Source organism: Anastrepha ludens, chromosome 3 (assembly GCF_028408465.1).
Source record: "Anastrepha ludens isolate Willacy chromosome 3, idAnaLude1.1, whole genome shotgun sequence".
NCBI classification, from domain to species: Eukaryota; Metazoa; Arthropoda; class Insecta; order Diptera; family Tephritidae; genus Anastrepha; species Anastrepha ludens.
In genome coordinates, this window is record NC_071499.1 from 86309459 (window position 1) to 86453637 (window position 144179).

The 144179-nt window shown below is 35.5% G+C and overlaps 2 protein-coding genes across 4 annotated transcripts; both read left to right on the forward strand.

The window, feature by feature from the left end:
• The first annotated feature begins 2478 nt into the window (after nt 1–2478).
• On the forward strand, nt 2479–74382 carry LOC128858371 (uncharacterized). Its single transcript, XM_054094577.1, has 3 exons — nt 2479–2570; nt 37714–37946; nt 73073–74382. Exon 2 carries the CDS (start codon nt 37716–37718, stop codon nt 37836–37838), a length of 123 nt encoding a protein of 40 aa, XP_053950552.1. The 5' UTR covers nt 2479–2570; nt 37714–37715; the 3' UTR covers nt 37839–37946; nt 73073–74382.
• A 107-nt stretch (nt 74383–74489) lies between these two features.
• Nucleotides 74490–111915, forward strand: LOC128858370 (protein-tyrosine sulfotransferase). Of its 3 annotated transcripts, none has more exons than XM_054094574.1 (7): nt 74490–74908; nt 78167–78297; nt 102204–102444; nt 102590–102769; nt 103336–103472; nt 105359–105557; nt 110521–111915. In XM_054094574.1, exons 1-7 carry the CDS (start codon nt 74750–74752, stop codon nt 110920–110922), a joined length of 1449 nt encoding a protein of 482 aa, XP_053950549.1. In that variant the 5' UTR covers nt 74490–74749; the 3' UTR covers nt 110923–111915. The 3 variants fall into 3 exon arrangements, with proteins under 3 accessions (XP_053950549.1, XP_053950551.1, XP_053950550.1); XM_054094576.1 differs by having other exon boundaries at nt 105359–105519; nt 110521–110641; XM_054094575.1 differs by lacking the exon at nt 110521–111915 and adding an exon at nt 105953–106049.
• Nucleotides 111916–144179: the final 32264 nt, after the last annotated feature.

A 144179-nucleotide genomic window follows, 5' to 3' on the forward strand; every position in this document is an offset into this window, starting at 1 on the left:
AAAAATGGTGTACGTGCCAATTATATATATAGTATATATATATGTATATGTATATACACGAGTATACAGGATATAGTAAAAATATATACTTATGCATGTGTGAAGACGTGTAAGTATCATACGGAGCTTTTCACGTATTGGATTAGTCGAAATCGCTTGCAGAAATAATTGAAAATAATAATATTTGTTTGCTAATTTACCGAGCACTTACCTCAGACTATTAGCATCGGAAGCTTATTTGTGGACTTTTACTCAGTTAATTTTAATAGATCTTTAAAACTAACTGATCTTCTTGTACGATTCTCGAAAGCGTCGAAACTTGTTTCATGGTTTTTAGATAGTAAGAATTATTTGATTATTTGTTGTAGCAGCATAAATTTTCCCACATATATACATACATACATACATATATACCGGGAATGCTACTGGAATGACAGTCCTTGGCCGGATATAAATCCGGGTTGTTCTGGTAACGTTGTTGTTGGTGCAGCAGTTTACTAACGGTAACTTAGAACCGACTGTCAAGGGAATTTGATTTGGTCTTCTCTTAAGGTTATAATAAGTCCAAGTGGACGGGTCCACATTTGGAGGGGTCTTATATTAGCTATATGGGCAAAAATATTATTTCTAAGATGTGCAGGTAAGTGTGATGTGGATATCATTGTAATTGAGTTCTGGCATTGGCACCGTGTTGCTTTAGTATAATTTTTTGTAGAAAGTGAGAATATGTAATCTCAAATATGATAAATAATATTCAAAAAACGGATTAATTCGAAAAACAATTCAACTATTCTTGTCAATTTTGTCAGATGTCAGATGTCAGATATATTGCTCCTGAATGAAGCAGAAATATTCTTTCATACAGTATACAATTTTTTTTTGTTGATTTGCTTGCTTAACATTCACTTATGAGCACTAAATATTTTCATAATTTAACAAGAAAAGTTGTGATGCTATGTTTTTTCTTTTTTATTCAAAAATTTTTTTCTTATTCGAAAAATGTCATGGAGAGATGATTTCGAAGAGGTATGAAAACCAAATAATATGTTTTTTCGTTTGCGTTAATTATAATTCTTTGCATTTTGCTTATAATACGTTCACATATAAGTAGATGATCTACTTTTTCGCGCTTTACTCAAAATCCGTGATTAAAAAGCGCGATTTCCCGTACAAAATTTCTCTCCCAAAATCTTAGATTATAAAATAATCCCAGATAATAACGATACTTATTGACATACAACCCTGTGTTTTCTGTGTTATCGATAATTATTATTACGAATGTAAGGAGAAATATCAAAATAAAAACTAAATGAAATGCCAGCTAAATGGATGCCAGCAAAGAAAACAGGTCTTTAAATATAATTCTAATAAAATGTTTGTTAAATATTATTAATTATGGATACATTTTAATCATTAATAATAATTAAAGACACCAAAAACACCGAAGTTTTCCACCAAAATAATTTCTATGAAGAAAAACCTCTCAAAGCAGTATTGACAGCTGATTGTAGATTTTGCAGGTAATCTGCCATATGTGAACGGGTAGATTAATTTGGTGGATTTATAGGTGATTAATGCATATGTGAACGTATTATTACCACAATTTTGCTTGTTTGACCGTTGGTATACATGAAATCCACCTAGCGGGCTGAAAATAAATGAAGTCACTCTGTACTTCAGCCATAAAACAAAAAAAAATTTTAGCACCCTGTGACAATCAAATAATTCAAAAAGTTCTACGGAGAATTTCGTTAATAAAATGTAAAACTTCTAGATCTTATAAAGCGTAACTTTAATTTAGTTAAAAAATGTTTGACTTATATCCAATACGGTTTCCATGCAATTGATTTGAAACATTAGCAAATGCTTAATTTCCTAATGAGTATGTTAACATTTTTACACTGGCAACGCCATTAGTTTTCTGATAGGAATTTGCGAAATCTACCAATTGGAATTGGAAAAACAAATGTTTGAAATGTTCCGCAATGGACAGTCTTCTGTCAAATGTGTGGTTCATTGGTTGCTAATTTTTCGGTCGCTGAATCCCGTTGTACAGTCGTAAATAGAATTTCTACCAAATCGCAGCGTGTGGCAAAAATCGTAGCACTTCGTTGAAGAAGAAAATCGCGGATAGAAATTTAATTAACATGAAAAGCACGTAAGAGAAGTGCAATAGGCATTGCATGAGGCGATGTAAAAGGAAATGAACGACGTGTTTTGTGCAACGAATCTTAAGTGCATAGAAAATATTTAGCAAACAAAAAAATTTAAGTGCTAATTTGTGTTTTTTATTGTCAAGTGCACATTTGTGAGTGTAGTGTTTGTGGTATCGTGCTGAATTGTTGTGTCGGCCAATTGGAAATTGAAACCAAAACAATCCCCTCTGCAGGTGGAAGAGGGTAACCGCATATGATAGGTAATTTTAGCAGGAGTAGGCGTACAGAAGGTTGCGTGTTTTGGGCACCGGCGCAACAGTAGCGACTGCATCGAATGCCAAATGTTTTTGGAGGCGTAGTAGCTGACAGCTGGAAAAATTTCGATTGAAGTATGCGATATGCAAATTGTATAAGGTAAGCTGAAATAATTGAAATACGCAGAACTATTGAAATTAAAGCGCTCGAAATGCATTTCGATATTTTGAAAAACAATTATTGTGAAGAAAGAAGAGCAAACGAAAGAGCGGCTCATGGGTTTCATAAAAAGAAGACACCAAGATAGTCATACACAGTGAATAAACAGATGCACACAAGCATGTGGCAATGCACGGTGGCGTCCAAAAGCAGGGAAAGCAACCTCAATTGTGATTCGTGCCCGAAACAACGGAAATGAAACATGCGGAAGCATTTGTCAGCTGTGGCAACCAGTGCAGCTCCAAGCAGAGGTGCATCACCAAGCAGAGGTACAGTGCAACAGTAAGCGCTGGCAGATGCAATCCGCTTACAAGTATGTTAACCTTTGTTGTGGCCTCCGATTTCCAAAATGCAAAGTAGAGCAGAAAGAATGTGAAAATTTGGGGAGCGCCAAGTAAGTTTACGTTGTTAGGCAACCCTTTCTGTTGTGGTCGGCGCTTTGTAAGGCTATTGTGGCGGATTTAATTTAGTGGTTTTTAGCCACATTCAGCGCAATATACTATTCTGCATTTTAGCCATGGACTACATATTTCAAAACAAAAACAAAATGTGTACGGGCCTGGTGTACTGCTGGTGGGCACTCCTTTATGCGTCGCGACGTTCAAATGTGCTGCTGTATCTGCTATTGCTGTTGCTCTTCATTCCCTACAAACCAAATGTGACACGTCAGTTGCCTCTTTACCTGTTTTGTTTCTTATTTTTACCAGTGAATATGCATATGTATGTACGAGTATGTGATTCCATACTTCTCACTCCATTCTATATACATAAGCTATGTCAGTTACCCCGTTGTGTTGATTGGGTCGTCGTCATCGTCTTCTTCCTCCATTATTTGATTCATTAGCATATTCGCCGATGCTGCAGAAGAAAGGCAAGAAAGTATTGAATTTATAATAAAAAAATATGTGGTTGGCAAACTTAGCGCGCGGTTGTGATTCTATTAAAGTTCACTGCCCCAATCGCGTGTCCCCTCATTCCCAGTCGCAGGCTTCAAAATAAATGTTCTTTTTTACCTATTCGCAACCGCAGGCGCTGAAGTCATGATTGAGCGCATTGTTTACTGTTCTTTTTTTAAGTATTTTGCACGCTAATGATTGCAAACTATGCGCTTGGGACTCCACAAACAAACAAAGAGTTGATATGCCCTAAGGGCCTATGTCGGCGCTGCGATTTTGTTGACTGCCGATTCTGACGTTGTCTCTGAACAACCAAAGTTCAAAAATCGATGAATTGTGACCTGTTAACGATGGCTTCTGTAAGCAAGCATTAGTTTTCATTTGTATGTGTGTATGGACATACATATGTACATATGTATATGCAAATAGGGATTAATGCATTAATATTAGTAATTTTAGCCAATAATAAAATTTATTCTCTTTTCTAATTTTTCCTTGTTGATGTTTTAGTTTTATTTTCAGTTTATGTAAATATAGTTTTGTTCCATGATTCAATTATATTATATAAGGTTAGGCTAGTAGTGGCAAGGGCAGCCGAAAACCGGCTCCAAATGAGCGACTATCACCTATATACTGGACTCGGCACTCGAAGTGTAACCAATTAAAAATGCCATAAATTTAGTTTGGAAAATGACTTTTTTTCTATCAAAGTAAAAAATGGGTGAAAATAATACAAAATTAAGAATCATTTTACTGCCCGAATGTGACTTGCAGGTATTTTGGCCCACTTGCGGACAATGACTTTTTTCAGCGCCTCGAGACTGGTGTCTTTTAGTTCGGACCTTTCTGTCCAAAATGGCCCATAGAAAATAATTCATCGGATTCGGGTCTGGTGAGTTTGAGAACCATTGTGTGGATGTTATGAAGTTCGGAGTGTTGGGTTTTAGAGTGTCCATCTGCGGTTACAGTGGCCCAAACCATCACATGTGGTGGGTGCTGCCTCCTGGTGGCCAATCGATGATTCAAATTCTGGTACGAATGGTCAGTCAAATAAACCCTATCGTTTTGGTAGTTTACGAATTGCTCATTTTGAAAAATTTGCTCGTCAGATGTTCGGATATTAACCGCTTTCGGCCAAGCGAAGCAACTCCTTCGCCAGACTTGAGAGACTTGTTGCTGCTTTGCTGTGAGATCACGCGCCTTTTGGATCTTGCAAGGCTTGGCTTTGAGATCATTATAGATATTTTCAGTTCTTCCGTCATTTGATTGGCACTTCGTCGGGCATCGGGGATTTCGCTCAAGTCGCTTCTTCACTTTTTCAACCATTTCACGTGACGTTGCAGTCTTTTGGTGACCACCTCTATGACGTTTCGCGATGCTACCAGTATCATTGTTACGAGTAATGGTGCGATAAACAAAAACCTTATTTACTTGAAGGTGCTCGAGCTCACGAACAATCGCTGGATGTGATTTTCCTGCCAAATATAATTCAATCACACTATTACGTTTGAAATCCATTACTGATTTTCTTTTTTCGCGTTTACTCTCGGAACAATGCTTCCGCGCGCTTGTAAACAATACTCTGGACTGTCATTTAGTCAACTAACTAGTCAACCGCATCAACTGCACGAGCGGTCTGAAGTTGGTTACACTTTGAGTGCCGGACCCTGTAAGACATGAACGATGTAAATAGTGTAAAAAAACCCTTAATTTACAAAATAATTAGTTTTTATTACAATACTTACTCGAATGTTTACAAGCAGAAAATTGATTTTGAACGAATAATTACAAGGCATTAAGTCAAATTGGAAACAGTGTTGCCGACCATGTAATTTGCACCAAAAGTTTAATTTTTACTACTACAGTTTTTTATAAAACATGTACGTATGCGTATTTGTAAAGAAGAAACATGCTTTCAAATAAGGGAGCCGATTTGGCAAGAGGGAGCGAGAAAGCTGCTTACTTACCTAACCTCCTAAATATAATTGAATCATTGTTTTGTTATAAGCCAAAAAAAAAATGTATCTCCTCGTTCGCCGACATAAAAAATTGTATTTTAATAGCATGCAATATTCCCCACAATTTTCGTTGTTGTAACAGTAAAAGCATTCCCCATACTTTTTCGGAAAATGGCGCTGAAGTAAAAATGAAGTAATGATTCTTGGCGGAATATAGGTAAATCTGGGTAACGTGGAACCTACTGTTGGGTGGAACGTCTAATAAATTTTAGCGAATGCTGCTGAAGTGTAGGGATAGAAATGCGGGTCGTTCCGTTAATGTAGATGCTACTGTTGTGGGAAGCGTGGAGATCTTTTGGAGGCAAAGCCAGTTCCAAAGTAGAAGTTTAGAAGTAATTTTAAACACTTCTTTCACTGCATCGATGGTTTCCCAGTCCGTTTGTCAGTTATACTATTACACTGCTGAAACCAAAAGTATGCCAGACCATATTTAAAGGCTTTTGGACCATTTAACAAAGCACAATTTGGGAGTAAAACTGGGGGTCGTTTTCCCATGATGGAGAGAATACAACTATCATCCTTGTCGATTTCCAAATGCTGTTATTCTGGCATCATAAACATTCTCCATAAAAGGTTGAAGAATGCCGCTGAAGTTGCAGTCCTTGGCCGGTTATATAAATCCGCTTCGTTTCGAAAAATATGAAGCATTTTGCTCACTTCTTCATTACAGATTTAGAAAAATGTATGGGGAATACTACTGCAGTGACATCCCTTGGTCGGATATAAATCCGGTAGTTCCGGTAACGAAGAACCGACAGTCGCGGTGCGAAAAAAAAACTGTATCTATCATTTTATCGCCAAGAGACTACCGAACAATAGTCACGCACCAGCCCATTCGGCTACGGCGGCCGCTTTAATTTTTACCAATTTTTTCTCGTTGAATTTTGCATATAAAAAAATTCGGCAAAGCGTGACATCGCGCGTGTTGATGTTTATACAATTCGTTGGGCTATAAAATTACGTATCGATGCACATAAAATTAAAAAAAAATTTTGTTTTGATGAAATAAAAAAAAAAATTTCAATTTTGTACGTTTAATTTTGCTACGTGGTGTATGCTCGTATGTAAATAAATTTTAAGAATACGCATTAACAGTAGTTAGGCAAGTATACACCTCTACAATCACCAAATTTTATCGTCAACGAGCCCGTGTGTAATTTATTGAAGTGTTGATTAGACAGCATAGCATAACCTCAAAAACAATGCTGGGTAAAATCTATGCCATAGCAGAGCGATGCGCAATAGATATCCTTACAAGCCATTAAATAAGTTTTATTGTCTTCAAATGAATTAGTTTGGATACGTATTTTGCTATTGTTATTGTATTTGTTATTATTTCCTAGCACTAAAAGGCGGCATTCTTACCTGTAAATAAAATAATTTTGCTTTTATGAAACACAAATTTACCTCCTCTCCACACACATGTAATTCCTCTCATTTGCCTCTAAGTCATTGGTGCCTATTAAGTATTTAAGTACCTATCGCAAATTAAGTACGGTAAACGCTGAAATTTCGTAAGGCAATTTCTAATACATATACATTTGTAGATGCTGCTCTATAAATTTTCACAAAAATCGTATAGCGATTCTATGGGCAGGCAAGAATGGTTAAAAGCAATGCTGTGTACTTTAACTTTGTTTAGCTTATGTCAGTATGTGCAGTAATTCAAAGCCATGGTGTATGTAGATAGTAAATTCGTGCAACAAAAATTAACAAGTTTAGTTGACACAGCTTCTGGCGGATTTTAGCATTGCCCATCAGTTTGCATAATACATTTCTTTTAAACATTATTTCTTTATTGATTGCATACGTACATACAGGGTCCGGCACTCGAAGTGTAACCAATTAAAAAGGCCATACATTTAGTTTGGAAAATTACTTTTAATCAATTCAAAGTAAAAACTATGTGAAAATAATACAAAATTATGAATCAATTTACTTTTACTCGATATGACCACCTTTTACCTTGACTATGGCCTTGAGACGGTCCAAAAACGAATCGGAAACTGCCCGAATGTGACTTGCAGGTATTTTGGCCCATTCACGTGCAGTGGCTTTTTTCAGCGCCTCGAGACTGGTGTCTTTTAGTTCGGACCTTTCTCTCCAAAATAGCCCATAGAAAATAATCCATCGGATTCGCGTCTGGTGAGTTTGAGAGCCATTGTGTGGACGTTATGAAGTTCGATACGTTGTTTTTTAACCATTCTTGGTTCACTCGAGCTTTGTGAGATGGTGTCTAGTCCTGTTGAAGCTTGCATGGTCTGCCACCGAAATGTTTGTCTGCCCACGGCTTCTAAGCAACCTCCAGAAAACTTTCCCGATAATATTTCGGATTTACCTTGACACCAGGCTCGATGAAAACGATTGGAGAGTGTCCATCTGCGGTTACAGTGGCCCAAACCATTACCTGTGGCGGGTGCTGCCTCCTGGTGGCCAATCGATGATTAAATTCTCGTACGAACAGTCAATCAAATAAACCTTATCGTTTTGGTAGTTTATGAATTGTTCAATTTGGAAAAGTTGCTCGTCAGAAAACACAATGTTTGGAAATTGACCGCTTTCGGCCAAGCGAAGCAACTCCTCCGCTCTCTCAAATCTGAATCGTTGCTGCTTCGGTGTGAGATCGTGCGCCTTTTGGATCTTGTAAGGCGTGACTTTGAGATCATTATTCAGTATGCGGCGGATGCTACGGTTAGATATTTTCAGTTCTTTCGCCATTTGATTGGCACTTCGTCGGGTGTCGGGGATTTCGCTCAAGTCGCTTCTTCACTTTTTCAACCATTTCACGTAACGCTGCATTCTTTTGATGACCACCTGTATGACGTTTCGCGATTCTACCGGCATCATTGCAACGAGTAATGGTGCGATAAACAAAAACCTTATTTACTTGAAGGTGCTCGAGCTCACTAACTATCGCTGGTTGTGATTTTCCAGCCAAATATAATTCAATCACACTATTACGTTTGAAATCCATTACTGAATTTCTTTTTTCGCGTTTACTCTTGGCGAAATTCTTCCGCGCGCTTGTAAACAATACTCTGGAATGTCATTTAGTCAACTAACAGACAGCTGATGCAAGGGTATCAGCTACGCGAACGATCTAAAGTTGGTTACACTTCGAGTGCCGGACCTTGTACATAGATTAGGGTGCTCCTTATTTAATGATTTTTTTTGCAAGGGAAGCCAAGGGATGATCTGATGATCTTGCATTTCGCCCCAAAATATTCATTATTTATTCCCATGCATTATCTATGGTTGAAGAAATGGAGTCTGCTGCACCATCCAGAAATTTTTTTTTCGCTGAGGTGCTGCGCATGTTTTTCCATGTAAAAACATGTCTTCCGTTCATTATATAGAGGAAATGTCTAATACCACCTTGAAAAAATGATGAAAAATCATGTTTTGAGTGTTGAGCCACTCAAAACTTCCACTTTATTATACTAGAATTTAAGGGGCTACAGAATTGCGTACCCATTGTGGGTTTTTAATTTTGATTGAAAAGTTCTAAATTCTGATGTTCATTTGTCGGTTTTTTGTAAATCTTGTACAGAGTTTGAAACTTTTATTTAGATTATATTTGTTGTTGAATCAACTATATTTTTATAAAGAACGAAAAATTATGGGAAAAAATAAATAAAAGAAAATTAGTTAAAAATTGTCAAAATATCGCATATCTACATATTATTTGGACCATTTATTACATAGTGCATACCTTTGTAAAATCCACATTTTTTTCTTTATGCGGCCCCTTAATTTATTCTACGAGTATGGTCAAGGATGCTTAAGTGTGATAGGTCACCAAGTTTGGCCAATCCGCTACGGTGACAAACAAAATTGTGCGAGCAACTTCGGCGGCCAAGTCATCGGGGACTCGGCAGCAGAATTTTGCCCGTTAATTTCACACGTATTCACACACTCGGTCAATCAGTCGTTGTTCGGACGGCAGTGAAGCACCATGAGTGAAGGTTGTGCCGATTTTTGTCGTATATCTATAGCACAGCCTCAGTTTTGTCGTAAATAAACTGTCATCACGACCCCCATGACGTAAACAAATTAGCTAATTCCTTCAAATGTGCTGAGAGCCGGTTAACGGTCTGATCTTGCCCACACCATCTGAAATCTTTTCACCTTGTTTGGAGTGACATCATTTTGAATCGCATTCATCTTTCTAAATTTATATTTATTAATCTCAAGGATTTGCAAAAGTTATAAATCTTCCTACAGGGCGATTCATTTTGTGTCACCATGTATGTGGTGGAATTCTAACTCTAAATTATACCATACATGGATAAAACCAGCTTGTACCTTCACAGGCCTTTAATCTTCCCTTTTGATGTCCAAAAAAAATATACCCTATTGCTTTATTAAGAAATAATTTCAACTACTTTTATATTTTTTAATTTTTATGCAAATTTCGTTTTACATTTTTTCAATTACATGCCTTTTGCAGTAGAATGAATTATATTACAATATATAAAATATATATATTATAAAAAAATTATTAAAATTAATTAATATACAAATAAATATTCAAAACTTGTTAATAAGTCCCTATGCTTTAGTTATGAAACTCACTTCATTCCAGAAGACTACTAAACGATTATTCGTTTTATCAAAAACTTTAATTACACTTATCAGTTTGTGTTTAACGTACGTTTATTGACTCTTCATATATATACATACATACTTTCTATGATATTCATAATGATAAAGTAAATATGTGTGTAAGGAATTCTTATTAAAATTACATTGCCTGTGCATTGTTTATATAGCATTTGTTCTACTCAATTAGTAAGTATGCCAGTAATCGTTATCGCTTGATAAAGATATTATAATAACATATTTATCAAATCAATCACTCCGCTGGACACCGAGAAAAAGCTGTGGTTGGCAAGTATAGAATACACGTGAAGCCTCTTTCAATCGGCTTACTTTAGCCGTTAACAATTAAAAATCGCATTGGCGTTCCTAAAGCTGGGCACAGACGGAAAACAAATCCAAACAATCGGTTGAAGTTTCAATAGATTGATGCGTGTGGGGCGCAGTCGGCAAACCGATCGAAAATTGACAACATTTTTTGTCAACTTTCTGATTTCTTTTGAAATTTTGAAGTTTGAAGTAAATGGCAACATTAAGCAGTGCTGCACCCAAATTGGTGGCCTTTTTTTACTCTTCTTTTCCCCCCTTCTTTTCATGCACAAATAAATACCATGCATTATAAAAATTTTTTTGCGCGTGGCATGCTTACTCACAGACTATAAGCGTGAAACTAAAATTGCCAACAAATCCACACGTGTGTGGCAAAATGAGTTTCAACCGATTGTTTGGATTTGTTTTCCGTTTGTGGCCCGTATAAGGCAATTAGGTATATGTTATCAAGAAGACTCGGTTTTACTGGCATTCATACAGTATTCCGCAAAGACTAACAACGACAACATATCACTTTCTCGTCATCCCAATGCCTTCATCCGTCAATACTGCAATGGCAATAGTACTGAACAAGTCACCTAATTGGTAATATCCTCGGCGCCTCATGTTCTCGAACGAGGGCTAACTACAGGAGCCTGAAAATCTAGCTAACCTATGTGCTCTACCTTCCCAAATCTCAAAGATATTAGAGTCGATGGTTTTCAGGGATGCTTAGTGAACCCATGTTTCAGATTTAAGAAAGAGGGTAGATGGCGCTTTCTATAGGCATATGCTGCCAGTTAATATGAGTCTTGGGATGTGCTCGTTTATTGATTTATTTATTTAAACTCATTGGCTCTGTGGCGTGATATATGTATATACGAAATTTCATAAATCTGTAGGGAATTGCAAACGTGTGTGTTAAGCGATTGAAATAGTAAAATAAACACCGTACATAGTCGTTTAAACAAATTAATATAATGTGGAAGGAAATGTAATAAATGTGAGTTTCTCACTTTCAGTTTGTAACTTTCACATGCCAGAAATTTTGAAAAAGTTGAGAAATGTTATATTATACTCCTGAAAATTTAATTTATTCTTTCATATGGTATGACAAATTTCAATGAAGAAAAAATATTGGTTCGTGGAAAAAGAAATCCATTATTTTCTCGGTAGATGGCTGTAGTGGTCGATATCTCGTAAAGTATTGATCAAACAGTTTGAAGTTTATGCTCGTGGTCAAGGTGACATTTCACACTAAACATATTGCTATTTTTTGTTTGTTCCATTCAGTTGTGAGTTACAGGGTGTTAACAATGGAAGTTCAACAAAGAAAAAATTCGGTACATCTTACAGCTAAAATTGTGATGGTGTTTATGGTGCCGTAACAGCTAATTACTTGCAAGAGGAAATATTTGAAGCGCCAATTACCAGAACGTTCAATAATGTGTGTGACTGACACATAGATGGCGGCACTAGTACTAAATCAATATTTTTTTCGAAAGTTGGCAACCTTTTTAGGCTTACTGTCAAAATCATATGTTAATCCGACCATTTGTTTACAAGTTACAGTGCTTTAAGTGACGCTACTTTTGAGTTAAAAAAAAAAATTAATTCAAAGCAATTCCGTGTGCTGATTTATCATTGTTTTTTAATGAAAAAAAAATACTTTTCAATGCCATGAATGGCTTGAAAAATATTATTCGGACTCTGCTCCATCAAAGAGAAGCATTTGTTATTGGTATGCCGAATTCAAACGTGGTCGTACAGACACCGATGACATTCCATCTACTGGAAGGCCAAATGACGCTGTTATTCCGGAAAACGTTGAAAAAACACTGAAAATCATTATGTCCGACCGTAAAGTGAAAGTGAGGGAGATTGCTGACCTTCTAAAGATATCAGCAGGCAGTGTACACACCATAATACACGAACATTTGGGTATGAAAAAGGTGTTTTCCAAATGGGTGCCGCGTTTGCTCACACCGGAGCAAAAACAACAACGAATCGATGATTCAAAGAGCTGTTTGGACATGTTTACGCGCAATAAGTCGGAGTTTTTGCGTCGGTACATCACAATGGATGAAACATGGATCCACCATTTCACTCCAGAGTCAAATCGTCAGTCTGCTGAGTGGCATGCAGCCGTTGAAAGCCGCCCAAAGCGACCAAAGACGCAGCAGTCGGCTGGCAAGATTATGGCGTCTGTATTTTGGGATGCGCATGGAATAATATTCATCGACTATCTCCCGAAGGGGGGGGGGGACCATCAACAGCGACTATTATATAGCGTTATTGGAGCGTTTGAAAGACGAAATCGCAAAGAAACGGCCTCATATGGCGAAGAAAAAGTGTTGTTCCACCAAGACAATGTACCGTGTCACAAATCAATGAAATCGATGGCAAAATTGAACGAATTGGGCTTCGAATTGCTTCCCCATCCCCCGTATTCTCCAGATTTGGCCCCCAGCGACTACTGGTTCTTCGCAGACCTCAAAAAGATGCTCCGTGGTAAGAGATTTGGCTCAAATGGTGAAGTAATGCCGAAACTGAGGCCTATTTTGAAGGCAAAGAAAAATCGTTTTACAAAGGCGGTATCGAAAGATTGGAAAAGGGTTGGAATGATTGTATCTCCCTAAAGGGGGACTATGTTGATGAATAAAAACGAATTTTGGCAAAAAAATGTGTTTTAATTAATTAGTCACACACATTATTGAACGAAGGTTTATATATAAGTATAAATGTTTGAAGAAAATGTGAGAGAAGTTCAAAAAGTTAGGGAAATAAAGAAATAAATTAAATATCAAATTCTTTTTAAGCCGAATACTCTTCGCACACTTTTCATATAAAATTGGTGATATAAAATTAAGGAAAGAAAAATTATTATTTTTTTAGTGCTATATTTTCATTTTTGTTTATGCTATATTTTCATTTTTGGAAATAAATAATAATTCGAAGAGTCTAAATCTACACTAGATCCGAAAATGCATACAATTATGTATAGTAGTCATCGCAACATAAGTCGTTTGAATGGTCGCTATTTCGTGTAAAAGAAGAACACATCAAACCTATTTTCTGCTAATTTGTTCCTTAATAGAATCTTAAGTGTGTATTGTTAATGCTCCGTAGTATCCCGTCGTAATATTGGCACTGTTTTCTTTATAACCAGCCAATAAGGTGCCTTCTGAATCTCTTCAGCCGATCACGATGTCTTGACCTTCTCGGGCGTTGCTAGATATTTTACAGGACTGCATCCATTACTGCTTTTGCTTAGATTCATAGCAGTCAACCTAAGATTCGACTCCATTAAAAATTCAGTTCATAAACTATTAGTCTGCTTTCGCTTCACAAATTCATGAAAGCTTCATGCGCTATTGCTTCTAAAATAGAGTTATAATGCTGGGCGCTGACATTAAGCATACCACAATGATCATGGAGGATGTTTGAAGTGACTTCACGCATATATTTCAGAATGAGATTTTCGACTTTTTCTGCCATGCCTGATAATGTCCAATCAGCTTCCCCGTACATGTATAGGGAATGTTGCTCTAAAGGCAATCCCGGTCGGGATTGTAAATACGTGTCGTTCCGTTAATGTAGAAACAACTGTCGTGGGAACGTGAAATCAGCTGGTTGTTATTGTTGTATCAGCATAAGCATTCAACTACATGCGTGAGTTAGCTGACATCGTAAAGACGTCAAAAGAAGGTGTAGGATTATATAACATTAGCATTTCACTATGAGAAAGCTCTGTTCAAAGGGGGTGTCGCGTTTGCTCACTGTTGGCCAAAACCAAGAACGTGTTGATGATTCTTGATGTGGGCAAAACTACATGAATTGAACTTCGAATTGCTCCCACATCCACCGTATTCGCCATTTGGCTCTTAGGGATTACTGGCTGTTGATACCAAAAAACAAAGCTCGTCGGTAAGAAATTTTGCTCAAATGAATCATTGGTTACATGGTTATCACTGAGACTGAGGACAATTTTGAAGCAAAAGATAAATTGTTGTACAAAAAAACGTGTCTTCTTTGTTAGGCCCGGGACTTTTCGGCACATGTGTTATGTTACTGGAAAGACAGTCCTGGCTGGATGTCAATCCAGTTCGTTCAGTAACATAGGAGCGACTGTCGTCGAATCAGCTAGTCGTTCTTAGCGCTGATAATTTTCAATGGTTTCTCTAACTTGCGCTTGACAAATCGTTGGTTTTCCTGGATAAGAGTCCTAGCAAATAACTGGCATCTCTTTTAAAATGATATGCTTAGACCTTGAGAACTTTTTTTGTTTAGTGAAAACATTCATCAAGACGTGGGAGTAAATTTTTGCCATATTGAAGCTTCTTCCCCGATTTATTTGTTGCTGTGATCATATCTCAAAAGTGTATGTATCTGTATGCCTGAAATTTATACGTGTCCACACCCTTCTCCAACCTCCTCATTCCGCGAGTTTTTATTACCTCGTAGTGATAAGAAAAATTGCAATCGTGATTTTTTAGCCCCTAGGTAAATCACGATTCCTATTTTAATTAAAACCGATGATATTTGAAAACTTTCGTAAATATTTAAATGTGTTTGCCAACAAGAAAAAAAATTCTATACCCGCGCACACTCGTACACAAGTTCACATAATTATTTTCATGTAACGGTTATACGTATGTAATACTATGGAAGAATCGAGATAGGTATAGATAGACATGTGTATGCAGGCCGAATGATGGTAGGAGTCGATTTAGGCATGTCTGTCCGACCGTGCGTACTACAACACGTGCAAATGCGTATACATATAACGGTAACAACTTAATAAAACTTGCACATCCTTGGTAAATGCATTGCTCCCCACCTCCTTTAGATCCGACATTTTATATGCTACGACTAAATATCCGTCCGTTCGGCTGACGCTACGTGCTTTAAGAGCCAGTTCAAATTAAATTTTTCTAAAATTGACCTTGTTTTTATTAAATAATATAAAAAACTTAACATTTTGAACAAAAAATATTTTTCCCATTAAATGACCTAAATATAGTATAAGTTGAGAAATCGTTTCCATTTAAGTGATAATATAATATTATATTATATATGTAAATTGGTAACATGGAGTACCGTAACTATTGTTTCAATAAAGAACTTATTTATTTACGTATTTTGTTTTAAATTTTAATTTTTTATACAATATATTTTAATTATTGCTTCTATTTTATTTTTACTTACTCTTATAATTTTTCTAACTTATTGAAACACATCAATACATATATTCCTTTAGTCTAATCTCATTAAAACTATTATTAGTCATAGCTTATCATCGGCCAGCACGTTTGTATACAGTGGTGGGCATAAAAATGTTAGCACCATATACCACTTTGAACCAAAATTTCCCGGAATATATTCAGAAAATTCAAAATACAAGTTGATTTTTCAAAAGTTATATTATTTATCACCTCAAAGTACTCGCCATCAACTGCAACTAATTTTTTGGCAGGTCCTCGCTCAAATAGATCCTCGCCGAAGCCTAGGTGTGCTTAATTCTGCTTCATCTTCATTTACAAGCATTTCTTTTACGAGCTTCACAAGCAGGGGTTTTTCGCACCCTTCCAAATGTTGTGCCCTACGGTTTCAGTAGCTTCATAAGCATTTAAAAGTTTACTTCTTGTAGGTCTACAAATTCGATTCTGCTGCTAAGTTTGCCGATCGTGCAATCTAAAAGCAATTGATTTTATTCGAGCCGCAATACCTCTATTAGGTAGCATAAAGCCAGTCTAATATTTGTTTGTGACACTTCACTTGCGGTTAGACTGCTTGTTAATATTTGTATATCCGTCACTGTATTTTTGAGAGTGTCTTTCATCCATAACAAATATGCTTACTTTTTAGAAGTAAATCACGACTTTTTTCTAAGAGAACATAAAAAGTAAATATTATTGTATGCCATTTCATATTTATAAATCATTTCCGGTATGTGTATGCTTACCTCGAATTCGACTTATAAAGATTATCTGATTGGCAAAATTGTTTACTGTTTTTCTCCACCTTACCACCCTCATGACTTCATCTTGCTAGTAATGCCTCTAATGTTGTCCTCAAAGCTGCAAATCTGAGCTGGTTTAGCATTACCAGTAAATTTACGTACATCCGGAAAAAGTGGTGCCCAAGATTAAAAAGGTCTAGGCGGCCGATTGACGTATCCATTTCTTGAGGTGATTGGACCACCAAAAGTTCGCACCACTAATCGATGGTCGCAACTGTTGTATAATGTTTTACAAAACTGGTTTAACACTTAAATCATTAGCATTGAAATGGAAAACCAAAAAGTCGGGAGTCATTTGCTTGGAATCCTTACCATTGACGTTAGAGGTGACTAAATCCTTCGTTTAAAAAAAAAATAGGCAAACGACTACAAATAGTGACTTTTCGTCCTGTGGAAACCGTTCTCCGTTTCTTTCTTTTCCATAATCTCCCGTCTATTCCTAATAGAAAGTGTTCAGTTATTATTTCAACCACTGACCATTGGAAGACATGACTGATTAAGATTACGACTTCGAATCGTTATCAGAGGCTTTTAGCTTAAGCTCTCTGTTTACCTTTCAAATGGGCTCTGCTATTGACAGCCTAAGATGGTACTTGGGAAATGAATATGTAATGTCCACATTTTGGGCAAAATTCCTCAAAAGCAGCTACTTCCTTTTTCTTGCTAGATCGGCATATATCATCGCGAGTTCCCTCAGGCCTTCCTACATTCAATTGTTACATTTAAGCAACTAGTATTAGCTTGTAGAGATCTAACATCAACTTGATTCTTTGAGCTATAGAGTGGCCTCCCTTTTCGTGCCAATTCAGCCTGATAGACGCTGCGGGGGTTAGGCAGACGTAGGCTCAAGCTCAGTGAGTTTCCTTTAAGTAAATTCATAAACCACCCAATCGTCATCAGTAAAAATGACAGTGGGCCTTTGGTTCAACTTAGAGCCATTTTCCTTTCGTTTTGAAAACTTGTCAGAATTATTCTTAAATTCTTAAGGGGGGGGGTAGGGTCACAAAATCGAAATTTTTTTTCTTCACTCATCTTATAGTAAATCATTTCAAGAATGTTGTGTCAAAATTTTAAGTGGATCGGAGCAGAACTCTCAAAGTTATAGCCTTTGTAGGCACTCTACCTCGAATGCGGAGCATCGATAATTTCTCAGAGTCATTTTTTCAAACGCGTTTTTCCCGAAACGACTTCTTAAAAGTCGGTGCCAATCACAACTCCGAAACTATTCAACCGATTCTTTTCAAATTTGGCACACGTTTTCTAAATCAAAAATACCTCCCCCCTACACTGTTTTTTTTTTATTTTTATTTTTTTAAGGTTGTTTTTCACTTACAAATATGGCGAAATTTTTCACCAAAAATGCTCGTTTTACGTTTTTTTGCCACCAAAACTACAAAAATGAAAAAAAAAATTTTTATTAATGTAGCATTACGTCATACTTTAACTGAAAAATTCGACTTTTTTAGTTTCAGATGCTTCTACGACGAATGCCGATTGGCACCGCAGAGCGCCTCTCGAAAAACATATCTCCAAAAAAACTCTGTCATGGGCTTATTTGTCAATATTTTATTATTAATATTTTTTAAAAACTTATTGAAAAGATGTACAATAACATGCAACTGATTTTATTAAAGTATCTTAAGCCATATTTCTGTAAAAAATTCAAAAGTTAAGTTTCCTGGAATAATGTGCAGAATTTTGAGTGCCTAAATCTGAGCTACCTGCAGGTATATCCGAAAGAGCAAACATTCCTATTAATAATCGAATATCGATGTGATTCCTGTGACACTCTCTGAGGATTTTTTGGTTTCGCGACGAGAACGACCGGGATTTCCGATGCCCAGAAGCGACAGCTTTTCTTATTAACCGATTTTGACTTATTTTCAATAAATGCAATCTTTGGGGTATATAATATTCATTTTGACACAGATAGAGACAACAGAGATATGACACTGACTTTCTGACAAGATCAGTTCAGAATTTAATTAGACGATAAAATAAACTAGAGTACACCTGTAGTGAACAATGCAGGCCGGGTACAATCAAAAGAGGTTTAGGGTAAACCCTCCTTAAGGATAAACTGGCCATTGCAGATTGCGCAGTCATCTGCACAGGATTGTGATATGGTTCGCTGAGTCTTGTCATTTCTGCGACGAATCCTCGGAGCCTCCAATACACCTTCTACTTGAATGTGGCGCCATAGCGCGGAGAAGGTTGAGGCATCTCAGCTAATTGAAGCCAGAAAAAAGGGATATACACCTCAACCCAGCTCTATCTACAGTTTAATATGGGAACTGTGTGACCAGTGGTCGAAGTGCAAATCTCAAATCTATCTATCCTGTATTCGGACAAGATTTTCAGTGGGAGCTATCACTGTGTAAATAACATATGGTTAAAAACACAAAATATGGCCCACCCTTTACATAGAAACACACGTTAAGCTTTTACCTATATACTACAATATATATATTAATATACCCTGTATTTGAATTTTGATCAACTTGCTTGCTCGCTCGCAAACTTTTTTCCCCCCAGCTATTTTTGTTGTTCTGCTGAGCAAATTTTAACAGTTATGAACTTCTAGTTTCTTTTCACCTATAAGTCGAATAATAATTAGAAAATGGTACTCTAAAAAAATTATCCACTATCGCCGATGATAAACAAACACATAATTAGTTTTGACCGCCCATTAATTAAATTTTTCGAGTTCAAAGTACCCAATATGTAAATCATACGAATACCGTTTAGGTAAAAATATATTCGCAATTTTTTACAAGTCTTGATTTTTTTTATGATGTTGTGGGTCTTTTTCAAATTTTATTTTGTGACCCTTACTATGCCAGCAACACAATTTAAAATTCATACAAGAAAAATGTGGTACCTCAACCAGCAACAATGACCGCTATCATCTTTTGAAATTGTGCAAGAACTTGTTTAAGGCTTAGCCAAGCGTATCTTTTACCATTTAGCCTTGGTATTGTAGCTTGTTTGTTACAATTTAATGGTGAAATGAATTGAAAGAAGCAGAATAAATGCGAGAATTAGTCGCAGGGGTTTACTCTTTTGTTTTGGTTTTTGTTTTATCTATACATTATGCGAGAGATGAAAAGATAAAGAATTTGTTTTTTTTAATAATCATAACAAATTTTTGGATTCGTTATGCCGTTAGAATTGTGGTAATTAAAAAGAATCGCTTATTTTCATGTTATATTTATTAATGGCACATATCTGCATAAACAGGGTCTTTCAAGTTCGAGTTCGTTTTCAGCAGTATTTTGTTTTGACAGCTTTCACTTCAATGGCAGATATTAAGTAAAATGGCATTCTAACATTTACTAAAATTAGTTCAATTGCGCTTCAGAGCCGCATACATAGAAATAAATTAAATCTAGTACGAAAATGCAAATGAAAATGAGCTTTAACGAAACCAGAAATTCGGATAAGCTCGAAATTCCCTGCTTGGAGGAGGTTGGATTCTATCTTCTAAGATAAAAAGTTTGTGAAAGGTTTTTAGCTTTGGTTGGATTCTAGGTTGGATTCTATCTTCTAAGATAAAAAGTTTGTGAAAGGTTTTTAGCTTTGGTATTAAATTTGGAATTTGATGTCATGAATTGAAAAAAAAAACGAAATAAAAAGGTTGGCTTCTATAAAACTGCTTACTCAAAATTTTCTAGAAATTCTATTGAAAAATAACGTGGAACTAAGACAAAAAGTTTGTGAAATTTTTCAATCATTAGTATTAAGGTTGGAATTTGAAGTATACGGATTTCGTTAGAGAATGAGCTGTACCTTTAAAAACAAAAACTACTGAACCTTCAAAAAAACGGAAAAAGTACGTACACATCCATCCACATGTATCCATTAAAATAAGTACCCCCACGTTCGTACGGAAAATGCAAGTATTTTAAATTAATAATAAAAAATATTCAATGGTATGTGGTTTTGATTACACAGAATAATATGGCAAATTTAAGTAATAATTCAAGGATCTTTTAAAACTAAAACTAAGAAGAAGAGCAAAAAAAAGAAATATTCATGTGGTCATTAAAATAGGTACGCAATAGAAATATAATATATACCACACAAAAATAACTTAGTATTTTTATTAAAAATGCTGTTTAAATTATCGAAGTTGGATTAATAACCACTGTGTCCATCCTGATTGTCAATGACTTTTCGTATTCGATTTGGCATAGAATTGATAATCCTACGACAGGTTTCTATGAGAGTGGAATAACACAGTTCTTTGATTTTTTGCCATAAATCCTTACTATTTTTGAATGTTTTCTGCCCGATTCGCTCTTCGCTTTAAATCTGCCCAAAGTCTTGCAATGGAGTTTAGTTTGGGTGACTGGCTTAGCCAATCCATCACTTTAGCATTATTTTGTAAAAACCATTCACGTACTAACATTGAGGAGTGTTTTGGGTCATTATCTTGTCATAAAAAGCCACCGAAGTTGTATATTACCCTCAGCACTTCTGCACTTCTTGAAGTATGTGCTTGTAAATAAATTTTTCCATTTTATTGGTTATGATGTGAATAGGTCATAACCCATATCAAGAGAAACATCCAAATCATTATGTTGCCGCCACCGAGCTTGATTGTTTTTATTGTCCGCGTTGAGAAGACAAGCTTTAAGACATCTGAAATTTCGCTCAGCATCATTTCCAAATAAATTTATTTTTGTTTAATCGCTCCAAAGTATGTTATACTTTTTTTTCACACCCTCTGGTTCACACCACGATTTGTGCTCTTGAGCAAAACTCCTTAAATTTGCTTATATCAATAGAAGATCTTTTTGAGCTATTTTGCCGTAGGTTCATGTTGCAAAAAAAATTAAATAAATTAAAATATTAAAAAGTAAAAAAATTAAAATAAATTACTTAAAATAAATTACTATGGAGGTCATGTAAGCTACAAATCTGCAGGCCGCTAATGAGGCCAGTAGGAAAATATGGCTGCTAAGCATGGGTACTGACATCTAACATAAATAACTATATTACCTTCTCCGCTTTGAGCGTAAAATTCGAAGATTGAAAAGGATTGAAGATAGAAATTAATTATCATATTAATTATTAAATGAACTATTTATCAATATAACGGGTATTTTACATTTACAACAAACCTCTGAAGCCATTTGTAAAAAAGCGAAATTTCAATAACAACGTTAAATTATTTCGAGTAGCACAAGAAAATCGATAGACAAAGGTAGTGTACCTATTTTAATGGCCATATTTGTATATATGTATATAAGAAAAAAGTTAAAAGTAAAATTATTCGATAATAAACTTACACATTAATTGTATCCACAGTTAAATTTTTCAAGCGTTTATATATTTTTTTTAAATTTAGCTTATCTTAAAATTATCCTCCGCCAACAATCTTGCTTGATCTACGTCGTCCTTAAATTTTATGTGTTTCTTTTGTTTTCTCCGTCAACCATTTAATGCTTTTTAGTCACAATTACGTTGACTTTGACTTCTCTTTATCTTTTCAGATATTTTCTTATATTCTTTGTCCATTTTTCAATTTGATGTTGCTCAAATATTTAATCTTAGCTTTGCCATGAAATCTTAATGAGTCGCCATTTTTATTAATTGGTTTTTTGCCTGCCTCCTCTCCTCTTTCCAAGTTACACATTTTCTTTCTTTCTCCATCAATCTTTTCTTGAGTTTTTTTGCTTTTACTTGGCGGCGGAAAGTTTGTCAAGTCAAATAATTTTCGTCAACGCTTTTATAGCCTGTTTGCATATGCTTCAAAATTCATCATCATGCTTTCCCGTTTTATGCTCCTCGTACTTTTTCAGTAGGATGTAAAGTTGATAATTAACGAGTTAAAAAGTACCGTGCTTTATATACCATACCTGCGCACATTTTAATAAAATTTAATTTGGACCCAAACAAACCCGTAGACAATAAGAGTTATAGTTTGTAACAACGTAGGGACGGAAGGAAATTTAATTTTACTATATAAAAAGTGGATGTGGTTTTTGTCGAATCTCAAGAATATTTACGTCGGTCTAAATGCGGTTGAAAGCATTATCAAGTTGGTTCAAAAGCAAATATTTGTCAGGTCCAAAGTGGACGCATTTACCCGAAAGTGGACGTGTCATCGTCAATTTAAAAAAATTTTGATTTGCATTGTATTCATTTTTCTGGGCTCACCATTTGAGCCAAATTCGAGTAATTTTGTGTCATTTGTAACAAAGATTTCACGTTTTTTACTTTTGGAAAATTACATTTATATGGGAGGTGGGCATGATTATTAACCGATTTCGTCCATTTTGAATGGTGTACCGTGGATATATTAATTTTTGCTCGAAGTATCGTGCGGATGTAGGGGCGGACGTACAGGCATGTCTAAATCGACTGCTCGTTTTATTTTGAACATTTTGGTATGCATACATCTCGGCATATCTAACTCGATTCCTTTTGGCCTGTTGTATACAACCGTTGGGTGAACAAAAGTTCTATACCCTTGTGCACAAGTATGCGCGGGTATAAAAAAGTAATAAACGCTCGGTAAAGTTGCAAGATACTAAAATGCAACATTTTTCTCAGCCTCCTATAAAAAATTGCTTAGTGAATTTTTTACTGTCGTTCGAAATTTGTTTGTTCATCTGACAACGAGGAGTGAATTACTCTTCTCTCTTCCTTTCTTATTTATTTTGTTGGTAATTCAATGAGGGTTGAGGATGAGGTACGACTTTATTTGATCTTCTCTTCATATAATACCATTCTGAAATACAGGGTGGCTGATGAATTTTGCTACATTAAGAAACTCAAATAACTTTTTTTTTAGTGTATGGAATTCATTTATTTTTTTTTCAAGTTGAAGGTCATTAAATTTTATTAAATGTAGCTTAACTAGTTTTAAAAATAATTGAATTTGAATGCCCCCCATGCTCGTTGACACAAGTGCGACATCTTAGTAAAAAGTTGTTCATTGCTGCTTTGAGAGTTGCGACAGGAATAGCCGCAATTGTTGCCCGAATGGATTGTTTTAGTTCATCCAAATTTGTTGGCTTTGTTTTATAAACTTCTTGTTTACATAAACCCCACAAGAAAAAGTCAGGTGCAGTAAGGTCAGGCGACCTGGGGGGCCAACGAAATTCGGAGTTTCTTGAAATCAGTTTATTGGGAAATTTTCGTCGCAACTCTGTCATAACTGTCTGGGCTATGTGAGACGTTGCCCCATCTTGTTGAAACCACACAGAGTTGAAAGGAATTCTCTTTCGGCGTAGTTCTGGATAGAAAAATTCTTTCAGCATTTTCAAATAACGGTCTCCAGTAACCGTAACGGTGTGACCATTTTCTTCAAAAAAATAAGGCCCGACAATACAGCGTGAAGAAACCGCACACCACACTGTCACGCGAAGAGGATGCAATTCCGTCTCGTGGAGTATCTGTGGGTTAGAAGTACTCCACATTCGACAATTTTGTTTGTTCACATTGCCGTTTAAATCGAAATGGGCCTCATCAGACATGAAAAGGCAATTTAACATATTTTGGTCTTCTTCCACCATTTGCAGGATCTTCTGGCAAAATTCCAAGCGAATTGGCAAGTCTGCTGCATTCAGTTTGTTAACCATTTGGATTTTGTAGGGAAATAAGTCTAAATCTTTGTGCATTATTGTTTGCAAAGACTGTCGGCTGACACCAAGTTGAGCAGATAAGCTTCTTGTTGAAACCCTTGGATTGCTTTGTATAGCTGCAGCTACAGCAGCGATCGTTTCCTCCGTCCGAACTGGTGGGTTTCGATGATTAGGCCTTCTTGCGACTGTTCCTTGCTCAGCAAAATTATTCACCAGTCTCATTATGGTCCATCTGCTCGGGGGATCGCCGCCAAACATCCGCCTGTACTCTCTCTGTACCAAAACTACGGACTCCAGTGCGTGATAGCGGCGGACTATCCAAATTCTTGTTTGCGTGTCCCAGTTATCCATTTTAATAAATTTTAAAGATCAATCTGCAAATTAAAACAAAAATGGAACAGATAACTTAAAAAGAAAAAAAGTTATTCAATGTTTTTTTGGTAGCGGCTTTCATCAGCCACCCTGTATTTCATTTATGTGATTGCTAATCAATTTGTTGCAACTTAGTTTACGTTTGTGCTTGGCTTAGTCTCTGATTGTATAGATACCGTTGGGATTCGGAAGAGCGGTTTAGGGTCGTGATTCTCTGGGACATTTTTTTAATTTCAAGTGAAGAGTTTTAACGGGCTCTCATCTCACACGAGCCACCTCGTTCGGGTAGGTAGGTAGATTAACTTTCACGATCACTTCAATTAATGTTTTCAACAGGCGTATGGCGATTTCTCTAGTTTTTATATTTCAATTGAATCGCGAGTTTAATTGCTAGGAGCGCTCCATACTAATCTCTATGGTGATGGGGAAACCAAATAATGTTTTTTCCGGTATAGCATTACTAGCGAGTGCTATTAAAAATACACATTTTGAAAAACAGAGTTTCGCATCTAGTCATCTATGGTCTGAACAACGATTGATTGCAAAATTGTATTCTGATTCAACTAATTTCGCTTTACGCATTTTGTTTTCATTTCTTTCACCTCCCTCTCACTGACAAATCCTCTATCACGTGACCGCCAAATTTACACTTACAATTTTGTTTCGAATGACCAAACCTTGCACGAGGGTTGCTTTTTAAATTTTGCGCGCAACTATGAAAACATAGTAAAATAATAATAAAAATGACGTTAATGTTTTTCTAAATATATTCTCGTTGGGAGGTAATATATTTCTGCATTCGCTTGAACGAATTTTCAAAGCACTTTTGCCACTTTTGCCAGTGGATACCTCCAAAACCAGCTGCTTAATTGCTTCAACAGCTTCATTAGGCGTTGAAAAACGTTAACCTCGTATTCCGTTTTTGATGTTCGGGAACAAAAAGAAATTATTAGGTGCCAAATCAGAATTGTAAAGGGGATGGATGACCCATTAATTTCTTCTATTGAGATATTAAAAACTCTTACGCGTGAGCCGATATGCATGTGAGAGCTCGCATCGTCTTGGTGAAGAATGATTCGTCTTCGGCGGTAAGTTTGCCTTAAATGTTTGTGTACCACTCAGAATTGACTGTTTTAAGTTTCTCTAGTGGTACAGTTGCGACATAATCTGCTTTTTCGAACACTTTCGAAGCTGGCGATCATTTGCTTTGTAATGCTTCTTCCGCGAACAATTTTTTTTGGCTTAAGCTGATGCTGGAACACCTATGCCAAATTATGCGGCATCCAACGAGGACAAATCTGTGTGCAATTATTGCTTTCTAAATAATTTACAGAAAAATAAAATTTTAGCAAAGGTTCCTCATGGTAAGAGCATCATATCATAGGATTTTTCAATAAGGGCGGGTAGATGTTGAAATGGAACAAAATGGCGTTTGCTGTGTGGCACGTAGCGCCGTCCTGCTGGAACCACATGTCGTCTAGGTCCATATGGTTCAATATGGGCCATAAGAAATTGGAAGGGCCACCACGTCTACCGAAAAATGGGCGCAATGCGCGCAACGTTTGCGTTAATGAACACTCATTTTGATAATAAAGTTTTATCATTTGAACGTGCTGTTCAATCGTGTAACTTGCCATGATGATTTGGCATAATCATCTGAATAATAAACAAAAGATTTGACAGATGTCACCAAAACAAAATGGCTGCCACAGGGCGCCAAAATCGACCCGCGCCAATTGAAAAACCCTTTATTATAATCAGCTATTGGAAATATAAATATTAAAAAGTTAGTTAGGAAATACGACTATGTATGACTGTGACCGCCACTGTCACTGTAATTGTGAAAAGTGACTTTTTGAAAGTTGTCACTGTAGTTACTCATTCTCAACAGTGCACTTACAGCATTCCAGTAATGAAGTCTCGCAAGAAACTAGTTAATTCAGTAATAAACACTATACAGGGTGGGCCATATAGCGTTTGCTTTTTGAACCACCTATTTTTTTGAGAATGGTAACACAAATGACATGTCAAATGTGTTCATAATTTACTTAAAGGCTTGAAATTTACGAAATGAGACGCTATACGCTTGATCAAAATTGGGAATTATTGAAAACCTATTTCCAAAGTGGTGAGTCTTCTTCTTCCGCGGTTACAGTAAATGGCGAGCGTTACCGTGACATGCTCAACGAGTTTTTGTTCCCAAAAATTGAAGAGGATGACATGGACGACATTTGGTTTCAACAGGACGGTGCAACTTGTCACACTGCCAAAGTTACACTCGAACTTTTGGCTACCGTTTTGGAAAACCGAATAATCAGCCGAAATTCTGATATCAATTGGCCGCCTCGGAGTTGTGATTTAAGCCCGTTGGACTATTTTTTGTGGGGAGCCGTTACGGACAAATGCTATGCGAACCATCCAGAGACGATTGATGCTTTAAAACACGAAATCGAAGTTGCCATTCATGAAATTGGAGCCCAAAAAAATGGAAATGTGCTTAAAAATTGGGTTGATCGAATGGCCTACTGTAAAGCCAGTCGTGGCAGTCATTTTGAACGATATTATTTTTCATTCATAAATAACAATGTTCAATCTTCAAAATAAAAAAAAAAAGTTTGAAAAAATATTGATTATTTTTTTTATAGCCGATTCAAAAAGCAAATTTTACATGGCCGACCCTATAGTTTATTTCAAAAAATTAAATTTTGTTAAGAACTTTTACATTTTGTCTATCAGCAATAAAAATAGTGCGAGAAATTGCATAAAAAAAGGAAAATAAAAACCGGAAACAAAAGCCACAAGCCAGAGAAAACGGAAATGCAGTTGCAGGAATAGAATAACATTCGCTATGAAAATGATAAGAAAACAAACAAAAAGATAATAAAAATAAAAAACGTAAACAAAAACAAAAACATGTAAGAGATGAGCCCATTCATGTGTATATGCATACGTATTTAAATCCTTTAAAGCAATCAGCTAACCAACGAACCAACAAACCGACAAACCAACCGGACAGACAGCCAGCCGAGCCGAACGAAGCCAAGCCAACACAGTAAACACTTTTGTGCAATTAACTCATTTCGCTTTTAAGTTGCAATTTAACGTGAAATAATTGAATTTTCCTTTTTGGTTTCCTGCAGTGAACCTTAAAATCTGTCAGCCATTATTCGTTTTCAATGTTGATGCATGTGTATGTGTGTGGCTTTGTGAGTGGGCGTGAAAGTGAAATGTGCATGTGCATTCGCTAGGGTTCTGTATATAAGAGTGGTTGAGCGAACTCATTTATGTGTGTGTGTGTGTTAGTGAAGGACATGTTGCTATGCGAGAATATATGTGGGTTAGCTGTATGTGATGGCAAGTGGATTTTGTAAGTGCAGCTGTGTTCGTTTGTCCATGCCTTTGTAGAATTCTGAGTATGAACGCTTGTATGGGTGTGTGTGTGTGTGTGTATTACATTTGTAACATATGGACGTAAAACTAAAGCGCTGCTAACGCTGATTGCTTCAATGCGTCTCTGCTCCTCGGTCAGCAGCGTTTGTGCGCTGACCAAACTAGCTTTAATGGTCTTAAAAATGTCAGCATGAAAACGATGAAGCAATGAGCTTTAGTTGTTTCTGTAGCTACCGGAAACCGCTCAAACTGTCGTTACTGGCACTGGGGTTGGCGCTCATGCCGGCCAGTCAGTATTGGCTGTTAGATTTACTATCACAGTTACAAATGCGTTTTTTAAATCAACTATCCAGCTGAGAGTGCAGATTGTTTTAATGCTGATGTCAATGAAGCAATAAAATAATTATCTTTGTAACAATGATGATGATGTTGCGAACGAACGGAAAGAGGATATACCATAAATTGAGATTTCAAGTCGAATAAAATATGTGAAAATTATCTCATGTTTGTTTAAGTGCTGCATAAGATAGCGAGTATGGCAAATATATTGTCGAGATTTCGATGGTCTAAAAAATCGATTTCAGTCATTTTTATTGCATAAATGGTTATTCGAAAGTATGTTAAAAGTTGTATTTGCTTTTAGGCTTTGAAAAGAGCATTCTTCAGTTTAATGTGAGTTCACGTAGTAGATTCAAACTTTTTTTTTCAAAATACGTTGTTATGGTTTAAAAAAAAAATTGTATCGTTATCAAATTGGTTATTAAGTGAATTTAAGTTTAGAAAAACCTTACCATTTCAAATAATTTTTTTTTCGTCCAAAACAAGTGGAAAACTAGAAGAAATATCCGATTTTTGTTCTCACACTACAGTAATTTTCAATATTTTTTGGGATCAAAGTTGGTGCAATTATTAAAAAATTTATGAATAAAACAAATTATTCTAACGGATTCGAATGCTTTTTCTTAAACGCCTTTTTTCCATTGCCGTATAATGTAGCTTGAAAACGTAGTCACGGATTCAAAAGAAAACTTTGTTTAATTACTTACTAATTTTTAGGGAATTAAAGTGATTGCGGCCACCGTAGCCGAATTGGTTGGCGCGTGACTACCATTCGGAATTCACAGAGAGAACGTAAGTTCGAATCTCGGTAAAACACCAAAATTAAGAAAAACATTTTTCTAATAGCGGTCGCCCCTCGGCAGGCAATGCAAACCTCCGAGTCTATTTCTGCCATGAAAAAGCTCCTCCTAAAAATATCTACCGTTTGGAGTCGGCTTAAAACTGTAGGTCCCTCCATTTGTGGAACAACATCAAGACGCACACCACAAATAAGAGGAGAAGCTCGGCCAAACACCCAAAAAGGGTGTTCGCGCCAATTATATATGTATACATATATACAATATATAAAGTGTTTTTAAGTAAGTTGTTTCCAAAACAACCCGAGAAACGTGAGTAAAAATTTCGATTTTTTCTTTTTAAATTTTTTGAGTTCAATTAATAAAAAAATATCTGACTAAAAAAATGCATATTGAATGCTTTGGACTCAAATGCGTTTTCTCAAAAGGTATGTTTATCGATTATATATATGTATATATATAATTGGCGCGTGCACCCATGTTGGGTGTTTGGCCGAGCTCCTCCTCCAGATATTTTTTACGAGGAACTTTTTCATGGCAGAAATACACTCGAAGATTTGCCATTCCCTGCCGAGGGGCGATCGCTATTAGAGAAATATTTTTCCTAATTTTGGTGTTTCACTGAGATTCGAACCTACGTTCTGTTTGAATTCCGAATGGTAGTCACACACCAACCCATTCGACAGCCGCCGTCGATTGCCGTACAATAAACCTAAAAAACCTATTCAAGGATTAAAAAAAAATGTGGTCATAAGTTTTTGGACTGAAACTTGGCTCAACTAATAAAAAACATATGAATAAGAAAAAATGTATTGTAGCCTATTCGATTCTTTTTTTCAAAATGCCTTTAAACTAATTTTAAGTTATTTTTTCGAATTAGGCGAGGAAATAAATTAAATAATTTTTTTTTTTCAAATTTCCATAAATGTTTAATTTTCTCAAAATATAGAAAAAAAGAAATACTTCATGTAAAAAAGAAATATTTCTTTATTAGTTTGTACCGCTACGTTTTCTTCCTATGTACACCCCGTTGCAAAAACAAAATCGTCAAATAATTCAAACTTGTACTTTTTATGGTAAAAAAGCCTATCGCCGACAACACAACCAAAAAGAAAAAATCATACATAATATAGGTATATGAATTAAATTAAAAACCACATCTAGGTATACCCAGTAAATTCTAAAAATTCTGTGTAAAAAGTTGAAAATTTTGATGAAAAATTGTGTGCCAAGTTTGAAAAATTGAAGTACTCAAAAAGGAAAGTGCTTTTGCTGAAATATTGGTCTCAATGTTCAATAAAAGTTCAAAATCAGTCCTCTAATGGCATTGGCACCTTATAAAATATTTTTTTATTAGAAATTCAATTTGTTCAACATCAGTCAACTAATTAGTAACGCTGCGGGTCATGAATTTGTTTTAGCTTTAGCTCTAAATTTTCGCTGCCAAGTTAACTTTTTCTTTTAATAAACTGTGCGTTGGTATTTGTTATTGTTATTAAATTCAACTTCAACGTTTATCAGCGTCTCTTCATTTTGTACTATTTTTTCTGGTTATTAAATTAGGGCTACTTCAGGTTCAAGGTCATACAGATAATATATATTAATTAATTCGCAACGCTCACTATTAAAAAAAAAAGCGTTGGTTCCCACTGCTTTGTGTACTGCTCTGAATTATGCTTTATTAAGAAATTTACTTGGCTTGGCTGGAAATGCATGTAAGTTTCCTACATAATTTAAAATAAAATACAGTTTTATGTACCGCTTCACTTATTTATCTAGTCGTTTATTTAAAATTATTAAAATGTGATGTGATGGTTTCTTTTTATAAACTTCCGATTTCCAATGCCACAAAATTAGCTGTAGTCAGGTATAGAGAGCGAGGGACCAACGCGACGTGGAGTTTCTTAAAATAATTTTGTTGTGATACATCCGAAAATTTTGTTTATCCGTTAATAACGGAGCGATTCCTTGTGTTATCCAAATATTTTGTATAGTGAAATTTTTTCTGAAAATTTGTTTATTGGTTGGCATATAAGCTCAAATATTTTGCGCAAAAAGAACAACAAAATTTCTAATTTTTATACTTTTCTAAAGTGAAATATCTTTGGTTTTTATAACATATACATTTTTTCCATTTTTTAAGAAATAAATATACTTTTTATAAATGTTTTTCCCCCAAACCAGAAAAATGCAGTACGTTCACGTATATCATAATACGAAATATGAATTCTTCATTGACGAGTTATCCGTTCTTGCATGCGATGACTCGTTTTTGTACTGATTTTCGCTCTACGTTTTTGGGTATAATTCGTAAAGTTATGAGAATCTGTCTATGAAACTTGCAGGGATTACTAAGCCTGCTCTCATATATTAATGAATAATTAAAAAAAAAATCTGAGGAAGGATGTTTTTCAAAAATTACAGAAAAATTTGTTCCTCAAAAATATAATAAATAAGAAAATAATAATAATAATAGTAAAAGAAATACAAAAATTAAAAAAAAATGTTTAAATATTATTTTTGTCCCAAAAATTGAAAAAAAATATCAAAAATTAATTATATTTCAGAATGAATAAATCTTCAACACTGAATAAAATACCTCAAAATTCTCTTTTTCTAATTTTTCCAGTTTACGTTTTACCATACGCAAGCCCAAAAATACTCCAATTTTCAGACGAATTTACGACATTGTCTCAAAAACGTGGATCACTTGCCGTCGAAACGTTTGAGTCTGTAGGAGTGCCTAAACAGTTAATTGATCTCACTTTGCAACGCCTAAAAGTATACCAACTTATTTTGACGAAACTAGTTTTTGTGCATTCAATACATACACAATTTCATACCATGTGTTGATTGAATGACAATCGACCGTTAGAAATTGTTACTCACATATCAGAAACTATATTAATACGTATTTAGTAAAGTAAATTTGTATAATACACGTACGAGGATAAGTACACCACTGAGTGGAAAAATAAAATGTTCTTTATGATGAAATTGCTGCTGCTGCAGTTTAATACTCTACAGCAGTAATGTTGCACGTTTACTCTGTATTTATTATATGTCGATTAAAACCAACTATACAAACGAACTATGTACACAAGTGTGTACTTAATGTCTGTCTGTATCCACATTGCATACTCGCTCGTTCGCTTTAACATATTTTGTAAAAAGGGCTCTAACTTGCAGATACATACTAGCACAAAGCGCTATTTACATAAAAGCCAACGCATCTAACAACAGCTGCACATTGTTAGCTGCATGCAACATCTGTTTAACGCGCCCGCGCGCACACAATTGGGTTGGGAGTCATTAACTGCCTTCTTTCTACCTTTACAAAATACGCGCTCACATTTGGTTACGAGTTTGTATGTACAGTTGCTAACAAGAAAATAGCAGTAGCCTTATAGTTTCTTTAAAACACACTTACTTTTTAAAATACGCAAGACTTCAAAAGTTTAGATTTTCATTTAAGGGGTTAGGGGTAGTCAGAATTTTCAAAAAATCGATTTTTTTTTTTTTGCATTTTCTTAAAGTATAATGTTTTAAAAATATTGTGTAAAAATTTGAAGTGAATCCGACAAATACTTTTCAAGTTATTCAACAATTAACAAAGGGCGCTCGGCCGCTCCGGAGCCGATAGCAAAACTTTAAATGCGTTTTTCTCAAAACTATGTTTTTCAAACTGGTGAACACTGTAACTTAAAACCCGCAACGTAGATTTCAATAAAATTTATACAGCTTTTGAAAAACATAAAAAACTTGTGCCTGATCGAAGGATTTTTTTTTTTTCAAAAATTTCGATTTTTTTTTAACAATTAACTGTTGGTTTTTTTTTCTTTCATTTTGTTCATTTTGAAAAAACAAAAAAAAGCTTCGATCCGGCTCGAGATTATCTATCAATGAAAATAATTTTTCTCATCCGATTGGTTTTAGATGAATCTGCAAGGACTTGTGATGTTCACCGCAAGGGACTTCTGGAGAAACGGGCTTCACACAAACAGCGATAACTTTTGCAATTTTTAATTTTTTTTTTTGAAATTTTGGTGAAGTCAAGTTAAAACATGATGTTTTTATGCTATGTTTTTATTTTTGTTAAATAAATTAATTAAGTAGCAAAAAAAAATTAGTGAAAATCATCATTTTTCGGGCCTCTGACTACCCCTAACCCCTTAAGATAAACTCCACAAAAAACAAAAAATAAAAAAAAAATGTTATTAAAATCAAACAATATTTACCAATAGTTAACTCTTCTATTATTAAAATAACAGTGAAGTAGTAGTAGAAACATTATATATTTCTTTTAGTTTAAATTGAGTAAAATATTTTTAAAATTAATAATAATAAAAAGCGACGTTTTTTCGCTTTAATTAATGTATTAATTCTTAATTCGTTTTTAGCATTTAAATATTATCTTAAGATTTTTTTTACCGCTATTTTAATATTTTTTAATATTATTTATAAAATAATTTTTTTTAATATAAGTTTTTTTTAACACAATTTTATCTTTATTTACATACAGTCAGCGTCAAAGGAAAGTGTACACCACATATTGACAAGTTTTAACTATTTATTTTTCAATTTCCATTATTTGTTTTTAATATAGTTCTGCTACGACAAAAGCACATAAGGCAAAGTTTCCAGCTTTGTGCAAAATTTATAAAAATTCGGCAATATCAAGCTTTTGAATCAGAATTTCTGGAAAAATTTTAAGCATGTGCAATGAAGTGGTTTAAAAATCGCATTGACTTTTGACTTTCTGACTATTTTTCCTGCTGACGGTGTTGGGTGTTTTCCTCCATATAACGAATACTCGATATTTTTCCAGTTTCATTATCCACGATGTACTGAATGAAAAGGTATGACCAATATCAAAGCGTCTCTCAGCGAATTGGAGGAATCAGCTGATTTGCTAACGTAACAGAGGTTTGGTTACGGCAGAGGGCGGCAAAAACTGAGAGTGTGTTGGTGATGTATGAAAACATCAACGCAGTAATCTTTCATGCTACTTTGCTGCCGTCTCAACAATGACTGATTGGTGACATAACAACTGAAGGTACTCACAATTTTACTTCAGAAGGCCGAATCTTGTGTTTTATAATCCTTGAGTAGGGAATTTCATTCTTCTTGGATCATTTTCCCAAGCTGTTCATTATCCGACAGTTGCGCACCTTGTCATTGACTTGTTCAAAATGTCATTTATTTTATGTGTTGCGAATCAAAATTTCTGAACCCTTGGCAAGACTACCAACCTTGGCTTTTTTCGGCTTCTTTTCACAGCAAAATGTCGATTGTTTCGACTTTTCTATTCCTTGGTCTTTGGTGTGTTGTGATGTGAAACGGCATCATCTTCTGACCGTCCAATATCAGACCGCTGATTTTATCGATAATTTTTGGTTTCCTCAAATGGGCTACTATATCGCTCAGTCTCATTTTTATTGGTACGACCTCAGAGAAATTGAGCAAAACTGTGAGGTGAATAGTTCCATTCAATGGTTAAGAATCCTTGTAATAGTTTTCAAGCTTTTTTTAGTTTGTATTATAATGTGAAATGAACACACGAAGTTCACTTTTTTCAAAGAACGAAAATATCTGTTAAAAAATTGTAAACTAGAAAATCATTATGAGAAAGCTGTAGCACCTACTGTCAGCGCGAAACGAAAGTGTAACACCACATATTGATCAGCTTTGACTATTTTTTGTTTTTTGTAGTTACAATAATTTTTTATAAAAGTATAGTTCGAACTACAACAAGAACTACATATATTAAAGCAAAGTTTTGAACTTTGTATAAAATTTCTAAAAATTCCGTAAATTTTCATAAGAATTTTAAACTCTTTACTTAGAATTTTAAGACACTTTTTGAGTATGTAGTTTTATAGGTAGATCATTGAATTATGTGAAATTTTCAATTAGTTCAAAAATCGCTTTGATTTTTGACAAGTTTTTTGCTGTCGGTGTAATTGTTGGCCTACTTGAAACTTGAATTTCACTATATTAAAATTTAATGAGTTATAAAATTGCATACCTGAAATTGATCAGAAATTCTGAAGAATTGAATTAAAAAAAAAAAATAAATAAATATATTTTCCAAACAGAAGTGTTATTTTGATATTCAAAGAAAAATTCTATTTTTTAATATAAATGATCGGATGTTTATTTTATTATAAAGCGGAAGGTATGTCGTTAATAGTGGAAAATAACATCAGACAAATGACCACCACGACCACGCTTACAGGACAATATCCTTTTCATGAAATTTTCTATAACCGAATTGCAAAGTGGCTGCCCAATGTCCTCGATAGCCCCACGACTTTCATCTTTTAGGTCTTGAATCGACTCTGGGCTGTTGGCGTAGACCTTCTCTTTCACGTGGCCCCAAAGAAAAAAGTCATAAGGTGTTAAATCACAAGATTTCGGGGGCCAATTGTGATCATCTCTTCGAGATATAACACGGTCCGGAAACTTTTCCCGTAAAAGATCAATGGTTTCGTTGCTTGTGTGGCACGTAGCGCCGTCTTGTTGAAAAAAACCTTGCCCAGATCAATACCATCCAATTCCGGCCATAAAAAGCGTTAATCATCTCTCGATAGCGCAATCTATTCACCAATAACGTCTGTTATTGGAAAACCCTTTATTCGAAACTTGTCAATATATGGTATACACTTTTTTTTGACGTTTACTGTATATACGTACTTGAAAAATATTGATAAATTACTAAAATTTAGTTAAATTTTCATTATTTTTTAATTTTTTAATAATTTAGTGAAATAGAATACCTAATTTAATAATATTTTGCACTTTATTCAAATTCGCTTTAATTTTAAATTTTGACATATTTTGGACTTAAACATTAAATGTATTTTTAATGAAATTAAATGAATTTAATTAAATTGAACTTCGTTTTTGCGACAAATCCCAGGAGACTCCAATGCACCTTCTCCTGGAATGCAGCGCCATAGCGCGGAGAAGGTTGAGACATCTTGGCCAACTGCAGTCAGAGTAAAGACACATACGCTCGATCCAACCCAGCTTCATCCTGAGTTTAATAAGGGAACTGGGTCTGGATGAGGTACTGTGCTGAGCGGAGGGTATAAAGGGCCATGAGGTCGAAGTGCGAACTTCATAAGGAATCTAATAACTTGCTTGCCATTTATTTACTTTTATTTTAGGACTGAACAAATATCTGTCTGAAAAAACTTTTACGTCTAGTTCTAAAAATAAAACTCATGACATAATACATTGGGTCGCATTCAATTGTATGTGTTAAAAAATAATTAATTTTTTTTTTTAATGTTTTGGTAAAAAGTTAGAAAATAACAATTTGAAGATTATTTTAATGAAAAGCCTTATAACAGTTATTGGGGTTTTTTTTTCATTTCTAAGACAATACTCGTCAACGTCTAGCTGGTACAGCAAAACTATTAAACTATAAGTAAGAAGGCGTTTTTTAGAGTCGATGCCCTCCGCTGCTTTTACTCTATTATAAACATTAAGTGTTGTATTTTATACTTTGTTTAATAAAAAATAATAATACATATGAGGCGTTCTTTTAAACAATACTTAGACTAGCAAGTATTACCATTTGTTTAAAATTTTAGGGCCATTTCATAGTCCCAACCGTTTACTATTCAGCTTAGTTTTTCAGAGATACATATCGCAGCAAGTGAACAAGAGTGTCATAATCAAACAAAAAATTGATACTGCTATTTTCATATCCACAGCTGTATGTTCAAGTGTGTGTGAGTGCACCGCATACGACTTTCACGCTTAGTGTTCCCCGGTGATCTGCTCGCTTTGGTGGGCGTTTGCAGGCTGACCATTCTCTGTCGAGTTGGTCGGATGTAAAAATAGCAAACACAAAAAAAAAGATATCTCAGCAGCATTTGTTTGTTAAGTAAATACATAAAAACACCACTTTTTGCACCGTTTATTGCACACTTTATGTCTGTTGATACTCCTATTATAATTTGCTGCCGTTAATATACACCGTTAAATACACACATACTCGTTTTAAAGCGGTTACACCCACTATACTAGCAATGTCGTGGAAAATTGCCGTGAATAAAATATAAAAAAATTCGTCGTTAGGCGTTGCACCTGTCGCATTCCCTTTTTATGTTTTGCACGCGCATCATTAAATGAATTTGTATATACCGCCCAATCGTGCACACACACACACAGGCATACTCACATCCCCTCACAAATCCACCGCTGTTGTGTGGCGCGCTTTGTAAGAGTATTTATGCATGTATGCACGTATATATGTGTGTAGCATATTCGTTGTTTCCCTTTTTATCCTTTTTATTTATGTTTTAATCTTATCTCTTCGTGCTGTGCGCGAAACGCTTTCATTACGCCGTTATGTTTCTTCTTCTTGTTTTCCTGCTTCCGGCTCGTCATGCATTTTAGCCTTTGAGCTTTTCAGGCGCCAATTCCCCCTGCAAACATTCGTTGGTACAGATACACACAAACATAAACACAAACACAAACTCACACATTTACATTTAATTAAAAGTACTTTAGCACAATTTTTATCCTTTTCGCCAACTGTTTTTCTTATTTTTCAGTCAGCAACAAATTACATAATATTTCATACGAACTCACACTCCATTGTATTCATGCACACATACATACATATATTTTTAAATACGTAGCTCCAAAATAAATAGTAACTTCAAATATGTACACCTCCATACATATGCACCTACAGTTTTATACTTAATTTTTCTCTGCTTCCTTACAGAGATGATGGAAAATATTACCGAAAGTTGGACCTATTACGTGTACGTGCTGCTGACACTGGTTCCAGTCTATTTGGCATTTCAATTAATTAAGTTTTTGGGCTGGGAATTGTTTGTCAACAACTGACACAAACTACATATGCAACAATAACAACAAGAAGCGCAAACGTGATTTTAGTCACATGCGTTGCGTTGAAGCTGATAAAATATAAATGAGTTGCAGACAAAATAAAAAGTGAGTAGTTGAGAATTTTCTTTAGAAACTTGTCGCATTTACAGTGGGCGGTAAATTTCTTGTTAGTTTATTCTGTTTATTTAAACTTATTTGGTAGCAATAAATTTCTTTAACATTTCGTAAATTGACCCAGGTCAGGCGTTCTAAACGTTTGGCTTTTATGAAAATGTGTAAACATTTAAGTGTATTCGAGTGGGTTATTATATAAAGTAATCGGGATAGATATACTTATGTATGCATATGTATATACATTGGCTCCATATTAGTCATGTCTGCACGATCGCCGACTTATGTTTCGGATCGTTGCTCTGGTAATAAAGGAAATCTTGACATATTTCAAAGGAAGTTTCGCTGTTGAAAGAGCGGAACATACTCTCATCATTTTTATTTGATACACACTTAGTCATTGAGAGTGGACGTGCCTGACTTGTGCTCTAGATAAAATAAATATTTAAAACAATATTAAAGTGTTAAATTAAACCATAAGTTACCGTGACTAGGTGCCAGCGATTGGAGAGTCGTCCTGGAGATCATATTGGGAGCGGTGATCAGCAAAGAACCAAATAGATAGGTAAAATACCAAAACCAAAACAAATACAAAAACAAACAAACAAACATAAACATTTTCGGCATAAAAAGGAGAGCGGCCACCAGCTGTTCAAAATCAAAATAAATTACTGGTGTGGTGCGCCATCTATGCGCTATCAAATCTGTAAATATTATCAAACTACATTATCGACGCCAATTGGAATAGGGCTGCCATTTAGATAAAAATGAGTTTACAAAGAACGCCTCCACCAGGCGGTGGAAATACGTCACAAAATCGAGCCACTATTAATGAACTCACCAAAAAATTAGAAAAAATGGAAGAAATGTGTAAAAACCTTTCAAAAGAAATAATCGAGCTAAAAGCTGACAATTCGAAACTTAAATCCGTCCAATCAAAGGATTTCCAAACGAGTGATATAGCACACTTCTCAACTGATGAGCAAGAACTTACTCGCGAAACCGACTGGATTTTGAAGAAGAGACCAGCAAAGAAGAGAAAGGCAGAGTCATCTCCGGAACTTTCTAAAGCAAATGATGAAGACCTCTTGCCGTCTAAACCAACTAAAGGAAACACTCGCCCACCACCTATTATGGTATCTGGAGATTGTAATTACCAACAGTTATATACATTAACAAAAACTGAGTCGAAAGAAAATTTTACGATAAAACTCTTGAATAATGGAGTATATAAAGTCAACACCTTTTCAATTGAAGACTATAGAAAATTTTCAAAAACTTATTCCACTAAAAATATTTCCTGGTACAGTTTTGAGAACAAACAAACGCGGCCAATTAAAGTCGTAGTTAAAAAACTACACCATTCCTGTGAAGCCAAAGCAATCATAGAAGATTTAAGAAAACAAGGTCTTAATGCAATAAGTGCTCACAATAAACTAAAATGGAAAACCAAGGAGCCTATAGATATGTTTCTGTTAACATTCGACTCCATGGAAAATGTAAAAAAGATATATGAAATTAAAACTATTTTAAACTCAGTTGTCTCGATCGAACCTGTAAAATCATCAAATTTGATACCACAATGCAAACTATGTCAATCCTACGGTCATACACAAAACTATTGTGGTAAACAGCCAAGATGTGTGATGCAGGAAAACATAAAAGCATTGACTGCAATTAACCCGAAAAAGAAAAACCAAAATGCTGTAATTGCGGAGAAGCCCATCCAGCGTTATAGAGGGTGTGTAGTACCAAAAGAACTACAAAAAATGCGCAGTCAAAAAGTTGGACAGGAAAAAAAAGAACTTTCAGCTCCCTATACAACGAAGTCCAACCAAATTAATAAAGAAAATTCTGAGAAATCAATGGCTTGCAATTATACATTAAAAAAACAGACCCCACAAGCACTTACTTACGCACATGTTCTAAAACAAAACACTACTAATACTGCTTGCTCTGGAGATGCACTAGTACAGATACTACAGAAACTAAATGAGCAAATGGATTTCAATAAAGCACTGGAAATACGCTTATCTAAACTTGAGATATTCTTATCCGAATCTAACCCTGTCTAAAACCCTAAAAATACTTTTATGGAACTCGAATGGACTACTAAAGCACAAAAATGAGTTGGAGATTGTACTCAATTCGGAAAATGTTGATGTCTGTATGATATCTGAAACGCATTTCACAACGCAATCATACATAAAAATTAAAAACTATGAAATCTATCATGTGATTCATCCAAGCAATTGTGCCCGAGGTGGTAGTGCAATAATAATAAAAAGCTGCATCAAGCACTTCGAAGAAGAAAAAGTTTCTGATGATGACTTCCAAGTTACAGCAGTAACCATTAATGAAGATCAAAACCCCCTTTCGCTTATCGCACTATACAGCCCCCCAAGATACCAGATCAAATGTGAACAATATTATAAACTATTAAAAAGATATAAAAATAGATTCATCATGGGTGGAGACTTTAACGCTCAAAACGTATACTGGGGTTCAAGACTAACTACAACGAAAGGAAGAGAATTACATAAGGCAATGCAACTTGCTGGATGTGATGCGGTCACAACATGCAAACCAACGTATTGGCCAACTGATTCCAAAAAGTTGCCTGACCTAATCGATTTCTTCATAGTTAACAAAATATCTCGAAACTTTCTAGAAATTGAAGATAGTGATTATCTAAACTCGGATCACTCACCAATATTTTTGTCTCTCAGCGAGCATATCTTTTTTAAAGAACATATGGACAAATTGAGTAACCGATTCACAGATTGGCATTACTTCAAGAAAATTCTACAAAATTGCAAAAATAATGCAGCACAAATAGTTAATGAGGAACAATCAGATAGTGAAGTTCAAAATTTTACGTCCAACGTGCAACTTGCCGCATGGAAAAGTACTCCAACTATTAAAAAAACCGCAGTCATTACTCAATACCCAAAGGACATCAGAGATCTTATTTCACTAAAGAGAAAACTTCGCAGTAAGTGGCATCAAACACGAGCACCAATAGATAAAACTAGGCTAAACAAAATTACCAAAGACCTCAGTCGGAAAATAAAGAAGTTTAAAAATGATGGGTTTTCTCGTTACTTGCATTCATTGTCCAACGATCGTCGTGTGGATTACTCTTTATGGAAATGCACAAAGTACTTAAAAAGGCCACAAATGCACTGTCCACCACTCAAGATAAAAGAAGGAAAATGGGCTAATAACAATTCCCAGAAAGCAGAACTATACGCAGATTATCTAGCTGATATTTGTACACCTTATGAGGCAACATCCGAAAGCCTGTCTACATCCCTGCTCCAAGAGTTTGAAGAAATTCCACGAGTCACGAGCGCCGAACTAAAAAGAGAAATTAAAATGCCAAAAAATAAAAAATCCCCTGGTTTCGATATAATCACTGCAGAAATACTCAAGCAGCTTCCCCCTAAAAGCATCCAAATTCTCACTAGCATAATGAATGCATCTTTTGAGTTTCATTACGTTCTTATTCTTTGGAAAACTGCGGAGGTTAGTATGCTCCAAAAACCAGGCAAACCTGCACACGAAGTTTCATCGTATATACCTATATCACTCCTACCAGTGATTTCAAAGCTGTTTGAAAAGCTGTTGATTAAAAGACTCAATGAAATAATAGAACGAAAAAAAATAATTCCAACACATCAGTTTGGTTTTCGAAGTAAACATTCTATAATCGACCAGGTACACAGGATCACGCACGAAATAGAAAAAGCACTCGAAAATAAAAAAGTATGTTCTGGCGTATTCCTCGATGTGGCAAAGGCATTCGATAAAGTTTGTCACACAGGTTTACTTTTTAAACTAAAATTAATACTTCCTAAGCAATACTACGAAATCTTGGAGTCGTACTTATCAGATCGCTATTTTCGAGTCAAGCAAGATGATGCTTATTCAAGTCTTCGAAAAATAAATGCAGGAGTACCTCAAGGCAGCGTTCTTGGGCCTCTGCTGTACCTTATCTTTACACATGACCTACCGTCTGATCCTAATTACGTCACAGCAACGTTTGCAGATGACACCGCCTTGATTGCAGTTGGTAAAACTGAAAACGAATCGACAGCCACATTACAAACCGCCTTAAATAAGATCTGCCAGTGGACTAATACATGGAAAATTAAACTTAACCAAACAAAATCTGTACACGTAGTTTTCTCAAACACAAAAATACAACATATACCACTATACATAGATGATCAACAAGTCCCATACTCAAACTATGCGAAGTACCTAGGTATGACACTTGACTGCAAACTTCGATGGAAAGAGCATGCCAAGAAAAAGAGGCAAGAATTGGTCATCAAACTCAAAAACATGCAATGGCTCATGGGTAGCAGATCAGCTCTCACGATAGAAAACAAGCTGTTAATTTACAAGCAGATACTAAGGCCAGTATGGAGTTATGGTGCGCAGCTATGGGGGTGCGCCAGTCAAAGTACGAACAACGAAATCCAACACTTCCAAAATAAGGTCCTTAGGTGCATTGTCAAAGCACCATGGTACTGCAGAAGTTCCGACATTGAGCGCGTCCTTAAAATAAACTCCGTTAACACTGAAATCGCAAAGATTGCAGTTGCCCACAAAGAAAGACTATTAAACCACATCAATGAAGAAGCACTTAATTTAATTGAAACCAACGGATTAATACGAAGGCTCAGACGCACTAAACCTAGCGATCTCATACCTCCATAGAAATGCTTTATGTCATGTAGAGTGAAAATTGTGTAATGTTATCATAATTAAGTTGCTTGTTAGTCACTTGTAAATATTTATGAACTAGTTGCAATAAAAAAAAAAAAAAAATTATTTTGCGCGAAGAGAGTCGGTTGACTTCATTTCAAAAGCACTATGCGTAAAGATTAATACTTACCGAGTTTTCAATATCCGACTGTTACAGCAAATGACAGAATGATACGAAGGTTGCCTTTAACATTGTGCGTCCTGTAATGAAAACGCAGTGAAGTAATAATGAAAATGGCTTTGTTTTTCAAAATATTCTCCTTTGAACTGTATACACTTCGGCATTCGCTTGAACCAATTGCACTTTTGGCACTCAAAAGTGGATACCTCCAAAACGAGGTGTTTAAAGACTTTCAACAGCTTCTTCTGAAAAACGTTGGCTTTGCATTTAATTTTTGATGTTCGCTTTGATGTTCGGGAAAAAAAGGAATTATTAAATGCAAAATCAGAGCTACCAGGCGGATGACTCATTATTCGATCTTTTGTGTGCTCAAAAATTTTGTTGTGTGAACCGATACGTGACATCATTGTGTGGGTGAAGGATGATTAATCTTCGGTGATTGGTTTTCCTTAAATGATTGTGTACCTCGCAGAATTGACAGACGTTTCTCTAATGGTGCAGTTGCGACTTGACCAGATTTCCCGAATAAATAGGCGACCATTTGGTTTGAGGTACTTCTTCCGCAAACAACTTTTGTTGGATTCAGCTCTTGGTGGAGCACCCTCACGGTCGATTGCTGTTTTGTATACGGCTCATATGCACAGAACCCACAATCTTCCCCTGTTACGATGTCACAGACTGCTTGAACCATGAATTAATTTGAGATACAGTTTTTAACTCATTGAAAAAGAACAAACAAATTTCGTAAATGAAAGCGTTCTACTTGTAACGGGTGAGCCATATAGCGTTTGCCTTTTGAACCACCTATTTTTTTGAGAATGGTAACTCAAATGACAAGTCGAATGTGTTCATAATTTACTTAAAGGTTTGACATTTACGAAATAGGACGCTATACGCTTGAACAAAATTGGGAAATATTGAAAACCTATTTCCAAAGTGGTGAGTCTTCTTCTTCTTCCGCAGTTACAGTAAATGGCGAGCGTTACCGTGACATGCTCAACAAGTTTTTGTTTCCAAAAATTGAAGAGGATGACAGGACGGTGCAACTAGTCACACTGCCAAAGTTACACTCGAACTTTTGGCTTCTGTTTTTGAAAACCGAATAATCAGCCGGAATTCCGATATGAATTCGCCGCCTCGGAGCTGTGATTTAAGCCCGTTGGATTATTTTTTGTGGGGAGCCGTTAAGGACAAATGCTATGCGAACCATCCAGAGACGATTGATGCTTTAAAACACGAAATCGAAGTTGCCATTCATGAAATTGGAGTGTGTGGGCTTAAAAATTGGGTTGATCGAATGGCCTACCGTTAAGCCAGTCGTGGCAGTCATTTGAACGATATTATTTTTCATTCATAAATGACAATGTTCAATTTTCAAAAAAAAAAAAAAAAAAATACCAGTCTAACGGTTAGACGCGATAGAAGTGAAACCTTCCGTAAAATAAACTGGGAGAGAATGAGACGAAAGCAGCATTAGGAGCGGGATAATTATAGGTTCATTATAATATTGCTATTGTATAAAGTTCATATTTTATTTTCTTCATTTTATTATTATTCATCCTCAATGTTTTCAATTTCAACAAATGATACGAGTGGCTTATGATAGCTAAAATATGATACAAATACTTTGGTTTCGATGTTGTCAACATATCTTTGAAATACCGCGTCAATTGTTGTTTTTGATCGTGTTGTCGATTCAGAGCGATTGTTAAACATTTTTAAATTTAATGTTGTATTGAGAAAGTCAGTTAAAGGAACCGCTGTGTCCAATGCAAAATTTACGTTAAAATCGCCACATTGGAACTTTATCGTAATTTTTTCTAAGTATCCGCGATACTTCTGGTGTATACTTTATTAAATTTTCGTGAATGAATTTCGTGATGCTATTTATTGATTGATTCGGTGAAATATAAATTGCCACAATTAAAACTGTTTTTCCATTGCTCAATCTGGTTTCGCATGCACATATTTCACCCACTTTAGAGAGCTTTTTTCTGTCGGTATTCACGACACTTTTCTGCATTATTTTTCGGCATAATTGCGGTAAATATTTAAAAATGAAAATATTTACGAGCTAGCAAACCCGGCCCCCTTCGCTGGGCACACTAAAATAGAATAGATATGGTTTAGAACAGAAAATATATGATTTTCATATTATTTATTTCTTTATTCTTTATTCAAGCGCTTTGGCATAAACAATATTTTTTGTTTTTCTATTTGTTTTTGAGTAAATATAAAATATAAATTGAAAATCAGGAAAAAAGAAGATTGTTTTTAAATTTCAAATCAACGCATATGAATAAACAATCGTCTTTTTTCCTAATCATCCATGAATTTTTCGTTTCAATTTATATGTTTTATTAAGCATTGGAGCTTTTTTAACCATTTTCCATTTATATTTTTCAAAAAAAAAAAAAACGAAAAAAAATTTTTTTCCCACGAACACATAATTTCATTCGGATTTCACATTAAATTCTCAAATTTCGTAAGAAATTATTCACTGTTCCAAAATCCACTCCAAAAAAATTCACAAACAATTTTTACATGTTGCACTTACGTTTTTTCCTTATGGCATCCAAATCAGAAAGAAATATTGACACATTGTAACTCACACTGTCAATTTGACCGTTCAGTTCCGCCCCAAGCGTTAAAAAAGTAAGCGACATTATGGCTGGTTCAAAAGAACGCTGTACCCGTTGCCAGTGCTCCGAATTACAACCAAACTTTACGAAACCCATTTTCAATACTTACTTAACAATGTGCGTAAGTTTGGTTTAATTCGGTGCAAAGACACGGCGGGTCCACGTTTTGGCATATATTTCGAGACCCTAGTCATCAATAGGCATGAAAATTACCCCGTATTAAAGCACTTATCAACAGCTTTCATTTGATATCCATATTGTACAAACACATTCTAGGGTCCACGTTTTGGTCATGTACATACAATTGTACATACAAAACCAAAGGTTACCCGGGTCCACGTTTTGACCTATATCTCGAGACCCCAGTCACGGAGCGGCATGAAAAATACTCTGTACTAAAGCATTCACCAACAGCTTTCATTTGATACCCATATTGTACATACACGTCCGAAGGTTACCCGGGTCCACGTTTTGACCTATATCTCGAGACCCTATCTACCAATAGGTATTCAGACTATACGGAAATCATCTTCAATACCTACTTAACAATGTGTGTAAGTTTGGTTTAATTCGGTTCAAAGACACGGCGGGTCCACGTTTTGGCATATATTTCGAGACCCTAGTCATCAATAGGTATGAAAATTACCCCGTATTAAAGCACTTATCAACAGCTTTCATTTGATATCCATATTGTACAAACACATTCTAGGGTCCACGTTTTGGTCTCTATCTCGAGACTCTAGTCACGGAGCGGATGGAAATACTCTGAACTAAAGCATTCACCAACAGCTTCCATTTGATACCCATATTTTACATACACATCCGAAGGTTACCCGGGTCCACGTTTTGACCTATATCTCGAGACCCTATCTACCAATAGGTATCCAAACTATACGGAAACCATCTTCAATACCTCCTTAACAATGTGTGTAAGTTTGGTTTAATTCGGTGCAAAGACACGGCGGGTCCACGTTTTGGCATATATTTCCAGACCCTAGTCATCAATAGGTATGCAAATTACCCCGTATTAAAGCACTTATCAACAGCTTTCATTTGATACCTATATTGTACATACACAACCAAAGGTTACCCGGGTCCACGTTTTGACCTATATCTCGAGACCCCAGTCACGGAGCGGCATGAAAAATACTCTGTACTAAAGCATTCACCAACAGCTTCAATTTGATATCCATATTGTACAAACACATTCTAGGGTCCACGTTTTGGTCTCTATCTCGAGACCCTAGTCACGGAGCGGCATGAAAAATACTCTGGACTAAAGCATTCACCAACAGCTTCCATTTGATACCCATATTGTACATACACATCCGAAGGTTACCCGGGTCTACGTTTTGACCTATATCTCGAGCCCTATTTCCAAAATAAAATATAATCCATGTTACTCGTGGATGATGTAGCTTTCGAATGGTGAAAGAATTTTTAAAATCGGTCCAGTAGTTTTTGAGCCTATTCATTACAAACAAACAAAGTTTTCCTCTTTATAATATTAGTATAGATATAAAAATACGGACGCAATACAGCACACGCGGTTGCTATTATGAGCGTCGTAACGCGTATATTACACAGACGTACTAACATACACACAAACATTCGTAGGACGCTTGGTCTAAGCAAGTATTAGGTAGTGTAGTATAGGTATACATAATGCCTTCTCGCTCACCGTGGCTCCGTAATACGCAGGCGCGCACACATACGTACTAGCATACATACAAACGTATGACGCTTGAACTAAATACCAAAGCAGTGTAGTATACATACTACAATACTCACTATACTAGCGTGGCTCAGCAGTACGCAGCCACACACATATACGTATATCAACATATAACGTTTCGTATCCAAGAGTGTCGCTTTTTCGTTTCATCGAGTCTCAAATCACTCCCAACGATTCTAAAGAAGTTTTCACTTCAAAAGTTTGAAAAAATATTGATTAGTTTGTTTTTTATAGCCGATTCAAAAAGCAAATTTTACATGGCTCACCCTATATTATATGTAGTCATACACAACTTTTCGATAAAAATATCGAATTACAGATCATCACTCATAGTGTTGCAAAGGCGACCCTGTTAAAGAGAAGAACTCGCATTTTGGATGTTATTTCTGTATTAAAATATTTTTTTATTTTCATTTTCATAAGCTAATATACCTACAAAGATAACCATTGAAAGCGTATCGTGGGTCTAATAGTAGGAGGTCGGGTTGGCCAGTGTTAGTTAAAGTTCAAAATCCATTGTTACTGGAAATTTAGTGATAGTGAAATAAATTGCATAATCTGTAAACTTTTAGTGACAGTTAATTTTTTTTTTTCACTAACACTAAAGTGTATCATGATCTTCAATTAAATACATATGAATTTATATTTTATGCCCGATATTAGTTATCAACTAACTAGTTTGTTGATATAAATGCTACTTGGTGCAGATGGTGCAATTAAACGTTGCCATGAAGCCAATCTAGAAAAATAAAACACGACTTCTTGGTGACAACTGTAGACTCATTGATTTGTCATTCTCCAAATTCTAGAAAGAAAAACAGGTTAGCTGAACTATGGTACAAGCTGGAAATTTCCACTTTTAATGAGGAAGAAATTGAATATTTGGAAAAATATGCAAGAGTAATGCAACCTATCGCGGAAGCTATCGACTTCCTTCTAAGAGAACAAGATATATTCTTTGGTAATTTTATTCCCGCTTTAGTGTCCATCGAAATAAAAATGAGACGTTTAGCTTCCGAAAACTTAAAATTTCTTTCGGAATCTTGTTGAGTGATACACTCTCGATGATGTCCACGATAAAGTTAAAGAATATGAGCTGAAGTTTTAAAGGCAACCAGTAGGGAAAGAAAGTAATTGCAGCCTTCCATAAGTGCAATACATCATTTCTCGAATTGGATGAGAAGTCCACAGGTATTCGATTAAAAGAAACCAACCTGCGAAATTTTTGTAAACAACTTCCTTTTTTAAATGAAAATATATCATAGTATAGGTATATTGTAGCTGATAATCTGCTGCAAAAATTAATGTGCACATAAAGTAATATTGAAAAGTTTTAAAGTGAAGTGTTTAAATTTTGATCTATTTAAGAACTGCTGAGATAATTAAGAAAAGCAGTGGCAAATAGGGAAAAAGAATTTTAAGACGGAAACCATATTCAGCACTTTTCTTCGAAGTTAGTCATTGATAGGGGTATGGTCCAGAGCAGTGATGGGTGCAGGGTTCGCACGAGTAGTTTGCACTTACCAGCCAACTTGGCTCATTACAGTGCTTGATGAGGGGTGCACCAAGAACCAACATGAAAGAGAAGTAAAGTGTGCCAGTTTTCGTATTTTTGTTTTTCGGTTTACTTTACTAATACATAGTCAAAAGAGAATGAGGGCATGTGCATGTGTGGCTAAACAGTGAGTAACAAGCATGTAATTTGTACAGTTTTTACACCATATGCCCACACAATAATAAATACGTACATATGTACTTAAATACAAATTACCTTCATTAAAAAATAAGCACGTTTTGTTTTTAGTGTACGATTGTATAATACGATTTTTTTCTTATATGATTGTAAAATAACGAGTATTCCTGCTCACTTTTACTACTGTTTTTTTTCATATCAAAAAAGTAATTTATACAAACTGGCGTTGACATTTTAATTTTTTTCTTCCACAAGAAATTAATTTCTATATGGAGTAAAGGTCCAAACAAAAACAGCGTCAGCAAAAAAAAAAAATGATTAAAATTTAAAACGATTTTTTGGACGTTTTAGTTTTGCACTTATTTTAATAAAATCTCATAAGCATGCCCACATATTTTCTAAAGGTTCAGATTAAACAGTTCCAAATTAAGATTCAAATTTTTTGAAGTTTTGGTTATACGTGTATGTAGGTATAATGTGGGAAAGCTTGATTTATATGGTTTTGGTGAAAGCGTGAGCAATATTAAAAAAAGAACATACAAAACATTATAAATATTTGTGAAAAAAGTCACGGAAAAATGTTAAATGTTTACGTTAAATAGAAAAAGTGGCAGCTATTAAAATGTAAAGGGTGATCTTTCAAGAGCTATAGGAAATTTTTTCGAAAAACCATACGCAAAATTCAGAAAAATGCATGCAATTTTTATTAAATTCGATAGTACAGTCCATATAATTCAATTTTTAAAGATTATTTCATGCAAATGTTGACCGCGACGTCGTTTCAAATGGTCCATCCGCTTAGTCCAATTTTGGCATACTCTTTCCAATGTTTCGGCCAGTATCTCACATATAAATGCTTTAATGTTTTCTTCCAATGCGTTAATTGAAGCAGGCTTGTCTGAATGGACATGAGCTTTAACATAGCCCCACAAAAAATAATCTAAAGCCGTTATATCGCACGATCTGGGTGGCCAATTGACAGGTCCCAAACGTGAAATAAAATGTTCACCGAACTCGCCTCTCAACAACTCCATTGTTACGCGTGCTGTGTGGCATGTAGCACCGTCTTGCTGAAACCACATGATGTGCAAGTCGAGCTATTCCATTTTGGACAAAAAAAGTTGGATGTCATTTCACGGTAGCGCTCACCATTCACAGTTACGTTACGATTCGCAGCATCTTTGAAGAAGTACGATCCAATGATACCTCCAGCCCATAAACCGCACCAAACTGTGACCTTTTCTGGATACATTTTTAGCTCTTGCAATTCTTCTGGCTGATCTTCACTCCAAAATCGACAATTCTGCTTATTTACGTACCCATTGATCCAAAAATGAGCTACATCGCTGAACACAATTTTTCGACTTTAAACTTTCTTAACAGAACACGCATTTTTTATAATAAAATTCAATGATTTGCAAGCGATGTTCGTTAGTAAGACGATTCATGGTTAAATTATAGACGAAACTAAAGATGTTTGACAGTGAAACAAAACACGAAACCTACGTCAGCGGTTTAAACCAACTGTTTAAAAAGATAATAGCTAAAAAATCACCCGTTATATTTTGTTGACACAAATATTTGCATACTCAAGAATTAAATTTAAAATTTTATGTTCTGTAATTTTCTTGAGATTTCTTGATTTTTTTCATTAATGAATAAATTGGGCTATTTTTCAAGGATATTCAAGGATACAATATAAAATTTAATATTCTGTAATCTTTTCATGAGATTTCTCTATTATTTTTCAAAAATACTTATGGATAAATTTTAAAATTAATTTTTCTGTACCGGGAATCAACAATCTCCATCATTCTAAAAGAAGCCGAAAAACTGGATATCATTGCTCAGCCAGTACTTGTAGAACCTGCAATACATCCACCGTGGGTCGTTCCCAACTCGATGATTTTGAACAATCTATCCAAACATTTAAAAGATTCCACTAATACAAACGAATACAACCAGATTTTTCTCGAAACCATTTCCCCATTAAAGAAAGATTGGGAGATCATTTTTACCGACGGTTCAAAAACCGACACCTGCACATCGTTTGCAGTGACAAACGCAGAAGGTGTTACCATCTGTGCCGGAATTTTGCCAAGATTCACTTCAATATTTACAGCTGAAGCAGCTGCGTTACTTGAAGCAGTAATCTTTGCCACCCAGAAATGTAGCAAGCACTTAATTTGCACCGATAGCAAATCCTCAATCGAAGCTATCTTAAACTCCACAAATGACACCCCGTTGATAACAAAAATCCGCAATATAATTTCAATACACACAGGTGCAATCAAAATTATTTGGATTCCTGGGCACTCTGGGATAAATGGTAACGAAAAAGCTGACAAGAGAGCGAAAGAGGCGAATAAGGAACCTCTACACACATTTAACTATATCACTTGCAATGACATAAAGATACTAGCGAAAGAACTTGCCGCAGATAACGCAGCAACTAAATGGAACACTTATCAGCATCCTTATAAAAACTTTAACCCCTTTGGGGGAAAAAATACCTACCCTCCATCTGCATTATGTCACCAAGCAAAAACCTTTACTCGACTGAGAATCGGTCACACACTCATGACACATGCCCACCTGCTCAGCGGTTCACCGAAGCCTACATGCCCTTTTTGTGGCTCCAACGAATTTACTACACTTCACCTGATAGATACTTGTCCTTCCCTACAAAATATCAGAACATCCTTTTTCTCAAGCATCAAACCATCGGAACTCCTCAAACAGACAACGGTATGCAATTTAAATAAGATTTGTGATTATGTATCTAGATGTAAGTTAAGGCTATAAGACACGCTGTCATTTTTTATTATACTAATAGCCGAAGGTCATAGTAGCCAGTGCTTTAGCTCTTTAAGTGGAATAGTTATTTATAATTGTTACTCTTTAAAAAAAAAAAAAAAAAAAAAAAAAAAATTCTGTAATATTTTGGTCCTAATTTTTTTATGATATTAATGTGTGGTTATTCTTGAAGGATATTCAAGAATAAATTTTAAAATGTAAAATGCCGTACCAATTAAAACGACCATAAATTTGGTTTGAAAATTTACTTTTATTCAATTCAAAGCAAACAATTAATTAAGAATCAATTTACTTTTGCTCGATATGGCAACCTTTTGCCTTAACTATGGACTTGAGACGGTGCAAAAACGAATCGCAAACTGCCCAAATGTGACTTGCCGGTATTTTGGCCCACTCGCGGACAATGGCGTTTTTCAGCGCCTCGATACTGGTGAATTTTTTTAGATCGGACCTTGCTCTCCAAAATGGCCCAAAGAGAAAAATCCATTGGATTCGCGTCTGGTGAATTGGGAGACTTTGTGCGGCCGTTATGAAGTTCGGGCGTTGTTTTTTTAGCCATTCTTGGTTCACTCGAGCCCTGTGAGACGGTGCCGAGTCCTGTTGAAACGTCCATGGTCTGCCACCGAAATGTTTATCTGCCCACGATTTCAAAGCAACCTCCAGAAAACTTTCCCGATAATATTTCGCATTTACCTTGACACCAGGCTCGATGAAAACGATTGGAGAGCGTCCATCTGCGGTTACAGCGGCTCAAACCATTACCTGTGGCGGCTGCTGCCTCTTGGTCGCCAATCGATGACTCAAATTCTCATATGAACGGTCGGCGAAATAAACCCTATCGTTTTAGTAGTTTATGAATTGCTCAATTAGAAAAATTTGCTGGTCAGAAAACACCATGTTCGGAAATTAATCGCTTTCGGCCAAGCGAACCAACTCCTTCACTCTCTCAAGTCTGACTTGTTGCTGCTTTGCTGTGAGATCACGCGCCTTTTGAATTTTGTAATGCTTGGCTTTGAGATCATTTTTCAGTATGCGGCGGATGCTACGATCAGATATTTCCAGTTCTTTCGCCATTTGATTGGCACTTCGTCGGGTGTCGGGGATTTCGTTCAAGTCCTTCTTCATTTTTTGAACCATTTCACGTGACGTTGCAGTCTTTTGATGACCACCTGTATGACGTGGGACTTTATTTACTTTAAGGTGCTCGATCTTACGAACAATCGCTGGTTGTGATTTTCCAGCCAAATATAATTCAATCCCACTATGACGTTCGAAATCCATTAGTGATTTTCTTTTCTCGCGTTTAATCTCGGCGCTTCTCAGCAATACTCTGGACTGTCATTTAGCCTACTAACAGACAGCTGATGCTCGTCTATAATTTTCTGTATATTTTTACTGAGAAAAGTGTGAATGTATATAGAGCTTTTGGTTGATGCGTATATCATTATATTATGCCAATGACATATTATTATGTTACGGCTTAAACTATATTTTTAATTTACTAATAAAAAAAGCTGAGGAAAGGCAAAGAATGTTTTTCTCAAAAATTTGACGTGATACTTAAAAGCATAACAAAAAAATTATTTAATACACTCACAAACTGAACACTCGCTTGCTTTTATGAACAATTTTCTTCTTTTCTTTTAAATAGTATTTAGTTTTGAATTATTATATTTATGTTTCTATTCCAGCGTTTCTCACATTGCTCTTCATTTCTAACTTTCCATTTCTATCTTCTTTCGCTCTCGTACTCTTTTCTTTTTTCAAGTGCTGCAATTTATTTGGCATTTTATGAGCCTTTTTATTTGACATCAAAGTGCAACGTCTTTGATATTTTTATTTTTATTGTTTTGAATCTAAATAGCCGCTTTCGTCCCAAAGACCATGACAGCACGTTTAAACTAGTTAGACTAAGAAACGGGTTAAAAACACAAGTATATCACCAATATTGAACTCGTGTCTAATCATACAAAAGTACTCCGGATGTGTTTATAAACCTGACAAGCACATTGCTTATGATAACTTTACCGTATTTATTGAAAATTTTAGCCGACATTGTTAGAACAGGAGTTTTCAACAGTGATTTGCTTACTGCAAACAAATTTTCACTAGCAATGCAAAATCTAGGTTTTTTTCAGTAAACACTTCAACCCCTACACATTACACCGAAACTAGCAGCACGCTTTTGCATATTTTTTTTGTTCAAGTGATACACCGCTCGATAAAATTATGTTTTGGTTTAAAAACAAAAATATGCCGCGCGGAAAAGCTTTGTCTGAATTTGCAGGGACAAATTTTAGCTTGGAGAGAAAGAGGCCTTCTAATGCGAGAGATCGCTTCAAATTGAAAAAAGAAGGAAAACTGGTTTTGCATTACTTCCATTTGAAATAAAAGTACGGATGTAACAAGAGAAGTCATACATAGAAAGCCAAAAATTAGTGCTTGAGATGTTCTGAAAATCAGCCGTAATATTAGCTATAAATAAATAAAATCTCCCAGCTGAAATTAAGCACACTCTTAATTTGGAAGTTACTACCCGTCGTGTGTAAAAAATTTTGCAAACGGATTATATGTAAAACGAATACCTAAACCTAAGCAATTGGTACCAATTTTGGGAAAATGAAAGGGAAAGAATAATTTTGTCAGATGGTTCCCAAATGTATTAGCATGATAAATAGAAAAAAAGGAGGAGAGAGCGTCTCGAGATTTCGGAGAGGGTTCTGTCATGGTTCGGGAGCCATTAGTGTCAAAGGCAAGATGCCTACATACAATATGTTTCACATACATAAAAATGAGTAGTGTCAACGTTGAACAGTGTCCAGCTTGACAACGCAGCTGTTTACGTTTCTAAAGCAAGAAGATTTTTTGGCAGCGAAAAAAGTGCTTATTTTATTTGTGAAATTACCCGCCTATGAATGGAACAATGCCTAGCTTTACCTTCGCCAATATGATTGTGTACGAGTATCTGTCGAGTCCGCCCTCAGTGTGATCAATCTAATGCGATTGGTCTAGACGGAATACATTCCAAATTTTTCAAATGTTTACTGCCTAAAATTGCACCTTTTTTTCTCACCGTTAGAAGTCGCTAAAATCATTCCGATTAGTAAATCGAACTTTACTCCCATCGCAATACGTTTTCGTCCAAGATACTTGAGCGCATTATGCGTGCTCAGATAAATTATTTTCTGAGTCGAAATCTGTTGGTCAGCCGGCATCAATCTGGTTACCGTGACTTTGCGCTTCAAAAATGTGCCCAATGCTGGTCTAGAGTACCAAATTAGATTTTGTCCAATAGTTTGCCCATTGGAATTGATGGCTTTCTCAAATTAAACTCATGTTTAAAATAGTATTTATTACTAAGCTCATTTATATTTCGTTCTCCATCGCAATTGCGCAGTGCAATTTTTTGTATTGCTTTTGTTTTGCTAATGATTAGTAACAAATTACCAACGCGTGATTATACAGGAATTTTCGTATCGTATGATATCTCGTAAAACAATAACACTGCCCCAATTACACAAGTTGACACAACAAGGGTACTTCGATAAAAAAGTGTTTTGTAGACAAATTTACGGTCGCTGAACACGAAAATGAGTTTCGTTGTTTTTTGCAAAGAAGCGTTTTCGATATGTGGGCAAAAAATATGGTTTCTAGGTCTTCATGCAGTACAAAAACTGCAGAACAGCGAAACTAGGTAAAATTTTATAAATTCAAAAATATATACATATATAGAATATATTCAGCCTCTTTGCTTTCGTATAGTTTTTGTGTCGATGGGAATAGTACTTTTTGGCGCTTACTTAGGCGCTTAAATTGAAGAAATTTCATTTTCACGCCGTTTTGAATCTCTGTAATTTTTATGCATTATTTTTAGTTTATAAACTTTGTAAGAATAATAATTAAAAATTCTAAAATGAAAGACAATTTTAAGCCTATGGAAAATGTAAAACTTATGACAATCTAAATAAAAGCGGCCAACCTAAATTTTTGTCACACCCATACTTTCAGCTGAAAATTTGCCAAATACTTGTTAATTTTTTATCGTTTCTCCGGTTGCACAAATATATTAACGCAACAAATCAGAATATGCCTTATATAGGTTACGGTGGTTAGGGTGTAGAGAAGGTCCGCTTAGACCTGGATGCCCCTTGTGATATCCATAAAAGTAAGTTTCACTCACTTTTCTGGAAAACTGATTTTTCACCAATATCTCGGACACATTTCTTTGGAAAAATAACTGAAACTAATTTTCGTGTTCAGCGACACCAAATTGGTCCAAAAAACTCGTTTGAAAATATTTGTTTAATAATGTTATTAAAGCACGAACATAACTTATAAAACAAATTTTTCACTTGTTACAACACTTTCTTAACAAACTGTATTTGCGCTGAAAAATTTAGATTGGATCGCTTTGATCGCTATAAATACGAAACTGGTAGTGTATTGTTTAGTCAATGAGTTGTTATTGGTGTAGCAATTCATCAGGTACTGCCAGTGCGATGTAGTCGCCGATCGGCAGCGTTTAACTCATCTAACGGTGTGCTCTTTCGGCGGGTTAGGTCCAGAGGGAGAGGGGTGTTAGGTGAGGCGGCTTGAGAGGGCATGTGAATAGGCGATTACAGAACCTATATTGAGTATGTCGTGGGCGATTATGGATAAGTAGGGGTTTGACTTGCTAAAATATCCAAAACTTAATTGAACCAAAATTATGCAGGTTTCACGAGGCAGCTGAAGCTCTTCGTCTGCAATGGGTGGCGGTTGGATTCCGACAATGGCATTCGGTGGTCGGGAGTTTGGGAAGGTGGTAAGTGTCTCCCGATAAATGTCGTTTAATGTCTGTATATATATTATCCGATTCAGTAGCTGCAGTTGGGTTAGGTGTTGGATCTTGCCGACGTAGTCGAAGGGATGCCTTCTGTCTCACCTGGGAGATTACTCAAGGGCTAGCAAGTATCTACAGGGATGCTGCCTGGGGTAACACCCTAGCAGCAATCGCTTGCTAGTACTGGGGAAGCTTTGACATTTATGTAGAAGATGAAGGCCAGCGTGAAAGGATACCACCCTACGGCACTCCTTGCCTTATCCTCTTCTGTTCTGAGTTGTGGTTTCCAAAGAAGACAGAAGATTGCTGACCACACACGTAGTTCGCGGACCACCTCTTCAGTCCCGGCGGAAGGGTCGAATTCTGGATATCATCTAGTAGCGTGGCCTGGCTGACTGTATCAAATTCTTTGACAGTTTCCTTGTAGAGGCGAGTTTGATTAAGCCGACAATTAATCTGCGTATTTGTGGCAGTGAGTGCTGTGGTGGTACCGTATACTCTACGGAAACTATATTGATGTGCAGCTGGCGGGTAGTTTAAAGGTTTGATTTGGTTGAGTAATATATAAAAAATACTTCGAAAAAGGTCGAGGTCCTTTATTGCATTTTTCCCTTTTTTTAGCGCCAAATAGCTGAAAATTAAATGAGAGTCTAAAAGAAACCACTCTGTGACCTACCCTTTATAATATCTTAAATTTGTAAAAACCAATAACAATTATTTTTAATCAAAAACTTCAAACAAAAACCTTGTTATAAATATTTAATGGTATCTATATGACATTTTCTACGCTTAATTAAAGCTTCACAGTTGAAAGAACTTGCAATACGTTTGCCATAACTGTTGCAGAGCAATTTTAGCTATATATGTAATAGAATTTTCCGTGTTCAACTTCGCCAACTGATTTGTGCACATACATACAATACATATTTACAGAAATATTCTACTTAAACTTGTACTTTTCTTAAGTACTCGTACAATCGAAGTTTCCGCTACTGGCAAGTACCATTCGCTCCCTCCCATGAGTTTGGCTTGTCGTAAATTTTGTGGAAATCTATTTAAGCCAACAAATGAAACAAAAGTACTAATTTGAGTGGAAGAAATTATGAATACATAGCCAAGCAAGCATAGCAAAGTTTTTCCCATTTTCTACCATTAAAATTGCGGTCAAAGTTTAATTGCCTGCATATACACACATACATATACACAAAGGACACAGTTTGTACGAAAAAAAAACGAAAAAAAAAGCACAGGGAGATATATTCGTAGAGCTCCATTCTCTGCAATGCTTGAAAGTTGCGTAAAGTGTAGGTGTACTACTTATTCAACGATACCCTACGACTCCGGCCGGTAGTTGACTGTCGGCCAACACATTTCCATACGCTTTGCATTAGTTGATAAAAATGAAGCTGCAAAAAATATTATTATTGCAAACACATTCGTTGAGTGAAAACTTTGTACAGGTCGCCACTTTTATATATACACATATATACATGGTCGTCCTGTGGCAGTCTCGTTGGCTCCTTTCCGTGCCTGCTGTTTCCTTGTAGTTCCTACTCCAACGACACCACTTGGCTAAATGCAAAACATCGGAATTTCGTAATTAGAATAGTTAAGTGTTGAACAGGCGACAGTCGTACGTTTGCACATGACACGTCTAGATTAACACACAAACTTAAAGAATATATGTAAATAAATATGCACATATCTACATATGTATGGGTGTGCGTGCACTGGCACATGGCAAAAGTGACATGCACATGACTCAGAACGCCGGTCACACGACACACATGGCATGGCTTTGGGCTGACCTGTGCGCGGGGTGTATAATTTGGAATGTGGTCGGTTGGTTGGTTGGCTGGTGGACTGCTTTACTACTGGTCTTCATTTGTGGTCATAATGGTTTTTCGTTCGTTTGTTGTGGCAATGCGCATATGATAGTATGTGGGTTGTTTGGATATTTGGGAAGACAAAGATAATATATTTACGAGCATTTGTACATTTCAAATATTGTGTCGGTTAATTTAAATTTTCTATTCCTAGAATCTAAATGTGGAGTAAGTTCATACATTCGGATGCGAAATTTGCATAATAATTAAATGAATATATTTTAGAGATCTAAGCTTCATTTTGGCATATTCATATTGTGCTAATATTGATTACGTCAGACTTTAATCGATTTGTTGTAAGAAACTTGACTTTTTCGTTGCAAAAACCGCTAACATGATATGCCGAGAAAACAAAACTCTAGGAAGGCTGTCTGTTATATTTTGCGCCCCTTGATGAAAATACAGTAAAATGACTTCATTGTCTTTCCAAATATACATTTCACGTAAATATTGAACAAATTGAGGGTACTTGTTTTAATAGGGCGCCGCCGTAGTTAAATGGGTTGGTGCGTGACTACCATTCGGAATTCAGAGAGAGCGTAGGTGCGAATCTCGGTAAAACACCAAAATTAAGAAAAAGTTTTATTTAATAGCGGTCACCCCTCGACAGGCAATGTCAAACCTCCGAGTGAATTTCAGCCATGAAGAAACTCCTCATAAAAATAAAAAAAGAAATGTCTAGCGTTCGGAGTCGGCTTGAAACTGTAGGTCTCTCCAGGTGTGGAACAACATCAAAACGCACGCCACAAATAGGAGGAGGAGCTCGGCCAAAAAAGGGTGTACTCGCCAATTATGTATATATTTTTTTTCACAGATCAAGCGCGACTATTGTCAAACTAAATACATATTTTTTTTTCAGTATTCATTAACATTTCACCATTCAAAGTCTTACGCCTCAACAACGTTTACAAATCATACAATTGTATTACTGCTTGTTTGTTTCTTTTGTATACTGCAGATGTCTAGTTCAGAAGTGTCAAATATGATTGACGTACAACGCCATTTGCAAAAATTATAAATCTACCTACAGGGCAATTAATTTTGCTCTAGCTTGTAAACCTTGTTCCTCCATCATGGAAATTTGCCTGCACCATAATTCCAGACTATTTGCAGTTGATAGTGAACGCCTTAGCGTAAAGCATGACTATTTTGGTGCATTATTGCAGCGTAAATATTTTCAGTGCTCCATTGTAAAGTGTTAAGCAATTTACATATCTTAGGAGCGAGTTACCAGCTTTTGGTGGCACAAATGAAGATGACAAATCACGCATTAGCAAGCGCCGCCTTACCGCTCTCACGAAAGTTGAGATTTTTCAAATCCAACGTGATATCAGTTTTGCTTTACGGTGGCTGCACATAGAAAGTGACCGAATCCATCACTTCGAGCTTCCAGGTTTTTTTTAAATAACTGTCTGAGGAGATTTTTCGTATATTTTTTTACCAACATTTTGCTGAATTCTGATTTGCTTAAAAAGGTGCAAATAGAGCCAGTCGAAGTGCTCTGAAAACGCTAAAAATGGAGATGGGTTGGTCAAACTCTACACAAAGGCGAAAAATGCATTGCTCGAAAGGCAGTGGGGTGGAATCCTCTTGCAAATGCTGGTCGCAAGCCCGGTGAACCGAAGGAAACTTGGAGGCGAACAGTCGATGAACAGTCGAAGGGGAATTTGGAGGCATCTGGAAGAGCTGGAGCGAATTAAAGCACATTGTTAAGAATCGCGCCAGATGTTGCGCTGGCGTGGTTGATGCCCTATGCCTTACGAGGGATTGAGCAGCAGAAGAAGAATTGCGGCGCAGACTGAAACTGTACTGAATCGGCATTAAAAAATCGAATTAGCGACTTCGATCGGTTGAGAATCGTTAAAGTTATTCACTAATTCCATTGACCAAATGCGCAACCGTTACATGTGAGCATGCAATTTCTCACTAATTTGTCTTAATTTAAAAACTTCTTTGTAGTACTAAAAAACATGAAGAAACCCGAGTCAGGCAGCGCACCCACCAAGCCACGCAAAAATAATAGAAAAATCGGCTAAAAAACATAAGTATTCCCTGCACATATGAGTGGCAGCTAGCACCTTTTGGTGGCAAAGCACTTTTCCAACTCGGAAAGGTGTTTCAGAGGCCGCCGCCTCATTCACGTGCTAGATGTGAGCTATCGCACTTACATACCTCCAATTACATACCTCTTTTTGCTGAACATACTACTGGTATTTACTTGCATGTGGCATGTAACTGCTGGAGGTTACTGAATGCCACTGCCATGCAATATTTTATGAATAAACCTACAAGCGCACTTTGTGCAAAACTTTTCGCAAACTGCGGATGTTTGTGATTAGTGTGCGTAAAGTTTCGCAAAGCGATTTGAGTGCTGCCTGGGTGCCTAGTTGTTGGTGTCTAGTGGGTGATGGCTGGTGGCTGCGGATTGACTGGCTGGCTACACATACATATGCACACACTTATCTATGAAAGTGTATAACTGCCGCTACGAGTTGTTAACGCATGCTGTCGTGTATGCGACTTAACGGTACTTGGGAATCGGTATCGCACATTTGAACATGTGTTGCGTTAAGAAGTTCCATCCGTGTCCTGCGGCGAGTTACTCAGTTGTTCTAGTCACTTTACGTAACACGCATGGATTAGACAAAATTTTCACTTCAACTTGTACATATTACTTATAGACATTTGTATATACTAACGAGTCACAACTACTTCTTCTGCTCTGCAATGCTGCTGGTCCGTTCGATTGTTCTTTGTGTGGCTAAAGTTGATGAGTGAGCAGCAAAAGTAATTCAAGTTGACTTGATTAGAAGGCATAGCTTGAAGTGGTAGGCAAGCAGCCTATGCTGAGAATTTGCTAGCGCCTTCAGTTGGTGGTTTGATTGACTTGTGTGCTTACCGCTTGATTGAATGACATATTGATTTAAGCTTACAATTTGATTGAAAAGGAGAACTGTATGGACTATCAAAGTCATACCATTTAAGCTCACAAAGCGAAGATGCCATCAAGTTGTGACTGCAAAATGCACCCACCCGCCCAAACATGAAGCATATAATGATGATAGTCAACGAAGGCGCTAACTGCTAGCAGGCGTTGTTAAAAAGGGAATGATATATGGGGCACCTGTTTGGTATAAAGCCAGGCACCACTCGTGGTAAATTCGCTGCATTAAGTCAACGTATCACCGATGTGGTCTTAGAGTATGTAGCTCGTTCAAACCAGTATTGAACGATGCAGCATTAGAGGTCGCCGGAATGGACCCCGTCAATATATTGATAGGATAGCAGTAAAAAGCAGCATAGCTTTTTGAGATTAAAGTCGACCGTCCGTGGCAAGAGAAACCAGCATGCGAGCCTGGCAGCAATGGTGGGTCAATTTGACAAACGACTGTTGGATGCACCGGACTTGATATGCTGGCTTATCAAAACACACGCCGAAGTTACTTCTATACGGTTTTTCAAAAGTGACGCCTGTGTCAGTAGTGAATAATTCCTAGACGGTACCTTTTTTTTTGTAAATCATCTTTAACATTTGTCAAGTAGACAGATGCTCAATTTTGCACGATAGAACTATGCGTTAAAATTATTGAAACTTATTATGAAAATGCTCGAACTTTAAGAATAACATATCACAAAATTGTGTTTTTGTGGGTGGAAATAGCCGTCCGAATGAATCGAAATTCAAAAGTTGGTGAAAAAACTTCAAGAAACTGATTCTGTCGAGAATAGAAAAAGGACTGGTAAACCAAAAACTTGACGTTCTGTTGAGAATATTGCTGTTGTAGCGCAAAGTCTTGCTGAACAGCCTTCAACATCGATATTTCGACCTTCTCACCAATTAGGCATTCACTGCGGCGGGGATGCTATTGAACTACACTCCGGTTCATTCAAGTGGAATAATAACCGATACGGCGAAGAGGCTGAGAATACTCGAAAGGTTATCGCAAAGTAGCAGCGACTAATCGCCTTTCCCTTCATAAAATAGCATTTGGCGGCACTCCCATGGGAAGTGGAATTCGAGAAAAACAGGCAACAGCCATCCATATACCTATACCTACAGTTGTACATTTACAGACGCAATTTGATGTAGCCAAGAGAAGGGTACTCACAACTGCTGAAATTTTAGTTTCATATATAAATAAATAGTTAAAACGTATTTCCTAAAAACCTTTCGAATAATGTTGACAAAATAGCAGCAGCTACACAAACAAAGAATTTGTGTCGGAAAAATAGGCCACACGTAACGGGTGATGACAAAAAATTAAGACTGCTAGAACTAAAATTGATGTATAGTTGAAAAAGGTTCCTGGTCAGTCGTACATCGGAGTCTTGCGGGGATACCTTCGAATGACTGCTGACCGGTATTTTCGTCAATTTTACGCTTACGTGCATGGAGTCTCTTTCGACTTCTTCATAATCTTTAGCTGTCCAGTTTTTTGTATACCAGCGAACTTAAATTTCTACAGAAATCTTCTATGCGCTGACATTGGGGCAGATTCGGAGTGTTCCGCTCTTTTGGTACAAAATTAACTTCTCGCTTCTTTAAAAAGTCATAACCTCTTAACGGCGCAATGGAACGACGGTTTGTCAAGCCGGAAGATATAGTTGCTTTTAAAATGGTACATTTTTCATGAAAGGAATCAAAATTTTGGCTAAACATTCTTTCTTGCGTACTTCGTTCGCTGCAAGACTACTTAACTTGAATCAAGGTTGCGAAATTTCCTTCTCGAATAGTGCGATGTACAGTTTTACTTTTGTTTCAAATTTGTGCTTGAACTTCAATTTCACATTGAATTCACGTTTTGAATTGTCATTCGCAATTTAAATAATTTCAAGGCACCTGAGATTTTCTGTTTTTATGTTGAAATTTCGAATCATCCATCGGCGTTGAAACTTAATTTTAGATATTTGTTCACCTTAACTTCTTTTCGGCACTTTATTTTAGTAGTTTTTTAACAATTTGCCGATATAACTCTGATGGCAAATCATTTTTGCGATGTCATCGCGTTTGCTCTTGCCATTAAGTAATAGTCAATGGAATCTTTCCACTGCTACATTGTCTTTTCATAGCTTTAAGAATTTTATATAAAGTAGATTTTGGAAACTCCCTCGCCATATTTTGTTTCGAGACATCTTAATGATTTTTTTTTTGTCTGGAAATATAAACTACGAATTTAAATTAAAGGACTTTAACAAAAATCTATTTTTTTGTCATCACCCGTTACATATGTATGTACCTTGTATATCGTTGCGTTGCGGCATTTTAATCAAACTCAACACTCGAAAAAACCCGCGAACATTTTTTAGTGAATGTGTTTTCAGTCAGCTGCACAAATATTTATGTACCATTTCATTTTATTTGTCCTAAACATAAAAGAAAGCTGAGAGAAAAAAGAAGTAAAAAAGTCTTAGCTTTGAGTCAACGCCTCTATACCCAATGCATGTAACATTTGCTGGTTTTTTAAGTTTGAAAAAAGTACTCTCAGTTATTTCTTACATACCACTTCCACATGACTGTTAGATTCAATCAATGATTTATAATTTCATACAACTTTTGAAGTTCTAATTATTTTATAGGAGGGCTTGGCTGTTAACGTAATTGATTAATAATAAGTAAAAGCTTCTTTGGCTAACTGAAATAGACACATTCGTGTTAAAAATTCCTTTTATTTCCATCTGTGCACAGTATAATAAAATATCAAAAAAAAAAAAAAAAAAATAAAAGATGAGTTTTCATCCCCGAGTTCGGTTTCTTAATCTGCCATTGACGTGGTGTACTGTTGGTTTCTATTGCCCTTATCAGATGTTATTTACGTATACCTTGTGTTTAAGTAAAATTTTACGAGGGAGTCCGTGCAAAACTCCCTAATTGTCTGAATTAAATCTTTTTTTTTTCGACATAGTCTCTTTTAGGTTTATGCACTTCTTAATTTTTTATTGATTCCGCATAATAGGATTTGTTCAAGTCTAAAAAATAGCCATTTGTTTCTGCAATCATCTCCTCCTTTGAATAAATTATTTTTCCTCGCCAGAAATTTCTTCAAATTGGGGAACAAATTGTAGTCCGAGGGTTCGAGGGAGCCAAATCTGGAGAATAGGTGGAATGTGATACGAGTTGGAACCCACTTTCCATTGATTTTGTGACCATAACTGCTCAGACGTGCGTTGGCGCGTTGTCCTGTTAGAAAAGAAAAATCATTCGACTTCCTCGATTCAAACGAATGCCAAAGACAAAGAAATCGACCGATCTGGCTGAAACTTGTTGTGTCTTCTTCCAAGAGATGTTATTAACTAAATATAACTTCTATACGCGCCATCTCTGTGACTTTTCACGGACTTTTAAAAGGACCTTTAATCTGTAAGATATACTTGTACCAGTCAAGCCGTAGACTGAATAAATCGAAATGTAAATGAAATAAGAAATTACTTTTCAGTTTTATCTTTAAGTCATTTTGAAACTCTAATCGGTAAGGTTTTGTTACCATAGATTTAATCAGCCTTTATTGTTGCTTTTCAAACAAAGTGGATTGTTGGCCTATATTGAGTAGATAAATGTGAATATTCACGCTGTAAAAAGTTCTGTATGGTCTGTAGATGTAGCCGTGAACCGATTCCACGAATTTTCTTGGTAGCGTTACAGGAGCTAGTAAAGGTGCTGATATTAAATTCGCGCAAAATTGAAGTAAGGAACTCTCTTTGGACAAAGACATTTTAGCATAAAATTCTTTTGGTTTCTCTAATATTTGTATGTCTTTTTAAAAAAAAAAGTTTGTTTAGTTGTTGATCTCTTCATTCAACTTAAGTTTTTTAGAGTCGAACCTTTTCTGCTTGTCTATAAACTGGAAATAGGCACAGAGCGCCTTGAGGGTGAAGTGTACCCAGCTTTTGTTTAGTGTCTCTTAAGCTTTTGTTTAGTTCGTGTGATGGTTTTCTGGACACACGAAACACACTTATTCTCATTTGTACGAAAATGTTCTAATTTCTTATCCGAAAGATATTTTTAAAGAAATAGTCTTTGTGCTACGGGGTTCTGGACCATGGTATGCGGTAGTCAAGAAGTGCATTTGCTTATTTTAACAAGACGAGAGATCTATGAAGACGACGTTCGCTCGGGAGGAGTAATAACGATAGTGACCAACAAATTGCTCAAAGTTGTTCAGGCCTCTCATAAAATCATAAATCTATAAAGGTAAATGTCTGTGCGTTGTCCGCGCATCACTACAAAACGACAACGCCAAATGACGTACAAATTTTTATACATTCATATTTTCACCCAATGAAGGTTATATATAGGCATGTTTTTATGATGGAACTCCCTTCCCACAGCCCCCAGGCCTCGCCACCACTCTCATTCGTCACTAATAATCGAATATTTGCTTAAATTTAATCTACAAAATCTTAGTTTTTCCTATTTCCCACTATTTATAGCACACTCTAGACTTCATAATCCGCATAAGCTGTTCAACTATGACCCTCAATCCCTCAAAACTACTAAACGCGATCGGGGCCGCGGGTTAAAGCTAGTAGTGTATATATATGATTTTATCTATATTTTAAACAGAAGTTAAGTCAAAAAAGAGGGATTCTAATATCTCTTGCCGACAAGGGCATTTTGAACTAAGTAAGCAATTCCTCTCTCGATGAACAAAACTAACGCTCTTATAAAGCGGCATCATGCCTGTCCTTTTGTGGGGCGCAGAAGCTTGGACGATGAAGATATCTGATATACCATGAAAATATTCCTCCCGGTACCAACTGGTGGTGGTAGAAAAAGAGGAAGGTCTCCTCTGTGTTGGAAAGATCAGGGGGAGAAGGACTTGGCTTCACTTGGTGTGTCCAACTGGCCCGGGTTAGCACAAGAAAGGACTAACGCACTTTGTTAAACTCGGCGAAAATCGATTAAACTGATGTCGCGCCAATCATGAAGACGAAAAAGAAAGTAAAAGGAAAAATTTAATACTTTTATGCGTTCATGCATGTGGTATAAACAGAAAGGAAAAAACGAAATAAATAAGAAATAACTAAAAACCTAACAAAAAAGCTAAACGCTTATGTTAATTTCATTTTATAGCTCAGTTGGGCCAGAACTATTCTACGGGACGGTTTATTGCTCTCCTATCGAAACATACAAAAACAACATAAAAAAATATTATAAATTCACTCTACCACTCAACCTTCTTCCTGTGAGTATTAACAACTACCGATGATTGACACAATCCCAGCAACGACATTCCGTCTAAACGTTACTGGAACTGCCGCAATACATTCTGTAACAAAAAATAGCAGCGATAGTTGTGACAACAGCAGCCGCTTGACCCCAATTGAATGGTGTTTCTAGTTATTTTCATACTCCATCAGAATATTAAACATTTACATTGTCATTCTGATCACTCCAAGCTCCCCGCAATTCAAAACGTGGTCGAATTAAATTCAACCAAAAAAACACCAACTACAAATAGAAACACGTAGAATAGAGCCGTGCTTTGATGTTTGTGTGCTTGTTGATGTGATGTTGTTACATTTGAGTTGAAATTTATCGCCTGAAGCAACTCTTGTGGTCTATTATCGGTAATAAACGAAAAGTGGAAGTGTCGGCTGTTTATGGTATGCGACTGTGTATAAATACAGTGAGTCACAATGTAAACCATAAAACATCAATATATTTGCAATACAGGACGAAGTAAGCAAAACAGTTTAAGTTATTATTTTTTCGGTACTTTTTTATTAATAAATATAGGAAATAAATTCAAGTAAACATAAAAAATATTACCTTCAACTTACACTTAAAAAAATTAATGAAATGTGATTAATACATCGCTCGGTGTTTCGCCCTTACTTATTCCCCGTTCCTGTTTTTCTGCTTTCCCTTTCATTGGTACCGGATTTAAGTTCAAGTGAGCTCCTTTGGGGGCAAATACCTAACCTCACATAGCTAATTCATGTATACGGTTCACAGTGAAAAATAAATAAATAAATTAAAAAAATTGTTAAAAATTATTATTCGTTTGGTTGATGACTTTTTCGCTTGATGCGGTTTTATATCCTATTTTTGCGTGTAATCCAAGCTAGTTTTGCTCATTCTTATAGTTCAAGGATTATGCCATGAAAAAGTTTCTCATAAGAAATCTTCTGTCGTTAGGAAGTGCATTTTCCATTCTTTGGAAAATATCAAGACGCACGCCACAAATAAGAGAAAGAGCTCTGCAAACACTCAAAAAGGGAACATAAGTTCTCTATGTCAGTGTGGTGTGGAGATTGAGTGGGAGTTTGAATGACCTTTAACCAATAATATAATAGCCACTCTATAACATGAGTAGAATGCTTCTGATCTTTGTAGTACCTAGTGAAAGTGGAACTTATCCCGGATTTCACAAAATTGACAGTTCTGATGCTCAGATGCATCCCCAAACCATGACGTGAACTATTTTAACTTGAACTGTTTCGTTTATTTCGTCGAATGTTTTTATCACAATTAATTTAATATTTTAATTTTTGGCCTAATTTGTGTTTTTTTTAAGTTTCTATAATACAGCCCGCGATAAAGTTTTTTCTTCTCCTTTCCACCGCTCGGGAGCATAGGGCCTTGACAGGACTCCATCGAACACCGGTCTTGTTTTTGCGTCATCTTTCAAAATTTCGATCAGCTTTAAAGAGTTTTAGTTGTTTTTCCGAATGTCCATAATTTTTTTCTTTAAGTACAGTTTACCGTCTAGCAAAAATTGTATACCTCCAAATTTCAAACTTTGTACAAAAATTGTAAAAATTCAGAAAATTTTCAGCAAAATTTCAAATTTCACAATTTTTGGAAAACATATGGGTACGAAGTTTTATTATAGCCCATTCAATATTAATTTAATAAATATGGTCCACCGACTTCTACTGCTTCTGCGACCAATTCTCGGAAACTCCAACATACCTTCTCAAATGCGATGCTATAGCGAAACGGAGGAGTAGACATTTTGATCTGGTATGGCCAGAGGAAAATCACATACGCTGAGCTCAAACCAGCTTCTAGGTTTATTGAGGGAGGAGATACTGTTTGGATGAGGTACTGTAATGAGCGGAGGGCATAAAAGATCTGTAAGTCGTAAGTGTAAACTTCTTTTTGTTCTATTACAAGTTAATGCTTTGAGCTGTATACCGTGCGGGGGCCATTGCAACAAATAGACCTTGGGAGAGGGGTTATACTTACACTATTTCTATGCCTGAAGTTCTCCAAGTTGATGCGTTATCTTCTACGAATTGGGTGACATACAGTTTTATGTTGCCTTGGGATAGTTTTTATGAGAAACTTTTTCATGGTAGATCAATCAGAAGCTAACCTTTTCTGCTGGGAAGCGATCGCAATTGTTATAGAAATTCTTCTTCTATACTTTTTGTCGTTTCTTCTTCACAGAGGATCTACTGATTGGTAACTACACACACCACTCGGTTAGCATATCCACCAATCCTTTGTTATGTAAACAATTTTCTAATATCAAGTGTAAAATATTTGAGAAAATTGTTTGTTCTCAAATTAACTTCAAAATCGTTACTTAACAAGAACAACGTAGTTATTCAATGGCCCCAGAATAGACATCTTTGGAAATGTAGCAAAGCTCATTGGCCATACGAGTGCTAATAACCAAATTTATCTCAGACGTGAATCCTGTCTTAGTTAGCTGATGCTTCTGATTTGGATCATTCCCTGCCTTACGGAGCTGCCCGCAGCCTATTATATAATTACGACAACAGTGTCCCACAGTGTAATAGTGGGAGGTTTGTAGATCTACTTTACCTAAAATAACAAGTTGGTTTTACTTCTGCTTTGATGAGCGTCTGTCCATATTCTTTTCAGGGTTTGTTAGATTTGTAATCATTTTATCTTATCCCGTAGTTGAGGACTTTCTCTTAAGTGTGCTGTGGTCTGGAGCCCGCAGTTTGATGGTAGCTACCAAAGTAAGAGGAAGTAATATTTACTCTCCGGACAGTGAGAAAATTATAGAAGAGGGAGACTAAACACAGCCTGAAAGGCTATGTGGAACTAAGCAGAACTGCATGCAAATAAGTAACATTTAATTTCAGATAATACGGAACAATTTTTACTTCTTGTTTTGTTTCTTGTTTTTTTTTTTAACAAATATTCTTCATTATGACCTCAGAGGCGGGTGCTCATAGACGCTTTAAGGTTTTGAGTTTTCGTAAGAATACCAAGAAATACCAATTGTGATTAACACATAATTTTAATACAATACTAAAATTTAAATTTAAACTTAATTTGAAAAAAATGAAATTTGGAGTGCACATTCTTTTTGTCTCGTGAGTAAGCAGGTAGGTTATGTACTACTCTGCACTATGAAAGTCGTTGGAGCTTTGCAGTCTCGTTGCACTGCATGGGGAGCGCAATCAAAAACAAGTAAAAAAGGCAAAATTCGGTCCGGACCGAACTTTATATATATCCGTCAGCATCAGACAAATTTAGTCTTAATATATTGTAAAAAAATGGGAGTCGTTCTTTTCTCAAAAATATTTATGTCGTTTCTAAATGAGGTGGTGGGCGATGCGTGTAACAAGTGTGAGCGAGTTTTATTAAGAGCTACTCATGGATTAGGCTCACTTGCGTGGTATGTCGTTTTTCATTTAAAACACAGAAATCACTTTCTGTTTTGAAAATTACCGTTATTTGAGAGGTGGGCGTGGTTACTGTCCGATTTCGCCAATTTTCAATTACAAACTACCTTAGACAAAAGGTAATTAATACGTATATGGAGTTTCATTGAAATGTATGAGCTTTCGAGTTTTCATGCATACGGACGGACGAACAGACGAAAGGGCATGGCTAAATCGACTTCTCTCATAATTTGAACATTTTGGTATATATATATACATATCCAAGAATGATTGCGCCCATCAGAGCGTACGTGACGTCACGTTTGCTGAGTTGTGCAGTATTGCCAACCATTTGCTCTTCGCAATAAATTTAGTGTTTTTTTATACCCAAAATGCAAAAATTTTTAAGTTTCGTGTTTGTTTCTTTTTTTAATTTAAAGCTACCGAAACTTTAAGTTAAAAAACAAACTATATTAATAGGTCTATTTATAAGTTCGTGCGGTTTTACAACAGATGGCGTAACTTGATTGTTATTCCATCGATCCACATTTCCAAACATTCATTGGAGAGCTACTGTCGTAAGGCACAAACGTCAGTATAAGTTTTTTATTTGAAGCGTAAACAACAATATTTTTACCACACTTGAAAATGTCGAATTTCGTGCCAAATAATGTGCTTTTGCGGGGAACGTGCCAGAAGTGGTTTGCACGCTTTAAAAGTGGTGATTTTGGCTTGGAAGACGAAGAACGCGAGGGTGCGCCGCCAAAGTTCATGGATACCGAATTGGAGGAATTGCTCGATCAAGATCCGGCTCAAACGCAAGAAGAGGTTGCAAAAACTTTGGGAGTTGATCAATCAACCATTTCCAAACGTTTAAAAGCCATGGGAATGATCCGAAAGGTAGGCCATTGGGTGCCGTATGAATTGAAGCCAAGAGACGTTGAACGCCGTTTTATGGCATGCGAACAACTGCTTCAACGGCACAAAAGAAAGGGTTTTTTGCATCGAATTGTGACTGGCGATGAAAAGTGGGTCCATTACGACAATCCAAAACGTCGGGCAACGTATGGATACCCTGGCCATGCTTCAACATCGACGTCGGCGCAGAATATTCATGGCCTGAAGGTTATGCTGTGTATCTGGTGGGACCAGCTGGGTGTTGTGTATTATGAGCTACTGAAACCGAATGAAACGATTACGGGGGATGTCTACCGACGACAATTGATGCGTTTGAGCCGAGCACTGCGAGAAAAACGGCCGCAATACGCCGATAGACACGACAAAGTTATTTTGCAACATGACAATGCTCGGCCACATGTTGCACAAGTGGTCAAAACATACTTAGAAACGCTCAAATGGGATGTCCTACCCCACCCGCCGTATAGTCCAGACCTTGCGCCATCCGATTACTATCTCTTCCGATCGATGCAACATGGCCTGGCTGACCAGCACTTCCGTAATTACGATGAAGTCAAAAAATGGATCGATTCGTGGATTGCGGCAAAACCGACCGAATTTTTCACAAAGGGAATCCGTGAATTGCCAGAAAGATGGGAAAAAGTAGTAGTAAGCGATGGACAATATTTTGAATATTAAATTTGTAACCATTTTACGTCAATAAAGTTTCAAATTTCGAAAAAAAAACCGCACGAACTTATTCATAGTCCTATTATTAAACAAAAAAAGGTCTAAAAAGGCCACTCTGAGAAGATTTTAGTGCTAATGAATTATTTTTTACTCTTATAAAATTTGATAATTTGAAAGTGCAAATTTAATTTTTGGCTCCATTTAAGGTTATGCAAAAATATTAAATGCCCCTCTCTCGAATCTTCTTAAGATTGAAAACCTTTTTACACATTTTAAAAAGCCTTTGAATTTATTGAATGCAAATTAAAACCATAGAGGTGTAATCGTTTCTTCCGGTCACCAATCCTTAGTGAGACATAGGACATTAAGAGTTATATTCATTGTAAAAATAATCAAGAAAATGCCAGAAAATACTAAAGAAACCATACTGACATTTTTACAAAAAGAGTACCTTATCTAGTTACATAACTTCAAATATAGCAAAAAAGTCGTTCCCTTAACAAAAGAGTCTCGCTTAACAAAAAAACTCATAAATTAAATTGTACATAAGCATAACACATTTATTTAAAAAAACGCACATTTTAAAGACAATTTGTCACGCATACAGAGTTCTTGAAGTGATTCAATAAAAATTTGTTGGGTTATTTTCTTTGAATGGGCATTTTAGTGCGTTTTTATATCCAAAGCTAGGCAACACTGCAGTAGCGAGAGAGAGATTTGACTGCCGAAAGCAGAAGAACACCAACAACACCTTCAATCGCGGGCAATGCCACCAGATGTTAAAAAAAAGTAAAGCTAAATAAAACTGAGTGAATTATTTAAATAATTATTAAAAAATGTATATTTTACAAAATTAATATATAAACATGACATTTTAATTAGAACAGCTAGAAAAATGTCATGAAGAAAGAACTAAAACTCCGAGACAAAAAATAATAAAAATAACAAAAACAAAATGCTAAATCAAGTTACGAAAATGGTAATCTGGCCATACTGGAGCTAAAATCACGTAACTAGTTGTCAAATTCGCTGAGCGCAAAGTAACGGGACCACGATAGGCGCCATCTCATTATTCTTGTCCATTAATAAACATAAAAAGTGATAAATGTTTTAAACTTGGATATCGAGCTAACAAACTGCATCATTATATTTTTAAGAAGTCAAGATGAGAAAATGTAATTATTGCAAAAATAAGCCACTGTGCGGCGCTTGTATTTCAAAATTAATGCTACTTGTTGAACGCCTAGCCTAAGTGCTGCTGTTGTTGCATGTACTATCCTAGACTTCACGCGAGTATTGAGTCTGAACGAAGTATTGTGGGGAGAAGAGGTCACAAAACATCTTCAGGTCGAAATACATGCCACACGTTTTTATTTGTACCATAAATACTAAGTACATTTAATCAACAACAACTTAACATTTTCTAACTTTCTCAACTTTTTATTGTTTCAGATAAATGGCACTCTAACAACACCTTAAGGTCAATATGAGCAAAGACGTAAAGGTGATGCCGGAGCAATAGCTTACCATCAGCAATAAAAATAATAAATTTAAATCATTTACGGCATTTAAAACATTAGAAGAAGAAAAACGAGTAAAAAAACGAGAAAAAAAAATAGACGAGAGGCAAGACGATTCTTTCGTCTTAACCAACAGTGGATACGGAAGAAGCACAGAAATTCTAGATACAACAAAAAAGTACTATAAGCTCAACGTGAAAAAGGTGTGCAAGTCAGTGCAAGTGCAAGAGTGCCAAACCAAACCGGCTGTGGGGGCGTATGTGGCTGGGAAATTATTCAGCGCACAGTAAGCACGCGAGGAAGTCACTTGTCTTTACTTGCCCAGATAAGTGGTGAGAGAAGGCATGCTTGCACCTACTACATAGCAATTCAACTGAGTATAAGTAGGTCTTGGCAGTTGGCAGTTGGTCATAAGTACGGACGAGTGCAGTAGCAGAGCAGAGTAATTTCCTTTGCCACCTTCTTTACATTTTCTTCATTGTGGCCACATTGCATGCAACTCATCATCGCCACCACACTGTGTGTGTGTGTGTTTCTTTTTTTGTTTCATGCTTTTGGTTCGCTTTCAGCATACAAATGAAGAAATATGAGCGCGCGTTGTTAACTTAAAATGTTGTTGAAGAGCAGCAGCAGAAGCAGCACTCAATTGCAACAGTGTAAAGCATGCATAGTGAGCGCTAAAAGGATACTAACAACTATTAAAAAGATTCCAACAACAAAAGTAAAGAACGTAAATTCAAGAGTCGCACAATCTCCCCTTAGCACTCATTCGCTTCTGTACCCATTCCTGTACGCGTCATCGTCAACGTTGCCTGTGACGTCGTTAGACTCATTGTCCCCGTCGTTATCGCCATACACATCCTCATCATCATCATTACCCGGTTTATCTGTGCTGTCTCCAAATAATATTACATAGCAGAGCTGGACCAGCGACTAATATCACAGCTATATGCTAGCGCTAAAATCAAATCTTGTGCAGCTTTAAATGAAATATTAATATTTGCCCTCATCCATTGGCAAGTTTTTGGAAAACGTTTTGCCACCAAAATCAAAGCGTAGTAAAAGTGGTAGCGCAGTATTCTTCAAGACCAATATACATATATAAATAAATATATCATTCATAAAGCCAACAGCTCGGTGGCAACGAATCTGCTAAACCTTAAACGCACAATCGTAAAGACATCAACCTACTACAAAAAGCTAAAAAAAAAAAAAAAACAAGGAAGAGAAGAATTTTAAAAGTAGCGGCAAAAACCCTGGCAGCTCTCAAGTCACTTCAACGGTTCCCAGAGCCCTTTGAAGCTTTGCAATTTCAGCACTTTTACGTTGCACTTAAAATTCATAACTCTGTGCATACACATACACACTCGCATACACATGCATGTCTGTTGATACTCACATAATTATATACGTAAATAAATTTGTAACATATCCGTCGGCTACAAGTACACGTTGCGGCGTCACAGTTACAGTTACAGTTATCGTATTTAGACTGTTTGTCCCGTATAGGAAAGTCGGTATTTTCGTGCCTCTTTGTGGGTGTGTGCGTTTTACGTAGAATAAGTAATTGTGTGTTTTGTGGAGCCAAGAAACGGCAATTTGCTTCAAAATGCGTCTGCAATATCGCAACAAAAAAGCCACGCTATGGGTGATGGTCGCCGTTGTCGTTGTCACTATGTTCGTCTTCAAATTCACCGAATTCGCACCAACTTGTTTCTTTAAGAACGACGTGACATCACCGGATGGATCGCTAATGGTGCACGAAGAGGTAAGAGATATTTGCTGCAAGCAATTTTTTTACAAATGCATACATCCTCGCTTACATATGTACATCAGGATGCATCACTCTAAAAAAAAAAAGGTCATTATTTTGATTTCGATTTTCGAATGTATGCATACCTTTTAAGCTTAATCTCTTCTATCATCTGAGATCATTTTTTGGCGAAATATTTTTAAAAACAAATTTTATTTATGAAAAACTCAATTTTTGGAAATATTTTCAAATCGCCCCAACTCAGGTAAATCTTAATATTTTTTCGAAAAATTTTTGCGTAAGTCATAAAATTAAATAATAATAATAATAACAAATCCTGGCGGAAAAACCGTAACCTTCCCTTTGGTGAAGCACCCTAATATGCGTGCACATTGTATACGCACTAGGATCTGGGGAGTATACCCAGGATTTAAATATTCATTTTTTTTCAACGTCTAATAAATAAATGGGTATGGGTACGGATTTAGGTAGATAAGTGAAATGGTTGTAATACCACTCTACACACCCCAAGTAGTACTGAAGTACCGTTTTGCTGCAGGCAGATATCTACAGCCAGCCAGAGCTGCTAATGTAATGCGATTTAGGTTGGTGTACTGCCCCAGGCTGTCGAAGAAAGGAGCACCCAGTGATCTTCATAGTGCGGCTGCCAAACCCGGACATTTACAGAGAGAGTGCCCAACAGCGCCCTTCTCTGAAAGGTGTCCACAGTTTCTTCAATGGCCTTTCTCCAAGCTTTTCCGCTGGTGTGGCGATCCTCCAATGAGCGGTAAACACAGCTACTAGTTTGCAAATTGAATGGCGACGAGTCCAAAGGTCTTTCTGAATCCTCCGTATATTATACTGGGGTCACAGTGTTTTCGAAATAGCACATGAAGTTCGATCATTTCTACGCTTTCCTGAAAAATAAGTTGTGCAATTCCCCTTTAAAAAATAGTCGATGACCGGGTAGGAGTTCTCGGAGATCATTTCAGTCTTTTTTCTGGCAAGCTCATCAGCCCTATATGTGCCTATGTCCTGCAACCCAGATCAGAGGAATGTTATCTGCATACCCAAGAGGTTTTATTTCCTCTTTGCAGGAGCTGATTAGATCCTTTAGATCTTCACCATGGCGCCGTCAGAGCTTTGACCGCGGTTTGACTATAGGAAGATAGGTTAATATCTCCGTCTCCGCTCCCACGTCCCCCAAGCATTTTGCATGCTTGCAGTATCGCAAAGGCTTCTGCCTGAAAAACACTAGTTGTATTCGGGAATTAGGTTTAAAAAGTGTATTATTTTTATTTAAAGTTAAAATTTTTTCATTAGTAGCAGAACAAGAGACAGCAGTTAAATGTATATGCATTTAAAAATACTTAAGCGTTTCCGTTTAGGGACTTTTTCTGTTATAAAAATGATTTTTCCGCTTCAATTGAACATGTCTCTTAAAAAAATTTACAAATACAGGGTCGCATAATTGGCATCCTTAATACGTACATGAATTCTAATGTCTGTTGCCATGTCGGTTTAATTTACGAGCTCTAATGCCCTTCAGAGGGTAGAGAGTAGCGGCCAACTAAACTAAACCGGGTTTCGTGATTATAAGTAATTTGGTTTGAATTTAGAATGTGGGAGCCGACGTGCTTACGATTAGCCACTTGAGACTGTCCTATCGTTCATGATTTCATCTCGTTACCGCAAATATTTTCTTTACTTTGATACCTCGGTGACATGTGGGTGCCCAAAATTAACTCACTGTCTCTGTTGAACTGAGGCTAAAGTATGTTGCACGTTTTTGCTTTTCCAAAGAACCACACAAACAATGGATTTTTCGATTCGATACCGAAACTGCCATTTCTTTCGATACTTCATTCGATTAATGTCAGCTGCAATTCTGCTGGGTCCAGCTTCCAATTTTCGCACACTCTTCGAGCTTCAGGTGGCACAGGTTCCCAAAATGTTTTAACCAAAAAGTAAAAAAATGCGATTTTAGCTGTATCTGACGTTTGTATCACGATTTTTTTTTATTTAAACAAAATCATACGCAGCATCTTTAAGTTTCTCTTTAAATATCACAGTATCACGCACCAACCCCAAAGATATAGGATATATAAACATTAAAGTCAAGTTGTTTTTTGTTTTTCTAATCACATAGCATCTTAAGTAAAGGATCTTTTAAAAAACGCTCCTAGATGTTGTTTTAAAATAGTGCATGTAAAAATTTAGATTCCTTCAGGTTTCACTAATTTTAATAATACGGCTCTAAAAAATTATTTGCGAAAAGTCACATCATTTAAATGCCCACCATGAGCACGTCTACAGGTAAAATCCTCCAAACAGTCGATCGATGAATACTTCATTGTTGACAACGTCGAGATATCGACTCAGAAGGTTGTGCTACAGCAGCAATATTCTCAACAGATCGTACAGTTTTTGGCATGCCAGTCCATTTTCTATACTCGGCAGAATCAGTTTCTTGAAGTTTTTTCTCCAACCTTTTAGTTTTCGACTCATTCGCAGGATTATTTTCATCAAAAAAATCACAATTTTATGAAAAGTTATTCTTAAAGATCGACCATTTGCATAATAAGTTTCAATAAATTTATCGCGTTATTCTATCATGTAAAATTGTACACCTGTCTACTTAACTATGTCAAAGATGAGAAAAAAAAACACTTATCGTTTAGGAATTATTCACTACTGACATCTTGCCGTCACTTTTGAAAGGCTTCATAAGTCTTCTTCTAGTTGACACTACAATCGGTTCTATGTGCCCTGGATTTTTATCCGGCTAAGAACTGTCACTCCAGCAGAATTCTCCCAAATACAGAAAGCTTCAACAAGAAGACAATTTTTCAAGATGTGGAAGCAAAGTCTAATATCACGACTGTTTTGACATTTAACACAGCAAAAGCTTAGGCAATGGTGATAGTACTATTTACATTTCGTTCGAAAATCTCATTAAAATACTCGTAATAAGATATAACTGTAAATACATAACCACTTGTTTTTGGTCTAATTGAGAAAGTGCTACTTATTTATTTAATAATTTCGCTGAAAAATATCCATAACAAATCAAAAGCAATAACCTGATCCAGATACTAAAAGTAAAAAAATTCCAGCCCAGTAAATAATTTGCAGGATGTCTCACACTTCAATGCCCAATTCCTTCCGAAGGTTAAAATTCGTTACGCACACTTCGCACATTCAAATTTATTGTTATTTGTGCTTCAATCGTACGAAAATTTAAATTATTTTATTTACTTTCATTCTTTGCAGAAATATGTTGTGGGCGAAGATCAAAAAGCTTACTCATATGGTCGCGAAATGCCGCTTATATTTATTGGCGGCGTGCCCAGATCAGGAACGACGCTGATGCGCGCCATGTTGGATGCACATCCGGATGTGAGGTGAGTGACCCATAAATCATTTACATACAAATGTATGTGTGTATAAACGTAATAGCGCAAGCAAGTCAAGTGGTTGCGTTCAACTACAATTATTTAAACATGTGTACAAATGTACATACATACATATGTACATGTCTACATATCGTAACAACAATATTGACGTGCTTCACGTAGTGGCAGCCATCAAAGGGCTCAGTGCCGTCAAAACAAGTGCTTAGGGAAAAACGTTTGAGATATTTCTGAGTGCATACATATGCATTGGCACTCAAGTTAAGTCGATACACGCACATATACGAGTACATAGAAGCACAAATGACTAGGCAAAAATAGGCGCAGTGTATTTGGCTTCGAACAGTTTAATCGACTTGGCCCCATAGGTACGCGATAAGCGTCAGCCGGCCGGCACTCATCGTCGTTCATACTTACATATGCATGTTTGTACTTACATACAAGCAAATGCACGTTAAAACAAACAAGTGTTTTTTCCATTATTTTCATGAGGTTCTCTTGCGACTTTCAGTAGCGTGGTCTACATTTTTGCTTTTTTTATGCTGAAGTTGGTATATAAACACATATGTAGTAGGTGTGTGTGTGTGTGTACCTGTTTGTTGGTTTATTGATTTTCCTTTCAACAGTTCAGCTGCCAATGCAAATTACTTTCTCATCAGCCTTTTTTATGTCTTTATTTAGGTGCTCATGCTTCCGCCACAGCTAAGCGTTTTTGTATTCCCCTATTCCTTGAGTTTTGCTGGATCAGCTATTTGTGTGTGTTAACTCATCTCCATTCCTTCGCCACACATACATGGGTATTAAATATCAATTTGCACACGTGTTATTGTGGTAAAAATATGCCCGCAGAAATGATAATCAAATTCCAGTTAGGGATTATCAGCATTTTGAAATTGAAATTTTTTGCTGATTTAATTACTTTGGTGTTGGTTGCCTGTCGACCCTACATATTGTGCTTATGTCTGATGTAGGATGTACATATACCAATGCACAGTGGTCCGGACAAAATTCAATTTTTCAACATTTTTGAAATAAAAATTTGATAATGCAGATGTTTTCTTAAATATTCAAAGCAGATTTCCTGAAAATATTACTTAATTTAAAAAATTTTTCATTGTAGTTTTTTGACTTTAAACATGAAATTGTATGCAAATCGTACTTCATACAAGAGTTTCATTTTCATGTCTGCAAATAAATATTACCATTTGATTGTTAACCAAATATTGAAAAAAAAAAAGAAGATAATTGAATATATTAACGGAAACAGTAATAATTCTCTTAAGTTGTGGTACAAAATCCAATTTTTTTTTTTGAAATTTCAAAATTTTTCGAAATTTTTTTTTTAAAGATCATTTTTTCGAGTGGTCCACACCGGTCCACTTGAAATCAACATTAGTGATGTAGCCACATATTTCAGCTATGATCTCAAACTGAAACCTGTTGCGCAAAGTTGCGCAAATTAAAAATAATGTAGCTTTTGTGCATTTACCAGCAGGCAAAACGTTACATATGGCTTATGCAATTTTGTGTAAAAGACAGAAAAAGACATCACAGACCCCATCAGCATTAAGAGACAACTAATTCATGGGAGTTTAATTATTAAACATGCTTTGCTGCCTATTGGCCAACTCTCCGAAGAGGCTCAGGAAGCACGCAATAAGGATTTGAAAAATTTTAGACAAAACAATACACGAAAAATTTCGAGAACTGACACAATGACAGATTTATTAAATGCTTTGCTTTGTTCATCAGATGTAGTTATAATATCAAAAACCAATGTTCCGAAAAACAAGCCAAAACCATTTTCAAAAAAGGTTCTTGCGCTTTTAAATTATAAAAATGATCCAGCCTCAGAAATCAGCTCATGAGAAACCGAGGATTCTGAATCATAAAAAAAAATTAAAAATTAAAAACAACTAAATATCCAAAAAAAATTAAACTAAAAACTAAAACAAAAAAAAATTAAAAAATTAAAAATAAAAAAAAATTAAAAATAAAAAAAAAAAATTCAAAAAAAAAAAAAAATTCAAAAAAAAAATTTTAAATAAAAAAAATCTAAAAACAAAAAAAAATGAGGAGAGAATAACCTTACCGTAAACCTCCACGTGGTACTCTCTGGGGTCGTGAAAAATGTAAAAATGTACTTACCAGCTAATTACGGAAGTAAAAATGTATTTATAGCATTCAATGAATTTAAAATTTGCTAAAACTAAGGTCAGATTCTCCGTCACTGATCCTTAATACCCCTAAATATATATTTTCAGCTTAATTAAATGAGTTTTTGAATTTTGTCCGCCAACGCCTTCTGGTCGGACCACTGTGCAATGGCTGGGAATATTTACCCAACAAACATGTGTACATACAGTAGATATATTTACAATAATAATACTAATCGACGCGAAGGAGCGCAGTTTGCATGATATACGGATAATTTTTGTATCAGCGCCGGAGTGGTAAGAATTTGTTAGGCGTCAAGATCTAGAACTGTTCAGCTACAGAAAACATTCATCATCTTCAATCATCAATTGAGAGAGTATAGAATATACTATATTTCTTAATGTTAAAAATTGCGTCTGATATATCAAAAGTGCTGGAATGAGAGTTAAAATAAGGATCGAAAGTGCCTTGATATTCGAGAGGGAAAATTAAGATTGAACTGAAGCCAGAAGGAACGGACTAAAAATAGACCCTGTGTATATTTTAACCATAAATACGTGTATTAATCCTAACATTTTTCTACGACTAGGCATATTAACATTCCTATCAAAATTTTATCATGATTGCCTGACATTTGCAAGAGTTATCTCCATCTCTACACGTGTTTTCGATTTCTTACAGTTTTAAAAATGGATTTGTATTTGCAACAACGAGCTTGTATTAAATTTTGTGTTAAAAATGATCCAATGGTGCGAAAATTTTTTAAATGTTTGGGAACTGTTTCGGTAATGTAAAAGTAAAGAAATTGTATGAACGCTTCAGAAGAGATCGTGAGTTAGTCGGGGATGACGAACGTAGTGGCAGGCCGTCGACATTGAAAACTGGTGAAAACATCAATAAAGTGAAATAAAAGTTGATCAATAACCGCAAATTAACCATCAGAGAGTTGAGAGAAAATATGGATATTGCTTATGGATCCGCCCAAGACATTTTAGTCATTGATTGGCTTTGCACAGTTAATAAAGATTCTTCAAAAAAGAATGAATTTCGCAACATGATGATGGCGAGTGTTTTGAAGACAATAATGAACAAACTAGTACTTTGAATTTTCTAAATATATTCCGGAAACTTTTTGATCAAGGTGGTTTGGTCTGAGTGTTTGCAAATTTTCATATGCAGACGATTTCAATTCAAATCAATTTCAAGTTTTTCCGTCTGCTGTAAGCTATTGTCAAATCTCGATAATGTCGCTACACTTAAAATGTATGAAATGCTTTCAGCTATCGCATCACCTTTGCCATATACATATTAATATGTAGACTTCAACGAATTCAAAAGCATTTTCTTCGTTACGCTCATAGATTGCTTAATTTTGATCATCCGATTCCTTTATATGTTGCAAGATGTGCCTTATTATATTTGAATTTGCTACAAAATAAAAGGAGTATTCTTTCACTCTACTTTATCTTTGATATCATCAGTGGTGTAATTGACTGCCCTTCTTTCTTTTAAAGCGTATTCTTACTTTATAAATAATACACAAACGGTTTGACTTTTTTAACAATTTTTTTTTTATTATCGAGTTTCAACATATACATTTAAGTATGAAATTCGATTTCTTTTGCATGACCACCGCGTGCACGTTTTACGAAGTCCAATCGTTGAACCCAATTTTCGACCACTCTTTTGCATAAATCGTCCGAAATTCCGTTCAATATTGGCTCTGAGTTCACAAACCGTCGCCGGCTTGTTACTGTAGACCAATGACTTCACATAACCCCAAAGAAAATAGTCTAGAGGCGTCAAATCACACGAGCGCGGCGGCCATTCGACCGGTCCATTTCTGGAAATAATGCGCTCATCGAATTTACTCTTGAACAAATCAATTGTAGCGTGTGCTGTGTGGCTTGTGGCCCCGTCCTGTTGAAACCACATGCCGTCTAAGTCCATACCATTCAATTGCGGCCAAAAATAATAGTTTATCATGTCGCGGTATCGATTTCCATTCACAGTAACATGGCGATCGTTCTCGTCAACGAAAAAATATGGGCCAATTACGCCGCCGGCATGTAAACCGCACCAAACAGTGATTTTTTCGGGATGCAACGGAGCCTTATGAATCACGTGTGGATTGCTTTCTGCCCAGTAACGCATATTTTGCTTGTTGACAAAGCCATTGAGCCAAAAGTGAGCTTCATCACTGAAGATGATTTTTTGGAAAAAATCTGGATCATTTTCGAGTTGATCTTCAGCCCAATTTACGAATCGACGTCGCTTCAAATGGTCAAACGGCTTCAGTTCTTGTGTCAGCTTGATCTTGTACGGATGTAGGCCAAGATCATTTCGCAAAATTCGCCACAATGACGACACAGAAAGGCCCAATTGTTGAGAACGTCGTGTGAGCGACACATTTGCGTCTTCTTGAACTGAAGCCCTGGCGGCAGCAATATTTTTAACCCTTCGTGCACTTCTTGCTCTCACTGGCACCGGAACATTATGTAGCGAAAACGTAGATACAAATTTTTTCACTAGACGGTCGATTGTCGAACGGGATGGCTTGTTAAATGAACCGTAAAATGGCCGTAATGCTCTTAAAGTAGCAGCAACAGAACGATTATTTTCATAACAAATTTGCACGATTTGCAATCGTTGCTCAAGTGTGTAGCGTTCCATGATGAAATGTATACTAATGAAGTTTACAAATGACAAGGGAAAAATAAAAAATATTGCGTCGTTCGCCCTCCCTATCGGAAAAAAGTTGAAGCGCACCTATTGAAAAACGCCTTATTTAAAAAACCTGCAGAGTAATGATTTTTTTCTGGGGTGGGTTAGAACGGTTCATGACTCCTATGCACCGATATCGAGAACACTGAATCAATGAATTGAAAAAAAAACTGATTTTAAATCGATTATTATAGCCAATCTATGTAAATTTGGTACGACGGATGCCAGACTATCGTACCATTTTCAATACCAGTCTTACTAATATGATTAACTGAATTCTGTAGACCACTTCTTTAAAAATTGCCAGAGCAGCTCTCGCTTTATTAGCAGTGGTGCAAATGTGAAGATTGAAATTAAGTTTGCCATCCATTGTAAGTCCTAAGTTAGAGCTTTTCGCGAAAAGCGTGTTCCTTAACATTTCTTAAGGTTTAATGGCATATCATTTGCGTTCTTTCACTAATTACAAAGCCGCTGCCAGTATTTAAGAGCATTCAATGATCCTGAGCCGCAGTTTTCTTCGAATGAAAGCATAAAATTAAATTATTACAGGGAAGGCAAGTGCGGATTTGATGTTTTTTTAATATTTCCACTAAACGCTGACCGCTAATTGATGGCGGAATGCCAATTAAACTCTTGAACAATATTTACTTCTAGTGCTGAGGCGGTCGCTGGGGTTGTTCCACAGATTTTACTTTTGAGGTACCTCCAATCCCTAGAATTAAGATGGGACGACACAAAATAATCGTCCAGCATGGGTACAGGAATTGACGATTTTCTACAAAACTCAGACCAATTATTCCACTGCTTGTCAATGCACTACACAGCGTCTCTTTGGGTCTGTGAAGTGGCTGTTAATATTGTAATAGTGGGTTCTATTCGTTAGGTAACCAGTAATGATAATTTTGCTTATTTACATTTCCATTTAAATGAAAACGGGCTAAATCACTCCGAAATATAGTATTGACCGCACGAAATCGCTTCAAGATTGTCTCGCAGAATTTTTTACGCAAATTGTAATGGTTAAGCTTAAGCGTTAACATGATTTGAATTTTAAAAGAGTGAAGTCTAAGATCCTTCCTCATATTTCATGCACAATAATGTAGTTCTCAGTGCAGCCGCTTTCGTGTGCACGAGCTGACATGGATTATCGTGAAAACTTGTAACGACGAGTGCAATATTTTCATTTGTACTCGATGACCGGCTGTGGCCATGGGCTGTGTGGTACCGAACTTGTTGCGCGGACCCTTCACTTGAGGGATCACGGAAATGTTGAGTATTGTAACGTGAACAAAATTTACGGCGAACAGTTGCACACGAATCATTAGCCTTGAAAAACGCTTTGTGGCGAACGCATGTTGTTCACTCGTCCACTGCGACACTAAATAACCCGCACGAATAACGAAGTTAAATGAGTTCCCTCTTCGCTCATACGCTCAGCAGTTAGGGAGAAACTTTAAATTAAAAACCGAATTAGGCCATCGGACACCCTGTTGTTTCATGAGCGTAAAAGAATTATTTTTCTGGAGAAAATTGACAAAGAGAGCATACAAATTTAAATTAACTAAAGAAAAAAACAATCATTTTAAAAAGATTTGAATACTTTGAACATTTTTAATATAATTAATATTTGAAAATTTTTCTAACCAGACATTTTTTGAATTGCGTGACGACAGCAGCTCTAAAAAAGGCTCACTCAAAGTATTAAAAAATTAAAAATTTGAAACTGGAACATGGCTTTGAAATTTCTATATGGACATTTTTTAAAGTAAGAGTACCATTTACGGTATATTAAGATAAATGCAGTGTTTCAAAAATTATGTAATAAGAAATGTGTATTTTGGAAAAAATTGACTCCAGTAGCGCATTTTGCTTCAGAGATTACGTCGTCTCTACTTCGGTGGCTATTTGTGTACATATGTATGTATGTGTGTAGGTAATCCGTTCGTATTTGTATTCTATATCTGTGGGAATGTAGGTTAACTTTACTCAGTTGATTTATGACTGCCTCTGCTATTGAATGAAAGTTGGTAAACACTTTGCCCTGTGGGCGATTGAATTATAACTGTGGCATAACTTTTGGAAATTTAGAAACATTTGATTAAATTCCAAAATAGCCTGGTGTACAAAATAACTTATAGTACAAAATGTTATGCTATTGTATAGGTAAAATGTTATTACTAAACGTCAATGTTCCTATTCTTCAAAAAATAACTCGTATCTGTTGAGCGATTCCATGTCAAGTGATCCAAGTATTTTGGACATTGTAGTAAATTTTTTTGAAAATGTTTTGTTTGCGGGTTGAGCTAATATACAATAAGAAGTAAACTGAAAAATTTTCGAAAAAATACAATAAGTTTGCAATTTATTCAGTGCTGAAAATTTTAGAATTGTTTAAAGTGAAATATCTTCGGTTTTTTTTTACATTTTACATTTACGTTACATTTCATATGGGATGTAATTTTATTTTTTATTTTAACAAAGCGCACCGTCGAGAACATAAATTCTAGTTTTCGGAAGGGGTAATTAGTTATTTGAGTTTAGCTTCAAATTTTTATAAAGAGTTTTGTTTTTTAGATAATAAGGCTATCAAGAATTTTTTCATATAACTTTATTCTTTATCTATTATATTAAAAAAAAATATTGATGAAACGAAATTGATGTATTCCTTCAAAATTTAATATTTTTTTTTTATAGATTTGGCTTAAAAAAGTATTCAGAGCGCTTTTCTGGGGAACATTTTGACTTATTCATATTTGGAGTTTTCATTATAACTTGAGCGGGTTTAGAACCTAAACTCGAAGCAAAAATAAGTGAAGTTCTGTATTCTCACACTTCACGATATAAACTCAAATAACTATTCAATCCTTATTTTCAAAACTAGAACTTATATTCCCGGTAATGCGTTTTTTTTTTAATCAAAAATAAAATCGCAACGATTTTATATATAAAAACACGGTTCGCTTTTTTCGGCCCAAACTTACTGCATTGAAATACTGATTTGCTTGACGGGCGTATACCGCAGCTCATTTGAAGAGAAAAGGAGTTTTGTCCAAATCAATATTGTGCGGGAACCTCCAGTGGCAACTCGAGCAAACAGGAACACCAGTATTTGTTTGTTTAAATGAAATAAAAACTCAGTAACTGTTTTCGATACTTCGGCTAATCGCACAAGTTGTGAGCTGTTTGGAGCATATGTAGAAGAATCGTCCTGGCCACTTCCAAGTGAATGGCGATCAGTAACTTTCCCCACTTGCGTGGACTTCTACATATGAAACCATCCTGCAAACGATCGCAGGCGATGGAACGATGCGCTGTATGAACCTTACGACGACATAGACATAGCGCAGCGAATAAAGATCCAGCGGCTACGTTGGCTGGGTCATGTCGACCGAATGGATACAAACGGTCCGGCTTTGAAAGTATTCGATGCCGTACCAGCTGGTGGTAGCATAGGAAGAGGAAGGCCTTTGCGTTGGAAAGATCAGTTGGTGAAGGACTTGACTTCACTTGGTGTGTCCAACTGGCGCCGGTTAGCACGAGAAAGAAACGACTGACGCGCTTTGTTAAAATTGGCCAAAATCGCGTAAGCGGTTATCGCACCAATTAAGAAGAAGAAGAATTTGAGATTTAACAGAAAAATTATAAAATATTGAAAGTCGTGTTAAAACAAAATAATTCGTGTAAAACATTTTTTTTGTCCTTTTAACTCGTGTTAAATCAAATTTGTGCAAAAAGATAATTAAAATAACTTAAAACTATGTGATTGCTTCCGTGCAGGTTTATTTGAAGTTAAAACGTTCACCGCGTATATAAACTTGCATTCTCTCGCGTCTTCACTTTTCTACTTTTATAATTAAATTTTAATTATTCGATTGAAATTCGCGTTTTTTCATAAGTTTTATTTCATTTTCCTTTTCTTGAAAATACATACGTCTGCGTTTAGCTGCAATAGCATTTCCCCTTTACTGGTAATTAGATCATTTAATTACCTTTTCCATCATAGTCGATTGCCTTGGCATGTACTTTGGCATGGTATGTTGCCGTAGCTAGAAGTGGAGCATATCACGTATGCAGAAATACAAACAGACAATTTTCATATACACACGTACAAAATTATTCACACAAAGTATGAATTTTAAAATTGAACTGATTTAATTTTTATAACAAACCAATCTATGCTTTCGAATAAGTCCCAAAAACTGAAAAAGTTAAACATTAGCCCTACATTCAAGGCTTTAGTAAATACATACAATATATATATTTTTTTTTATGATCATTCGAAACTCAACTAATTTGGTAATTTCAAGTTTTGCTTTCGAGTTTTTAATTCATCATGGGTCGGAAACAACCAGACACAACTGAAGCTGAAAGAAAAATAAGTTTGCATATGCATATTGAGGGTAAATCATATGCAGAAATCGGTCAAAGGGTGTATTGAAGTCGTTGTACTGTTTAAAGCATAATATAACGTTTTAAAGAGCAAACAAATCTTAAGAGCAGACCTCATACTGGAAGACCTCGCAAATTGAACCTCAGTGACGAACCCCATATAATAAGAAAAATAAAAAAGTCCATCCGAAAACAGTTCAAAGGGCCTTGAAACGTGCCGGATATAGCTCTAGAATGGCTTTAAGGAAACCACTCATCAGCAAAGTCAATGAAAATAAAAGGGAAGAGTTCGTAAAGGAATAGAAAAATAAGCCACTACCGAATTCGAAAAATGCAATACAGTAAGGACATTGAATCATGGTGGTGGGGGTGTAATGGTGTGGGGATGTATGTCAACGGCAGGCGTGGGTAATCTTGTATTTATTGCTGGTACTGTGGATAAATTACATTACCATAATATTTTAAAAGAAAACTTGCATGAAAGGGCGCAAAAACTTTGTGTTGGATATAACTTTTATTTTCAACACGATAATGAGCGCAAGCCTATTACCCACGGCGTGCGTATGTGGATCATACATCAGGTGCCCCACATTCTTCCAGCATCACCACAGTCTCCAGGCTTGAATCCTATTGAACATTTATGAGATGAACTCGGTAGGCGTGTCGCTAAAATTAACATAACTAGGAAAACTCAACTAAAGGAGGTACTCCAACAGGAATGGCAAAATTTGGGTCCAAATTTGATTAAAAAAATAGTTCACTCTATGCCAAATAGACTAAATGAAGTCATCAGGCAAAAAGAAATGCTTACTAAATATTAAAATTTCATTAGACTTAATATTTTATTTGTGAATTATTGAATTGTGCGAATAATGTTGTCCCTTAAAAGTATGAAAACTTCTGAGATTTTTGTTAATTTTTCTTTCAAGGAGTAAGGAGTTTTGTAAAGTTTATGTTAGTTTTAAATAAGAAATAGTAAATTGTGTATTTTTCTTATATTAACATTTTTAATTATTGTACATACATTTTTTCTCAAGGCACAGTTTATCGATTGAAAAATTAGTAGTCGTGTGAATAATTTTGTCCGTGTGTGTATGACTTACAAATTTCGTAGATAACTCCAAGCTATACTTACATATGTGACCATCGAAAACTCTAATTAACCCTTGTCCAAATGTTGTTCCAAATAAAAAATAACATCATAATATTGTAGACATAGCAACTAACTTTCTTATTTACAACTTATATCTATTGCGAAGTCATATCAATTTACTCTGAATATGGTGTAAATTCTAATACGAGTACAAACAGAACTGGAGAAGCTCTCTATTTCTATCAGCACAACTCATTGCCATCAGAGCGGAGCGCCCGTTTGTCATAGCAGCAGAGTGTACAAACCTACATATGAGTATGAATACACATAATGTAAGGATAGATAATCTGCCTATTAGTTCAGTTAAGCGCGTTGTTAGTGTAAATCATCACCAGTATGCACAGTTTAGCAAAACATACACACTTTCAGGCATATATTGTACATTCAAATATATTGTACATTTATTTATCGAGTATTTCATGAATTCTGATTTATGCTCGTTTGGGTCCTTAAATTATGCAACTATTATGACATAAGCAAACACTACAGGGAATATGTTAGAATAAGAAAAGCACATAGAAAGTACAATGCGCTTCAGCAGAATATTTTTGAAAATACATACATATATAACATCCATATAGATGTATGAAATGCTTATAAAGTGTGAACCATCGGTGGGGGTTTTTCTTGCAATCACCTCAAATTGTGACACTCAGCTATTTTGCGCTCGAAACGTTGGCAGAAGCAGAGTACCAGACCACCGCGGCATTTGATGGTTGGCTTTACTGTTCAACACTTCGAAACATCGAAAGTGTATTTCCAAAGTGGATGCTGTTTCGCTCAGACTCTGCTTTTCTTGAAAATAATTTTAATTTTCTGCTAAGCAGGTATGTTAACAACCAAAACGATTCGCACGTTATCGGCACGCTTTTGGAGGGGGGTTGAAATTGATAGTACGAATTTGGACGATCTTTGGTATCAGCACCATGCATGAGAACTATCGATAATCGATAACTATGGTTTGCCAGCTGAGAATGGAAAAAAAGTCTGTTCACGAAGTTCACAGAGCACTGGAGGTATCACCGGTCCTTATTAATTTCGAAATGAGAAAGGAACTGTCTTTACGGTGATTAGTTATTGAGCCATGCTTACTGAATTTCTGTTTCCAAAAATTAATCAGAGTGTGAACAACATCGGATTATAATAAACGATGATCGACCCCTACACAAAAATGTTACCGCCTTCGAATGGCTTACGAATCTAAATAAAAAATTAAAATTTACATCCGTGGCCCTTTAGTAAAACAACTTATGTGACTTTAATTGGTTTTGCTTTAAGGTCAATAAATTATAATCTATTATGGAAAAAATAGTATTTTCTTCAAATTTTATTAAAAGGGTTACTAAAATTGCTGCTATTAATGATTAATTGAATAAATATTTGAAGGAACGCAAGAAATTTAGTACCTTACAGAAAAAAAGGGTATTTGTTTTATCAAAAGTATGCAGAAGTAGATTAGCAAGGGTTGCTTTGGGTTTGCCCAGCCCATTTTGTGAGCATATCAGTTTTGAATTTAATTATTAAATTTCGTACGAATCATTTATTTTATTGATTCAGTTTTTAATTTAATTATTAAATTTCGTAGAATCATTTATTTTATTGATTTATTTGAAGTTTTAGATACTACCGGAATATTGAAACAATTCCTTAAGTGTAGTAAAAAAGTTGCCTGGTTATGTACAATATTGCATTTTATTGTAATTGAATAATGTTGGATGAAAATGGATAATTGTTGGCTCCGTTTGTACATAAGCATCTACTAGTTGGAAGGTACATATACAAGGACATACATAGGTATGTCCGCCTTTGTACCCGTACGCATTATTGTGCATAAGGAATCTAAGAACATTCATATTTCCTTTTCATATTTTGTATTTTACGAAAATCCAGATTAGAGCTTGCCATAGCATATTACAATATTTATGTTAAATATACGTATAGATGTATATATGTATATATATGTGTGTGTGTAAATCAGAGGGTGCTTCTAAGCTTGGCAAGCAGCTGCCAAGTGCCAAACATAAAAGCCTCCTGCTGCACGCTATAAATTCAGTTGAGTTCTCTTGGTTGAAGGTTTCCAACTGTCCTGGCTGCCTTTCTGCTCCGTTGCTTTAGTTGCACCAACTGAGTTGGTTGGCTGGCTGGCTCGTTTGTATTGCACTTCCAAAATGGACGGATAAGATAATTCGTTGTGATGTACGGTTTTTGTATATTTATGTTCGAAAACCGAGGCCAGAAAGAGGACATTCTGTAAAATGAAACGAACGAAAAAAAATATATATATTTATATAAAAGTAAAATCCCCTGCATACTAACAGGCGCGCGCGTACCATTGAGGCTTCTCTTACACACTTGTAAATGTTGATATAATTTCTTCTTTTTTAAGCTACTCTTTGTTGACCAAAATAGGTATCCAGTACAAATATAGTACAAGCTTCCACAAAATGGGCGAAATTGAAGTGAAACAGAACTTTTTTTTTGCAAAAAAGGTTGTACATATTTGAAGAAACGAAACTGACAAGCAGTTGTATGCGGGTGGCATTCCAACTGAAGTTGAAGGTGCAGCTTGCTGATGGTGCTGCGCCATTTCCTAGAGTTCTTGGCAAACGTTGCTGAAATGCAATGCCTACGTTTGTATGTACATTCTAGTGCCTCGTAGATAAATGCCTGTACCTTTCTGGTGTAGATGGGTTGGTGTGGCTGTGTATATACTGCATGCCAACATGTACTGCAATTTTTGAACCCAAGGTAAAACTACATAAAGGTAAGCTGTTGGTAGAGCAGTACAAACACTAGATAAAGGGAAGCTGAATGGTAGCAATCGATCTGCTCCCCGAGTCTTCTGAAAAAAAAAAAACAAAAGAAAAAAAAAAACTACATCTCTCATTGATGTTTCGCGTCTGCTTTTGGTACAAAAAAAATTGTTTTCAAAAAATATTTTGCTTAAAAATATTTTATCCTAAATGTGGGAAAGAACCAGAGTTATATGACTTAAAAAGCTCTATACCACAATTTTCTACATTGAATAAATCTCAAAATTATACATTTTTTTTTAATTTTCAGCTTACTTCTTATTATATAGGGTTGTTCAATAGGTGCGCTTCAACTTTTTTACGATAGGGAGGGCGAACGACGCAATATTTTTTATTTTTCGCTTGTTATTTGTAAACTTCATTAGTATACATTTCATCATGGAACGCTACACACTTGAGCAACGATTGCAAACCGTGCAAATTTTTTATGAAAATAATCGTTCTGTTGCTGCTACTTTAAGAGCATTACGACCATTTTACTGCCCATTTAACAAGCTGTCCCGTTTTGGGGTTATGTGAAGTCATTGGTCTACAGTAACAAGCCGGTGACGATTTGTGATCGGAATTTCGGCCGATTTATGCAAAAAAGTGGTCGAAAATTGGGTTCAACGATTGGGCTTCGTAAACCGTGCACGCGGTGGTCATGCAAAAGAAATCGAATTTCATACTTAAATGTATATGTTCAAACTCGATAATAAAAAAAAAATTAGTTAAAAAAGTCAAACCGTTTGTGTTTTATTCAAAAAAGTTCAAAAGTTGAAGCGCTCTTACTGAAAAACCCTATACTATACTCAAGCCTACAAATAAACTAATTTTCGCAAAATTGAAAACCATGTCCAAATTACTTGCACCTCTCGACATGCAATCACTCTGCTTCGGAACGGCATAAAATGTCTAAAATTATATAAGATCTATATTTTAGTTTTAGTATTCATTTAATATTAAAATATATTAGAAAAAAGTGGAATGGCCTCATATGTACATATGACGAAGTGAGGGCTCAAATCGCTATTAATAGATACAAAAAGGGGCAAAGGCGGTGGCCGTCTTCCACCTAACAACACTGCTAAGTAGGTGAGGCGCATATAAATACCATAAATGAGTGAGATTAATATTCACTTTCCATTGTAATTGCAAGAATTATATATATTTTTGCTGATTGATGAGTCTTAAAAGCAGCAAGAGGTTTGAAGATATTATTGACTTGCTCCCAATTTACAATTAGAAGCATTGGGTATAAACTTTTGCTATCTGCTCACACTTGTTCTACCATATTTGTATTTTTGTTTTTTCATACTCATTCAATTTTAGTTAGACATTTAAATTTCAACACAAGTGAAATGGCTGAAATTTAACAAAATTACGCACGTGCTCTCCTGCATTGCAGAATTTATGGTCATTACTGATAACTACCATTCGTTTTTGTCAAGAAAAAAAAAATCGCCGAAATAAAACTATCGTGTAAGAAAAGTACACAGCTAGAAATTTATGTGCCGACGAATAACGGTGAAAAGACAAAGACCGTGGAATTGTGGCAGGCAGTAGAGTCGGTTTGTTCGGCTGACTGGCTGCTCGGTACGAGTTATGCGTTGTCATTTGTTTTCTAGATTCATTGCAAATTTTCCTACTTTTTTCATGCCGCTACAACACACAAACTTATGTACGACACACCAGAAAAGCGTAAAAGGAAATTTATTCCTTCTCCTTCTCCTTTATTTTCGTTTGCTGTGCGCGTCGCACACATCAGTCATTGCGAGATAGAGGAATGTAAAATGAAGTGTAAGTAGACGCATAGCTGGCATGTGATTGCCTCGTCCCATTCCAATTCTTTGTAATCTCACTACATGCAGGGTATTTTAAGTGCGAGTTTTTGTTCTTTAGGAGTGTTCGATGGCATTTGATTTGACAGGTGTCAAGTAGAAATCTACAATTTACTAAGATAAGTGCAATTTTGCTCAAGATTCGTATACAGATAAATAAGATTTAGTTCAAAAATGTTGAATCTGTTAAAAATTGCAAAATTGCGGATATTTTCAGGTGTTATAGGGTAACCAGATAAGTAGGATAGGATAATAAGTCTAAATAAAATAACAAGGGTTTGATTTTGACGATTTGATATTTCACAATCAATTTGGGTTTTATTTTAAAGCTATCATTTAAATGGATGCCTTGGCTTCGCTGGCAGTGCTTCAAATGGTCGGCCCCATTTTTGATGACGTATTTCTGGCAATATTGACACACATTTTGACTGCGCTTGGATAGCTTGCTGGCGTAGACTAAGGACTTTACGTAGCCGCAGAAAAAATAATCGACAGTTGCCTGATGGCATTTGAGTTACAACTTCGAGCGCCGCGCCGCTTGCATGGCATGTATGGCCATATGGTTGGACCCATAGCTCGGATATATCGATGTTGGCGATATCTGGCTATAGAAACATCGTTAATATCGTTCAACACTGAATATCATTGACTGCAATGAAGCCTCTTTCCTAATTTTGCAAGAAATAAAATACGATGTTGCCGCCATATCATAAACCGCACCGCACCGTCCATGTTGTTACTGTTGTAGCAACTCATCAAGCCATATCCAGAACGTAATTGAGCCAAAATTATGCTGGTCTCACGAGACAGCTAAAGCTCTTTGTCTGCAATGGGTGATGATGGTTGGACTCCGATGATGCCCAAGTGCCGTTGGGAATTTAGGAAGATCATAAGAGACTCCCAATGAATTTTGTTCATTGTCTGTCTTTTAACTCTTAACTGTTGTAGTCGTGTTTGATCCCGGATATCGTCAGTATAGTCGAAAAGATGTCTCTTGACTCGCCTTGGAGGTGGCTTGGCCTCTAGCAAGTGCCTGCTGGGGTAATTCCTATGGTAGCAACCTAGTAGGAGTTGCGTGCTGAGCATCTCGTTGGAGAGATGTTGCAGGCGAGACATCATTAGGCATCCCGTGGTTGTCCTGATGGCAGTCATCTGTCAGGCCAACAGTCAATCTTAGTGTTTACTATAATAAAGACAAACTTGCTTCTTGAGATTGCTGCTGAGTGAAAAATGTGCCTGGTTCGAGGATACCAATAACGGCCAACGCATCGTTTTCCTTCAATTCTTCCTTCCAGTATTAATTGTAACATTTGGTGTTTGGTGTATCTCATTATGTTTCCAAGATAGGCTATCTTGCTACATTTTATTGTTTATAGAAGGTCACGGTCTCGATAAATTCGTCGTAGAAACTCCATGTTAGAACCCGGATCGGTCCACGGAATTTTTAAAATTCGCCTAAAAATCCACATTTCCAAGGTCTCGAGTTTGTTCATGTTAGCGACTTTGTGTGTCCAACACATATCATATGACCACTCATGAACACAAAAGGAACTTTAAGATTCATATCGAAGTCAAGGCAACTTAAGATCTTTCCAAACTTACAGAATGTAGGTCTAATCATTTCTATTCCAGTTCTTCTTCGACTTATGTATCACAATTTTTATTAAGTCAGAAACCAAGACATAATATTGAAAAAAAAAAAAAAAAAAAAAAAAATCGTTAACAGACTTCTGTAATTTTATTTCATTTTTCGTGATTTACAGACGAAATTTCCTAGGTTATTGACACTCATCCTTTGAGTATTTACAATATTTCACCAATATTTTTTAAACAAGTGTCCCACGTTCGGTAAGCAAGAAATGGTGTATGAAAAGATAGCAAACCTATCACTGCTATGTGGTCACCCTTTATTTGTTTGTCAGAACATAAACATGAACTTGAAAGACCTTGTTCAAGAGCTCTGCCACTGTTCCATTCAGCCAGGATATTGCCTGGAATATTGTATACACTTATCTACAAGTATGCTATTGATTTCGTACTATTTCCCTTCTTTTTTTAATTTTCCGTCTTTATTCCACCACTGTTTGTTAGTGTGCCAGCTTTTTTGTCTGCCTCAACAGTAGCGTATCTGTGCATTGTTTATCTTCGGTGTTGATTGCACAAAGCAGCTGTGCAAAAGCAAACCCAAATGGCAAACGTACAAAAGCAAATCATTAAGCGTAAAAGCTACTGAAAAATTGCTGTAGGTATCGAAATTTCAAAGCGATTGAAATTGGAAGAATTTGGTGAATGTAATATAGCTGAATGAATACGAATACAAGTAGTTAAGTGCAATTTTATTAGTTTCCAACCATAACTGATTGTGTGAAACCGAAAATTCAGTATTTGTTTTATTTTTTGTTTTTTTCAAATTTCGGTCGAAACGGGCCTCTAAATCTCAAATTTTCAATATTGCAGAATAATGTGATGAAGAGAAGTGATCCGGTTTTTATATTTTGCCATAAAAATTTTGCAAAATAAAATGATGAGTTGAATGCTCTTCATCAGTAGTGGACATTTAACCTATTTTATATTATTGTTCGACGAAGCAGTTTAGACATTTTTGTGTTGCAGCTAGTATTAAATAAGAGAATACATAACATGCTATTTGGTATCAATATTTATTTGATGTGGTACATTTACATATGAGCAATATACCGCTCGCCAAAAGTCTACTTTTTTTGTTATCTTGGAAAATTTTCATATACACATGAAACTACAGATTTTATTTACTTTCATTTTCTCATCAATTTAATTTCTTGAAGGATCTTAAATTTCAAATTACTAAATTTTCAATAAATAGTTTAAAATAGTTATACACATTCTATAATATTAATTTGGATATCAAACGAAAGAGAGAGGATATATCCAAATATTTAAAAGAAAATCTTCTTTAGTTTTCGCCAGAACAAATACAGATTTTTTATAGTATCCATTGCGTATACTTCATTTTTTACGTTTTTCTAAAACAGCAAGAAGAAAAAAGTTCTTTTGAAGAGTTCAATAAAGCGTTCAAGATGTGCTAACTGGCGGCTAATAGAGCGAAGCCATAGTGACTTAGTCACTCTAACGCAGAGACAAGGTAAACGTACGACCGTATCAGCTGACACGATGAAACTATTGAGAGCCCCATGTAAATGAGTTCTTACCACCATTCCCTTCCGTAGTATCGTAGATCGTTGTTTCATCGTGTCAGCTGATATGGGCGTACGTTTACGTTGGTGAGTATGATGACCATAACGCGCAAAGGTTCATAAGCCTTTCTCTCAAACCCACTCTCTCAAGGGTTGTCTGTTCAGGTACAGAGTACATAGATGGTGCCCATCTTGTGCTCAGTCTCAGAATTGCTGTGTGTGTGTGACGTCAAACTTGTGCGATTCGTATATTGTTTGTAGAATTTCGTCTTCTTGCATATTTTTCTCATTTTCGCATTTCTCTCACGCAATGACACTAATTTGAGCTCACGCCTCTTTGATGGGCGCAATCTTGTATTCTATCCTTCTTGCTTCTGAGCTATAGAAATACATATATCTGCATACAAGTATGATGGTTATGATGAGGGATAAAGTGTAATTTTAGTTCATCAAGTGCACATTGCTGTTGAATTGGCTATCTAGTTCATAATAACATTTGCGCGTAAGAGTTATTGGATTTAATTGGATAACAAAGCTAACAGGCATATTGTTGCTAGTTCCGGTTCGCAAATAAAGGAAGTTCAAAAGTGCACAAACTATTTGTTCGCTGACAGGGGACGTTTCGATGACTTCGTTCACTATTAGACCCATTTGCTTTGCTTCTTTATCGAGTTAAGAAAAGATATTTAAATATCCAATGGAATAATCCTCGGAAATTGGAATGATATTGATTTAGTTTTCTTTTTGCTAGAAGAAGATGAAGTAAATTACGTTCTTTAGAAGGTAAAACAAAAATTCAATTATGATGTTTCTTATTTAAGATCAAAGATCGGAATTTCCAAAAATTAAAAAATATATGCATACAATTTTATAGAATATTAAAAAAATAAGGGATCCAGAAAAAAAAACGCAATCAGTTTATCTTCCGAGTTATTCCAAGTATTTTGAAAATCGTCTCGAATTTTTCTAAAAATTGGTTATTTGTAGGAAAAAGTAAGCTGTAAAAAATTTCAAAACAATTTTTTTTTAATTTTGAGACCTCTGCTGAAAATTCTGTTATGGCTCTATTTAAGTGAAATATTCTTACTTCTTTTTAACATTTTTATAAACCTTTTCTTTTTTAGGACAAAATTTACTTAATGAAACACGAAATGCTTTTGGAAATTTAATTATTTTCTTCAAAGTTTTTAATTTTTTCTCCAAAAATCTTAAATCTTTTTTCAGAAACTTAAATTTGTTTTTGAAAAAATTATAAAATTTTGGGTTTTAACCTTTTTTTTAACTTTTTAGTATTTGTTTTTTAATTTTCTTTGTACATTTCACGTTTCTTTTCTTTTTTTATAACCTTTTTCTATTTTAGGACACAATTTACTTAGTAAATGGTGAAATTTTATTGGCTTTTGGAAGTTTCTTTTATTCCTTCTTCCAAAATTTTTTAATTAATTATTTTTTTCAAAAATTCTTAATTTTTTTTCTTAAATTTTTTTTTAAATTTTTTTTTCAAAATTTTTAATTTTCTTTAATAAATTTTGTAATTTCTTTCTAAAAAATAAAATGCCTTGGAAACTTTTTAATTTCTTTGTTTCAAATTTTCAATTAATTTTTTATAATTTTTTAATTTTTTTTTATTTAAAACAAAATTTTTTTTTAATTTTTAATATAGATTTTTTTATATATTTTTTTAATTTTTTATTGTAATGTTTTTTTTTGTTCAAAATTTGTTTTTTTTTTTGTTCAAAATTTGTTTTTTTTTGTTTTAAATTTTATTTGTAATATCTAATTTTGAGATACTGGTGCAAATTTGCCTGACTTGGGTATTTAAATATCCAATCGGCAGGAGAGTAACTTATAAAACAGATGATATACATACATACAGTCTGTTTTATATAAAAAACGTGGTTTGTGGGTGTCAACATAGTCTAACCGCGTAATAATAACATTTATTTGTAAGACTTTATTTTTATAAAATACCAGTACACATTAAGGCACATTGAACAGGTACAAACTGATTAAATTTTTTTCTATTTAATTAGAGTTCAAGTTTTGTTTAAATTACTATAAACTGTTAATCTTTGTTTTTGGTCTTTGGTATTCTAGGGACCAAAACTTTGCGCTACTATCTGTTCAATGTGTCCTGGCACACACGTTATTTTGTAATTACATTTGCTTTCCTTGATGCTGGTTTCAACCGCCTCCTATGGCGAAGATTACCCTTGAGTAGAAATTGCACCTTCACCAAGAGCCCGGATCAGCCATTTTGGTATTTGAATACCCACTACTGATCTTAGGTATGACAAAAGCTATAAACTTGAAATTTCGTACAGCAGCGTCTATAAAAGTATTATATAAAAATAATAAATCGTACAGCGGAATCAATGGGCAGGTAATAATTGGATAAGGTTGATGATATCAATATCAGCAACACACGCAAATTGGCACTCTTATTAAACCGCTTAATCGATCTTGTTCTGCATACTATTTTGAACCTCATAGAAACCATACGATAGGGAGTTTCTGTCGAAAGCCTGTTTGGTATTAAGCGGTTTGAAGCAGATATTTTCATAGTAGTCCAAATTGACAAAGAGTGATGCATACTATTATTTTTTCGCGGGTCTTTCCCAAGATTTGACGTATTGTGAATATGGTGAGGGGTGATTGTGGTCGGCGCAGCTTGAGGGCCCTCCTTCTAAATGCGTGCACCTTACTAGTTCTTCGCTGCCGTATTAGAGTACAGCAGACGTTAGTTTGCCAGAGTTTGTATTTTGAAGGTTAGTTTAGGTGAGCTCTTCCAGGACGTAGTTTGTACCCCGTTATTGAAAATCTCACCAGTAAACATTGTGAACTGATGGAAATTTCATGTACAATCATTTTCGGCTTTGGCATTGCCAAACACAGTACTCAGTTGTTCCCATTTTTTCGCTTAGCATTCCTTAGTGTTCACGTAGAGGTTCAATAAGTTGAGTAAAGAAACAAACATGATATGTTAATGAATAGCTCCGCTAGTGCATTTACTCAATTTAGCTAATGTCATTCAAATATATATGTAAATATTGTTTAAACCTTAACCAAAACCGAAAAACGTGTGGATGGCTTATTCGACATACGAAACTGAATATTCGGTTGGACGTGAAATTGTATTTCGTCACTACCTATTTCTTTGAAATTCGCTCACATTATTTTTTTTTCTCAAATACCTATTTGGTACAAAAGCATCAAATTTAAAGTTTGAATAGCTCCCCCGAGACGTTGGGTAGTCGGAGGAGTGAAAAGCGCCATAGTCGCACGTGGAAATTTAAAAATTGTTGTAAATACTTTGAACTCTTTTGAGCACAACAATAAAACCAAACAATGTGAGTCGAAATAAAATTGTTTTTTATGGTTTTCCTTTTGGATGTCGCATACGCGTGCATATCACCTTAGTACCAGCCTTAGTACGAAACGTTACCAAAAAATGGATTTGAGGTTATCATCAATTTCTATTTCATCTCCTGTACACTGTATACAGTTTGTCTAAATGGATGATCCTACAATTTTATGCCACCTTTGAACAGCATATGGTTTTTTATGAGTAGCTTTTTCATGGAAGAAATACACTCGGACGTTTGTCTGACGAGGGACGATCGCTATAGGAAAATACTTTTTTTATCAGTTGGTATTTCATGTCTGCCGTAGCCGAATGGGTTGGTGCGTGATTACCATTCGGAATTCACAGAGAGAACGTTGATTCGAATCTCGGTGAAACACTAAAATTAAGAAAAACATTTTTCTAATAGCGGTCGCCCCTCGTCAGGCAATGACAAACCTCCGAGTGTATTTCTGCCATGAAAAAGATTCTCATAAAAATATCTGCCGTTCGGAGTCGGCTTGAAACTGTAGGTCCCTCCATCAGACGAACACTACAAATAGGAGGAGGAGCTCGGCCAAACACCCAAAAAGGGTGTACGCGCCAATTATATATATATATATACTTCATGTCTGAGGTTTCGAACCCGGATACTAACGATTGGTAGAGAGAAGTAGTAAAAGTTCGCCCAAACACTTCATGAAAGGGTACCCGTAAATTGTACATTAAGGTGATCGGGTGAGAAAACGAGACGTAGTATTGTCGGTGATAAATACCAGAATAGAAAATCGTCTACTTAGACCTATCATAAGGGGTCCGACATTGGGTTTTTTTTCTTTTCCCATATAAAACACTAAATCAGTCAGTCGTGTACCCTCACACTAAATTCAATGTGGTGAGACTTATGTTTTCAAATTAATAACTCACTAAAAATGTTGATGTCTATGGGTGGTATCTATGTATATCGTATATAGGTAAAGAAAAGTAGCAAATACGGGACCTCTCAGAAGTGGTCCTCATGTACTAATACTATTTCAAAATCGAATGCTTTCTTATACTATATATCAGGGTTGCCTTTTACATTTTGCGCCCAATAATGAAAACACAGTAAAATAATATTGAAAATGGCTTTATTGTTTTTCAGAATATCCTAATTTCATGTTTATACACTTCGACATTCCCTTAAACAAATTCCCATAAGTGAATAGTTCCAGAATGAGCTGCTTGGAGGCTTCAATAGCTTCTTCAGTCATTGAAAAACGATGATATCGTATTTTTTTTTTGATTTTCGGGAACAAAAAGAAACCAGAAATCAAGGGTCAAATTTTGTATAACGGTATTTTCAAATATTTAAAAAAGTGCTCCATTCACTAACTAAAGCGTTTTTCAGTAAGAGCGTTTCAACTTTTTTTTTTTAATAAAACAGAAACGGTTTGACTTTTTTAACTAATTTTTCTTTTATTATCGAGTTTGAACATATGCATTTAAGTATGAAATTCAATTTCTTTTGCATGACCACCGCGTACACGTTTTACGAAGTCCAATCGTTGAACCCAATTTTCGACCACTCTTTTGCATAAATCGGCCGAAATTCCAGTAATTTCGCGTTCAATATTGGCTCTGAGCTCACAAATCGTCGCCGGCTTGTTACTGCAGTGACTTCACATAACCCCAAAACTGGACGGCTTGTTAAATGGACCGTAAAATGGTCGTAATGCTCTTAAAGTAGCAGCAACAGAACGATTATTTTCATAAAAAATTTGCACGATTTGCAATCGTTGCTCAAGTGTGTAGCGTTCCATGATGAAATGTATACTAATGAAGTTTACAAATGACAAGCGAAAAATAAAAAATATTGCGTCGTTCGCCCTCCCTATCGGAAAAAAGTTGAAGCGCACCTATTGAAAAACGCTATATTTGTATATCCAAGTACATTTTCTCAAATACGGCTATATATTTTTAAATTCTAAAATTAAATTAGATTAATTTAAAATCAGCTATTTTACGGCTTGTACCAGAAACCTAATTATTTTTAGCTTCACTGCACTTCTGTTTATATATCGAATATATACAATATATGTAAGTGTTTTTAAAGAAAGGTTTTGTTAGGCAGCCCTATTATGCTAATACACAATCGAAAAATAATTTTCATCACAGCTGCTCCGATTCTCGTTCTTGACTGAATATTGAATTTTTCTTACCCACCGCCTTCATTTTTCATTTTTCACCGGAAGTTCACTCAACATCAAACTAATCGTAATTTTTTAATTTCCTTTTCATTTCATACGTAACCTACCCATCAATATCGACATTGCACACCGACAGATGTGGCCAGGAGACACGTGTCATACCACGTATACTGCAATTACGCTCTCACTGGATGAAATCGGAGAAGGAATCGATGCGACTGATGGAGGCGGGCATCACCAAAGAGGTGATGAACAGTGCCATAGCGCAATTTTGTCTAGAAATCATCGCCAAACACGGTGAACCAGCGCCGCGACTATGTAACAAGGACCCGCTGACACTGAAGATGGGCTCCTACGTGATAGAACTATTTCCAAATGTAATTATCAATCTTTGTCGGCATTTGACACTTCTTGCACTTGACAATTCACTTAACTGTAAACTCTCTTCATGTTGTCCCTTTTGACTGGCCGCCTACTTTGGCTGCCATTGCAACTGTATTGCCAACTTTATCTTCCTTTTAGGCGAAGTTCTTGTTTATGGTACGAGATGGACGCGCCACAGTGCATTCAATCATCTCGCGGCATGTGACGATAACCGGTTTCGATTTGACCAGCTACCGGCAATGTATGCGGAAGTGGAACGGCGCCATCGAAGTGATGCACAATCAATGCAAGGAGATTGGCAAGGAGCGCTGCATGATGGTGAGTATATTTGTGAGCGCGTATGTTCGACAAACTGAAGAAAAACCGATAAATAGAGCATATGGAATAGTGTAGGAGGAATGTTTGCTCCTAGCTCAAGTATTTGCGAATATGAAGTAGGATGAGCGAGCGATTGTCATTGATTGATTGGAACTTGTAGCATATTGACAAATATGTATGTAGGCAGCACAAAAACAACGTGAAGCTGCCAATAAAAAGTAAAATGTCGGAGTGTAGAAGTGTAAAAATGTGAAACTTTTACGTTATTTGCGCTTTGTTGCCAGAATTGCGCTGGTTTTAGTGACTTTACTTTTCACATTTCACATTTTAATTATCAATTCACATTTCCCATTTGATTGATGATTTAATGGTTAAGTCTATATATACCGTTTGTAAAATCAAAATAAACTACATTTGCAAGCAAGCTGAGGAAAAAAGCGACTTTTACATTTTATTTGCGCTCTTAATTAAATTAAAATTGAAATAGTTCTTGTAGCCTTGTTGTTGTTCTGTCTGTGGCCAATGTCGATAATCCATTTTTTCGCTTTGTCTCTGCTATTTGACAGGTTTATTATGAACAATTAGTTTTACATCCCGAGGAGTGGATGCGAAAAATATTAAAATTTCTGGATGTACCATGGAACGATGCGGTGCTGCATCACGAGGAATTCATTAACAAACCAAATGGTGTGCCGCTGTCCAAGTAAGTGTGAAAAAAATATGTCTGTATTTCTATTCAAAATACAAAAAAAAGCAAAACAAAAACTTCACTTTTCATAAATCAAAACTAAATAATCTTTCAAAAGATGTTTTTTTTTAATAAAACATGTGCAAATTTAGATTCCTTCAAGTTTTTTCTATTTTTATTCAAAATACGGCGCTTAACAATTACAGTTGCGAACTCAAATAGCAGTACCACAAAATATTTGATTAAAAAAAACAAAAAAAAGCATTTAATCTATGATATAGTTAGAAGATTTTTATTATTATTTTGAAATATTATATTCTTTAACCGAACACAACACATAATTGGCTTAAATAATTCTATTACGAAAAACAAAAATTTGTATAACAAAAAATATAAATTCAGAGTTAACATTAAAATAGCAGCGGATATAATAACGCAGTCTGGCCAAGTTTATAAAAAATTTGTTGAAAACTGTATTGAAAAAGCTTGCAGATACACAGTTGAAACTATCATAATATTTAGCTGAATTTCTTAAATTTTTTGTTGCGGCAGCAGAAGGGAGGGGCATTGCGTGCATCAAGTGCTCATATTGCTGCTTCGGAATCTTCAGCCACACATCTTTGACAATTTCCTAAAGCTGTTGATTGTTATTCGGTTTGGCATTGTTTACAGCTTAAAATGCTTGTTAATATTAAGGGTCCGGTAGTCTAGAGCTCGAAAATTTAGGGTATTTTCAGGAATTGTTTTTACAATAAAAAAAAATGAAAAACGATAATTAAATGTTTTAGGCTTTTTATTTAACTTCTTTGACATACAAAACTGATTTTTATTTTTTTTATTTTAATAATTTTAAAAATGGAGCTGAAGCTGACTCTCCTGATAAATCGGACCTGGACGGTGCTGTCCATCTTGGCTCTTCTATTTATCTGAAACACAAAAACCAAAAAAATTATTAATCAGTATGACTGCCAGTATGCCCCGTACTAGGATAAGAAAAAAAATTGAAAAATGGCGCGGTTTGGAATTCGGTTTTTTTCAGTTTTTAATCAAAAAATACGAAATAATGGAAATAATAATAGGATTCTAGTACGGGCGATAGCCATTGATGCTGTGAACAACATATTAACAACGTATATGTTAGACGATCCGGTTGAATAGTTTTTTTTTTTTGACAACACCAGGCCGAAGAAAGTAGTTGAGGTAATTGAGTTTAAAGTTTTGAGAGTGACGGCGTGGCGAATCTGACGAATCTGACGGCTTGAGAATCGTAAATACTGGGAGTATCCTTCCAAAAATTTGACAGTATTTAAAAAACTGATGACACTGCTATTTCAATGTTGTATTAAAAATGCAACGACGCCAATAAACAACCGTTATTTACGTAGTTGCCAGATTTATTTACTGTAAATAAACTACACACCTGAAATCCCTTAACCTTTCGTAGATATTTGGTACTTAAATTTTCTTTTGTAGTCGCCTAATTCCTAGACGGTACCTTTTTTATATGTTATCTTTGACATTTGGCAGACCAAAACTGGACGTTCTGTTGAGAATATTTCTGCTGTAGCGCAAAGTGTTTCTGAACCACCACCACGATTTCCACAATTAGGCATTCATGAATCGACTGTTTGGCAAAGTTTACTCTCAGATGTTCTGAAGGGAGCATTTAAATGATGTCATTTTTCCCATATAATTTTTAAGCGCCTTATTTTGAAAAAAGATAGTGAAACCCGAAAGAATCTAAATTTTTACAGGTTTTGAAAGACCCATTACAAACCTGGTTTCTTTAAAGCAATACCTCGTACAGCAATATTATTATAATATTATTAAATAATAAAATTAAATATTTGTAACCCCTTTTTAATTAAAATATCTCTATACGTTCTCTTTACCTTTTTTAGGGTCGAGCGTTCCTCGGATCAAGTTATCAAGCCCGTGAATTTAGAAGCGATGTCCAAGTGGGTGGGTAACATACCCGAAAATGTGGTGCGCGATATGGCCGATATTGCGCCAATGTTGTCTATTCTGGGGTATGATCCCTATGCGAATCCGCCGGATTATGGTAAGCCAGATGCTTGGGTACAGGACAATACGTTTAAGGTATGTATGAATGTGCAGCAGTCCTTTCGTCAAAATTTTGTGTTAATTTGTGTGTCTAGTTTTGTTTTTGTTTTTTGCTACGTGTTAGTTTAGAGAAAACATCGTTCAGTATTGATTTTGTTCATATGTTTTGTAGCACTCATTTAACGCATATTGAGTCACTTATTTGCCCCTATAAAGAAAATGAAGGTTCATTTTAAGTTCGAGTTTGTTGCTGCTACTTTATTTAGTTCATCAGTTCGGCTTTGAATTGAATATCAAATGTTCGTTGTGCGTTCTGCGTTTGGCCAATTTGCTAAATGCGATTCTTGATTACTTTAGGCACTAACTCGTTGATTTGTTTATTTATGTTTGTTCATCCTGAATTCATACATATTTATTTGATTTATTTCCAGTCCATTAAATACGAATTTCCGTTCTATGAGTCAAGTTGATGTACACGCACACACATACTATATAAATAATTACATACATATGTACATCTTCAAAGTAAGAATATTTGCTAACGTAAAATATGTTCATTGCAAATGCGTGTGTGTGTGTGTGTTCTTAGCCATTTGCTATTCAAATCTTTGATTATAGACTTTATTGTCGCGCTGCTCAAAATGTCCTTTAGATTACGATACATTAAAACTCACTATCATACTTACGCACACACACACACATACACGCACATGTACTACAATCACAAGCGTTGTCATCATTCATACGTATTACATTTGGGTATTATTGTGCTTGATATGCTGATGCATGAGATGCCTATTAAGACTATCAAATTTCCAGCAAAAAATGTGTGGCTGATTGGGATGGGGCATAGCCGGAAGATGAAATTGTAACCAATTTTCTCTTACAAAATTTGGTACGCAACAGCATATTAGCATATTCAGGTTTTATGTTTTATTTGTTTACAGGACTCTGGTTCGATGCGTGCTGTGTGCATGAAATATCTAATGATAGAAAAAATTTCCTGAAAAACAACACCCCAAAAGCTGGGAACTTTTTTTCATATTAGTACAAACCCTAAATTCAGTGAAAAGTTCTATTTAAAAATGAAATCTGACTGTCTACTAAATATTGTGATCCACTGAAACAGAGTTTCTTAAAGGTAGGCTCTGATATCGTACCTAAAATGATGCGTTGAGCAAAACGATGACAATATGCTCCAATGATTACTACCGGGTTGCTAATAAGATTACACTGGAATATCGTACTTTGTCGTGCGCGACATAAGTGGTATAAAAATATTAAATAATCATCATTGAAAAATAATATGCTTAAACGACAGAGTCTGTTACTTGATTTCGAATATTTAATAAATTGCGTTTATTGGGCGTCTTAAGTATGACTACCTTCTTACCGTCAGCTTTGAACAGCTTACTTATATACTTGTATTTATTAAGCAGCTCGTCAACTTAGTTGTTGTTAATTCCACTTTCGGATGCCATGGCCATTTATTAGTAATAGAAGTGATTTTCCATATCACATCTGTAAGCTTTCCTATGCAAGGACTTCTTAGAATCTTGGAACTAGTTTGGACTCAGTTTGCGGATTTGTTGCTTTTAGGAGGAGTATAAGCCCATTATTTGTCATAGTGAAGCGCTTCAACTTCTATGCTAGGGAGATTTCGTCGTAAAGATCTGTTCAAGTACTCTTTAAATTTAAATTTAATTTATAAAGTGGAGCAACGTATACGTTGAGCAACGTATGTATTCCGTTCCAAGAGGCTTTTCTTCTGGATTTTTTCCTTAAAGTGTTCCAGTCGCACCTTAAACTAAATTTATCAATGATGCTTCCTTTCTTTTATCCATTACACAAGCCCTCATAAATAGATAGGGCTGGTTAGTACTAACTCATCTAGAAGAGGTATGTACGAACGATGGCGTAAGAGCCCGTATTTAGTAAAATTATTCCAATAGTGTTTTTTCTACAAAGAGCAAAACTTCGTAGCCACTTTTTAAAATATACATTTTTGCAACCTCAACTGTTTTTGTCTAATCAATTCCTTTTTTTATTTTGTTTTGTTTTATGTAGAATGCAATTTTTTTATTTTTTCTTGTTATTTTATCTATTTTAGTTTTAAAGTAATTTAATTTTTTGTATTTTCTTATTTTTTTATTTTACTTCGTTTTTTATTCTAAATTATTTCATTTTGTTATATTTTACTAAATTTTTAATTCAACGTAATTTTTTGTTTTTATTATCATTTATTTACTTTTTATTTTTGTTTAATTTTTTATATTTTGTTTTTATTTTAATGTTTTTAATTAATTTATTTTTGTTTATTTTTTACTGTATCCTATTTTGTATTTTTTTTAATAAAGCTTATTTTTCGATAATTCTATTTTGTGTTTTTTTCTTTCTGTTATATTTTATGTTCTCTTCTTAATTATTAATTTTATTTCATTTTATTTTATATTACTTTTTTATTTTCTTCCTCTTTATTTTATATTATTTAATATAATTTATTGTAATTAATTTTTTATTAATGTTTTTCATAATTTTTTTTTTGTTAATCCTCTTATTCATTTTTATAAATATTTTGTATTTATATTACTTATTTTTGTTCTATAATACTATTTTCTTTTCAATGTTTAGTGTAACTCTATTTTAGTTTTGAATTAACTCAATGTATTTGCATTCCACTTTATTTTGTTGTATTTTTTTGTTATATTTTACTTAATTTTTTGTTTACTTTAATTTTTAGATTTTGTTTTTATTTTTATTTAATTTTGATTTTTATTCTATATTTTATTTGCATGTATTTTTTGTTTTATATATATATTTTTTTTTGTTAATTATTATTTTTTTTAATTTTATTATATTCTATATTAGTTTTTATTGTTTTTTATGTACTCATTTTTGTGTACTTTTTTGTGTGTTTTCCCATAATTCTATTTTTGTTGTTTTTGTTATTTCTGTTATATTTTATTTTGTTTTCTTAATTATTATTTTTATTTCATTTTATTTTACTTTGATTTAATTGTTTCTTTATTTGGTTAATTTTTATTTTATATTATTTAATTTAATATAATTATTTTTTGTTTTATTTTTACATTTATTATTTTTATATTGTATAATCTTTTTTTTTTAATTTTTATTTATTTTTTTACGTCTTTATTTTTGTTTTAGAATACTGTTTTCTTTTTAATTTTTTACTGTAATTTTATTATAGTTTTGAATTAACTCAATGTTTTTGTATTCTTTTTTATTTTATTTTGTAGTATTTTACTTCCTTTTTTATTCTATTTTATTTTTATTGCTATTTTGATTAAATTTTTTGGTTCCATTTTTTTTTCATAATGGTACCTTTTAATTTTTTTATTGTAATTTTATTTTAGTTTTGCATTGACTTGGTGTTTTGTTTATTATTATTACTATTTTATTTTGCTGTTTTGTTTTTTTCTTCGGTTTTTTATTTTATTTTGATTAATTAATTTTTTATTTCATTTTGTTTTTCATTCTATTTTTGTTTTTGTTTGTATTTCTTTTTAGTTTTTTGAATTTAATTTCTATTTAGTTTTATAATTTTATTGTATTCTACTGAATTTAAATTTGTTTTCGTTAATTCCATTTTTGTTTTTATTTATTTTTGGGTTATATTATTTTTTTTATATTTTTGTTTTTTGTATTTATTTGTTTATTGTGTTTTATTTACAAAAGTATTTTGTGCGTTTTAATATGATTTTTTTATGTTTTTTTATATTGTATATTTATTTTTGTTTTATAATATAGTTTTTTTATTTTATTCGTTGTAGGTTATTTTATCTTGTTTTAAATTTATTTTAAATAATTTTTTTTAATTCAGTACTTTAATATTATTTCTTTATTACTTCTTTCCTTCCTAAACTTTCGAATTTCTTTTTTAAATATTTTTTATTTGGATTTGCTTATTGTTTTTATTTGGTTTATTTGGGTTTTTTGTGTATTTTGTTCTTTTTAATTTGATTTCATTTAATTTAGTATAATTTACATTTTATTAATTTTTTTATTTTATTTCTTTTAGCTTATGTTAAATTTAAATTAAATTTATTTTAATTTATTTTGTTTTAAATTTATTTGAAATAATCATTTTTTTGTTTCTGTTCTATAATAGAATTTCTTTCCTTTTCAAATTTCCGTAAAGCTGTCTTACTAACATTGAGACACTCAAAAGCTATAGCGTTTTGAGGCTGGAAGAAATATTTGTTTACAATTATGTGTAGGTTGCGTTTCAATTTCAATTTGAACTAATTTGTGGTTATCTGGAATGTGTATTTTCTTGCGATTTGTCAATTGTTCGAATGCGTTTTAGGAATTAATTGTGAGCCAGCTATGCGAACCACCTCCTCCCATGTTGAAGCTTTCATCCGCAATTGCAATGCGGTATAAGCGTTTGCAGCTGCGTTCACTCTCTGCTCGCTTTGGCTTTAATTATTAAATGCCGCACGTACATACATACATACATTTATATATACATACCTACATACATTCATATATTTATATATATCCACACGTAAACTAACATACCTTGATTAATACATACATACATACGCACATAATTGAGACAGATATTTGCTCACATTTTCATGCTTGCATACATACATACATACATATGTATGTAGGTATGCATGCATATAATGCTAAATTTTGCCTTTGAATAAACTAGAGCAAATAAATGTGGCTATGTGGTTATGTGTGTGTGTTAGATATGCATACGCATACGGGAAGGTGTTGGCGCTCTATGCTCTTGCCTCTCTACCCCTTCTTTCGCTTTTCATCTAACAATCCACTAATGCTTTGAATAAATTTCCTACATTTGTGTTTGCGTTTTTGGTGTTTTCCTTTGGCATTGGCTTTGTTTGCTTTCAATTTGCAAGCCTTTATCGATATTTATATTGATTTAGATTTTCATATATAATTTTTTTATCCTTACGCTGCATTAAAAACGACAAACAACAAAAAATACGTGAATAATAAAAAATAGGTAAAGGCCAACCAGCAACAATGGGAAAATAAAGCGAGGAATGAGTTGCATCTGGTCCAGCATCAAGTACCAAAAGATTCCAAATCACAAGAGGCGGACGATAACAACAATAATAATAATAACAACAACAATAAACAACGACGGCGTCATACCAATAACAACGAAAATAACAATAATGACAATGCCAACCAGGCAATAATGGACTATGAAGATGACAACGCCGACCAAAACAACAATAACAACAATAATCCATCACCACAGGAGCGCGACGAAACACAGGATGATAATCTTGTGTGGGTAAGGCCGTTAAATGGCGGCGGCAGTGTCAATGGACAGCGATTAGGAAAGGGCGCACACTTTAGCACCAGTAGTGATACGGATGCACAAGACCAGCGTACATGATATCAGCCATTTGGCGATGTCGTGCAGCCGCAACAAAAGCAGCAACAACAACAATCCAAATATCTGCAACAACACCAGCAACGGATTGCGCTGCAACGTCGTTCGAGTTATCGGCGCCGCTTGCGTCGAAATCATTGAATCCCCCAACTGACACCAACCCACATTTATACACGCATACATACATTTATAGAATACTAATAAATACACACACACACACTCGCACTCACATGGACGTGCACGCATACTGAACTATGCTGAATTGCGTTGAACTAAAACGAACTGAAGTGAACTGAGGTGTTGATCCGCGGTCCATACAGCCGCACATCCACTGAAAATGACAATGACTGTGGTGACAATCCCATTGAGTGGAAAACGCGCAGCTGAAACGGAAGTCTACGACGGCAGTTTACAATAAATGAGAAATAAACGTAACTTTCAATTGAATGGTTTGTTGGAATAACAAAAGCAATGGAATGACAGCTAAAAAGGCTAAAAGCAAAAACAAAATAAAAATAGACTATATAAAAGAATTGTGGAAGTGATGTAAGGTGCGAAAAATAGGAGAAAAAAGAAAATAGGAAATACAAACTCAATCAAATCCCACTGTGTATGTGTGCGTTTGTGTATGCAAATGAACTGAAAAGCATGAATAAGGACAAAAAATAATAAAATAATAAAAGTAAGAGAAAACTGTCAAACTAACTGTTGTGAATGGGATTAGCTGTGGCCTGCCCTCGAATTTTAATTGACCGAACTGCATTAAATGCCCAACTAAGTAACTAAAACTAAGCGACAAACCGACCGACCAACAAGCAACCTACCAATAAAATAATAAGTACATTTTTATTCCTTATTTTCTTCTTAATTTAGCTCGCAGAAAAGAGGTCTTTTGTTTGAGGGGAATGATATGTAAGTCCAATTTTTCTGTAAAATAGAATTTAATTTAATGAAACAAAAACTAGAAATGACGTAGGATGTTTGAAATCAAATATACAATAATAAAAAATAAAACTTAAATGTAATAAAAATAAATAAAATATACTAAAAAAATAAAATAAATAAAATATAATAGAAAACGTAATAAAGAAAAAATATATATAATAAAAAAAAACAAGTGTAATAAAAAATAAAAATATAATATAAAAGAAATGTCATATAAAAAACAACAATAAATATAGTAAAAAAAGTAAATATAATAAATATAATAACCATAATAAGAATTGAACTTTAATAAAAAACAAATGTAAAAAAAATAAAATATAATAAGAAAAAATTAAAATCAAATATAATAAAAAATTAAAAAAAAATATGAAAACAAATTAAAAAACATAAAAATAAAATATAAAAACAATACAAAAAATATCACATAACAAAAACAATATTATTTGATCCAAAGATAAAATAAGATAAAGTTAAATATAATAAAAAATAAAATATAATGCAAAAATAAAATATATAAAAAAATTTAATAAAAAAGTCCAACTTAATAAAAAAATATATCAAATGGAATAAAACAAAACGTAACAAAAATTTATAAATCATAAAAAATACAATATAATAAAAAATACAAGAAAAAAATATATTATTTAAATAAAGTAAAGATGAAATAAAATGTAATAAAAAACTAAAATATAAGTAAAAATACAGTATAATATATTAAAAAATATAATTATGTTTGAATAAAAAATTAAATACAATAAATAAAAGAAAAAATAATAATAATAAACAAAAAAATTCAATTAAATAAAATAAAATAAATATAAGAGGGGAATTTTTTATAAAATAAAATAAAACGAATGAAATGAAGTGGAGTAATTGAAATCAAAATAGTAAATAAATAATATATAATAAGAAGTCAATAAAATACAGTAAAAAATTTAATAAAATATAACAAATTTGTTTTATAAGTAAATAATGTTTTCTTTTTAAATAAATAAAAAACTAATATGTAATGAAAAATTATTTCTAATAAAAAAATAAATATATATATAATAAAATGAAAAAAGGAAAACGTAAGTTATAATAAAAGAAAACATAAAATATAATAAGAAAATAAAGTAGTAGAAAAATTCAACTAAATTTATTTAAACTATAACAAACTGAATTAAATAAAATAAAACTAAATTAAGTAAAACTAAGCGAAACGAAATTTAATTAAATTAAAGTTGTTAAATAACTTAATTAAAAATATAATTAAATAAATAATAAAAAAACTAATTAATAATAAATTAAATGAATAATAAAAAAACGAATTAATAATAAATTAAATAAATTAATTAATTGATTAAATAATGAAAATAAAATTAAGCATAGGAAAGTAAACAAGTTAAATGAAAAGTTTCGTGAAGCAACTAAAGAAATATTTGGTAATTTAATTGATACATACAGACAATACACTTGTTCGCAATAATAGCAGCAAATTGTACAAAATTTAAAAAAAATCCAAAAATTTTCATCAAAATTTAAATTTTTTAAGTTTTCAGAAGTTTTAGAAAAATTTTGGGTATACCTCCTTGCTGTTCAAGTAGTTATTTAACGCAGTATATTCAATTCTGAAGCTTACTACTTATATTTCTATAAACGAACAATTTTCTATCAATACAAAAATTCCAAGAAGTTCATAGAGCTCCCTACGGACGGACTTTCAACCATTGCAATTACTCCGATGGAAAAGTAATTTTTATCTGCTACCAGGCAAGAGGTCGGCCACCTCAAACGAATAAATACCTAAAATTGCTTGTCTATTTTTAGGCGCAAGCTTATTCTTTTCAACAATTTAATGTAAATCATCGGTTTTGAACTCTGCCAAATTTACGTGTAACGGCTACTACATACATTAAAAAAGACGCCTTAAAATGGCAGGTCTAATAATTTTTCGCATAATTTGTGTGCTATTTGTGTTTGTGTGGGAATAACTGGTTACCAAAGCAAATAATTCGGACATAATCTATCATTTCTGCCAAACAAAAGAGTTTGTCTGCTTCAAAGTGTTTAAGCTACTTAAGTTTTTACGTGTTTAGTGTACGTGTTTGTATGCATACATACATATGCGTGCATACGAACTCATACGCACTTCTACTTACAATATGACCTTCAAATATATGTACATACATAAATGCAATTTTCAGCTCAATTTAATTGTAAATATCTACCACTTTTTATTAAGTTTATCTATGTACGAGTATTTGTTGCGATTTGACTTAAATAATATTTAGTAAATTTGTATTAATTTTTTTTAATTCTATATGCTTTAATAATTTTAAAAATCTAAGAACAAGAATTTAAGGAGCTTTTAATATATAAATAATTAGTATATATTTAGTAATTAAAAATAATAGTAATAAATGATAATAAATGTAATGAAAATAATGTAATAAATGAAAAATAGTAATAAATTATAAAAAATAGATGAGTATGAAAGGGCGTGAGGGTCATAAAATAAAGCAAAATAGAATCAACACTAATGCATATGCGTGTATATGTATTTGTATTTACATAAAAAAAATATATTTAAATAAATATTAAAAAAGTATAGTGTAGCTAAATACTTATTGAATGTAAATTTGTATATGTGAATTATTCGGGAAAATATGTGCATTTTGCTCTCTCGTCCGCAAAGTAATTTATTTTCTAATAATATTATTATCGTATTTTTATTACGACTATACAATACCTATGTTGAATATTAATGTAATTGATATTTTTTGAATTGAGAGCCCTAAACCTCATTAGCATATTACCCCGTTACTCTAAAAAACGAAAGGAAACAAAAAAATACCATAAAGACATAAATCAAATAAAAAAAATAGATGTTTAATTGCGGCATAGTGACTACCCAGCGGCCGAACCGCAAATATTTGTGTATAACCGCACATATGTGTGAACATACCTATTTACAAATAAGGCTATGTATGTATGTGCAATTTCAGTAAAAAAAAATCGATTTAATATTTATACATCTTTACAAATATCTAGAATTTTAATTTGCATATTTCAGCAAAGTGGGAATATAAGCATGAGAATGTCAGGCAAATTATTTGCACTTTCCGTATTTTTATACACAATTAAAGTTAATTACGAAAAACAAATTTTATATGTCCTCTTATGATATCGTATGTATGGTTAATACGGCCTATTCCCCACCTCCAACAATCTCTCCTACCTATTATTAGTTTTGTGTTTATATTCTTATGTTTATGTAAATTTAACTGTACATTTACATTTAAGTTGTTTTTCACTCTAAAATCGCTGACAATAAAAAACAAAATCCAATTTGAAATTCTTTGTGCTGTTTCTAAACTTATATAATTAACAAAAATTGTCTACTACTTTGAGAAGTCAAAAATTGGTCTGCAACAACAGGTAAAGTAATAAAATTTGGGGGCTACTCTGTAAATTCGATGGGAGAGAAATTTGGCACTCTCTATTGCTTTCGCATGCCTATCAATGGTGCCTACTTTAGTTTTTCGCTTATTTCTTCCTGAAGCATAGTACTAAGTTCGCGTTTCACGTGAAATGGCTGTCAAAATCCATACAAAACGCGTTGCCGTGAAATATGCGTCTCACGGCAAAGTAGTACTCATTAGATCTCATTTTTCACACCTATTTAAAATACATATGACACTTAAAATTGAGCGAAAACTGACAATTCGTTTACGAATGCATAAGTTCAAAGTTCTTCGCAAAGAGTGTAAGTAAATTTTTTTTTATATTTTTTTTTTGTTAATTTGTTTAAAATCACTTCTTCAAAATTCCTTCTGGGGTGACGTTTTACGTTTTTTCTCATTTCACAGTCAATGTTTCTAGCAACATTTCATGGCAAGCTAAAATTTCACGGCTTAAAGTTGGAAAAATGTAATAAAACCCTGAATTAAAAAAACCTATAACTGGAAAATATGCTGAATGAGGGAGCAATTTATAATCTAATTCTGGTAATTTTGCCATTGCAGAGTGGAAAATAGCCATAGTAGTAGAACCAAAAACTGTAGAGCTGAATAAGAAGAATGCTTTAAAACCATTTTTTTTACGTTGTCTGATTTTATGCTGTTACAGTGTGGCGCCATTAGTCATGAAATTTTTGAAATGCTTTTCACACAAATTACTTGAAAGAAAGTTTTATTACTAAAAATTGGTTAACGATATTATCTCTTGTTAAAAATTCAAATTTTTCCATAAATTTATTTATACAAATTCAGATCATAAAATATTCCTGCCGCTTTTAAATGATCCACATTCAGTCCTCGTAATGCATTGGTCCCGGCTTCGCAATAGCAACAATGCGAATAACAAGTGCAGAGAGTGGGCCAAATGAAAGTTAATTTTTAATCACAGGTTGTTTTGATGCTGACAACTCTTTTTCTGCTTAACCCATTAATGCTCACACATAAAACGGGTTAAGATAGGTGACTGAAATTTTCACCAAATATTTTCATATTCTATGAAAATAAAAGTACAATATATACATAGGTTTTGAATTCAAATCAAAATTTTATTTATAAAGTGACATATTATACATCTATACATTTTTAAATTTCTTAGTTATTTGATTGTTCAGTTACATGATATTTGCAAAAACAGTTATGTAGGTGCAATCCAAAATTACATTTCATGCATATAAATTTTGAACACTTGCCATAAAATTTGCATCGGCGTTGAGTTCTTGAGTAATTTACGTGGTGCTCGACTCCATCGTATCTAGTTTCGTTTTATCTTTATTTTCTATCGGTTTTGAAAGAAAGCTTCTTGTAAGACATGGGATAAGTCCGAGAAGAGTTACTCTTGGATAAGCTTTTCGAAATACTATCCATAAGTTTACAATAGCTCCATTTAGACAAAATCTGAAAATGGGCCAATACCATTTCCTTTATCTAATGCGAGTTCGGTAAGCTACCCTTTGCTGATCGAAGAGATCGACTCCACCCATTCCGCAATTATACTCCTTGATAATTGCTGGTTGCTCTACGTCTTGTCTACGTTTTTGTAGCCGATCATATCTTTTGCATAGTTATGCTATCGTTTTACAGTTTGTTGCAATAGTGACGTTATTATTGTCATTCCACCTAACTAGAGTAATATTTTTTAATTTAACTGCTTCGCAAGCACCTCGGCTTTCCCCTTTCATATTGCTCAAAGGAGCATTTTCTATACAATCCGAGCGAATTGTTCCCACTACAGTTATATTTTTAGAATTAAACTCTTCCAATAATTTGAAACTATTAAACTAATATAGTTATCTAGAAATATAGTGCTGTTTTCGGGAACTATGCCACAGCAGAAATTCTTTGTGACAGACAAACCTAAATACTCATTAGATCGAACCACGCGTTTTCCGGTGTACAAATCAACAAGTACCCTTTTGAAGTGGTCAGGCACCAAATTTTGTACCCATCCCGTATAGGTTTTCCATCATTAAAAAATTGTACATTATCCACTTCTGAATTGGCTATTTTTATCTTGCATGGCCTTTTTAGAACCCCACGGCCCAAGTCGCCCAGTGTACCTTCATCGTCCTCATCTGCATCATCGCAATAGGATAACTCTTGTTCTTCAGGTGGAAATAAAGTCACATCGATTGAATTGGCATTTCTGATGTCGCCTTTAATAACAGCATTATCGTCCTCATTCAGATCTTCGAGCCGTCCAATTATCTCCTCAGTTGTTGCTTGTCTATAAAAAGGTATTGTATGTATATGAATGCCCGTAAAGTCAAACTGGGATAGCGTTTACGTATGATAAAACATACGCAATGATTTACAAAAAGCTAAAACACATTTCGGGGCAAATTTTTCACCGCATTTTATATGTATTCGATGCCTCATGGTTTCAACTTTGAGTTCATGCAAGTTTTTATGTATATAATACTGTTGCTTGGTTTTTTTTAAGATATAAAACTCACCTGCGTGACATTATTCACTTTTCCGAAAAACACTACATGAATTGGCGCGAAAAATGTAAACAAAAGAGCTTTAAATGACAACTAAAAAGCTTTTCTATTCAAATTACTCTTTTCTCTCACTCGTCCAGTAAATATAAAAATCTTTTATATAAAAGTTGGTTTTTGGTGAATTTTTGAAAAAAGCTCTTTTTGCGTATGATATATACTTTGTCATTAAGGGGTAACACCACTGTATACGCGTAAAATAAACACGATTTTTAAAGAATTTTTTTGTACAGAAGGAAAGGGAAAGGAATCACTCTGATTTGGGAAGTTATTACTTATATACTAAAATACAAAACTACAAAGTTTGATCGAAAAATTTTACAAAATGGCGGCATTGGAGACATTTTTGTAATGTGGTTTCTCTTGAAGGAGCTCCGCGGCACGCAGCACAGAGGGTGCAAATTTTAATTTGGAACAAAGAAACATTTTTTTTCTTAATCTAGATACAAATAGCTAGAGAAACACGTAGGGGATTTAAAAAATATTTATTTTTGTGGAACTAGCAAGCATTTGAAGGAAAAAACTCTATTTTGGACTAAAAAAACGGCATTTAAATAATTATAATAATCGTTTAAATTAATCTATCGAAAAACCCCTACGCTCTTCTCTTAAGAAGGTTATTATACAGACGTAGTGAAAAACCTGATTAAAAATATTAAAAATTGTTTAAGTTATGCTGCGTGCAAATTTCAGAAAACGTGTTTTGAGAAAAACGCATTTAAAGTATGGAAATTTGGAGAAGTCGTTAGGTAGCAGTCACTAACGCTTGGTTAAAAGCTTAAAATATTTATGAAATAAACTTCGGTAACGTATACAACTTTTTGTTCTGTATTTTAAAAGGTTCAAAGAATTTTTTAAGCTTATAAAAAAAAAATCAATTTTTTGAAATTTCTACAGTGGTGTTACCCCTTAATGGGTTAAATTCTTAACTATCGCTTGATATCTAGGCAAAACAAAATGAAAATTTCTATGCTTCATTGACGTTGCGGAGATATTATTACCTGTCGGAGACAAAAGTATATTTTTTTGCAAGCTTGTCGCATTTTAATTGCGCTGACTGGGTTAACTAGCAAAATATGCGAATCTGGGAATTGGGAAGACCGATTGGAATTGTTGAGAAAGAAGACATTATTGCCTCTATCGAAGAAGATTTTCCGGTAAACGTTGAACTGGCTTGAAAACCTTTAATTTAAATGGGATGGCCTGCCATTCTAAAAAGCCCATCAGTCGGTCGCTTGCACGCCAAGTTTTGAAATAGTAGCTTCATGCCCCCGTCCATGTTTGAAAGTTTGAGTTATATGGTTTTTGTTGTATTGTATGTTTGTTGTATGTACATAAACGCTGGAAAAATTAAATAAAAGTTAAAGAAAGTTTTATTGCATTTTACCAAAAAAGGTTGAATTGCTGTTCCTCAGCGTTTCTTAAACTGTGGTATTTACGTTACGGAGCCATAGTTACCAACTTTTTGGGCCCGAAAGTGATAAAATAAACTTGGATAATCTTCGGCTTACTTATGATGGCGCGTCATATGCTTAGCTAATCAAAAGCATGGTCCTTGATTCCAATGTTCCAATTGAATTGTTTTAACGTGGTTACCTCTCGAAAGGATGAAACGAATATGCCAGGATTTTCAATGATAAGAGAAGACATTTTCTCGGCAGGTTGTCGACTACTTTTTATCCTGAAAATGTGAATGATAATGTTTTGGTTCGATTCGCCACACATTCAATAAAAATGCATGTATAGGTGTACAACAAATACATGGTGCATATATATATATAACTTCCAGAAACCATTATTTTTATCTTTGCTCTGTTTCAGAAAAGACATGGAGGACTACGACTTAACTCAAGAAATTAAGAGATATGCGGTTATCCGATTTAGAATTCTTTTATTTAGAAATCTTTTATTTTCTTACGTGCGCCCGTTAATTTGTTCATAAGTTTTGCTGTGAATTTTAAGCATTAGGCGGAGATGCAAAATCTGTTGCAAAACAAAAAAAAAACACAAGAAAAGTTCAGACACATCCGACTACAGACAGAGTTTATTCCATTGACGTGGCTGTTCCAAATTTGGAGGACTAGAAGGAAACTCTACTTTTCACTGTCATAAGTAAAAGACGAATGCCAGTAAAGAGTGTTCAATATAAATAGTTTATAATCTTTAAAAGTCTAACGGAAAGACAGCGCCACCCGAAATCACTTGAGCTTAAAATCTCGAAATTGTTCTTGTGTAACTATTCTTTTGTCCATTTCGACTCCTATTTTGGCTCGTTATCTTGTCGAAACACACATTGAATTTTACGATTTCCATTCAGTTTAAGGTCATATTAGCGATATATAAAGGGCTTTCTTATAACAGGTGTTATTTTGAATGTGATTGCGCTATCGAGAGATGATTAACGATTTTATGGCCGGAATTGGATGGTATTGATATGGACAACGTTTATTTTCAACAAGACGGCGCTACGTGCCACACAAGTAACGAGACCATTTATCTTTTACGGGAATAGTTTCCCCACCGTGTTATCTCTCGAAGAGGTGATCCCAATTGGCCACCGAGATCTTATGATTTAACACTTGAGACGCCAACAGCCCAGGATCGATTCAAGACCTTAAAGATGGAATTCGTGAGGCTATCGAGGACATAGGGCAGCCACTTTGCAATTCGGTTATGGAAAATTCCATGAAAAGGATATTGTCCTGTAAGCATGGTCGTGGTGGACATTTGCCTGATGTTGTTTTCCACTATTAACGGCATACCATTCTCTTTATAATGAAATAAACATCCGATCATTTATATTAAAAAATAACATTTTTCTTTGAAAATCAAAATAACCACCCTTCACATACACGGAATTAGGGGCAACATAAAAATTGAGTTCTTTAAAAAATACAAGTTTAATGCTCCACTGAGTATTTTGAAATTACTACTCGATCAATTCTAAAGCTGATTACTTTTGAAAGCCAAAGTCAGCTACCTTCAGTTAACTATTCGAGATGTGGAAATTAAGTTCCCGGAGTTTAGTTGTAGCTGGCGGTTGCTACACTGCGTCGCTCGTAAATATCAATGAAGAAACTTTGTAAAATGCCCTCTTTGAGTACATCTAAGAAAGAGCTTGAAACTATATTGAAAAAATTACAGCCTGAGACTTTTTGTGAAAAAGATTTAACTGAACCTACCATCACTAATGTAAACGAATCTAAGTGAAAAGTTACATAATCTATTAAATCTATCTACGCGAACTGCCTTCACTCAAACAAAGAAGTAGTTTAATAATATTTTGTAATGGGGGCGGAAAGGGTTCTTATCTTCAAATGGCTAATGACTACCCTTTGGCAGTGGATTAAATATGCTTCTAGGTTTTTTTTTGTATTGTATTGTAAATTTTTAATTTATTAAGTCTATAGCTTAACTTAAGTTTATAGTATACAACAATTTTCTGAAAACGTTGGGTAGCTATTTATGCCCGTTTAATCTGAAACACCCCAAACATGAACTTTAACTGGCTGCTTAACAGTTCGTTAAAGACGTCGATACACCAATTACTCACAAAAATAACAAATTTCGCCCTTTTGGCAGCATTTAAATTGTTTTATAGATAGATAGATGGATAGATATATGAATGAGGTTTGCTCTTCGGTCTCATGGTCTTTTGCTCCCTCTACTCATCACAGTAACGCATCTAAGCCCAGTTCCCTTATTACACTCAGGATAGAACTGGGTTGGATTTAACGTACATATGTGACTTCCCTCTGGCTGCACTTGGCCTAGATGTCGCAACCTTCTCCGCGCTATAGCGCTGCATTCCAGGAGAAGGTGCATTGGAATCTCCATTGGTATCAGGAACGGCAAAAATCCGTAGACGAAATCTCGATCATGTGCAGAGGACTTCGCAGTCTGCAGTGGCCTGTGAGAATTCCCGTGAGCATTCTCAGATTATCCTTGGGGAGGGCTATGAGTTTTTTCAACCTCTTTTGGTTGTACCCTCCCAGTAAGAATTTCGCCTGGCTTAGCCCCATAGTTCGGTCCGGTAGCTCTAGCTCTTCACTCTTGATCTTCTCCTTGATGGTGTGTTGTCCCATGACAAGGAAAGGCTCGGGCCCTATTAACACTTTATGTACGGGCAAATTGGATAGCAGATTGCACCTAAACCGAACCGGTTTTGCGATCATTAAAATTCATTACCATATTTGCACAAATCTGTCTCTGCTCTTAACTTTTGAATAGATTGGTGTTTCAATAAATGGATCAGTTGACCAATAATCTTTAAGTCGTTCTTCGAAAGTAAATTTGTTTAGTGGCTGAGTGAACAACTGGATGTTATAAAACGACAACAAGGGCGAAAAAAGGCGTTCCAAGATTCCATCTTTATAGTCCTAAAGTCGCCTGTGTGATATTTTGTAATTCTGTTAAATGAGTTAGCAGCTCTAGGGAACTCATTACAGCGGCGTGCCGGAAGTCAAGAAAGCAGAATGGGTTAACTATGGAGGTCAATTACAGGTGGTTCCAGTTATAGGAGCAACGTTGGAGTCATTGTGTAGACTTAGAGGGAGTCTATTGTGAAGGACAATAATAAGATTTTGCTCAATCTTAATTTGATTGTGCTTTATTGACTCGGAACTTCATTACCACAGCTCACCAGACGCACGGTTTACATGCAACACATTTTTTATAGCATTTGATTGTAATATAAATCATATCATCAATCAAGATAATATACATACAAACGTACATGCCTTTAACGACGTTTGAGAACCGCTGCTCTAGCGTGTGTATGCATACAAGTACGTTTTTGCAAATACGATTCTGCTGTGCCCCATTTCTGGATTACAGCTATGCAAAACCATTTTCAATATCATATGGACCTACTTTTGGTTTTGTGTTCCTCTGCGGCCTAATACCCACTTGCCACACTTTTCTATTATTTACTTGCCTCGGGTGAGTAAGCAACAAAAGCAAATAAACAACAATAATAACAACAAGTGAGTCAACAAAAAATTCAATACAGCAACAACCTTAACGACAACAACATCAACGGAACAATGCTTGAATTATATAAGTTGGTTAAAAGGACTCGAGTGCTTATTGTGTCAACGTATTGTACTTACACGTACTCTCCGCTTGACTGTATTTGTAATACGTTTGTATATTTCAATTTGTGTATGTGTGGATCTGTGCGTTTGGTACAAGGTCGTGCAAGTTAGAGTATCTTTTTTTATAAATAAAACATTGGCGCGTCCACTTCTGTTATGTATTTGGGCGAGCTCCTCCTCCTATTTGTGGTGTGCGTCTTGATGTTGTGCCTCAAATGGAGGGACCTACTGTTTTATGTTGACTTCGAACGGCAAATAGTTTTTTATGAGGAGTTTTTTCATGGCAGAAATAGACTTGGAGGTTTGCCATTGGCTGCCGAGGGGCGACCGCCATTAGAAAAAACGTTTTGTCATTTTGCTGTTTCATGCACGGAGACTCGAACCTAAGCACTCCCGGATAGTAGTCACGCATCAACCCATTCGGCTACGGCGGCCGCCATTAATAGTTAATTAAGTTAATTACGGAACTTTAATTTGAAATAAATGACTTTCGTTGGCTAAGTAGCATTGGCGTCGCTTTGTCTTTTTGAAAACACTTATGACCAGTATACATCCCATCAACAGTAGACCAAAAAAAAATCCAACCGTGCAATCGACAATTTTAAACTTCTTCAATACTGCCTCATGAATAGAAGAATGAGTGAATAGAAATAGAGGCAAGTACTTCAGCCTTAAGATGTACGAGTAGTAGCTTTCTACTCTTCATGATACCTCATCCATACCCAGTTTTTTTCAATAAACCGTAGGTTGTACTGGGCTGGGATGAGCGTATGTGCCTCCACTCCAGCCATACCAGGCAGATATGGCATTACATTCGAGAAACATGTGTGATGATCTTTCTAAGAATAAGTCGCATAATCTATAGGAGTCATTACATCGTATCCCGCGCCTATGCAGATGACTTTATGATATCATCTCCAGGAGATTTGTCTAGCGCGAATATTTTTCCTTGCACTCAGTGATATTTTCAATTGAAGAACCTGGAATACGGACCTGGTATTTGCTAGCTAATTGACTAACATTTCTTGCGTTTCACTTTTTTATTCTGTGCTTTGTTGGCAGCTGTCGTATCCGAATGGGTTTATACGGAACGGCCTGGGTTCGACATCGGCTTTGGGCATCAAACACCAATTGGTAGAACAGTTTTTTTCTATTAGCTGAACTTATGTCGGCTTCAATAGTTAGGACAAACTGTGCAGAGCATACATTTTGCGCCCTCAAAAATCTTTTTTAGCAACGAATTCCCTAACGACACGGGCCCGATGACGTCTAAGGTTAAGCTGGCGTGACCAAATTATAGCCTATCTGAAAAAAAACTACGCGTTAGAAGCTGAAGGTTTATTGCTAGGAATCGTGCAGAATGGAAGAGTAGTGTGCACAGAGCCAAGGCTCACTCTGAGATGTAATTGCTACTTGATGGTGATGATTAAAATATCGATCCCACGACAGTACCTGTTTTACGTTACCGGAATAACCCGAATTTATATTCGGCCAAGGACTGTCGCTTCAGCAGCATTGCTCAATCATTTTGGGAGAATGTTTTTGTTATTGCAACTATAACAACTACTGCTGTCAAAATAAAACTCTACCAAAAAAGAACTCGAACTTGAAACTCCCTGTGCGATTGTGTTTAAAAAAGGCTCCGAAAAGTAGGCTTTGCATGTAGTTGGAGACAAAAAATAAACTGAATGGGCCTAGCAAAGGTACGAAATTATGAACTTAAGTAGAGGATGGAAAGAAAAAAATAGAAAAGTGCGCATGTTGAAGGTACTATAAAGTAATGTATTTGTAAATGTGTACACATTTATGAATTATGGTAAAAGCAGAACAAAAATATTATTTTGAATATAAAAAGTCGGAAATTTCGGTGTTTACCTGTTTTTCTGCCTCAGTGCGTAACAGTGAATTTTGCACGTATTTAAATTTCATGGGACTTTTTCATGCTGCGCTCTCTTGTGAGTCTGCACAGTAAAGTTAATTTTTTGTTAAAGTCTGTCAACAAGCGTTGGAAGTAATCTGTCTGTAAGCTCTTTATATGTGTGTATGTAAATCAAAATCAGTGGTGGGGTGGGGTGGGGCGTATACGTTATTTAATTGAATTTCAGTGTCTTGTTGATTATTGCGAAAATCGAATCGGGCGCCAGTTAAAATTTTATCATTGTAACCTATCGTAAATGCGACTTTGTAATTTGTTTAAATTCGATAAATGCGATTATGGTTTTTATCGCATTGTCTGCGTGGAAGTAGGCCGCAAGCTGTCAGTTTTCAGGTGGTATTTCTTTTTCCATTTTTTTTATGTTCTTATATTAGAGATACATGTGCATGCACATATGGGTATATATCCAGTAATTTCTATTTCAGCTATATTGTTGAATTCCACAAAGTACTAACGAGCAGGGCGCGCAGAAAGATGATCCATTTTCCGAAATGGATGTTAAAATCGATATACTCGCTCCGGCTCCGACTGAAATTATCTGTTCTATATAAAAAACCACTTAAACCCCAAAACACGTTTAAGCTTTTCGGTAGAATAGAAAAAAGTTTTCCATTGGATGTGCAATAGGCCAAGGCACATGGAATAGGTAGTAGAAAGAGCAGGTCTTTTAATTTCTTTTTATTTGATTTCTAAATTGTACAAATTTTGTTTAAACTATTCTAAACTGTAAATTTTTGTTAATAGATTTTGAAGTTTTAATTAAAAAGCTTATACAAGATATATTGCGCTTATTGTTTTTACCCTACTGAATAGTTCCTAAAAAGTTTTTTAGTATAAAGAAAATGCAATTTTTCTAGATTGTTAATAAATATAAAATCTTAATGTATATGAACTCATGTTGAAAAATTTTTAAATATTATTAAACAAATTAGTATGTTTCAATAATCATAGAACAACAAAATTTACTGATTTTAGAAGGCATTGCTTCATCATTAAATTTTAACCTCGCCTCCCCATCAGTGCGGTTCGTTTGGTCGTACATATGTTTGTGAGTGAGCGAAACATTAATTACTTTGGCAAAAGGAACTCTCTCACCACAAACCCCACACCACAGCTTCAACTAGTTTTGCTCCATTTCTGCTCAATGAATGCACTCCAAATAGCATGGTGACACCAGCCATAATGTTTCCGATAATATCAATCAGTCAATTGGGTCGTGGATGCTATCTTATTAAGTAATCAATCGTCCAAATTAATTCCCTTAAGAAATCTTCGACTGACTGATTGTATTAGTATGGCCCTGTAGGAAATGAGATATGCTTTGAAATCCTGAAGTTTTTAATGAATTTTCATAACTAATTATGGAAAAGGGCTAAACAAGGCACAAGCCAGTAGAAGCTGAGAGACTAAAATTTTCTATATAATATATTACTCCAAAATTAGAAAAATAGTTTTATTAGAGTTACACCACAAACTGTGCATAATTATATATTATTAAAACATTGGGATTCAGGAGATGGGGCGCAGTAAGAAAACCATTGTGTGTTCGCTAGAAAACACTTAAAGAAAAATATTCGGTTTTGGAAAAAGTCAATCTTTTCTGACGAACGTACCTAATGCAAATTTAATATAATAATGTCGGATGGGCACATAAAAATCTGGAGGGAAGCTAACACAGACTTTTATAAATGCAAGCAGCAGTTTTCTTTTGAGTTCGGCGGAATTTCACTTATGGTAATGGGATGATTTGGAACCGGTGGAATGGGATAATTACATTTTATTTATGGCTTTATGAGCGTTAAGCAATCAATTTACATTCTTGATTTATTTGTTTATTCTGAAATTAATAAACAATTGTTCTTTCTGACTACTTACAATAGAACAAAAATATCGTTACCAAAACTTTTAGTTAAATTACAATACATAATTTTGTTGAGCCGAAAAAAACATAGTTTAGATAATGTGAAATCAAGTTCAATAGAATTCGAAATCTCAATGAGTTCATGAAGAAAACGAGCAATGCCATTGCAGGTGCAGTTTCCTCTGAATCTATTCAGATGAAACGGATATTTCTCACATAGAGACGGAAAACTTAATCCTTTTTAAAACAGAAGAACAGTCAATTTCACCTTTGATAAGATTAATCAAAAAGACAGGGGCAAAATCAGTCTTCTAATTTTTAGTTAGTTAAAATTAGTTAGAAATAAGTAGAATTCATAGGGTGGGGCAGGGCTTAACAAAAAATTTTTGTACTAGTTAAATTTTGTCAATAGAGAATTGGAAGTAAGGTCTCTAAATAAACATGTAATGTAGATCGGATCAAAGCAGTTAATAGCAACTTAAAGGTATAAGCGACTGCAAAGTTCAAACTACTTCTTTTTATCGAGCCAAGAGACCGATAGAGCTTTAGATAGAATGAAGCCTATAGGACTATAAAAATTGAAACGTCCGTAAAAAACAAAACCTAGACCTTTGATTTGTTCAACAGATTGATTACGATTATGTCAAGCACGGCGGAGTTTCATTGATGGTATTGGGCTGCTTCGATGCCGGTGGAATGGAAAAATTACATTCTATTGAAGGCAGTGCGACCACTAAGTAATATAGGGTGGGCCATGTAAAATTTGCTTTTTGAATCGGCTTTAAAAAAAAAAGAATCAATATTTTTTCAAACTTTTTTTTTATTTTGAAGATTCACCATTTTCATTTATGAATGAAAAATAATATCGTTCAAATGACTGCCTCGACTGGCGTTACAGTAGGCCATTCTATCAACCCAATTTTTAAGCACATTTTCGATTGTTTGGGCTCCAATTTCATGAATGGCACCTTCGATTTCGTGTTTTAAAGCAGCAATCGTCTCTGGATGGTTCGCATAGCATTTGTCCTTAACGGCTCCCGACAAACAATAGTCCACAGCTCCGAGGCGGCCAATGATATCATAATTTAGGCTGATTATTCGGTTTTCAAAAACGGTAGCCAAAAGTACCTACGAGTGTAACTTTGGCAGTGTGACAAGTTGCACCATCCTGTTGAAACCAAATGTCGCCCATGTCATCCTCTTCAATTTTTGGAAACAACTCGATGAGCATGTGACGGTAACGCTCGCCATTTACTGTAACCGCGGCTCCTCGCTCATTTTCGAAAAAAAATGGCCCGGTGATGCCGCCAGACCAAAAACCGCACCAAACAGTAACTCGTTGTGGATGCATTTGCTTCTCTGGATTTTCTGAGCCCCAAATCCGACAATTTTGCTTAATGAAGTAGCCACCGATGTGAAAATCAGAAAAGAAGAAGAAGACTCACCACTTTGGAAATAGGTTTTCAATATTTCCCAATTTTGATCAAGCGTATTGCGTCCCATTTCGTAAATGTCAAACCTTTAAGTAAATTATGAACACTTTTGACATGTCATTTGTGTTACCATTCTCAAAAAAATAGGTGGTTCAAAAAGCAAACGCTATATGGTCCACCCTGTATATTCACATTATTCACAAGAAAGAGTCTCCATAACTGTTCCAAAAGATTGGGCTGCACAAAAGAGTCCATCTTTCACAAGATAATGAAACACACGAAGTTATGAATCCTTTATAATTAATCGAAATATAACAAAGACTTCTGATCGATTTTCAAAAAGCAGTTGAACTATCACAAAATAAAAAACCGTGAAGATCTAAACGAGCTTTAAAATTGAAATGAGGAAAAATGTTGCAAAATCACAAAACAAACTGGCGAAAAGATTACAAAAGTCTACAAGGAAAATTATCCGAAATAATATAAACTAATAACCGCTTCTATTTCCAGGCATAATACGATTTGATAAGCAAAAGTAATTTATTAGTATGCCTGAAAACGTCTTGGGGTCTTCAACCTAAGTATACTTTATGGCTGTATAAGGCGGTTATACGACCAATCTTATCACACGGAGCGGTAACTTGGTGGAAAGCTCTTGGAAACGATTAGAATATTAAACTTCTTAGCACAACACAAAGATCAGCCTGTGCAATTACAGTCGGTGCATCTAGATCTTATCGTAGGGAGGCTCCTCACTCACTGACACACATTATTCCGATAGAGCTGAATCTCAAGAAGATGGCAATCATGAGTGCATTTAGGTTGAATGAAGCGGGACGCCGGAGAGAAAAACTTATAGTCATGCCAGACTATAACTGCGACAAACTCAGTTAACCTCGGGGAGGACTGATTACATCGTCCCAACAGGCATTTTGCCACTCTCTTTCCTTCCCGGCAGGAAAGGAGTAAGGGTCTTTTACTAGACTTTACAGTCAACACAGATGCTTCAAAAACGGATTTTGGTGTTGGAGCGCACAGACTGTATATACGAGGGCGGTTCAATAAGTACCCGCTTTTGATGACAGATGGCGTCCCTGAGACAATTTGGTATTAGCATCTATCAAACGACGGCAAAACAAATTTCAGACTGATTGATAGGTTAGTTTGGATTTGACAGCTATTCGAGTAAGGCATGTTCCGTGATTTTCGCTAAGATGGAAGAGCAGTATCGTTCGGTAATTCGCTTTTTGGTTTTGGATGGAAAAAATGCGAGGAGATTAAAGCAAAGTTGTATGCTGTCTATTGGGTGGGACGCTTCGCCATCTATGACCACAGTTAGATATTGGTTCAACGAACTTAACCGTGGGCGAACATCCGTTTGTGATGAGGAGCGACCAGAACGCCTGGCAGGCGTGGTTACTAAGGAAATCATTCAAAAAGTTCACGACATGATTGTCGCTGATCGACGAACGAAAGTGCGCGAAGTAACAGAGGCCATAGGTGTGTCAACCGGTACGGCAATTAATATTTTAGATGATAAGTTGACCATGAAAAAATTGTGGGCTCGATGGGTGTCGGGTTGCTCACGGTGCATAATAAGCGGAGGCGGCTATTAACTACGAAGCAGTGGTTGGAACAATTTAAGTGACGACGATTTTGTAGGATGTGAACAGATTTTATAGAAAAAGGAAGAACGATCACTGGACACTATTACAGTGAGTTATTGGACCGTTTTTACAAAAAATTGTGGAAGACACGGCCTCATTTGACGAAAAAGGTGCTGTTTCACCACGATAACGCACCAGCTCATTCATCCGGAGTTGTGGCTGACAAACGGCATGAATTGCGTTCTGAATTGCTGGTGTCTTAATTTTTAACACGGGTACTTATTGAACCACCCTCGGAGTCGTGCTGCAAATAAGCATTAAACCAGTTGGTAGCGAGGATGTGGCAACAAAATGATGCGGAAGCGCCAGTTCGATTCTGGATGAATCGCCACTTTAATCAACCAACCAACCGAAGTATTTAATAACTTCAATAGCAAATCACTCAAAAGTGCACACCTTATATCTTCGAAAGTGCACATTAAACTGGTTATTTTTTTTGCAAATAAAAGTGAGACAATTTTGTAATTTCGATTAATAAAAACTTCTTTCAATCACATTTTCTTCGAAACATTTCCTACATTTTATTACAAAAAAACCGGAAAAAATAATAACTTACTCCAAAATCGACATCAACTAATCCCTGCTCCAAAACACTTAGGTACCTGACGGACGGGATCCCGGGATTAGCAGCACTCATACACACACATAAATATGTTATTTGGGAATATTCCAAAATTACAAGCAAATTTATTTGGGTGTGGCAGCAAGGACATGAACTGCCAAATCTAATTTAGTAATTTGAGATTTAATATCGAACATCGAGAAAGCCTCACAGCCAAGCGCGCACTCAAGTGGATTGGATGAAGATGAGTTTGCATATGGCAGTTTATGTGTCTGTGCGCGTGTGTGTGTGTGAGCGCATGTCTACTTAGCCGGCTTCTATATATTTGTTATTTTGGGTTTCTCTGACGCACCGCAAATTTACATATGTCTGGTTCAGTGAAGCGCTTAACTGTCAGCTGGCGCATTGCTGGCTGGAAAATTTCCTATTACCAATAATGCGCAAACAAAAAGAACAAGCACAAAATATTAGTTGGGTGAGTATGCATGAGTTGCATGTAAAATATTTGCTGTGCGTTAATATATTCACCGATGTTTATTGACGTATTTCCCTGGTCGATGATTTCAAGGATATGCGTGAGTTTTTAACAAATTATAAAATTGTGCTAAATTTAACAGCTGCTTTTATACACCTGCAAAAGAATTGATTTAGGTGAAGCTTCTAGTTCAATCGAAGTACCTACTTGTACCTAAATGTGTGTTTATGTACATACATAAAATGTAGTAATACGAATGTGGCACTTATGCATACATATACACATATTATATTTGGCATACGTACTCTATAGGGAAATCCTCTCTTAATGAAATGTTATGCTTTTAGCGAATTGAGAACCACTTCATGTTCTAGTTTGTGTACCTTCTTTTTACGATAGGTTGACTGTTTCACGCTCTTGCCTAAGCAAGTGCCAAAGATCTATAGGGAAATCCTCTCTTAATGAAATGTTATGCTTTTAGCGAATTGAGAACCACTTCATGTTCTAGTTTGTGTACCTTCTTTTTACGATAGGTTGACTGTTTCACGCTCTTGCCTAAGCAAGTGCCAAAGATCTCCTTCCTTTTTGAAAAGTTTGGGACTGGTTTTCAATTCTTTTTCTTATTTGGCGCCAGTCGTTTCTTTCTCATGCTAACCGGCGCCAATTGGACACAACAAGTGAAGCCAAGTCCTTCCCACCTGATCTTTCCAACGGAGAGGAAGCCTTCCTCTTCCTCTGCTACCACCAGCTGGTACCGCATCAAATACTTTAAGAGCCGGAGCGTTTGTATCCATTCGGACGACATGACCCAGCCAACGTAGCCGCTGGATCTTTATTCGCTGCGCTATGTCTATGTCGTCGTAAAGCTCATCGTTCCATCGTTCCATCGCGATATTCGCCGTTGCCAACGTGCAAAGGTCCAAAAATCTTGCGGAAAACCTTTCTCTAAACAGTTCAAGCGTTGCCTCATCAGATGTTGTCATCGTCCAAGCTTCTGCGCCATACGTTAGGACGGGTATGATGAGAGTCTTGTAGAGTGTTAGTTTTGTTCGTCGAGAGAGGACTTTACTACTCAATTGCCTACTTAGTCCAAAGTAGCGCTTGTTGGCAAGAGAGATTCTACGTTGGATTTCAAGGCTGACATTGTTATCGGTGTTAATGCTGGTTCCTAAATAAACGAACTCTTTTACAACCTCGAAATCATAACTGTCAACAGTGACGTGAGTGCCGATACGCGAGTGCGCCGACTGTTTGTTTGATGACAGGAGGTACTTCGTTTTGCCCTCGTTCACCACCAGACCCATTCGCTTTGCTTCTTTATCCAGTATGGAGAAGGCAGAACTAACAGCGCGGTTGTTAAGGCCGATGATATCAATATCATCGGCATACGCCAACAATTGTACGCTCTTATAAAAAATTGTGCCTGAGCGATAAAGTTCTGCGGCTCGTACAATCCTCTCCAACATCAGGTTAAAGAAGTCATACGACAGCGAGTCACTCTGTCTCAAACCTCGTTTGGTATCAAACAGTTCGGAGAGGTCCTTCTCATTTCTGACGGCGCTGCTGGTGTTGAGCAACGTCATCTTGCATAGTCGTATAAGTTTTGCGGGGATACCAAATTCAGACATCCCGGCATACAGGTAACTTCTTTCCGTACTGTCGAATGCAGCTTTGAAATCGACGAAAATATGGTATGTGTCGATTCTCCTTTCATAGGTCTTTTCCAAGATTTGGCGTATTGTGAATATTTGGTCGATGGTAGACTTTCCAGGTCTAAAGCCACACTGATAAGGTCCAATCAGCTGGTTGATGGTGGGCTTCAGCCTTTCACACAATACGCTCGCTAGAACCTTATAGGCTATATTTAGATGACTAATCCCGCGGTAATTGGCACAGATTGCAGGATCGCCCTTATGGATTGGGCAGAGCACACTTAAATTCCAATCGGCAGGCATGCTTTCATCCGGCATGCTTGCATAGAAGCTGGTGCATGCACCTTACCAGCTCTTCGCCGCCATGTTTCCATAGCTCAGCCGGCAGTCCATCGGCGCCCGCGGCTTTATTGTTCTTTAGCCGCGTTATCACTATTCTCACCTCGTCATGGTCGGGCAGCGGAACGTCAATTCCGTCGTCAACGATTGGGGTATCGGGATCTTCACATTCTCTGTGACATGCGCAGCTATCACTATTAAGTAGGTTCGAGAAGTGTTCCCTCCATAATTTAAGAATGCTCTTCCTGTCGGCCACCAGGTTGTCGATTCGTCAGACATAAATATAACTTTTTATGGCTTCAGAATATGTATAACGAGCTTCAAACAGAGGTAAAAATTAATTGAGGCATCAACAGTCGTAATCACTAGTGTCTGCTGTCTGAATCCCTTTTTGCTCTTTTCCAGATAAGGCATGGGGGACTACAATTTACCTCAAGAAGTGAAGAGACATGCAGTTATATACTGTGGTCATACTTACATATGTATATGTGCGAAATGACATCGATTTAGAAACAATCGAGAATTGGAAGCATCAGACGGCAATGGAGAATCTGTTGCGAAACGCAAAATATACAAGGAACGATCTGACGGTTCCTGATCTGAAGAATTTATTCAACAGATGCAAGCGATCATTGACGAGGACTCTTTAAAATTAATGAGGGCTCTAGCGAGGGAGCTTAATGTTTATGATTATTCGTCCGTCGAGGTTTCCACGAAGATCTCCGGTATAAATCCCACGTTATGCGCAGGAGACAATTTATGTCGGAGCAAAAACGACGACAGCGAGTTACCCGATCAAAATGCTTTCTAAACAGAACAAACAACTTGAAGCGCCTCACTTGATAGATGTAGTCCTTTTCTGACTAAAAATATGTTAAAAAATACCAAAATATCCAGGGCAGAAATGACAGATTGCTACATTCGTGTCCTACAGAGGTTCCTTTGCAGGTGTTGTGTGCTACCTTTACTCAAGGTAGCATTCAAGTGAGGTCTGGAGCATATATCGAGGTTCGAGAGATAGTAATGAAACCCTAGATTCATAGAGTACGCGGTAACAGCCCATACATCTTTCAACAAGACTCTGCTCCTTCCTACAAAGCGATGGCGACACAAAATTGGATGGCTAGTCCTCTGAATTACTAGGTATGAGGCGTAGTTGTACATGAAACTCATAAGCAACCTCCTGACCATATTTCTTCGCTGAAAGCTGCATTAATACCGTTACAGTCAATATGAATAACTTGCATTGGATTTGGGTCATGCTATCTGTTTAGGCAACACCCTAAATACTTAGACATTTTTAACGACCCTAATGTTGATTGCGCCTACCGTTCCGACTGTTGCAAACCACCGGTTCCAGTCGCTGCAATGTTAAGGCCGTTAACCTCGGCATTTCCCCGCCGAACAGTTAAAATATTTACTGTGTTAAATGCTGTTCGGTGAGGGTACTTTAATTTTAACTGTCAAATTTAAAGTCACTTTAAAATTAAAAGGCCAAGGATCAGAACGTGTCAGCCATCCGAAGGTAAGATTAATTCCGTTTCACTGTATCATATGCTATATATATGTATACAGTGCGCTCGGGAAAACGTCAACTAATTAAAACCACGAGTGTTGACGTTTAACAAATTGTTGACGTTTATGAATGTAGAAACTTTTAATAAAAAAACATATTGATAGTGTACTTTAAACGTTTTTATTGACTATAAACTTAAACTAAACATAAACAAATACAAAAGAAGAACAAAAAAGGCTTTCAGCCTAACTAAAACTAAAGGAACGCATTTCAAAAGAGATCACATTTCACATACATACTTATGCATCTAAAAAAAATCGGTTATTTTTTTCTGTTGTTTTTTCCTTCCCAATTTTTTTCTATTCTACATACATAAATATGTATGTACTTAAATATAAGGGGAGTACCCGAATTCTGAACTAATTTCATGAAATAAATGTGTGTGTGTGATCAAAACTGTGTATTTTAACTGTTGCTTAATTCAAAATTTTGATTTATTGAAAGTTGACGTTTTAGAGCTTTGTGGGTTGGTTGACGTTTTAGAGTTGACAATGTAAAATATTAAGGGTTGACGTTTTGGGATGTTGACGTAAACTAGTGTTGACGTTTTCCCGAGTGCACTGTATATTGTGTCATATGAAATACATATATCTAAATATCAATAAAATATGATAGCAACTATAGGTATACTAACGTTTTTTTCTTTCTATTGTATAAAAAATATCATCGGAGGGCCCGTGGAGGAACCACATTCAATCCTTACAACTTCGTCGCCATCCGATGAATACATTATCCTTTCCGGACCTGGATCGAGGAGTTCATTGCATTATTATTAGGTTTCCAACACTCTCGTTTTTGACATTTTTCTAGAAATGAGTAATTTCAGCTAGCTTCTTAATATACACCAAAATACAGGTTTTTTACGCACACTGATAGGGAACACACTGAGAGAAAGGTTTTGCGGAAAATTTTTGGACTTTTGCACGTTGGTAACGGCGAGTATCGTAGGCAATAGAACAATGAGGTGTATCAGATTTATAAGCCCTCCTCTGCGTTGGAAAGATCAGGTGGAGAAGGACTGGGCTTCCCTTGGTGTTTCCAACTGGTGCCGATTAGCATGAGAAATAAACGACTGGCGCGCTGTGTTAAACTCGGCCAAAATCGCGCAAATGGTTATCGCGCCAATCAAGAAGAGAAGATAACTCGCACTATCTTACTAATTAGGCCCAAAAGTTGCGTATACGATGTAAATAACGGGCAGATGTGCCCACCTCGAGAAATATGATTTTTCATACCTATATCATACCATATCTATCCAGACGGGATTGCTAATATGGCACAATAACTAACATCTATTCAATTTGAAAATAGCCACAAAAGCTTCGGGTTTGACTCGAGCCAGCGACATGCCATATGTAGGCACCATATAAGAAATCACTCACCATCATTTTGGACCACATTAGTAATCCGCGGTAAGGGCGATTGGGTGCATTTTAGGATACAGAAAAGTAGCGAAGTGGTATAGAAGTCACGAAGTCGTACTAGTGCGGTACCAAAACTTTGCATCACTACTTCTGGTTATCCCTGTAGGGTAACAATATGTGCACATATACGCTTATGTAGTCATGGTGCTACATTCTGCTGCATCGTACTCGTCGCTATGCCGTTAGCGCAACGCTAAATGATGACACTAAATGTATATTTACGCCGCCATTGAAGCCTTGTGGGTGGTAATTGGCTTTGGCATTTGGCGTTTAATTCGATAAAGTATGGCGGTAGTTAGACACATGGATAATATATGGCTTTCAGAGTACAGTTAGCAAAATAAAAGTAGAAGCCAGATTTATTTGCCATATGTTACGTTGGGAAAATGATTTTGTGCTGGAGAAATGAAGCGGGTATTTGGAGGCATTCGAATATATGTAATATTCGTATTGATTTGAATAATTTAAAACCCGAATTGCACAGTTTAGTTCACAAATTCAGTTCAGCAAAGAGTTTCTAATATATTTCGTGATTCTAACAAAATATCGCAGGAAAGTAGTGAAAATGTTAACGGCATTTCTCTGACTAACGAAGCATGGTAAAAGTTAAGAAATTGTACTCGCAGACCGTCATGTAAGCATTGGTGTCGATACCTTTAACGGCGTTTTGTACGATACGGAGCTGATGGGACGAATTGAAGTCTGAGTCTTCGGAAGTGTTGTTTTTTGCTTTGTTTGTAATAAAATGTTACCTAAAACATCACTACTAGACATCGACTAGATACGTATCCATGAATATGACATGGAAAAGAACCAGCAAAGGTAGAAATGTCACTTCTCAGATGACCCAGTCGCGAAGTGGCATTTCTACCTTTCGCTTTCTTGACTGCAGTGACGTTTCTCAGAGAAATTTCATTTGGTCAAATAGTAAATAAAATAGTGTGTGCTTGAAGGGCTCAAAGAAGAATATTCATCGAAAGAGGCTGCGATTGTGGAGAAGAAATGAGTGGCTTATAACCATCGTGGTTTACCCATTCGTCGTCCTCTGGCCTACTGCTGATGGCATGGATATTTGCGATATAGGGTTAATATAATATGTTGAAACAATTTTTTTTTTAATTTTCCCTTGTTCACTCCTCTCGGGAGCCTAGGGTCTCGACAAGTCTCATACTTGCGTTGGTTTCGTTAATCTGTTTTTGATTTATGGCAGGGTAGTTATTCAGCCTGCGGCTACAAACAATAAATTTATTGCAAACAAAATTCCCGAGAGGGAAAATTTGCGTCCAACTACCATAGGATAGGCCTACTCAGTATTGGATACAACGTCCTATCAAGCGTGCTTTATGAAAGGCTGAAACCCCTCGACCACAAACTGATTGAGTCTTATCAGTGTGGTTTCAGGCCTGGTAAATCTTCCATCGACCGAATTTTTACATTACGCCAAATCCTGGAGAACACCCAAGAGAATCAAATCAACACCCACTACCTTTTCGTCGAGTACAATGATGCATTCGACAGTACGATAAGGGATAACTTGTGTGTCGCCATGTCTGAATTTGGTGTTCTCGCAAAGCTTATCCGGCTTGAAAACAAGCGGGGTTTCATGGAGAAAATTATTCGCGCTGCCAACATCGACATCTTCGCAACTATTTTCTATAAAAGTGTTATGTTGCTCGCACACGCTGATGATTGTTGACATTCGTCAGCGAGCAGTCAGTGCAACTTTCTCCAGTCTTGAAAAAGAATCCTGTCGTATAGGTCTGGCAGTAAACAAAGGCAACAGAAAGTACTTTGTGTCAACAACCAAAAAGTCTACGCGTATTGGACAGCAGGCTGCGATTGACAATTACGAGATCAACAAAGTGAAGTACTTTGTCTACCTAGGATCCAGCATTAACACCAAGAAGAACGTCAGCCAAAAGATCCAGCGAAGAATAACTCTTGCCAACAGGTGCTGCTTTTGAAAAACAGAGCCTTATCTCAATACACGAAAATAGCTCTACCATAACTCATCCTACCGGTCTTACTATATGGCGAACACCGATGGACGGCTATTAGGAGATTTCGAGAGAGAATTCTTCGCAATATCTATCTCATGCAAATCGGACCGCGTGAATGATGCATATCGAATATGATGGAACCATGAGCTACACCGCCATCGACGTAGTAAGGCGCATTAAAAGTCAGCGGCTGCGCTGGTTAGGTCACGTTATGCGAATGGACAATAACGCTCCAGCTCTTTTATAAATGCATTGGTGGTACTCGCACAAAGGGACGTCCTCGTCTACGTTGGCAAGACCAAGTCGACGACAACCTGACCGCCCTTCTTGATTCTAACTGGCGTAAACGCAAAACAAGCGAAAATATTGATTTTTTTTTGCATAAGAATGGTGTCTTCCTAACGACTGGAACTTTTAGATGTTTACGCTATATAAGGGTACGTTCAATGAACTCATAACACCAAATGACGATAACCGTGATACAATCACGTATTGTGTAATACCAAGTCCGTATTTTTAAGAATCCTGTAATCAGTTCACGCAACATATAGTTCGAGCCCAGTATTGAATTTTTTATCACAGCCACGAGTGCTTTTATTAAAAATGCTAATTACTACTTATAGGGTTTTCCCATAACAGGGGTTATTTTGAATACCCCGCTATTTCGGTGCGTGTCACTTTTGAAGCTATCAGTTTTTGATATTTGACAAACTACAGAAAACTACGCCATTAATAAAAATGGAACGATACTCGCTTAAACAACGCATTGAAATGATTAAAATTCACTCACTTCGTAAAACTCAAACATTTTTGGGTCATCGTGAAGCACCTTGTCGGACCGCAATACAGAAATTGGTGAAAAAATTCGAGCTGTTGGGACAAGTTAATGATGTGTAGAATAAAACCCGTGCACGTCGCTCAAGAACAACCGGAAATATTGCTGTTGGAGCCGAAAGTGTTGAAGAAAACCCAGGTTTGCCATTCCTCGTCGTTCTTTGGAATTAGTCATTACACCGTAATTTGCATAAAGATTTGGGTCCTAAGGCCTATAAAGTCCAGTTAACACAAGAACTCAAACAACGTCGTTTCTTTGCTGATTGGGTCGTTGAAATGCATGAAAATGATCCGGAATTCCATCGAAAAATCATATTGAGTGATGAGGCCAATTTCCACCTCGTTGGCTTTGTCAACAAGCAAAATTGTCTGATCTGGGGCTCAGAAAACCCAAGAGTTATTGTTGAAAAGCCTCTCTATCCTCAACGTGTAACTGTTTGGTGCGGTTTATGGTCCGGCGGAGTCATTGGACCTTACTTTTTCGAAAATGAAGCTGGAACAACAGTTAAGGTGAATGGATTGCGCTATCGAAAGATGATTAACGATTTTTTATGGCCGGAATTGGATGGTATTGATCTGGAAACGTTTATTTTCAACAAGACGGCGCTACGAGCCACACAAGCAACGAAACCATTGATCTTTTACCTCCAACACCTCTTATTGGAAAACCTTTTACTTAGTTTAAGAAAGAAATAACTTCTTTTTTACCTATTTATTGTATTGTTCGTGACTGTATAGCTAACGTTCATGTATGATAAGCCCCAGCCAGATAGACAGCCCGTGCATATCAACTTATACGAGTACATGCTCGACTATCTAACACACCGAACATCTCACAAAGCCGCGGTTAGTCAGGTTAAATGCCTGCATAAGTGTGTATATTCCATAATATTAGTATGAGAATATCCCGCATTGATTGTTTAGTGATATGTTGGTATGTATGTATGTGCACTTGAGGCTGCGAAGTTGTTGGCAAGTTATGTACTCGTAAATACATTTACGAGAACATATGAGCTTGCATTCTGCCATACGCCAATTTCTCGACAGTAAACATTTCAGCATTAAAGACCGCAATTTAGGTATAAACAAATACAACACAAAAATAAATGCTTTAGGCTTAGTGAGATATCTGCAAAAGGATTAAAAAATAGTAAAAAGTGGTAAGTGTAGAAGGGAGGGGCAGCACAATATTCGAATAAGTATTATATGTATGCACATTTGCGAGCACCAAAAGTTTGAGATAAACTCAAAACAATACTTAGTTTCAGACAATGTAAATCTTAATTACGCACTGATAAGCTTCAGGTATTGGGGTTAGTGCAACAGTACTTAAGTTTTCAATTCATGCATGCATGGGCGTGTAGTAAAATTAAATAAACTTATTTAAAGTTGCTTAGCTAAAATATGTGCCGATGGGTGTTTGAATGCCGTAGATATAAAATTACTCCACACTTGGCCAATAAGAATTTCATGTAGATACACACATAGATTCGGTTCATTTCTACTAGCATACTAAGAAATTCACAACCATCTGGTAAGTTTGTTTTGTATAAAAATTGACTTCTACAAGTGGTGGTTGCAAAGACATTTAAAAAAAGTTTTCAAAATATCAAAAATTACTTAAAAATGTTTAGAGGAGCTCAAAAAGTTCGAGAGATGAAGAAGGAATGCAAATTTCAGTTTTTTCTCAACACCTTGTTATACTCTTTTATATATTATATATAATTGCCGCGTACACCCGAAAAGGGTGTACCTATTTTTGGTGTGCGTCTTAATGTTGTTCCACAAATGGATGGACCTACAGTTTTAAGCCGGCTCCGAACGGCACATATTTTTTATGATGAGCTTTCTCATGGCAGAAATACACTCGAAGGTTTGCCATTGTTTGCCGAGGGGCGACCGCTATGAGAAAAAACTTGTTCTTCATTTTGGTCTTTGAATTCCGAATGGCAGTCACGCACCAACCCATTCGGCTACGGCTGATGTTACACTCTTACACCCCGGCTCAGGTTCCGTGCAAATTTAAACAGCTGTGATATTCCACGTCGTATCGAATATAGAATTTGCACTCACGTCCTTGCAAAACATGCAATTTGCCTTCTAGTTTCATCTGTTTTAGTAGGCGTTTGATGTGAAAACAGTTTTTTTTTTTACTGTACGCAATACTGTCGAGAAGGTCCATCTCTGTCTTTCGTGCGACTTCTTTATTGAGACGCACCGTTAACAGCTACTTTAAGCTATGAAGTTGTAAAGATTTTTACTTGCCTATGATGCAGCAATAACACCACCAACAAAGTCAGCCTGGAAAACAAACGAATAATAACTTTTCTACCTTGGTCACGGTAGAAATTTTTCTTTCCTCTCTCGACCAGCAAAAATCACGCTCTATAAAGCCCTCAATAAGCCGGGGTTTTTAACAGAGAAACGTAGATTATGCCTAACTAAAATAAAAGAGAATACATGGAATAATGACTCCCACGCTTCCTAAGTATTTTGCATGCCTGCAGGATCGCAAAGACTTCTGCTTGAAAAACACTAGCAGTATTCGCCAGTTTAAAGAGTTATATATTGTAAATTGGCTGATTTAGGGAAAACCCCTGCTCCGAATCCCGATTCCATCTTGGAGCCGTCAGTAAAGACAGAGGTGCAAGCGTCGGTGCAAGCATTTACACATTTACACTTAAAGAAAATGTGTAAGGGTTGAGTACCTTAAATGCTCAGACGGCTCGACAAGCGGCAAGTACCCGTGAGTTATAAAGAGTTCGGGGAACCCCTAAAGAACAAGTTGGTTGAATATTGTAGGCTACTGCAGTCCTAACTGGTTCAGAATACAAACAAGATCCAAGGTTGTGGCCGCAATTGTGAGAAAAGCCGAAATCCACCGCAAGCAATGGTTATACTTATATGATATAGGTATATATTATATAATTAGCGTTTAGACCCTCTTTGGGTGTTTGACCGAGCTCCTTTTCTCATTTCTCTTATGTGTCTTGATCCATAAATGGAGGGATCTACAGCTGTATTCCGCTTACACACAGTAGAGGGTTTTTTGTGAGGTACTTTTTCAAGGCAGAAGTACACTCGAAGGTTTGCCATTGTTTGCCGAGGAGCGACCGCTATTAGAAACAATTATTTCTATCAATTGGTGTTTCGTGCGCTGTGAACTTTCGAATGGTAGTCACGCACGAACCAGTGCGGCTACGGCGGCCGCAAGGAATTAAGGTTACGCCCGTGGAACAGTTGTGCGGAAGATACATGGCAGGTTGGAGCGCAAAGGATTGCTTCTACGAGACATTGTGTGTCTTTACGCCACACCGTTGCGAAGGCACGCCCCAGAAGCACATGTACCCTTTTCGGGAATTGATTATTTAACAATATTGCCGAATATATGTTTGCCAATTCTCGAAGCTGTGGTTAAATTTTATTTCCGAAATGCCGTCAGTTCACTTAGCGAAACACGTCGAATCTCTTCGATGTACTTGATACGGTATTCACGGAGTAATCTTTTTAGTTCGTTGAATAGCCAGTAGACACATGGAATGGCTTATGGAGTGGCTATGGCAACTGATTTGGGTCGATTTTTTGGCCAAATCGTTGCAAAAATTGAGTGTGGTGTGAGATGTGGCGCAATATTATGGTGCAGAAACCGAAACTTTTTTTTAGGACAAATCGGAGTTTTTTGTGCATATATTTTCCCGCAAAATACAAACAATAATCAGCGAGTATAATATCAGTTCCGAATGGATATAACTGCGAATCTGAAATTGTGTAAGTCACCTGTTCATTTGATCACAGTGATCACGAAAAATATATTATATCTCACTAGAAAGAGAAAAATATATTCCAACTAAAAAAATACCCTCGATTTTTTTGTATTTTTTGCTTTAAGTATGGCCCGAAATTATGTATGAAATTTACATAAATCGTGATGGTCCAGTCTAGAACGCTGCAGAACTGCAAATTGTCTTGTGACAAGCCCGAACAGAAAATTGTCACTTGGTAAAAAAGACGTTCGGTTGTTGGTCGGTATTATTACAGAACGCAACCCATGGGGTCAGTATATCATATAGGTACTATTATCATACACTATACTATACTCATACACTATTGGAATCATTAAAGGGTTAGGGGTTGTCATAATTTTCAAAAAATTTGATTTTTTTTGCATTTTCTTAAAGTATAATATCTTAAAAATATTGTGTAAAAATTTGAAGTGAAACCGACAAATACGTTTCGAGTTATTCAACAATTAACAAAGGGCACTCCGGAGCGAAGGATTTTTTTTCCGAAACTCGAATTTTTTTTTAAAGAATTAATTGTCGGTTTTTTTCCTGAAAATCTGAAAAATATTTCCTCAGGCATGAGAATGAGTAAAATTCGTTCTTTCAAACTGGATGATATTTTCAGATTTGCCAAAGAGTCTGGAAATTTCTCAAAGGACTATCTATCTCTGTCTCTATTTTATCCTATCTCTTTCTCTCTGTCACTTATCTCCTTTCCTCCTTGACTATCTACCCTTTTACTTTCCACAACTTTGACTACAATGGGCATTTTAGTGAGTGTTTTAGGAGTCACCATTCTCTCGGTTCTGCTAGGCTTGTCTTTTTCAAATTTCAATTTCAAGCCCTCAATTACTTTTGGGTTTTTTTACTTAATTTTTTTTTTTGGCTAACAGAGTTTGAAGAGTCTTAAAAATCCCATTGATTTTTTATAACTTTTTTCCTTGACCGTATTGTGGACACCGCTTGACCAAAAGTTCCCGGAACAACGGCCAGAACACACCAGGTTCTAAGTCAACTGATTTGAGTTTTTTTTTTGTTAGGTTGCCAAATCTGTAGCACTCCTACTAAAATTGTTTCACCTTTGCTTTTCATTTGGAAAAGTTACGCCGTCTTGGGTGTGCGTGCGCTACCTGTGTGCGTGTTTTCGGTTTTGAATAGTTTTCAAAATGATTTGAATTGGCAATTTTGTACTAAATTTTGCGTTGAAAATGGATTAAATGAAGCGAAAACCTTGGAAATGATGGGAAACTGTTTCAGTAATGATATTCTAAAGAAAAACACACGTTTACGAGTGGCGTACCTTGGGAGCACTTTGAAGGCGAGACACTTTTGAGAAACAAATACATATTCCGGGAACTTTTTGATCAAGGTGGTATTTTACCATATAACAAACTGAGTTCACTTTTATTTTTCATTTCAGAATTCTAGCTTCATAATAACTCGAAAAATTATCGAACTAATAACTCATAAATGTAAAATTCAGTAGAAACGCGTGAATTAAACGATATATTTAACTATTAAATAGCACTGAATAGTTCTAGTAAGATATTAACTTCATTATTAGTTTTGATACGCAACGATTAAATCGTTGTATGATTGCTTTTGCTCAGCGCCTTAATGAAAAACATAACCAGTAAGAAAAACTTAATTGTTTAATGCTATGAAAGTTGGTTAATCCAA

What these genes read in the sequence shown, in the direction of transcription:
- LOC128858371 (XM_054094577.1), top strand. Translation starts at nt 37,716, where the DNA reads ATGATGGAAAATATTACCGAAAGTTGGACCTATTACGTGTACGTGCTG.
- LOC128858370 (XM_054094574.1), top strand. Translation starts at nt 74,750, where the DNA reads ATGCGTCTGCAATATCGCAACAAAAAAGCCACGCTATGGGTGATGGTC. An exon ending in GCAAGGAGCGCTGCATGATG is followed by an intron (nt 102,770 to 103,335) that starts GTGAGTATATTT and finishes GCTATTTGACAG; the next exon opens with GTTTATTATGAACAATTAGT. An exon ending in TACAGGACAATACGTTTAAG is followed by an intron (nt 105,558 to 110,520) that starts GTATGTATGAAT and finishes AATAAAAAATAG; the next exon opens with GTAAAGGCCAACCAGCAACA.